Source organism: Oncorhynchus tshawytscha, linkage group LG03 (assembly GCF_018296145.1).
Source record: "Oncorhynchus tshawytscha isolate Ot180627B linkage group LG03, Otsh_v2.0, whole genome shotgun sequence".
Classification (NCBI taxonomy): domain Eukaryota; kingdom Metazoa; phylum Chordata; class Actinopteri; order Salmoniformes; family Salmonidae; genus Oncorhynchus; species Oncorhynchus tshawytscha.
In genome coordinates, this window is record NC_056431.1 from 21,942,673 (window position 1) to 22,063,174 (window position 120,502).

At 43.4% G+C, this 120,502-nt stretch overlaps 6 protein-coding genes across 9 annotated transcripts; all 6 read right to left on the reverse strand.

Moving 5' to 3' along the window:
• Positions 1-2,308: 2,308 nt before the first annotated feature.
• LOC112231199 (pleckstrin homology-like domain family B member 3) lies at positions 2,309-30,645 on the reverse strand. Of its 2 annotated transcripts, XM_042312320.1 has the most exons (16): positions 29,898-30,645; positions 27,275-27,355; positions 20,018-20,166; positions 19,649-19,759; positions 19,203-19,340; positions 18,615-18,743; positions 16,448-16,633; positions 13,507-13,617; positions 11,913-12,014; positions 11,674-11,761; positions 9,966-10,131; positions 9,541-9,628; positions 7,602-7,754; positions 7,121-7,328; positions 3,948-4,033; positions 2,309-3,787 (listed from the first exon to the last, which is right to left on the reverse strand). In XM_042312320.1, the coding sequence occupies exons 2-16, from the start codon at positions 27,333-27,335 to the stop codon at positions 3,653-3,655; spliced, it is 1,911 nt and encodes a 636-aa protein (XP_042168254.1). In that variant the 5' UTR covers positions 27,336-27,355; positions 29,898-30,645; the 3' UTR covers positions 2,309-3,652. The 2 variants fall into 2 exon arrangements, with proteins under 2 accessions (XP_042168254.1, XP_042168255.1); XM_042312321.1 differs by lacking the exon at positions 27,275-27,355 and having other exon boundaries at positions 29,898-30,644.
• Positions 30,646-31,914: 1,269 nt separating this feature from the next.
• On the reverse strand, positions 31,915-36,325 carry LOC112246118 (persulfide dioxygenase ETHE1, mitochondrial-like). 2 transcript variants are annotated; one of them, XM_024414389.2, is made up of 7 exons: positions 35,802-36,325; positions 34,555-34,699; positions 34,218-34,366; positions 33,837-33,966; positions 33,176-33,265; positions 32,698-32,814; positions 31,915-32,360 (listed from the first exon to the last, which is right to left on the reverse strand). In XM_024414389.2, exons 1-7 carry the CDS (start codon positions 35,991-35,993, stop codon positions 32,314-32,316), a joined length of 870 nt encoding a protein of 289 aa, XP_024270157.2. In that variant the 5' UTR covers positions 35,994-36,325; the 3' UTR covers positions 31,915-32,313. The 2 variants fall into 2 exon arrangements, with proteins under 2 accessions (XP_024270157.2, XP_042168262.1); XM_042312328.1 differs by having other exon boundaries at positions 35,806-35,938.
• A 3,496-nt stretch (positions 36,326-39,821) lies between these two features.
• Positions 39,822-42,744, reverse strand: LOC112246083 (proline-rich receptor-like protein kinase PERK9). The gene is made up of 5 exons (XM_024414350.1): positions 41,945-42,744; positions 41,305-41,403; positions 40,610-40,741; positions 40,192-40,363; positions 39,822-40,014 (listed from the first exon to the last, which is right to left on the reverse strand). The coding sequence occupies exons 1-5, from the start codon at positions 42,735-42,737 to the stop codon at positions 39,822-39,824; spliced, it is 1,389 nt and encodes a 462-aa protein (XP_024270118.1). The 5' UTR covers positions 42,738-42,744.
• A 1,242-nt stretch (positions 42,745-43,986) lies between these two features.
• On the reverse strand, positions 43,987-58,745 carry LOC112231225 (D(2) dopamine receptor A). The gene is made up of 8 exons (XM_024397861.2): positions 57,891-58,745; positions 51,184-51,571; positions 50,739-50,848; positions 49,802-49,938; positions 46,455-46,669; positions 46,213-46,296; positions 45,569-45,935; positions 43,987-45,392 (listed from the first exon to the last, which is right to left on the reverse strand). The coding sequence occupies exons 2-8, from the start codon at positions 51,538-51,540 to the stop codon at positions 45,196-45,198; spliced, it is 1,467 nt and encodes a 488-aa protein (XP_024253629.2). The 5' UTR covers positions 51,541-51,571; positions 57,891-58,745; the 3' UTR covers positions 43,987-45,195.
• Positions 58,746-60,413: 1,668 nt separating this feature from the next.
• On the reverse strand, positions 60,414-82,439 carry LOC112246164 (DNA repair protein XRCC1). Its single transcript, XM_024414448.2, has 17 exons — positions 82,051-82,439; positions 81,583-81,675; positions 78,868-78,975; positions 78,581-78,739; positions 75,488-75,565; positions 74,878-75,001; positions 74,580-74,686; positions 73,699-73,867; positions 73,271-73,526; positions 72,615-72,731; positions 66,235-66,310; positions 65,965-66,073; positions 64,460-64,499; positions 62,917-63,047; positions 62,534-62,624; positions 62,225-62,300; positions 60,414-61,496 (listed from the first exon to the last, which is right to left on the reverse strand). Exons 1-17 carry the CDS (start codon positions 82,099-82,101, stop codon positions 61,389-61,391), a joined length of 1,893 nt encoding a protein of 630 aa, XP_024270216.1. The 5' UTR covers positions 82,102-82,439; the 3' UTR covers positions 60,414-61,388.
• A 3,596-nt stretch (positions 82,440-86,035) lies between these two features.
• Positions 86,036-92,738, reverse strand: LOC121846257 (sialic acid-binding Ig-like lectin 5). Of its 2 annotated transcripts, none has more exons than XM_042320130.1 (8): positions 92,660-92,738; positions 89,802-90,200; positions 88,707-89,018; positions 88,234-88,497; positions 87,673-87,945; positions 87,079-87,169; positions 86,617-86,782; positions 86,036-86,477 (listed from the first exon to the last, which is right to left on the reverse strand). In XM_042320130.1, the coding sequence occupies exons 1-8, from the start codon at positions 92,712-92,714 to the stop codon at positions 86,274-86,276; spliced, it is 1,764 nt and encodes a 587-aa protein (XP_042176064.1). In that variant the 5' UTR covers positions 92,715-92,738; the 3' UTR covers positions 86,036-86,273. The 2 variants fall into 2 exon arrangements, with proteins under 2 accessions (XP_042176064.1, XP_042176063.1); XM_042320129.1 differs by having other exon boundaries at positions 87,070-87,169.
• Positions 92,739-120,502: the final 27,764 nt, after the last annotated feature.

The window sequence follows — 120,502 nt, forward strand, 5'->3', positions numbered from 1 at the left end:
TTGAAATCATTAACTCAGCTGGCATAATTTTTTATAGATGTATACAAAGAAATGTAAATTTAAAAAAGGTAAAACGAAACGAAGTGCAGCTAGTTTCCCGTCTTTACAGCTTCAGTTTGAAGTGATTGTGTTAGCTGTGTTGTTGGCTAGCCCCTCTGATCAACAGTGTCCTAACAACAGAACACATGTTCTACTGTATATCAGGCGAAATCGCTCCTCTTTAGCTCATTGTTATCGACGTATCCAAATAAAATGTCACTAGAACACAGCTTAAACAACTGAAAATACAGCTACTGTTGTTATTCTGTCTGCACTGTTTGTCGTGACTGTCAGTTAGCCATAGTTGGCTAGCAAGCAAGAACTTTGCCAGGTAGTATGGCAATGGAACATTTAGAACAAATGACTGGACCGAATCCATAGATACAGAACAAGAAGACTGAACGACTGGGTCGCGTCTCTAGGACCCGGACCGATAGAATGAACGACCAGCCGGCTCGGGTAGCAACCCTAGATTTGTGTCGGGACTATATCTTGAAATAGTATGAATAAAATCATCAAAATAATGTTTTAAATATAAATATGTCACCCTCTTCATCTTACAACAGCTGGGGGCAATACCATCCATTTGAAACGGTCAATACCATGGTTAATAGATCAGATTTAAAAATGTACAGTGGGGCAAAAAAGTATTTAGTCAGCCACCAATTGTGCAAGTTCTCCCACTTAAAAAGATGAGGCCTGTAATGTTCATCATAGGCACACTTCAACTATGACAGACAAAATGAGAAGAAAAAAATCCAGAAAATCACATTGTAGGACTTTTAATGAATTTATTTGCAAATTATGGTGGAAAATAAGTATTTGGTCACCTACAAACAAGCAAGATTTCTGGCTCTCACAGACATGTAACTTCTTTAAGAGGCTCCTCTGTCCTCCACTCGTTACCTGTATTAATGGCACCTGTTTGAACTTGTTATCAGTATAAAAGACACCTGTCCACAACCTCAAACAGTCACACTCCAAACTCCACTATGGCCAAGACCAAAGAGCTGTCAAAGGACACCAGAAACAAAATTGTAGACCTGCACCAGGCTGGCAAGACTGAATCTGCAATAGGTAAGCAGCTTGGTTTGAAGAAATCAACTGTGGGAGCAATTATTAGGAAATGGAAGACATACAAGACCACTGATAATCTCCCACGATCTGGGGCTCCACGCAAGATCTCACCCCGTGGGGTCAAAATTATCACAAGAACGGTGAGCAAAAATCCCAGAACCACGCGGGGGGACCTAGTGAATGACCTGCAGAGAGCTGGGACCAAAGTAAAAAAGCCTACCATCAGTAACACACTACCCCGCCAGGGACTCAAATCCTGCAGTGCCAGATGTGTCCCCCTGCTTAAACCAGTACATGCCCAGGCCCGTCTGAAGTTTGCTAGAGAGCATTTGGATGATCCAGAAGAAGATTGGGAGAATGTCATATGGTCAGATGAAACCAAAATAGAACTTTTTGGTAAAAACTCAACTCGTCGTGTTTGAAGGACAAAGAATGCTGAGTTGCATCCAAAGAACATCATACCTACTGTGAAGCATGGGGGTGGAAACATCATGCTCTGGGGCTGTTTTCTGCAAAGGGACCAGGACGACTGATCCGTGTAAAGGAAAGAATGAATGGGGCCATGTATCGTGAGATTTTGAGTGAAAACCTCCTTCCATCAGCAAGGGCATTGAAGATGAAACGTGGCTGGGTCTTTCAGCATGACAATGATCCGAAACACACCGCCCGGGCAACGAAGGAGTGGCTTCGTAAGAAGCATTTCAAGGTCCTGGAGTGGCCTAGCCAAAATACCAGCAACAGTGTGTGAAAACCTTGTGAAGCCTTACAGAAAACGTTTGACCTCTGTCATTGCCAACAAAGGGTACATAACAAAGTATTGAGATAAACTTTTGTTATTGACCAAATACTTATTTTCCACCATAATTTGCAAATAAATTCATTCAAAATCCTACAATGTGATTTTCTGGATTTTTTTTCTTCTCATTTTGTCTGTCATAGTTGAAGTGTACCTATGATGAAAATTACAGGCCTCTCTCATCTTTTTAAGTGGGAGAACTTGCACAATTGGTGGCTGACTAAATACTTTTTTGCCCCACTGTATATACAATTGTGGGTGCCAGTTTGTATAGCTCTATAGCTGTCTGGCAGGAAAGTAAAGTTAAAATACTAAAAATAAAAAGCATAATTAAAAAGTTGTTTTCAAGTAGACATTGAAGTACGCAAATCAGTAAGGGAAGGTTTTCACCAAAAGTGTATGAAAAACCTTTAATGATCATAATAATAATGACAATATTAATAATACATATTTATAAGCATATAGTATTTCTGTGTTGATATTGTAAAAAACAAACAACAAAAACAATCCATTTTAAGAACTGAACGATCGGTCAGTGTTTTGATTGACTCTGAACAGCCCTTTTGACAGATGATAAATATACCAATGTTCAATACAGACATACATGTACAGGTAACTGCCAAAAGAATGGAAACACTTGAGTTAATGAGGGATACAAAGTATGTTGAAAGCAGGTGCTTCCACACAGGTGTGGTCCCTGAGTTAATGAAACAATTGATATCCCATCATGCTTAGGGTCATGTATAAAAATGCTGAGCTGGCCATCATTTTGTCTATTATTTTGTCTCCCATGGCTATGCCACCATAAGATGAAAATGCCCCCCCATCCACAGGGCATGAGGGTCACTGAATGATTTGATGAGCATTAATACGATGTAAAGCCATATGCCGTGGCCAACTCAATCACCAGATCTCAAGCCAATTGAACACTTATGAGAGATTCTGGAGCGGAGCCTGAGGCAGCGTTTTCCACCATCAAACAAAACACAAAATTATCAAATTTCTTATGGAAGAATGATGTCGCATCCCCCCAATAGAATTCCAGACCATTGCAGAATCCATGCCAAGGTGCATTGAAGCTGTTCTTGCTCGTGGTGGCACAACGACCTATTAAGACACACTATGCTGGTGTTTCCATTATTTTGGCAGTTACCTGCATATTTCAATGGAAGCTGTAGTACTTCAATAATTTAATCTGGCCACAAGAGGGAGCTCAAACACAGCTGCTAGAGAGACACCAACCATAAAATCCTGATTTGAGACTAATAAAAAGACATCAGGTTTGTCTGTCAGTATATCATGGTTGGCACTGACTCTAAGATGTCAAATGGTTGCTCCAGCTTGCACTTCCACATCTTTATATTCCCATGGCCTTGTCCCTCCTCCAAATGTCTCTTGTTCCACACAGAACCTGTAACAGTCTGCCATGTCATCAAAGCTCCTAAGAAACTATCCAGAATCAAATGTCAGTTCCTTCAGGAAGAGCTTTCCTGAACGTTATGTTCTGCTCATCACTCCTCACCTCCACCACTCATGTGATGTAAAGTTCAGGCAGCAAAATTACAGTCTAGCTGGGTCCTACACGCATTGGAGGGTGGAGGTTGAAGATTGCAGTTTTCCCCACATAATGTAAACTGCTGAAACTGTAGCCAGGTTAGCCAGGTCAGCCAGGTGAATGGAGGTTCAATCCAAGGGGTAGGTCAGACAGACACAGGAAAGGGGACAGGTGTAAAGTCAAGGTCAGTAGCGGCTGTGCTCGTCTGTTGCTGTGACAATGACGTCCATCCAGATCCTCATGGCCTCGGCGCTGGGCGCCACCAGGAAGAAGAGGCGCTCGTACGTCTTCACACAGAACGTAAGGCTGGGCCGCGGAGACTGAGAGAGAGAGAGAGAGAGAGAGAGAGAGATGATAATTTTGGGGATTTGGTTTCAAGCATTGAATGCATGAATGAATCATCTCTTTAACAGTTGTGGTGATATCATGGGCACATTGTTCCCTCTCTATGGTGACAAAATACTGTATATGAGGACTCACTGAAGTGGCTGTGCGCAGGTGGTCATAGTAGACTTCCTCTATAGCCTGGAAGTAGATCACCCCCTTCAGCTTCCTCTCATCACAATCTAAAGGTAAACAATAGTCAATTTGAGGGAGAACGAGAGATACAAAGAGAGGGAGAGAGACAGACAGACACAAATCACATAGGCATTTAGTAGGGCTTTGGTCATTACATTTTGTCAGCTGGTTATTGTCATGCAAAAGACTGCCAGTCTCACAGTAATTGACCGGCAATTAACATAAACACGTTTAGCATCGCCAGGCCTCCACGCATACAAGCCGCTGACGTGAGGCCTTTGCAACATCTTCATTGAAAAAGGATTATAATAAATCAATTGAATATACACCATCACAATAAATCCATTTCAGAAGAACAGAATATGAGTTGGCCTACTGTAGGTTATCTGGCTATGCTCAATGTCATAGGCCAGGGATACTCAACTCTTATCCTACGAGGTCCAGAGCCTGCTGGTTTTCTGTTCTACCTGATAATGAATTGCACACACCTGGTGTCCCAGGTCTAAATCAGTCCCAATTAGAGGGGAACAATGAAAAAAGACAGTGGCACTGACTTGAGTTTAAGGGCCATGGGATTTAGGCTTGTTTATTGAGCTGACAGGATATGCTTCTAAGTCTTATGCCATTATTTTATATTATAAGATTTTATAGCAAGAAGAATATAATTGAACTTATCTGAATAAAATATAAATAATATTTTTCCCATTCCGGAGCGAGTGGGCATATGAAGTGGCTATGTTGAGCGTAAAAGTGATCATTGCGAAACAGGTCCAATATAATGCTAGATTCAGAGTTTTGCAACTTTAGTTGGGAAGCACAGCCACAGGCCGCACAATGACACAAGCCTACCAGACGAGCTAAATAACTTCTATGCTTGCTTCGAGGCAAGTAACACTGAATCATGCATGAGAGAATCAGCTGTTCCGGACGACTGTGTGATCACGCTCTACGTATCTGATGTGAGTAAGACAAAACAGGTCAATATTCACAAGGCCGCAGGGCCAGACGGATTACCAGGACGTGTACTCCAAGCATGCACTGGCCAACTGGCAAGTGTCTTCACTGACATTTTCAACCTTTCCCTGTCTGAGTCTGTAACACCAACATTTTTCAAGCAAATCACCATACTGCCTGTGCCCAAGAACACTAAGGTAACCTGCCTAAATGACTACCGACCCATAACACTCACGTCTGTAGCCATGAAGTGCTTTGAAAGGCTGGTCATGGCTCACATCAACATCCTTATCCCAGAAACCCTAGACCCACCCAAATTTGCATACCACCCCAACAGATCCACAGATGATGCAATATCTATTGCACTCCACACTGCCCTTTCACACCTGGACAAAAGGAACACCTATGTGAGAATGCTATTAATTGACTACAGCTCAGCGTTTCATCACCATAGTGCCCTCAAAGCTTATCACTAAGCTAAGGACCCTGGGACTAAACACCTCCCTCTGCAACTGGATCCTGGACTTCCTGACGGGCCACCCTAAGGTAAGGGTAGGTAACACATCTGCCACGCTGATCATCAACATGGGGGCCCCTCAGGGGTGCGTGCTCAGCCCCCCTGACTGCATGGCCAGGCATGACTCCAACACCATCATTACGTTTGCCGATGACACAATAGTGGTAGGCCTGATCACCGACAACGACGATAGGGAGGAGATCAGAGACCTGGCCGTGTGGTGCCAGGGCAACAACCTCTCCCTCAACGTGATCAAGCCAAAGGAGATGATTGTGGACTACATGAAAAGGAGGACAGAGCACACCCTCATTCTCATCAACGGGGCTGTAGTGGAGTGGGTTGAGAGCCTCAAGTTCCTTGGTGTCCACATCACTAACATTGTCAAAGCACGCCAAGACAGTTGTGAAGATGGCACGGCAATATATTTTCCCCCTCAGGAGACTGAAAAAAATTGGCATGGGTCCCCAGATCCTCAAAAAGTTCTACAGCTGCACCATCGAGAGGATCCTGACCAGTTGCATCACTGCCTGGTATGTTAACTGCTCGGCATCTGGCCGTAAGGCGCTACAGAGGGTAGTGCATACTGCCCAGTACATCACTGGGGCCAAGCTTCCTGCCATCTAGGACCTATATACTAGGCGGTGTCAGAGGAAAGACCAAACATTTTTCAAAGACACCAGTCAATCAAGTCATAGACTGTTTTCTCTGCTACCGCACAGCAAGCGGTACCGGAGCACCAAGTCTAGGACCAAAAGGCTCCTTAACAGCTTCTACCCCCAAGCCATAAAACTGCTGAACAATTAACCAAATGGCCACCAGATTATTTACATTGACAGACCCCCCGTCCATTTGTTTTTTACACTGCTGCTACTCGCTGTTTATTCTCTATGCATAGTCACTTCACCTCTACCTACATGTACAAATTACCTCGACTAACCTGTAACCCCGCACATTGACTTGGTACCGTTATACCCTGTAATATTGCCTCCTTATTGTTATTTTATAGTGTTACTTTTTATTATTTTTTACTTTAGTTAATTTGGTAAATATTTTCTTAACTCTTTCTTGAACTGCACTGTTGGTTACGGGCTTGTAAGTAAGCATTTCACGGTAAGGTCTACACAATTTGTATTCGTCGCATGTGAAAAAGAAAGTTTGATTTGATATCGATGCATAAACTATAATATGGATGTTTTGAACTAATCCTCACCTTAGAAAGCTGTCCATTTCCTTGTTAGGTTTGGAAAGAACAACTACAATGATCATGTTTTACACTGTTTCAACCTGCTGTTGAACTTCCTTCTTCAAATTGATCATCACAGTGAGGTTAGTTTTAAAAGCATGATGCTGTTTTGATGATAAGTGTTTGATGTGATTTTCGATGGCATTTGCCATGATGTCAGAGTGGTTAGAGGGACAATAGAGCCCTGAGTATCAGGCTGTTAGGACCTGATGGTCATTAGCAAGTTGGGTACTACCAAAGCATGTGCAGAGTGCATAACAGGAGATTACCGTGACTCAACGGTCAGGTGGAATTTTACTGCGGTCATGACTCATGACTGCCGGTGTGGCGGTAATAGGGTCACCGCAACAGCCCTAGCATTTAGGCTTATACACACCAACAACCAACACACACACAGTCTCTCTCTCTCAGCCCCCTCACCTGTGTAGTAGGCTAGCCGCCTGTGGTCCATATCGAAGAGGAACCACCTCCTCCTCCAGGTCTTGACCCGCCCGCCTCGCTTGGTCAAGAAGCCGGCACAGCGGCGCGGGGACATACGCAGGCCCATGCACCCCGCCACCCCGTGACCCAGCGACTCCACGTGGGCCCGCAGGTCAAAGTTCGCAGAGAGGAAGAGAGGTAGCGAGCGCTGAGAAGAATAATGAGTATAATGTATATCATGTCACAATAGACATGTCAAATGAAACAGGTCAACATCACAAGGTTAGTGAGAAGGAGACAGAAAGAAAGACAGATTGAGAGAGTAATACGCAGGGGAAAAGGAGAGGTTGGAGAAAGGATGTATAACGCTATGGAGCACACAGACAGACAGACAGACAGACAGACAATACAGACAGCCAGTGCAACCAGACAGACAGACAGTACAGCCAGACAGAAAGACAGAGCAGCCAGACAGACATACCTCAGGGGAGCTGGGGACAGGACTGGTGGTTTTGGGCTTCTCCTCTGGGTCAGGGACTAGCCTGCTCTGGGACTTTACTGGTTCTGCTGCTCCTCGGCCCTCCAGCTCTCTCTGCCTCCTCTCCTCCACCACCACCACCTGCCTCCTTTCCTCCTGGATCAACACACAGGCTCCATCTCAATGATCCGTTCTGTGCATCCTATCTCCTCGTGTCCTTATCAATCATATTGGAGGAGAAGGTGACTCCCTTCAAAGACCATCAATTAGTTTTTCTTTTTAGAAAGAGGCATACTTTTATTGACAACAGGGGGATAAGATGAAGTACAATATCTAGGCTGAGGCATACTACGTATTTATTTGGACAGTAAAGCTAAAACTTCATTTGTCTCTATACTCCAGTATTTTGGGATTTGAGATTATATTTTTATATGAGGCGACAGTACAGATTTGAGGGTATTTTCATTCAATTTACCATTTAGAAATGAAAGCACTCTATGTATCTAGCCCCCCCATTTGAAGGTGTCATAAGTATTTGGACAAATTCCCTTAAAAGGTTGGCATGTTTTGGGGGTATGATCCTTGTGCACCTAACTTTCTCATTCATGATTCTCCGTAATCATGGTAGCATCCACATTAATGTAGAAGTGTTCAGAAACATATTCTATTCTTATTTACAGTAAAAGTGAGTCCAAAATGACACCATTCTAATGAGCACAACATAATCTGAAACGTAACCAAAACAAACTGCAAATGCATCCAACATGTTTGTAGAGTCACAATCTTGATGTAGTCATTGTGTGCTAGGAATATTGGACCAAATACTCAACTTTTGACTACATTTAATACACTATAAGTGAATTTGTCAAGACACTTACGACACCTTAAAAATGGGGACACTAGACAAATAAAGTGCAGTCAATTCTAAACGGTAAAACAGATATGTATGAAAATACTCTAAAATAAAAGGTGAAATTCTGTACTGACGCCTCATATAAAACAAGTTTTGAGCTTCTAATAAATACATAGGAGAGTATGTTCGTTTTCTATGAAGTGTTCTTCTATTTCACAGTGTTTTTACTTCTGGTGGTCATGTTAATTATCTACGGTAATCAGTAAGTGGTCACACAACAGGTTTGTGTTCATTATTGAGCAACAAACAGAAGAAAACTGACTGAAACAAGGAGGGACTACCTGAATTAACTGTCCAATAATAAACAACTTGTTTTATTTGATTTTATACCCCCTTTTTCTTGTGGTATCCAATTGTTAGTAGTTACTATCTTGTCTCATCGCTACAACTCCTGTACGGGCTCGGGAGAGACGAAGGTCGAAAGCCATACGTCCTCTGAAACACAACCCAACCAAGCCGCACTGCTTCTTAACACAGCACCATCCAACCCGGAAGCCAGCCGCACTGCTTCTTAACACAGCACCATCCAACCCGGAAGCCAGCCGCACTGCTTCTTAACACAGCGTGCATCCAACCCGGAAACCAGCCGCACTGCTTCTTAACACAGCACCATCCAACCCGGAAACCAGCCGCACTGCTTCTTAACACAGCGTGCATCCAACCCGGAAACCAGCCGCACCAATGCGTTGGAGGAAACACCGTGCACCTGGCGACCTGGTTAGCGCGCACTGTGCCCGGCCTGTCACAGGAGTCGCTAGTGTGCGATGAGACAAGGACATCCCTACCGGCCAAAACCTTCCTAACCCGGACGACGCTAGGCCAATTGTGCGTCGCCCCATGGACCTCTCGGTCATGGCCCGGCTGCGACAGAGCCTGGGCTCGAACCCAGAGTCTCTGGTGGCACAGCGACACCCGGGAGGCCAACAAACTCTTTTTAAACGTTGTGTTACGGTGTGCCCTAATGAATATGACCTGGCACGTCTAAAGCTGTGTCTGAAGTGATTAGGGATATTAATGGTGGTGACTCACCCTCTCTTTGAGAAGCCTCTCTCTCTCCGCTTTGGCCTCCCTCAGTCTCCTCTCAATCTCCACCAGGTTTAAAAGTCCCAGATTTGGGCTGGAGGGAGAAGGAAAAATACATATTTCAGCAGAGTTACTGTCATTATTGTCGTCGGAGACGCAGACGTACAAGCATACGTACACATGCACACACAGACTGAGAGCAGCATTTATATTTCACTCACACACACCTAGAAAACGCACCTGACCAGTCTATCCCACTCCACCTCACATCAACTACATCTCCACTTTGACCCAATCACCCAATCAATCTTCCACAGACAACTCATCTCTTCCCATCTGACAGCCAATCAGATACCTCCTCTTATTCACAATCACACTAACGTGTTCTTTTAAACGTTGTGATTTTAGACGTTTTTTCCCCCTCCACTGACCTGGCAGCACGGGAGCTACTAGCACTGTTACAGGGGGTGAGGAGATCACTGCCATTGCTGGGCCCAGGTCTGTGCCCGTTGATGTGCCCGTTGCTGTGCCGGTGGGAGGGGAGAGGGGAAGTGAAGCGCTCTGGGCTCGGACTGTCGGGTACCATTCTCACCAGCCCTGTGAAAGAGATGGAGACAGAGAGAGAGAGAGAGAGAGAGAGAGAAAGAGGAAGGGACACAAAAACAGTACACATAGCATGTATTATATTATATAAGAGACAGGGTAAGGAGAGCATGAGAAAAGGGGAGAGAATGGAGAGAGCAGAGGAGAGAAAATAGAGGGAGAGAGAGGATGACAGCGCACACACACAAACACACACACAGTGGGTTAGAGAGAGAGATCGTGGAAATGGGGTATAGGCAGCAGCGGAGCAAACAAACAGAACAGAATTTCTAAAGAACAGCCATAGACTAGTAGCCCCACTGGCTCATCCAGTTCATACAGCTATATCCTGCTCACGGCATGGTAATAACACACAGCTACATCTGCTACTGACACGTCTTAAGCAGAGACTGAAAAGGCAGAGTGAGAGAAAGAGAGAGAAGCAGAGAGAGATGGAGAGAGAAAGACAGAGAGAGAGTGAGACAGAGAGTGAGACAGACAGAGAGAGAGAGAAGGAGAGAGGGAGAGAGAGAGAGAGAAAGAGAGAGAGATGGAGAGAGAAAGACAGAGAGAGAGTGAGACAGACAGAGAGAGAGAGAAGGAGAGAGGGAGAGAGAGAGAGAAAGAGAGAAGCAGAGAGAGATAGAGAGAGAGAAAGACAGAGAGAGAGAGAATGAGAGAGGGAGAGAGAGAGAAGGAGAGAGAGAGTGAGACAGAGAGAGAGAGAAGGAGAGAGGGAGAAAGAGAGAGAAGCAGAGAGAGAAAGACAGAGAGTGAGACAGACAGAGAGAGAGAGAATGAGAGAGGGAGACAGAGAAGCAGAGAGAGAGAGAGAGAGAGAGAGAGAGAAGAGAGAAGCAGAAGCAGAGAGAGAGAGAGATGGGGTAGAACTAAACAAATAGACAGACAGAGAGAGAATGAGAGAGAGAGAGAGAGAGAAGGAGAGAGAAGCAGAGAGAGAGAGAGAATGAGAGAGGGAGAGAGAGAGAAGGAGAGAGAAGCAGAGAGAAAGACAGAGAGAGAATGAGAGAGGGAGAGAGAGAGAAGGAGAGAGAAAGACAGAGAGAGAATGAGAGAGGGAGAGAGAAAGAAGGAGAGAGAAGCAGAGAGAGAGAGATGGGGTAGAACTAAACAAATAGACAGACAGAGAGAGAGAGAATGAGAGAGGGAGAGAGAGAGAAGGAGAGAGAAGCAGAGAGAGAGAGAGAATGAGAGAGGGAGAGAGAGAAGGAGACAAAGACAGAGAATGAGAGAGGGAGAGAGAGAAGGAGAGAGAAGCAGAGAGAGAATGAGAGAGGGAGAGAGAGAGAAGCAGAGAGAGAAAGACAGAGAGAGAGAGAGAATGAGAGAGGGAGAGAGAGAAGGAGAGAGAAGCAGAGAGAGAGAGAGAGAAGGAGAGAGAAGCAGAGAGAGAGAGAGATGGGGTAGAACTAAACAAATAGACAGACAAAGACAGAGGATCAAATAGAAAGAGAAAGCAAATATCTAAAAATGCTCTGAGGTAAAGCAAATAAAAAAGACAAAGGAATTCATAATTAAACACCCATCATAGCTCACCTTGCGCCGAGATTGGCCTATCGGCGAGCTTATTGTTGCGGTGCGTGCTCCGTCTCCGGGGTAAACTGGCAGATTCTTTGGCTTTTTCCTGAAGTTAGGGAATAACACTGTGAGTTTGTGTTTCAGTACATTACTGGGAGTAAAAAAACAAGTGAATCAAATCAGTGTTTATGTACAGTATGTGTCACATACAACTGGAAACCATGACCCGTGTCAGTGGTAACGGCCCGGCAACACACCTGAGGTGATTTGTGAATGGTCAGCGGCGAGAGTGACATCATGCAAGGGACCGAGCTGGGGATGTTGGACCAATCAGCGAGTGGCTTCTTCTCTTTCAAGACCTGATAAGAGATGGGAGTATGACCGTTATATAACCGGTTATGGCATAAACTCAGCCGTGAAGAGGAGAGTGAAAAATTAGACAAGTGAATGTTGTTGTTATAACCTAGACATGTTAGTTAGGTAGGACAGGCCGTCAGTCATAAGACCTGGATGACCACACGACACACTAAGACGGTTGTGTCAACATTTAGCCATGACACATCATGAAATGACATAGTAGGAGTGTAACAGGTAGTAAAAGACATTCTACTCACTGAGAATGGAAAACGCAGGCCAGCTCTCAGGCACCACTGTAATGAGTTAAAAAATTATCTCCCTCTCACTATATCTCGGTTGCCCTCCCACCCCTTCTCCCTGACTCACAGACACATAAGCAATTCGGAAGCGGTATGCATTCTCTGTTAACCCGTCTCAGTCTCTCTCGTGTCTGGATGAGCAATGAAATCAATTTCTCTCTGCCAAAAACAGTTCCATGTCTTCTCATTAGTGACTCCTACCCATATGACTACCCTAGCATGTCATACAAAGTCATATTGTATTCAGACACAGTTGTACAGAAACACATTGTCTGTCCTTCCTTTCTCCCCCTATCTGCCACTCCCTTGTACACTCCCTCTCTCGTCCTACTATTAACTGACACACTTAGCCTGTATTAAATCCCATTTCTGATTAACGCAATCTAAAGACACTTGAAGCATGCATATTTGATTTGTCGTGTCTCTCCACTTACCGGTGTTGCAGCGACGCTTTTAAGTTCTCTCAGCTTATCTTCACTCATTCCCTCCTCTCTCTCCCTCACAGTCACCCTCCCCTGTTCTGCTTTTTCTTCCCTGTTTCTTCCTTCCCTCCCTCCCTCTCTTTCTTCAGTCATGCCTCTTTCTCTCTCTCACTCTCTAAGCTCAGTTGTGCTCTTTCCCTGTCTCTAACTAGTCTCCTCCCCCTTTTCAACTCCCCCTGTCATAATTCTAATCAAAGGCATGTCATTGGTTCAACAACAAACCATATCACTGTCCAAGCAGGGAGTTGACAAATCACACGCTTTGGCAATTCAGACAACCATTATGAATATTGAATAAAAACACTGGCAACAACAGACATTCTTATCTAGCTTCCAAGCACTTCATTTACATGTTACATTGTAGTCATTTAGCATACGCAGTTTGTGCATTCATCTTAAGATAGCTAGGTGGTACAACCACATATCACAGGCATAGAAAGTACATTTTTTTCCTCAATAAAGTAGCTATCAGTAGACCAGTAGGGTGACATTAGAGAACTTGGGAAGGTTGAAAACTAGGCGGGCTGCAGTGTTCTGGATAAGTTGCAGGGGTTTGATGGCACAAGCAGGGACAATCATTGAATGTATCATATTTATCATACTTGAACCACCGGGAATATACGACATCATCCTAATTTCCCTGACAAATAATCAATAAATTAAGTTAAAAGTTCTGACATTTGCTGATCATAAGCCTCTGTTCCCTTCATTACCCTTTGAGTGGTGTGGAGCAATTCTCTCCTCTCCTTCTTGAAGGCATTCATCTCTCTGTCCTTCTCTCGCTCCATCTCCTTCAACTGCTTCTCAAGCTGCTGGACTCGCTCCTGAAGAAAGCAATGAATAAAGAAAAGAAATCGAGAAATGAAACCCCAGACACTTCATATTAAACACCGAGTCCTTCTGTCTCCTGTCATTCATGTTCTGTACGTCCAGTGGCATGTTAGCCAGACGGTGTTGTTGTTAGCATTATAGAGTTGTTGTGTTAAATGTGCACAGCATCTTATCTGTTATGTCTCACGACTTGTGTCAATAGTCAGTTACTCTAGGTGTGTTCAACGGCACACCTTCCAACATTGGAGTTATGAGAGGAGATGAGGGACAAATGACAGATGAGAGGAGTGGGAGATGACAGGGAATAAAGAATTAGTGATGTCAGCTCAGCACAGTTAATATGTCAGAGAGGAGGAGATAGAGACAGAGAGAGAGAGAGAGGGGTATAGAGATGAGCTGTCAACCCAAGCAAGGCCACAGTGCAGCTGAATCAACTCTCTCCCACTCTCTCTCTCTCTCTCCTCCTCTCTTTTCATCACTATTACTTGTTTCATATCTCTCTCTCTCTCCCTCTCCACTTTTCCACCTCATCACATGATATCCTAAGTTTATCCTCTTTCTTTCTTCTCGCTCCCTCACAATACAATCCTTCCTTTTATCCTTCAACCCCTCCCCACCACTCTCACCATACCCCTTTTACCATCTCTCTCCTTCTCTACTTTTAGTCCCTCTCCTTTCCTCATACATTTCCTCAATTGACGAGCTCTCCCTTCATCTATACATCTTTCTCCACTTTCCCTCCCTCCCTCCCAAAGTGGCCTCTGATGCAATTGCCTAACTTGTTTGTGCAGTCATGTGACAGTGGAGGGTGATACCGTAGAGTGTGAGGAGAAGGGAGAGTTCACGCTCATGTCTCAGTTTAAGAAGAGGAGGTTGGGGGCGGGGGTTACATGTGAGGAGCAGTTTCCAAACAGAGAGTGACTACTGTTGGGGGCAGGGGGTTACATGTGAGGAGCAGTTTCCAAACAGAGTGACTACTGTTGGGGGCGGGGGTTACATGTGAGGAGCAGTTTCCAAACAGAGAGTGACTACTGTTGGGGGCAGGGGTTATATGTGAGGAGCAGTTTCCAAACAGAGAGTGACTACTGTTGGGGGCGGGGGTTACATGTGAGGAGCAGTTTCCAAACAGAGAGTGACTACTGTTGGGGGGGGGTTACATGTGAGGAGCAGTTTCCAAACAGAGAGTGACTACTGTTGGGGGGGGGGGTTACATGTGAGGAGCAGTTTCCAAACAGAGAGTGACTACTGTTGGGGGCAGTTTCCAAACAGGGGGGGTTACATGTGAGGAGCAGTTTCCAAACAGTGACTACTGTTGGGGGCGGGGGAGTGACTACTGTTGGGGGGGGGGTTACATGTGAGGAGCAGTTTCCAAACAGAGAGTGACTACTGTTGGGGGTTATATGTGGGGGTTTACATGTGAGGAGCAGTTTCCAAACAGAGAGTGACTACTGTTGGGGGGGGGGGGGTTACATGTGAGGAGCAGTTTCCAAACAGAGAGTGACTACTGTTGACTACTGGGGGGGTTACATGTGAGGAGCAGTTTCCAAACAGAGAGTGACTACTGTTGGGGGGGGGGGTTACATGTGAGGAGCAGTTTCCAAACAGAGAGTGACTACTGTTGGGGGCAGAGGGGGTTACATGTGAGGAGCAGTTTCCAAACAGAGAGTGACTACTGTTGGGGGGGGGGTTACATGTGGGGGTTACATGTGAGGAGCAGTTTCCAAACAGAGAGTGACTACTGTTGAGGAGCAGGGGGCAGGGGGTTACATGTGAGGAGCAGTTTCCAAACAGAGAGTGACTACTGTTGGAGGGCAGGGGTTACATGTGAGGAGTGCAGTTTCCAAACAGAGAGTGACTACTGTTGGGGGGGAGCAGGGGGTTACATGTGAGGAGCAGTTTCCAAACAGAGAGTGACTACTGTTGGGGGGGGGGAGGAGCAGTTTCCAAACAGGGGTTACATGTGAGGAGCAGTTTCCAAACAGAGAGTGACTACTGTTGGGGGCATGTGAGGAGCAGGGGGTTACATGTGAGGAGCAGTTTCCAAACAGAGAGTGACTAATGTTGGGGGGCATGTGAGGGGGGTTACATGTGAGGAGCAGTTTCCAAACAGAGAGTGACTTCTGTTGGGGGCGGGGGTTACATGTGAGGAGCAGTTTCCAAACAGAGAGTGACTACTGTTGGGGGGGGGGGTTACATGTGAGGAGCAGTTTCCAAACAGAGAGTGACTACTGTTGGGGGTGGGGGTTACATGTGAGGAGCAGTTTCCAAACAGAGAGTGACTACTGTGAGGAGCAGTTTCCAAACAGAGAGTGACTTCTGTTGGGGGGGGGTTACATGTGAGGAGCAGTTTCCAAACAGAGTGACTTCTGTTCCAAACAGAGAGTGACTACTGTTGGGGGCAGGGGGTTACATGTGAGGAGCAGTTTCCAAACAGAGAGTGACTTCTGTTGAGGAGGGGGACTACTGTTGGGGGGGGGTTACATGTGAGGAGCAGTTTCCAAACAGAGAGTGACTACTGTTGGGGGGGGGGTTACATGTGAGGAGCAGTTTCCAAACATGTGAGGAGCAGTTTCCAAACAGAGAGTGACTACTGTTGGGGGGGGGGTTACATGTGAGGAGCAGTTTCCAAACAGAGTGACTACTGTTGGGGGGGGGGTTACATGTGAGGAAGTTTCCAAACAGGGTGCATTGGGGGAGAGGAAGGGGGCATTTAGAGAGAGTCTGTGGTGGGGGATAAGCTTCTAACCAAACTAGTAGAACCAGCTTGGAGCTGTGAGATTCTCTGAAATGTTGTCGTCTTCTTATTTGTCGACCCTGGCTTACCTGCGCTGAGTTGACAGCATTCTTTTGGCATGAGATCTCCTTCTCTTTATCTTCCTCGTTCCCTCTCTCCTTCCCTTCCATCTTTCCTTCGCTCTCCTCCTCCTCCTCTATTCCGGCCTCACTTTCCAGGACACGGAATTCCCAGTCCTCAAACACTCGGCCGGCTGCATCCACCATCTCTTTCTCCTGGAAGAGAGAGAGAGAGAGAGAGGGATGGAGGGGAAGAGAGAGAGATGGACGGAGGGGAAGAGAGAAAGAGAGGGATGGAGGGGAAGAGAGAGAAAGAGAGGGATGGAGGGGAAGAGAGAGAGAGAGGGACGGAGGGGAAGAGAGAAAGAGAGAGACGGAGGGGAAGAGAGAAAGAGAGAGAGGGACGGAGGGGAAGAGAGAAAGAGAGAGAGGGACGGAGGGGAAGAGAGAGGGACGGAGGGGAAGAGAGAGAGAGAGGGAACGGAGGGGATGAGAGAGGGGGACGGAGGGGAAGAGAGAAAGAGAGAGAGGGACGGAGGGAAAGAGAGAGGGACGGAGGGGAAGAGTGAGAGAGAGGAACGGAGGGGATGAGAGAGGGGGACGGAGGGGAAGAGAGAAAGAGAGAGAGGGACGGAGGGAAAGAGAGAGGGACGGAGGGGAAGAGTGAGAGAGAGGAACGGAGGGGATGAGAGAGGGGGACGGAGGGGAAGAGAGAAAGAGAGAGAGGGACGGAGGGAAAGAGAGAGGGACGGAGGGGAAGAGTGAGAGAGAGGACGGAGGGGATGAGAGAGGGGACGGAGGGGAAGAGAGAAAGAGAGAGAGGGACGGAGGGAAAGAGAGAGGGACGGAGGGGAAGAGGGAGAGAGGGGAAGAGGGGAAGAGAGGGGGACGGAGGGGAAGAGAGAAAGAGAGAGAGGGACGGAGGGGAAGAGAGAAAGAGAGAGAGGGATGGAGGGGAAGAGAGAAAGAGAGAGAGGGACGGAGGGGAAGAGAGAAAAGAGAGAGGGACGGAGGGAAAGAGAGAGGGACGGAGGGGAAGAGAGAGAGGAGGAACGGAGGGGATGAGAGAGGGGGACGGAGGGGAAGAGAGACGGAGAAAGAGAGAGGGACGGAGGGAAAGAGAGAGGGACGGAGGGGAAGAGTGAGAGAGAGGAACGGAGGGGAAGAGAGAGAGGGACGGAGGGGAAGAGAGAAAGAGAGAGAGGGACGGAGGGAAAGAGAGAGAGATGGAGGGAAAGAGAGATGGAACAGAGAGAGATGGAGGGTAAAAGAGAGTGTGATGAGGGATGCAGAGAAAGTGATGAAAGAAAGATGCAGAAGGAGAGGAACAGACAGAAAATGGAAGAAAGCTGTTCATTAGTACAGAAAGAGCCTGTGGCTTAGAACACTAAACCAAAAAACAACTGGTCGGACCACTCCATTCAAGACCATTAAACCAAGTCGTAGCTCTCAAGCTTGTGTCCCAAAGGCCATCCTATTCTATATATAGTACACTACTTTTGACCAGGCCCCATTGGGCTCTTTATAGGGAATAGGGTGCCATGTGGGACACATCCACTGTCATCAGAATGACACGCCATGTCAGTGTCACTGCCAAAACGCACAACGAACCCTTTGTCTGCCTGCCTGCATGTCTGTCTCAGATACCTCTATGACACTTTGACCTATCAGGTAGAAGAGGTACTACAAAGATAACTAGTACCACCGACAAGAAAGAACATGCAATCCTTTATAACAATGACCAGAGAGGCTAGAATTAGAACACATGATGTGAAATGAGTTCTAACCAGAGGCAGTGTGAAACCATGCTGTCACTAGCACCTGAATTCAACTGTATATGAGGCTAGACCAAAAGCTAGCTCTCCACTGCACAAAGTTGACTTCACTTCAGGTTTCAGGGCGGGTGATGTCACTCTGCTAGGCTACCTGTGAACTACCCTAACTACATCTAGACAGACAAACAGGTAGAAGACGCAGTGCATTCTCTTTTACACGCGGTCTAGTGGCAAGGCATGAAATCAGTTAGCTGGGTACTATTGATAAGGTACTGAACGGAAGAAAACGGCCTGAAACAGGTAGGGACAACCTGGACTTAAAGAAGCTCTTTTTCTTTTTCTTTTGCAAAACGTTTTAAAACATTGCGTGCCTTAATGAATACTACCCCAGTCATTGGACTGTTCCTGGATCAGTAAATCACCTGTTGTAGTTGGATCAGTAGCTGCTCTCTCTGGCCCTCTGGCTGACTGGGAAGCAGTGCCTCCTTCTCCTCCAACCTACTCCTCAGCTCCTCAACCCGGGCCCTCTCCACCTCCAGACTGGCTCTCTCCTACACAGAGAGAGAGAGAAAAAAAGAAAGAAAGAAAGAAAGAAAGAGAGAGAGAGAGACAGAGAGAGAGAGAGAGACAGAGAGACAGAGAGAAAGAGAGAAAGAGAGAGAGAGAGAGAGAGAGAGAGAGAATAGGAGGATGAGGGATGAGAGAGGGAACAGTCATCCCTTTATATAAAGATCCATCTGTTTGTCAGCTCATTCCACTATCACATAGCTTAGGCCTATAGTGTCACATGAAGTGACTCAGTGTCTACCTCACTGCTATAGCTACTAATGTACAGGCCATATCACTCTCCGGTCCCAAACCATGAGATTCAAACATACCGCCTGAAGACAGGATGCTTTGGATGGTATTGAATGGAGCTCTGTCTGTGCACCGCTAACCGTCCATCCGTCAGTCTGTCTGCGTCTGTCTGTCTTTCTCCTTATGCTCCTTGTGTGTACAGCACTACTGACCTTCTGTCTGTCCGTCTGTCTGTGTGTCTCCTCCTGCCCGCCTTCCTCCTGCAGTGTCTGTAGATACAGAGTGTGTCTGCGCAGCTCGTTCCTCTCCTCCTGCAGCTCACCCTCCAGCAGGGCTATCTCCAGCTGCAGCTGGAGTGGCAGACAGGAGAGAGAGAGACAGAGACAGAGACAGAGACAGAGAGAGAGAGACAGAGAGACAGAGAGACAGAGAGAGAGAGAGAGAGAGATAGAGATGTTTAGTCCCACAATGAAGAATGCAGAATGTGCCTTTGAAGGAGACATTACAAAAAAGGAGTTGGTTTGTTGTGAACAGTTCCAGACTTCATCAGATACATTTACTAAACAGCCACCACTCTCCATAGAAATGGTTTGATATGAGACACAATCAGGCCCTTGAGGGTTTAACTTGTTCATTCATTAATCCATCAGTGTCTCACCTCTATCTTTAGCTCCTCCCTCTGCTGGTCAATCTCTGTGATTCGCTGTTGCAGCATGGAGGGCAACGGTAGGATCCTCTGTGACCGCGACTCTAAACGTTTGGCTGGAGACTGAGAGGTAGAGAAGAGACACACAGACGATTGAAAAGAGACTATTCAACCTGGATCAAAAAGTCATTCTGATGGCTCAGTTGGTTAGAGTGCGATGACTGTGGCACCAAAGTTACTGGTTCAATTCCAGCGTTGGACACATACACTGATGTGTACGTTGAGTCGCTTTGGCTATAGCAGACTCTGACTCTGACCACATTACCAGTGTAAACAACCAACCGCCTGATGCTAGTTAACGTGAGACCCACTCCTCCTTACCCTCTCGCTCTCTGTGCTGCTGCTCTCTGTGTCTGACTCCACCCCTGAAGAGGCGGGGCTTTGCCCTCCAGCCAATCGTGCGACCCACGGGGGCCGCAAGCCCTGCTCCCATCGGCTCCTCGGGGTGTCCATATTGTGGAGGGGCATTTCTGTAGGATAGAAAGAGATGGAAGGTGGGATGATGAGTGGTACCGTGTAGGATCCGGGATCCTTAGCCTTGAACAACACCCTTACCTTGCCAATTTTAAATGTGAGTTGGAACGTCCCAAGGACCCTGAATGTAGTGGCAATGCAATACACTACATGGTTAAGAGATAAATTAACCAGGTGACAGATCACAGAAGTGATACTACACTATGAGCAGTACACCAGTGTGTCAGCAGCACGAAGCACTTTAAAGCAGAATATCCCCCTGACTTCCAGAAAAGTTGTTACTGGAGAAAACACCCTGGAAGAAGCAATAGTGAAAGAGAGGAGAGAACGCAGGATGTGAGAAGGTGGTTTGGCATTGAGGGTACTGTACAGTAAACAATGGCGATTCACCTCCCAGCTTTGGAAGTGCATTGTGGAGAAGCATGGCACACAAATTTGAGTCAGTGCAATGATGTGGTCTTACAATAACCATACACAGATATACAGTGGGGCAAAAAAGTATTTAGTCAGCCACCAATTGTGCAAGTTCTACCACTTAAAAAGATGAGAGAGGCCTGTAATTTTCATCATAGGTACACTTCAACTATGACAGACAAAATGAGAAAAAAAATCCAGAAAATCACATTGTAGGATTTTTAATGAATTTATTTGCAAATTATGGTGGAAAATAAGTATTTGGTCAATAACAAAAGTTTATCTCAATACTTTGTTATATACCCTTTGTTGGCAATGACAGAGGTCAAATGTTTTCTGTATGTCTTCACAAGGTTTTCACACACTGTTGCTGGTATTTTGGCCCATTCCTCCATTACAGATCTCCTCTAGAGCAGTGATGTTTTGGGGCTGTTGCTGGGCAACACAGACTTTCAACTCCCTCCATAGATTTTCTATGAGGTTGAGATCTGGAGACTGGCTAGGCCACTCCAGGACCTTGAAATGCTTCTTACGAAGCCACTCCTTCGTTGCCCGGGCGGTGTGTTTGGGATCATTGTCATGCTGAAAGACCCAGCCACGTTTCATCTTCAATGCCCTTGCTGATGGAAGGAGGTTTTCACTCAAAATCTCACGATACATGGCCCCATTCATTCTTTCCTTTGCACGGATCAGTCGTCCTGGTCCCTTTGCAGAAAAACAGCCCCAGAGCATGATGTTTCCACCCCCATGCTTCACAGTAAGTATGGTGTTCTTTGGATGCAACTCAGCATTCTTTGTCCTCCAAACACGACGAGTTGAGTTTTTACCAAAAAGTTATATTTTGGTTTCATCTGACCATATGACATTCTCCCAATCTTCTTCTGGATCATCCAAATGCTCTCTAGCAAACTTCAGACGGGCCTGGACATGTACTGGCTTAAGCAGGGGGACACATCTGGCACTGCAGGATTTGAGTCCCTGGCGGCGTAGTGTGTTACTGATGGTAGGCTTTGTTACTTTGGTCCCAGCTCTCTGCAGGTCATTCACTAGGTCTCCCCGTGTGGTTCTGGGATTTTTGCTCACCGTTTGTTCTTGTGATCATTTTGACCCCACGGGGTGAGATCTTGCGTGGAGCCCCAGATCGAAGGAGATTATCAGTGGTCTTGTATGTCTTCCATTTCCTAATAATTGCTCCCACAGTTGATTTCTCCAAACCAAGCTGTTTACCTATTGCAGATTCAGTCTTCCCAGCCTGGTGCGGGTCTACAATTTTGTTTCTGGTGTCCTTTGACAGCTCTTTAGTCTTGGCCATAGTGGAGTTTGGAGTGTGACTGTTTGAGGTTGTGGACAGGTGTCTTTTATACTGATAACAAGTTCAAACAGGTGCCATTAATACAGGTAACGAGTGGAGGACAGAGGAGCCTCTTAAAGAAGAAGTTACAGGTCTGTGAGAGCCAGAAATCTTGCTTGTTTGTAGGTGACCAAATACTTATTTTCCACCATAATTTGCAAATAAATACATTCAAAATCCTACAATGTGATTTTCTGGATTTTATTTTCTCATTTTGTCTGTCATAGTTGAAGTGTACCTATGATGAAAATTACAGGCCTCTCATCTTTTTAAGTGGGGGAACTTGCACAATTGGTGGCTGACTAAATACTTTTTTGCCCCACTGTACATAGAAACAAGGGGATTCACCTTTGGAGTACTATACACTGTACATAGTACTATACACTGCTCCCACACAACATAAAGCCACATTATGAACGATATGCATCACTGCGGAGGTCTTGGATGGGGAATTCTCAGCAATAACTAGGTTATTTAATGTCTATATGTCACTTGCTCATACGAGTGTAAGCAGTAGTAAAATAGCAGCAAATATGAAGTAACGACCGAGCAAACCGAGTGCACACACTCACAGGCAGCAACCGAGTACACACATACACAATCACATGCATGCACACACACACACACACGTGGGAAAATCTGGATTCCCATTGTCCAAACCTTTCCCACCCTATCCTTTTTCCCTCTCTACTCCATCTCCCTGAGCTCTTCTCTTCTCTCTCCTTTCTCGCTCCTCTCCTCCTGCTCTCTCTCTCTCTCTCTCTCTCTCTCTCTCCCTGTACAGGCCTTATTAGGCGATGGGGCCTCGAGGAGTGGAGGCATGGAGATAAATATACAACTCTGATATGAGTGAGGGCTTCCAAACACAGACTGGCACACTGACACAGAGACAGACAGAGGAGGGAGCGAGAGAGGGACAGAGAGTGGAGGAGGAGAGGAGACGAGTGGGGGGAGAGGGGGGAGGAAGTCGGTTCTAAAATGTCAGAGGCCAGTGTCATATTTCCAGTGAGGAGATGGGAAACAGTCCGAGTGTGTGGTATATAACTTCACAGAGCTGTACACAGGACACACAATACTATGTTGTTTATAGAAGTATAGTGCATGGTTGCATGCAGGAATGATGTATATACTGTGTTTTTAATTGTGTATGTGTGTGTGCGTGTGTGTGTGGATGTACGCATGTTGAAGAGGATGGCTACCATTCATCAATACCCATAATTACACATACATTTTTGACAAAGTAATACCGTATGCCAAATTCCATATGGTGAAGTTATTATTACTTCCATTCCAGATGTGACATGTAATGGACACCACATGGAGGTCGTGCTTTGGGAAGAGGGCAAAATTAGAGTGAATGCTGGTGAGGAGAAATCTTTGTTTAAACCAAGACTGACTCACATCCATATGACCCAAACGTACATTTGCATTATCCGGTTGAGATACACTATCAACAGTAAGAGAGACTGTAGTGTTGGAGAGAGAGTCACGCAGGAGTAAAGTCCATTATTTCATGTCAACACAGATGTTATTCAAAAGCAACAAACAAAGGCTAAACAAACACACCAGGGTTGAGGCTGTAATGGCACCATATTGCCTACTTTTGACCAGGGCCCATGGACAACAATACAGAGAAAAGATTGGGAGGGAGGGAGGGAGGGAGGGTACACAAAGAGACTAACTGAAAAGGATGGAAAAGAAAGTGAGTAGAAAGGGACATAATTAAGGGGAAAGATGATAGAGAGGAAGAGGAAGCTGAACATTTGTGTGTTAATGTGCTGAAAATAAGTCTTGATTGCAGAGGAGTGGCAGGAGCGATAAGAGAGTGGAAGAATCAGAGGCGGTCCCAAGGAGTGAGTGAGTGAGTGAGTGAGTGAGTGAGTGAGTATTAAAGCTGGGCGATCCAGTTGCTCTAGATTTCCTGAATTGATGCGATACCGGTAAATAGATTGATACGTTTATAACATTAATGTGCACCAGTTGTTTTTGTATTCCCCTTTAAACTACTACTACTAGTTTGATGGTTGTAGCATCACGTGTCCCATTAACAATCACCCATACTAACAAAACGTATTTCATTTCAAACTTCATATTTCTCTAGTATAGGCTACTTATCGTAATGAACAATATCAGCATGGTCGGTATGGTCGTGTGGATCATTTTCAGTTTATGGCCCCAGCTCTAGTGTGTGTTATACAACTACTGTCCTATCCGGAGGTGACACAATGCATTACCCTCAAGTCCGAGGTCAGAGGACTCAATCTCTCACACTGCAGTGCTAATCTTTCCCCTCGACTCAGCAATACACAGCAACAGTTGAAGCGTCATACAACTAGTACACACACATTACACACCCAAGAACATACACGCTAACAGTGATCGATCATACACGAACAGAAGCAAGGATTCCACAATCTTTAGATTCCACAATCTTTACTACCAATCACACAGAACTAGAGAAAGAGATAAAGAGTACACAATCAGAGTTCATTCACACCTGTCCCTCCTCCCTCTCACTGCAGGTAGTAATCTGCATCCATATCTTAAGAAGTGGAAGTCTGTTCACTCTTGACCCACCTGTGTTGACAGGATTACAGGACTGGGATTTAATTCAATCAACCTTATTCATCACTGAGGGGCAATTACTGCTAGCAGCCATAGGATACTGATTGATTGGTGTGTGTGTGTGTGTGTGTGTGTGTCCTCTATCTCCTTTGACCACTTGAGGTCAGGTTTGGATCCAGTTAAACTTCAGCTGACGGAATCATCATCAACCCCCTTACTGGGTGACAACCCTCATGTGTTGGCCTATCAGCCTTATCTATCCGAAGAGGACAGGCTGCAGCCACAGTCATAGATATACAGTTCAACAAACTCTGTTTGATCATTTGATGGCGACCATTTTGGTACCATAAGATCCAAGACAATTGTCTTGCGTTGGAATGTTCATGGAACGTTTTGTGTGAACATGGAGAATCATTTGACCAACTCAGCGACAGCAGAGTACAGCAGTACTGCTACAATAATATCTCGCAATCGGGCCGTGCACATACCGTTTTTGGGGGGCAAACTAAAAAAAGGGGACCCCCCCAATTCTTTTTCACCACAACCACAGACTCACTGAGCAATTATGACTTTGATTATAAATAAATTAAATTTAAATTAAAGTAGAATAAAAATGACTGATTATTTAGTTACATTAAAGCAATAGACGGCAACATCTTAACAGGTAATTAAATGACACATATTTCACAAATTGAACAACGACTTGCAGGCAGTGGATTCAGAACAACAATGACAAAAAGTGTATTTAAAAAAAAAAAAATTACAAAACACTTCTAAGACTGGAAGGGCAAAGGGGCATGTGCCTGTCTCTCACACTGACTGTGACCATAGTTCCCCAATAGAATTGTATGGAGAACTTACCAAAAAAAAGGTAGGCATTGTGTAGCCCATTCAAAACCATATGTACTGTACATTCACAATCAAAACAAGTGACAAGAGCTAGGCTATTTTGCGCATCAAACATAGGAAACAAAATACTTAACTATAGCGTGCCTGAATGCAGAGGGTTTGTTTTCACTATGGGCTCAATGCAAGGGCACCAGGGAAACATGCTATACACACACAACACTAGAACAACTGCCCTGCTTGGGGTTGACCTGGAGCTGCCATTCAATTAAAAGGGACAGTCCACACTCTCTCTGTCCCTGGTGGCCAGACCAAGTATAAACACAAACAAAAATATTTACACCAATAAGTATAAGTATATTCTTTGTACATGTTTGGTCATATTTGTCTTATTCTTTGTTTTTTAAAGAAGGGTACACTAGCAAGCATGTCCCCCCTTAGTCCTCCAGAGCATTTCAGGGTGAAAATCAAATGTATGGACTGTGCCTTTAACATTTGTCTGTCTGTATTTGGTAGCATTGCCTTTAAATTGTTTAACTTGGGTCAAACATTTCAGGTAGCCTCCCACAAGCTTCCCACAATAAGTTGGGTGCATTTTGGCCCATTCCTCCTGACAGAGATGGTGTAACTGAGTCAGGTTTGTAGGCCTCCTTGCTCACACACACTTTTTCAGTTCTGCCAACAAATTTTATGGGATTGAGGTTAGGGCATTGTGATGGCCACTCCAATACCTTGACTTTGTTGTCCTTAAGCCGTTTTGACACAACTTTGGAAGTATGCTTGGGGTCATTGTCCATTTGGAAGACCCATTTGCAACCAAGATTTAACTTCCTGACTGATGTCTTGAGATGTTGCTTCAATATATCCACATAATTTTCTTTCCTCATGGTGACATCTATTTTGTGAAGTGCACCAGTCCCTACTGCAGCAAAGCAGCACCACAACATGATGCTGCCACCCCCCGTGCTTCATGGTTGGGATGGTGTTCTTCGGCTTGCAAGCCTCCCCCTTTTTCCTCCAAACATAACAATAGTTATGGCCAAACAGTTATATTTTTGTTTCATCAGACCAGAGGACAAAGTACGATCTTTGTCCCCATGTGCAGTTGCAAACCGTAGTCTGGCTTTTTTATGGCAGTTTTGGAGCAGTGGCTTCTTCCTAGTACGTTCATCTCTAGGAGACAGAACGCGTCTTCTTCCTGAGTGGTATGACAGCTGTGTGGTCCCATGGTGTTTATACTTGCGTACTATTGTTTGAACTGATGAACATTGTACCTTCAGGCATTTGGAAATTGCTCCCAAGGATGAACCAGACTTGAGGTCTACAATATCCTTTCGGAGGTCTTGGCTGATTTCTTTTGATTTTCCCATGATGTCAAGTAAACAGGCCCTGAGTTTGAAGGTAGGCCTTGAAATACAGCCACAGGTACACCTCCAATTGACTCAAATGATGAAATGTGACATTTCACATCCCCCAAATGATGACATTTGACATAATTTTCTGGAATTTTCCAGTCTGTTTAAAGGCACAGTCATGTTAGTGTATGTAAACTTCTAACCCACTATAATTGTGATAGAGTGAAATATAAGTGAAATAATCTGTCTGTAAACAATTGTTAGAAAAATGACTTGTGTCATTAACAAAGTAGATGTCCTAACCAACTTGCCAAAACTATAGTTAGTTAACAACATTGTGGAGTGGTTGAAAAACGAGTTTTAATGACTCCAACTTAAGTGTATGTAAACTTCCAACTTCAACTTTATGTAGACAGCTGCGAAAAGTACAGATGAAAGCTCTCTAGGTAGATAGTGTGGTCTAGTTTATCATGAGATACTCTACCACAGGCGAGTAAAACCTCAAGACTTCCTTAGATATCGTGCACCAGCTGTTGTTTACAAATATACATAGACCACCACCCCTTGTCTTACCAGAGGCTGCTGTTCTATCCTGCCGATACAGTGTGTAACCCGCCAGCTGTATGTTATTCATGTCGTCGTTCAGCCACGACTCTGTGAAACACAAGATATTACAGTTTTTAATGTCCCGTTGGTAGGATATACGTGCTTTTAGTTTGTCCCATTACTTCCCAGCGATTGTGCGTTGGCTAATAGTACGGATGGCAAAGGCAGATTAGCCACTCGTCGCCTGATCCTCACAAGGCACCCCGATCTCCTTCTGCAAAATCTCTCTCTTTTTCTCCTGCGAATGACGGGGATGAGGGTCTGTTTGGGTGTCTGGAGTAAATCACTCTCGTCAGACTCATTAAAGAAAAATTATTAGTCCAATTCAAGGTGAGTAATCTCTGTTCTGATGTCCATAAGCTATTTTCAGTCATAAGAGACAGTAGCAGCAACATTATGTACAAAATAATTTATAAACAATGCTGAAAAAAATAAAATAGCACGGTTAGTTAAGAGCCAATAAAATGGCAGCCATCCTCTCCGGCGCCATGATACATTTGTGTATATCAGAAATGACACCCTATTCCCTGGTCAAAAGTATAGGGGATATGGTGCCATTTTGGAACCTACCTACTGGGCACAGACATCAATTCAACATCTATTCCATGTTGGATCAATGTAAATTCATTGAAATTAGGTGGAAACAACGTTGATTTAACCAGTGTATGCCCAGTAGGAAGTGACCATACAAGTCTGTTTGACCTCAGAGCCCACTTAGCAATGTTTCGTTAGTCTATGGAGGGCTATCAGGAAGCTGTCATCACCCCACTGTGTCTTGACACATCAGGTTCCCAGGAATACCTGGTGACCAGTCTGAGCTGTATGACAGAGCCCACTGAGATAGTCCCCCTGTATACCACCAAAGCCTATGGAGGGCTATGGGCTGAGAGAGGAAACTGTCATTATCACAAAGGGGCCTGAGCAGGAAAAGCAGATGAGAGGGTCATATTCATTAGGGCACCCAAACACGTTTTAAACATGAGCGTTTCTTATTGGATAAGTCCAGGAGGTCCCTCCCCATTTCAGTCTGTTTTTTTCCCATTTGGTACCTAATGAATCAACCAAGGCTGGACAGCTCTGTGTGGCGTATGTCTGTCAGATGAGAGGTGAGATATCATGACTAACTGTCATCTAGGTGTGAGGGCAGATAGGCCTATTGTTAGACTCCTAGAATGATACTGTAGCTGGACCAACTGGCTTCTGTTGGGGAAGAAATGTTTTTTTTTTTAGGGGACCAAAAGGGTTGAAGATTAAAATACAAGCTAGGATCATTGATTGTTAGGGAAGATGATTCATTGTATTTCCTGTAAGTTAATTAGCAAGTAAGTTACCCTATAGGCCTAATTGTTTCTCCAATAAAGTAGATTATCACACTATGATACCACTGCATGAATAGAATAATTCATGCAAATGTGACTTGTGCACATTACAACACTGCAAAACTGACTGGAATGGCTTGAAGACACCACTAATTACACAGACTTTGAATATATGCTAGTTCAACAACATTGGCAGAGATTCCAGTGGGCTGAGCAAATCTCTACGTTCTGAGGTCAGCGAAATAACGACCCATTAATGACAGGCTAGGTCCCAGCTATAGAGCTGTCCGTACAAGTGCAGCCAAAAAGAGGGCGTGCGAGAAAAATAAACAAGGAGAGATTGAAGACAGAAGATAGATATGTGCTCTGGACTCCCCTGAAGGCAACCCTCCCAGGCAATCTTTTCTCTCCACCTATTTCAGCTTCATCCTATACTCCCCCCTCTCTCTCCTTTGTTTACACTATGCGCCAATGGAAATGATAAACAATGATAAACAACAGATATCAGAAGAGTCTGGTAAACAAATGTGAGTTTACATAAACTGAGGAAAACAATGCCCTGGGAAAGGAGGTTTGGGACATTAAGAAAAACATGTTTGAATTAGAACCAGATATGGTCCTCTCAACGTTTCAGAATGAAAATGACACATTGAAAAGCTATAGGCCTGAGGACATTTTTTAGCCCATCTAACTACTTATGCTCAAGCACAAAAGTCCCAAATATTGGGTAATCAAATACAATGGTGTCATAGAATCTTGAGTATCTGGATGTTGATCATCATACAACCATGCATTCTGACATTTTAAAAACGAATAAACCGCCCAAAAAGTTTTTATTTAAGTTATGGTATGTACACAATTTGCATAAATAGTTTTTTAAAAAGTAGGCTTTTTGGCTTAGTGTGAATAGACTAATGATAGCTGTATTATTTAATATAGTCCATTTATATAAATGGCATTGACCTATAATTTATTTTTATAAATAGTTTAGAAAGTAGGCTACAGTAGCCTACTGGCTTTCTGTAAACATAAGCGATTATGTGTTCCATTTATTTACATGCTATGTCAAGTTCAAATTGACTTCATTAGTGTCATGAGAAGGGATGATGTCAATTTATAAACAGATGACCACTTTTAGTAGATAAGTAACACTGTGGGTAGCTACTGTGGAAATAATAAGAATCATAGTGTTATCAAATCGCGATCATTCACCAGTTACAATGTATCAAACTACAGTGACCCAGAACAGAAACAAAGAACTCATGCCTTACCTGAGAATACGCCGCTTTCTCTTCAAAAGCGTTCTTGTTGTGGGGAATGTGTATTGTTGTTCTTGAGTTTGAATAAAATAGACGCTCATAAAAACAGAGTGACGGGTTTAGACGGGGAGCGCGCTTTCGCTTTCAGTAACTACATCCAGAGAACTTTCAGAGTTTCTGTTTGCTGTCATATAACCTCTGAAGACCTTTGGTGTCTATGTTCTCCTCTCTCTGGTTTGATTCAATCATTTCAAATCAATCCCAGGATAAATGACAGATCGCAGTCGTCGTCAACAGGTAAAATAGAATGCATGTGAGGCGGGCACACTGACCAACACAAAGTTAGTGTGAAAACGCGACTGAGCGCGTCACTAACTGACTATACAGTTTCTGTGGTCTATTTGTGAGGGGGCTCCGCACCGAAATGAGAACTCTATTCTGGGATTTCCCGCGACGACATGACTTTGTAATGCCCTCGTTATAGGCTCGCTATAGGCTAACGCAAAAGCAGTTTGGCTTGGCACCCGGCCAACACACCTCGCGGGTGGTCTTGTGTCGCTGTCAATGCCAAAGCGCCATTGGAAAGCGTCAATAGCTGCCACGTAAATCTCTCCACTCTCTTTACTACATCCAATGGCCTTTATCGGCCCCTGCCCCCCTAACAGTTCTGTCTCACTGAGCTGATAGGGAATAACCTCAGTCTTCCCCTAAACAAGGGCATGTGGACAGGGTGAGAGAGAATGCCTGCAGTCAGGGTGGGTAGTAGTGCGTGAGTGGGCAAAGAAAGAGTGAAAGGGGTAAAAGCGAGAGCAGATGGAAGGGGCAGGGTACAGACTGGGTGAAAGAACAGCTGCGGACTTGAAAAAAAGCACAACAAAGTCAAAGAATAGGTCATTTTTTTCCACAGGCGAAACATTGTGCCAATTGTTTTTGTCTGTGTATGTTTTTGCTTAAATATATATAAAAAAGTTTAAAATAACACATAGCTTAGGTGTGATGGCAACACTGGTTACACCCTGTGCATTTCAAAACAATGAATGCAGGCGTGTCTGTCAGTAGGTAGACGAGAGAAGAGTTGCCTAATGTGGATGTTCTGTTTGTCTCCTGCGGTGACGGACAGCTGGCAAATGAAGTGTTGTGGACATGTATGTGACAACAACACAATGTAATCTTTTCTTTAGACTTCTAGTTCTTTCTTTTTTCCCACTTTGAATACATCATCTATATGTCCATCTAAAGGTCACAGGTCACCTGTGACATGGGTGTGGGTGTCTTTCAGGTGTCTTTCAATGCAGTCCAAACCAAGCTGTCACTTTTGTCACAGCATCAAAGGCATGAACTGCTCAAGTAACCATCCTCAAATATTTACATACAGAAGGGTATAGAACCGTTGAGCTGTATGAGCTCACAGTACACCATTATTATGAAATGATCAGGCAGGTTCAGAAAAAGAGACCTGGTTGAGTCAGAGCCAGACACTCCCATCTCCCTAAACCTGTCTCCCAGGTAGAGGCTAGTCAATGGGCCGTGGGACAAACATTAATGTAGTATGCTACTATGCTAGATACACAGCTAAGTGGAATCCTAAGGCTAAGCCGATCATGGTGATGTGTTCAGAACATTACAATATGGTACTATATAAAGAGGGTGAGAGAATAACAGGATGATACCGGATAAATACAGTGGTAGATAGAGAAACAAGCACACAAAGGCACGGCAATGACGAGTTTCGGACTCTTGCATTGGAAACTTGGCCCACAGTGATTTCAAATGCAAATATAGGAGTTGGGTTTTCCTGGTATGCAAAAAGTCCATGGCTGGCAACAGTCAGAGTACTGTGTGTGTGTATAGTATGTGTTTGTACAGTGTGTGCGTGCGTGTGTATTGCCTTGGCTAGGGGATGCTGGAAAGGCCATGTGGAAGAGCTCAATTGTGTCAGTCTAGCATTCATGAATACTAAACCATGAATGGAACCTTCGACCACTGACACTGCAATTCTGCAATTTATACAGGTGTAGTCAAAGAAAGAGTTAGGTCAGACATTTACATTTGAACAATTTTGATTTAATATAAAACTAGGTCATTTTACTGTTCACATTTCTCCAGGAGATTGTATTAGAAATGTCACAATGTACATGGGTATGTTTTATGATCATGTATTTGAATGTATCTTCTACTATACAATTTCAGTATCTGTACACCCACCAAATCATGAACACTGCTTTTTTCATAGGCAAACAAGGAGGAATTTATGTTCTTATTGGAAATAAAATATATACATTCTTACATTTTTTGACAAACTTTAGTTTTGGTTACTTCTTAGATACAAAATATTGCATTTAAAACATTAAGTTGTGGCCGGGTGAAAAGAATTTCCCTCTTCCTCCCAATAGTGCTTAAAGTGAAATCCTAAAAATCTATTTGACATTCAAACCTCATGGAGTCCACACACCAGGTTTGCAGGCACCGCAATATCTGGCAGAGAGAGAAATAACAAATCAACATCTTGTTTCTATCAGTGAGTTAAGAGCTTACACTAACAAGTAATCAAATTGTTGCGCAAAGGACAGTTTGAAAGAGTACAGTGTGTGTAACATATTGCCATCTCGTTACGAATAGCTTTGTCATGCTCTTTCCCATGATGAGGTTTAAGTGAGGTGAAAGACCACTGATAATAACTCTATTGTAATAGAATAGTTCCATATAATCTAGATAATAATAGGCTCTATAGTAATAGAATAGTATTATATCATACACAACAACAGTTTCCATTGTAATAGAATTGCTGCAGAGGGGGGACTGTCTGAGATACCTATCTTAGCAGGCTTGGGGAGGTTCAGGTTGGTCATGATATCCACAAACTCCTCCACGCTCTTGGTCAGGCGGGGGTTAAACCTCCTCTCCTCGCCCACTGTGGAGGCCGTCTGACCTGCAGTACAGGGTTAGCAGACCTGTTAGCAATACAACACAATGATGATTCAATGACTACACTCAACTGTAGAACACAGTCTGATCTGGCTTAGGAATGACTCCGAAGAGAACACGGAGTTGAAAATGAAAGCAGACAAATGGTGAAGAGTGGTGGTACAGTACAAGTTAACTTCGTAAAGTCTATGGAAAGGATAGTCATAGCATTGTGAGAGTGTACAAGCCTTCTGGGTATGCTTGTACAAAATAGTTGGTGAGGCTATCCCCAAGAGCATAGATGTAAAAAAGGAAATCTCGCAAGGAAAGGGGGTCAGGGAATACACACGGATATACACATTGCATAAAGAGGATGTCTTGTCAACCTTTGTAGTCATGTGCAGGGAAGACGAGACACTGAGGAGGTAATGTAAAGATCTTCTGGTGGACTGATTCATAGAGCCTCCTAGAGCAGCCTGGGAAGTAGAGAAACAAACAGATCAGGGTTGTTTTCATTGGACCCCAATCAAACGGACAAACAGGGAGTGACTACCTGGACTTGTCCGATGAGAAACAATCATTCACGTTTTGCCCTATTGAACATAACTCAGGAGTAGGCTACAGTACAATGACTATTTGTGATCAGACTACACTGAAAAAAGGTTACAATACTGCCACCTTGTGTCCACTAAGCATAACTACAAAAACAATGTAACAAATGTGGGTGAGGCAAAGATCCAGAAACTTTTCATGCATTGCTTAAAATAAGTCCTGACCAAAGAATTGGGAAACAATAGTGTATAGGGATGAAAGTCTATGATATACCCTGATAATATCTCCATGGCTAGATAAATCATCACAGAGGTCAAAAATCAGAGAGAATATTACTTGAGTCACACTGTAGTACTGTGTTGGCTTAGATACTTTATTTTCACTTTGTCGTGTCCAGCATGGATTCAGCCTGGTGGATGCCCAACCAGGCCAACGCATTACAGTAAAATGTGTCTTGTTCTGCTTGGTTTAGCTATGTAGTGTGGAAAAGGTTACCCTGCTGGAAGTCTGTCCTTCCACAGCCCCTGATTAGCAATGTGTCCCCAGTGAAAGCCATGTTCTGGTCCCCTGTCACCAACGTCACACAGCCGTCTGTGTGTCCTGGAGTCTCCCTCACCGTCAGACACTGAGGGACGAGAGAGGCAGTAAGAGGGTTTACAGAAAGAAAAGCCAGGGGAAGTAAAGAGAAGAAAGGGAGTGTGAAGGAGAGATGAAGGTGAGTAAAGCCGAAGCATTTAGAGCAACAACCCTGATCCTGGAGAGTAACAGTACATGATGTGTAAGCTTTTGTTTCACAAATGGACCACAAATTGGGGTAGGTCCAGACCCATACTGTATTCTCTATAGCTATCTGGCTGTAGGTAGGTCTGTCCTCACATGTTTGCCAAAGCTGATCTTATCTCCCTCTGATAGCAGGATGTCTGCACTGGCCCCGCTGTGCTTGGAGATGGCACTCTTCATCCCAAACAGCCTGTTCTTCAGCTGTCCCGTGCCTGTGATGTGGTCTGCATGGCAGTGAGTGTTCACTAATTCGGGGGGGAATACAAGAATACGATAAACAAGTAGATCAAAATGGATGTAGGATTAGTGTGTGTGTGACGAGTGAGTTAGTGTGTAAGTGAGTGAGTCAGTCTGTGCATCTCTATATGTGTGTGGACGTGTTAGCGAGCGCTTGCTTGTGTGTTTGTCCATGTTTTAGAGACATCTAAGTTACCTGCAACTTTCAGGTTGAAACCCAGTTCCTCTATGAGTTTCAGATCCCTGTCCACTGTCTCCAGTACGGGATCAATGAGGACTGCCTCCATGCTCTCTGTATCAGCCAGCAGATAGGTGTAAGTGCTGCTCACCGACTCAAACAGCTGTAAAGGTTGGAACAAGCAAGGACAAGTGAGTGAGTAACCATGGTTTATAAAAGGTGAGGGGGCAGTACAGTATGCTATTACATAGCACACATCCTGCCTGTATATTAGTCATGGATGATAACATACGGGTGTGGTCTTTTATGGTGATAAGTGGTTTGCTGTTTTCTGTGTCAAGTGTCACTGTCAGGGTGGATTTTCATAGGGTGCAATTGCAGCCAGTAATTGGAGGCAGACCTGCATGTGGGCATTCCTGCATCTACAGGAACCCCCGTTTATCCTTCTATTGGTCAATTTTTAAGCAAGGACTCCCGTACGGAGGCGCTCATGTACAGTAGGTGGCGGTAATGCAGCATAAAGTTGGATGCCAAACACCACCGAAGAAGAGGCTGGAGCAACAACCGTAGTTAGCTAGGACAGCAGTAGACAGTGTCCTTCGCCCCTGCTCTCCCGCATTTCTGCTAACGAGGATAGTTGTCAGTAGACGTTTAGGACACTAACAAGCTAGGACTCCGGCACAAAGCCGGTGGGAGAGGTAGCCCCCGCGTCTCCGGCACTGGTTCCCCGCAGTTCTGCTAATGACGGCAGGTTTTCGCAAGCGAGAGTGAACGACGCTCCGATACACAGCAGACACCGGTAGCTAACTAGGACACCGGTAGACAGTGTCATTTGCTCCCGAAAAACTCAGATAACACTTATTTCCGTTTTGACACAGAGGGTGGGGTGGATTTGAATCACATAGACAAATCAGGGGAAATCCAGAATGCCAGAAAATGTGTAAACATTCCCTTTTGAATACGCCCCCTCTACCGCTACAGTTCCGCTAGCTTTCCACATTGTTGTACAAACAATTGTTTGAAAACAAAACAAAAGATGTCTGGAAAATACGTATCCCCTTAATTTTGTTAACTAAGACTCATTTGAATGAATTCTCATGCTGACCTATTGCGAAATACTTGTTAACATATGCAGTGAAAAAAAGTATTGATATTTTCACTGTGCTTCCAAAAAGTCGGCGCCCAATTGAAACTTCAGCCTATAACTTGCCAAACCTTGTCCCAAAGCAACAAATATATATACATTATTGCAGCGGCTAAATCACCTGCCTGAAGAAAGGCCCTTTTCCCAACTCCATCCTGGCGCAGTAAGGTCGTATGATGACTGATTCCAGAGGCTGCTTGCTGGTGCGTAAGCCCGGGCCCATGTGGGCTGGAACTTTACGCAAGTGCCCGGTTGTTTGGAGGCGCAGCGTGTAGGCCAGAGCAGGTTTCAGCCGGTTTACAATTGAACACATTTTTTTCTCCAAGGAGATTTAACTGACACTGCGACGGGCAGGGTATAAATCCCAGAACTGAGCCAACAAGTTTTTGTCCCAATCCTTTGTAGCGGTCCGTTGCCTTTGCAGTATGTTTGGCTATAGCCTAAAACAAAATTAGCATGGTAGGCACAAATGTTGTAGCTATACTGACTTATTGTGCATGTAGCCAGGAAGTCCAAAAAATCCGATAAGGGGAGCCTACTCCCCGCGAACCTCCAAGCACTAAACAAGAGCAGTGGATGTGCAAGATGTAAACACTTTCAATGCGCGCACACATACACAAACTCAGCATCAAAAAAAAGAGAAAGAAACGTCCCTTTTTCAGGACCCTGTCTTTCAAGGATAAATCGTAAAAATCCAAATAACTTCCCAGATCTTCATTGTAAAAGGTTTAAACACTGTTTCCCATGCTTGTTCAATGAACCATAAACAATTAATGAACATGCACCAGTGGAAAGGTCGTTAAGACACTAACAGCTTACAGACTGTAGGCAATTAAGGTCACAGTTCTGAAAACTTAGGACACTAAAGAGGCCTTTCCACTGACTCTGAAAAACATAAAAAGAAAGATAACCAGGGTCCCTGCTCATCTGCGTGAACTCTCGAGCGATATGGAGGTGGAGGGTCACAGCATCATCGGACTGAGCTTGTTGTCATTGCAGGCAATCTCAATGCTGTGCGTTACAGGGAAGACCTCCTCCTCTATTATGTGGTACCCTTCCTGCAGGCTCATCCTGACATGAACCTCCAGCATGACAATGCCACCAGCCATACTGCTCGTTCTGTGTGTGATTTTCTGCAAGACAGGAATGTCAGTGTTCTGCCATGGCCAGTGAAGAGCCCGGATCTCAATCCCATTGAGCACGTCTGGGACCTGTTGGATCGGAGGGTTAGGGCTAGGGCCATTCCCCCCCAGAAATGTCCGGGAACTTGCAAGTGCCTTGGTAGAAGAGTGGGGTAACATCGCACAGCACGAACTGGCAAATCTGGTGCAGTCCATGAGGAGGAGATGCACTGCAGTACTTAATGCAGCTGGTGGCCACACCAGATACTGACTGTTACTTTTGATTTTGATCCCCCCTTTTTTCAGGGACACATTATTACATTTCTGTTAGTCACATTTCTGTGGAACTTGTTCAGTTTATGTCTCAGTTGTTGAATCTTGTTATGTTCATACAAATATTTACACAAGTTAAGTTTTCTGAAAATAAACACCGTTGACAGAGAGAGGACGTTTCTTTATAGGGTCAGTTTATAGGGTCAGGGTTAGTCAGAGTTCAGTGTGTCACTATGACTGTGCACGTAGGTGTATTTATATAACACGTTTTCTGGCACTGCTTTCTGCCCTATGTGATTATTGTCAGCAACTCCAGAAAGGCAACAAACCCAGTCCCAGTTGAATCCAACAATCCATGCATTATTATGAGTAATTAACCATAATGGTTTGAATGAGAATGTGCTTTCAATAAAATTACAAATATTGAATGTCAAGCAAAAATACATAATTCTTTAATATTTTGCATACATGTAATTGGTCGCATTACTGCTAATAAAATCTAGCTGTCAGAGGTAAAATTCATTGTTGTTGGGGTTCCAGATTCTTCAAATGTGTCCATCTGTAAAAGAGTCAAAATGATGACATGGAGTGGTGCATTTTCACATTCAGAGAAGCACTGACCCAGTTCTGTGTGGCTGGTGCATCTACTGTAACTATGTACCTCTACGTATTTGTACATCCAGGGGAGCAGCTGGGTGACTCTGGTGTAGACTCCTGGTTTGTTGGGCCGACCACAGCCATCTCCCCAGCTCACTATCCCAGCAAGCCTCCAGTCCCCCTTCCCTGTCTCACACACCAGCGGGCCTCCACTGTCTCCCTTACAACCAGAGAAGAGCACGTGAATTAATGCCTGCATGCATAAACCCCCACCCTCCCCATTTTGCTCTCAGAACAGCCTCAATTCATCTGGGCATGGGCTCTACAAGATGTCAAAATCATTCCACAGGGATGCTGGCCCATGTTGACTCCAATGCTTCCCACAGTTGTGTCATGTTGGCTGGATGTCCTTTGGGTGGTGGACCATTCTTACAGCGTTGCTGTTCTTCACACTCAAACCGGTGTGCCTGGCATCTACTACCATACCCTGTTCAAAGGCAATGCAATCGTTTGTCTTGCCCATTCACCCTCAATGTCACACATACACAATCCATGTCTCAATTGTCTCAAGGCTTAAAAATCCTTCTTTAACCTGTCTCTTCGCCTTTCTCTACACTGATTGAAGTGGATTTAACAAGTGACATCAATACGGGATCATAGCTTTCACCTGGATTCACCTGGTCAGTCTACATCATGGAAAGAGCAGGTGTTCCTAATGTTTTGTACACTCAGTGTACATGCATCAATCAATCTGATATTTTTTCTATGCATATTGGTGCACTGCATGCACTGTGATGTTAGTTTTCTTGTTAAGATGTGTGTAATTATTTGTTTCTATTTATATGATAGAACACATCAAAATATGCCATATACGGTACAGTATAGGTCTATTTGGTGCCAGCTAAGTGGATCTGCTTAATAGACAGGGAACCATTTTGATATGTAGAGAGCATAGGCCAGCTGAGTATAGCCATTGATCTGGAGTAACAGAGAGGCCTTTCTTTCTCATGGAATAAACAGATTCCTCAGTATTTTGAGTATTTTGTTTTGCAGTTCTTGGTGTGCGTGTGTGTGTGTACCTGGCATGAGTCCACCCCTCCCTCCATGGTGCCAGCACAAAGCATCCTGGGAGTGAGGTAGGAGCCGTAGACATTCGGGCGGGAACACATGGACTGGGCTATCACTTGCACCTGAGCCTGTCGCAGCTCAGACGATACAGAGCCTGAGAGAGAGAGAGAGAGGGAGAGAGAGAGAGAGACAGACCGAGGTGGAGTAGAGAACGGAGGGTTAAAGACAGATGAGGGAGATGAAGGCGAGATTATACAAATAGGAGTGTATTAATGGGAAGAGAATGAAGAGACAATTGTCAGGTTATTGAATGAGATTATGGGATGGAAGGGAACATTGTCTTCATTCTGCGACAAATGTCAGGAAATTTGATGTGATTATGAAAAAAGTGGTAAAAATGGAAGACAAGTAAGGCAGAATTATTAGAGTGATCATCCAATCAGTTGAATCGAAAATTATAAGGAAGTGGTGTGGGAATATTTGTGAACGTGACTCACCCCCTTCTTTAGTGAAGCCCCAGCCAGTGACCCAACAGGGGGCACCAGGAAGGAAGGACTCTCTAGGACTGGGCATACACACTGGTCGAACCCCACCTAAAGCAACACATAACCCAACACCAGGATCATTTTCATTAGGACACACCGTAGCAAAACTTCTTGCAACGGAAAACTGGTTCCTTATTAAATAAGTTCAAATAGTACCTCCCCATTTCACTCAGTTTCTGACAGTTTTCTCCGTTTTGTGCAGCACATTGACTGTACTGCACTGACGATAAGCTCACATGTACCCAATAAATCAGTGGTTAAATCAAAAGCGATTCTGTGAGGTAGTATTTTCACATTCTACTTCATTCTACTTATTTCACATTTAATATAAAGAATCAAACCCACCACCTTAGTTTTGCAAGCACCATGCTCTACCAACTGATATTCTTTTTGTGTTGACATAGTGTTAAGTTGTCAGTTAGATTTCATCCTTGAGAGAAACCATGAACATGACAAATGCCAAACAGGAACAGGTTAAATCAGAATAGGAGCATCCGTACATATAGCCATATAACCTCCGCTGAACAACTTTCATCATTAATTCCTCTCACCTCCCATGTCTATGTCAGCCACGGTGCGAAGTAGCCCCAGGTCATAGTCGTTGTTGTTTACGGAGAAGCTGGGGTGATAGAGGATCTGCAGTGCTCTGTAGCGTTGGCCCACTGATGTGTCCGTCAAACTGAGCGTGTCCACAACCACCTGCCACTCTGACTCTTGCAACATGTTGTACCTGGGTTATGGAGAATGCAGGGATATAGAAGGCACAAATTATGTAACGTAATAAGTACAGTTGCCATATTAAGACAGCCTCAGAGTCAAAAGGGGTTGCTGAGGATGTCCTAAGATGGACACCGTGATGAAAATAAATCAATAGATAAAGCATTTATTCTCCTTCCCTCCCCCTTACTGGATGAAGCAGTGGGCTGCAGTAATAATCCAACGTGGGGTGACGATGGCTCCCCCGCACACATGTTTCCCTCTCCAGTGTAAACTGCTCTGCCAGCCCCACTTGTCTTCTGCTAACATCCCCCCGACAATCCTCCAAGCTTTCCGACCAGCACCAACTGGACCTAGGCAACCTGAGGCAGAGTGGGATGGGGGGGTGCTTCAACAAATGAACTGTCAACACAGACATAACCTGAACACGTTATTCGGTTATGCAAGACATTGTTCAGTTTGTACAATATTGACTTGTGGGATCAGTTACTGATTGTCATTGTGTGATAGCCAGTCATTTGGCCAGTTGTCTACAGATTGCTTGTGCATTTGAATGTACCAAGAAGACCTATGCAATTCGGATGTATCAGCGGATCGGATGGCATTACCTGCACTGGCGTTACCTGTCTGGTTGATGGGTTGCTTGTGCAGCAGGACTGGCATTGGGACACTGCAGTTCCCTTTAACGCCACATGGCTGCACCATGTCTGTCAGGTTGGGTGGGAAACACAGGAACTTGACTGAGGAGGAGACAAACACGATGCGAAGGAGAGTGAGCGAGGACGAGGTAAAATGGGTGTTTGTTGAATGCTTGCATCCTTTTTTTTTACTGTCAAATGCATCTGGTCTTGGGCTGCAGGTAGCCTAGCGGTTAAGAGCGTCTGTCTGCAAGCTTTCATGGTTGCCCGGGAATAGGTGGAACATTTATACAATCAACAATGTGTATTTTATTATACAACTGAAAGGTTGCTGGTTCAAAATCCCTGACCCGACTAGGTGAAAAACCAATTGATGTGCCCTTATTGCGCCTGTAAAATCTGTCAATGTAACCCTAATTGTGCCTGCAAGTCGGTCTGGATAAGAGTGTCTGCCAAATGACTGTATATATAATAAGATATGACATTGTGTCTGTAAATGTTACTAGCCATAAAATCCTTGCTTTCTCAAAGCTTATTGGAGGAGAGGATGCAAGGGACCTCCTCCCCCAACGAGCTTTGGGAGGAGTCGAGTGAAAAAGGCTTGTGACGTTTTCAGACACGGCCCGAGTCGACAATGCCAAGCACTGTATTGTCAGTGAGGTTACCTAAAATGGCGAAGAAGATGAAAAGAATGATGAAGGCGGCGATGAAGGTCGTCAGCATTGTCAGACGTGAGGGGCAAGTGCACCGCGGGGGCTCAAGATCTACAGGAAGAAGGGAACAAAGCATATGTTATTTTGAATAAACTGCTGCATTCTTTGGATACCTTGGACATTCAAGTGCTTTTAACAAGTACGTGCATAACCTTTGTAGAAAAGTACAATAGGTTTCAGAGACGTATAATATCTGGCCCTGTGTGGTTGACATGTTGGCAAGCTTTCATGGTTGCCCAGGAATATGTTGGAACATTTTATGCAATCAACAACATGTATTATACAACCGTGGAAAGGTTCATGGTACAGCCAGGGGGACTGTGGTGCTTGACATGAACACAAGCTAATCAACCAAAAGCCCAGTATGACTTGGGGCATATTCAATACTCCAATTCTGTTGCAAAACATTGCAAGATTTTCATTCAATGGAAGCAAACGGAACAAAACGGGAAGGGACCTGCCTGAATTTGTCCAATAGAAACTCTTGTTTTGTTCTGTTTGCTTCCATTTGGTTTTTAAATGGTAAACGGTTTCCGTAATGAATACGTCCGTGTATTCAAGTCTCTCTCTCCAATACTGCACAGTAGCCTACCTGGCTCTTCATCTGGGCAGTCTTTGGGGAGTGTTAGCCCAACAGATCCTTCATCCACTTCAGATGGCTTCCTCTGTGGGACCTCCAGAGAGCCACCATCACAGGGAGGGAGGGGCGAGGAGGTCTCTGAATTTGGGTCCTCTGAGCAGGCCATGTCCGGGGGTTGGGGGGATGAGGGGACTACCTTTTGGGGTTGGGCCTCCATGGGTACCTCAGAGGAGGACGTAGGGGGATCAAGTCGTGCTTCTATTCGGGGCTGTTGGGCCTTTAGATTCACCTCAGAGGGGCGAGGTGTTGGGGTTGTGTCTGTCTGATGGGCATTGGGAGGTGGTGGTGGTATGCCCATTCCCATGTGGTAAGTGGGAATTCCCATGAGTGCAAAGAGTGTAGAGAATGGTTCCTGGAATACCCCCACTGGTACACCCCCAGTTGCAACATTGAGGGAAACCGAGGGGAAGGTTCCGAGGGATGGGGTGATGGGTTCATTGCGTGGATGTTGTGCACGTGGAAGGAAAATGGAGGCCTTCATATCTATACTTGTGAGGTCTGGGTATAGGAGTTTCTGGGGGGGTGGTGTGAGTAGTGGTTGGGCGAGGGGGGTGATAGTAGACCGATGCTGTAGGGGTTGGAGGCGTGCGACAGGTGGTGGAGGATGGATCTGACCAGGGGGAGTCTGCCCTGGGTGGGATCCAGCAGAGAGGGTCTGAGGCTGGGCAGGAGAGCAGACCAGAGAGGGGAGCTCTGGGCCAATCCCAGATGAATTGGTACCACAGGCACCCTTTAGCAGAGACATAGACAAGCTTTTAAGAACCTGTACAATGTGTTTTGAGGGTGAATGTTAACTTCTTTATACAATCTCTGTTCTTATAAACAAGTACACACCAGATTTTTTTTATATATCTGTATACACATTAAGTCCTCTACAAGTTGTGTGCGGTCGGTAGAATCAACAGAATTGTGCATGAATGAGAAAATTATTATAAAGAGCATAATTGCTATAATAGAGCTATAAGGAATTTGAATAAAAAATTAGAAGCTTGCTGGGAAATCAAATACCACCCACTGTAGATTATGCAAGGACATTCTGTTTCCAAAAAAAAGTGTAGTTACTAAATTGATTTTACCTGAATGTAAGCCATAGAGAACTGTGTGTCTCTACTTCATCAGGGATTATTCAACTGAATCTATTATTCCTTCACTCAAAGTTGGAGTTCCAAAGTCACAAGAACAACATCCTTGAAATAGTGGCAACAATTCTGTCAAATGCATCGTCTATCCCAGGCTTGGTCTTTTTCAGTTCATTTTCGCCAGACCGCTCCTCTGTTGTCTCTTCTTCTACCTGCAATCATCCTTCCGTACCCAACCCAGTTCCTTTCCTAATCTTTTCATTATCTCACCCCCCCATCATCCCTCTTCTTCTCCTCTCATGAGTTCCACCATTTTACCTCTCCTTAATCTTTCTCTCCTCCTCTGAAGAGGGGTAACTGTAGGTAGGTGCGAGCAGGACAGGACAAGGTAGGGCTGTAACAGATATGTACACTCTTGTCATCGATCATGAAATATGCATGTGAATAATTGTGAGCCAGGGTCAGAGTTTAACAACAGAGGGTAATGTATACTGTACCCCGAGTCATTCACTCGCAGGTACTCAGTTACACAGACACAGTATACTGAATGAAAACAAACATACTTAAGTTAATATACAATGACTCCATTTGTATTTGAAGGGCATCTCATTTTAAATGATCTCCTAGGTTGGTTTGCATACAGTATGACAAAAACACAGAAAAACTGTCCTATACAAACCATGTCTATGTTCATTGATGGGACAGGAGTTGTCAATGGGAGGCACGCAAAAACTTAAAGTCATAGTGACCTATCGTTCTGCCCCTGAACAGGCAGTTAACCCACTGTTCCTAGGCCGTCATTGTAAATAAGAATTTGTTCTTAACTGACTTGCCTAGTTAAATAAAGGTAAAAAAAAACAACAACAAAAAACATGACTTACACTGACCCACTATCTTTGTGTGTGTGTGTGTGTGTGTGTCCTGTTTCACATCAGCAGCATTTGTTTGGCCTCTCATGTTACTGTAGCAGACAGGTGTTGGCAGACAAACACGGGGAGCATCCACACTGCTTCACCACCAGAGGGGTTAAAGAAGCGATGAGAGAAGAGCCAGAGATCAACGTAGAGAGCAAATGTATTTTAAACAAGTTAGTCAATTAATCCATTTCTGTCTATTTTTTGACCAGTACAGTACTGCAGGGCTGGGGTCAATTTGAATTGAAGTCAGTCAATTAAGGAAGTGATTTGAATTTAAAATCCAAAGCATAGATTAAGTTGCCAATGAAAACAACTTTTTTCTGCGTTATTAATCAATTGGAAAATATCTTTACTTCCAGAATTGACTGACTTCAATTCAAATTGACCCCAACCCTGCAGTACAGAAAACTTGAAATAGACTAGCAATATGAGTAGAACATAATTTATTACATTTACCTGTACAATAACAGTAATACAGATATTTAGAGCTCACACTCTAAACAACAATATATACATATACCTCATGAACAAACCTTGATTAGTCGCTCATCATATGGCATCATATCACCATGTTATTATGGCATCATATCACCATGTTATTATGGCATCATATCTTCACCAACATATTCTTAATATAATACATCTCTTACAGGCATGTTTACACTGGGACGACGCAACAAGACTGCTATTGGAGAACAATTGTGCATCTCCTTAAAATAGGACCTCTGTCCTGTTTTAACTCTGTTAATTAAATTACAATGTCTGCAGACAGTACACTTCAGAGGGCTATCAGAGAATAATACACTTACTTAGTCATCCCCATAAGGAGTGGGACAGTCTTCTGCCACTGTTTGTGCCCTACCCCATCTCTTCCCATAGAACCTTCAGAATATTACTCTCTCCCTGCTATGTTTTAGATTTACAGAAGTGTACATAACCTCTTTATAATTCCCAAGTCTGTTTTGATTTGGTATATCGGTCTTGCTTCACTTGCTCTTCTGTTTGACCTGTTCAATTTTTTGGGGACTCTCTCTCTCTGTCCCCCTCTTCCCCTCCATCTCTCCTTCCATTCCCTTCTGGTCTTTGTTTTCACCCCTCTCTTTCCCTTCTTTAGTTTTATTGCAAGTCTCTGACCTTGTTTTTGCCTCTCTCCACTACACTTTTCACACTTTCTCCCACTCTCCCCCCATCCCCTTCCTCCCTGTACTCAGCAGTTTAGGATCTTGATGAAGGCCTTGCGGAACTCGATGTTGAAGGTGGTGTAGATGACGGGGTTAACGGCACTGTTGAGGTAGCCCAGCCAGGTGACAGCACTGTACAGAGAGGGGGAGATACAGCAGCTGCCACAGTGGGCCTTCAGCACGTGGGTCAGGAAGAAGGGCAGCCAGCAGATGATGAACACACCTTATGGAGAAGGAAGGAGAATGAAAGGGTGTGAGCAGGCCTCAATTCACTCTCGGCCACTTCCCTTCAGATCATCAAACATTGAAAGGCCAATGGGAAGGGGGAAGGAGTGAATTGGGACTGGCTGAAACATTCTCTATTCAGCCACCCTCATCGTCTCCTTCTGATTCTCTCACCCAGCACAATAGCCAGCATCTGGGTCGCCTTCCTCTCCTTCTGCTGCGACAGAGTCCCTTTCACCCTCTCCTTCTGCATCGCTCCCTTCTCCCTGTCTGCATTGCGCTCCCTCCATCGCTCGCGGCCACTCATGCCATCCTCGAAGGTGGCACGGCGGGGTACGAGGGCGGAGCGTGGTGCCACCGACGGTGACGGGAAGGGTGCGGGTACCACAGAGATAGAAAGGGAGATCTTGGTGGCTCGTCCGGAGGGGGGAGGGCGGTGAGAAGGGTGAGGCGGGGGGAGGCTCTGGTCTAACTGGGACAGGAAACCACATCCCACCGGCTCCTCCTCCAGGGGGTGCACCACCGCCTCCTTCACTAACGTCTAATAGGGCAGGGGGAGAGAGGCAGGGAGAGGAGGGGGTGAGAGAGAGAGAGAAAAAAGAGAGAGCTCAATAGAGAGAAAAACGAAGTGAGAGCGAGAGATACAGACAGAGAGAGAGAGAGAGACAAGAGGCAGGAAGAAAGGATGGGAAGGGAGGGAAAGACAAATAAGAGAGAGAAACAGCAAGCGATGTAGAGATATGTACTGTAGTTCTAAGGCTCATATTGTAGGAGATTTCGTAATCCAATTTCATGGTCACAGTGTTCCAGCGACTTACCACTTTCTTGCGTTGGGGGGCGGTGGTGGGGGGCCTTGTGATCAGCGTGCACAGCTTCACATCCTCAGGGAGGGTACACTTATTCTGAGAGGATGAAGGGAGAGATAAAAGTTTTTCTTTTAAATCAAGCTTTTTTCACTTCCTCATCCTGCCTCTGATTTATTGGCTGGCTGTTTTATGGGGTTAATTGATTGATGACTGGCTGATTAGTTAACTGATAGATTGGTTGACTAATCATGAACCTTTCTGTGCCTGTGGCCCTCCCCCGTCTTGCCTCCTCCCTGTGGGTGCAGGCCGTGTCTGCGGGGCACGGTGCGTCGGCCCCGCCTCCGCAGCACGACACAGATCTGGGCATACACCAGCAGGGTCACGATGAACGGAACGTAGAAGGAGGCCACGGATGAGTAGACCACGAAGGATGGGTCAGCGAAGGCACACTTGGTCTCCTCCCGACTGGCTGATGGAGTGACGGGGATGAGAAGAGGTGGATAGAAACAGAGATGTTGTTTGGGAGTGGGGACAGGTGGGAGGAGGAAGCAAGAGAGAGGTTTTCCTCTAGAGTTCTGGTCAGATAGCCAAAGATGTCAACCCTAGCTGTTAGAGATGTCAACCCTAGCTGTTAAATATGTCAAAGTCCACTCCGTAATGGTGTGGCAACCAAGTAAATGCCTGGGTTTAGCTCCAGAGAAGACGGGTACATAAGCATCCGGCATTGGCCGCTTCTCTCCATATTCAGGCTGGATGCAACATCTGAAAGGCATATCAAATTTGCTTCTTATAAGGCCAGGCCATGGCCTATCGCACAACACACTACAGTCTAGTTGAACCCTTTCAACAGTATACAGCTGCTAGCAAATGACTATATGCTGTACACTGTAAGTAGGTGCCTTTCTGTTGAATTGGATGTTTAGATGGTAGGTCCAATCCAATAAACGCAAGCTTCCCCATATACAGTATAACCATAGCCATTCTATAGGACACATGGTGACCCTGAACGCCAATCATCTCGTTTTCCCAGCGGTGTGTTGACGGGTCTCTCGAAGGTTACTGAATGTTAACAGGCAGATTAAAGGCGCTGCATGGTCAATCTGATATCTGCAGTGGCCGTAGAGCATTTACTGTAAAACAAACCTTTATATATATATATATATATATATATTTATTTTTATTTATTTATTTATTTATTTATTTTTTTATATTTATTTTTCACCAGGTAGGCCAGTTGAGAACAAGTTCTCATTTACAACTGCGACCTGGCCAAAATAAAGCAAAGCAGTGCGACAAAAACAGAGTTACACACAAACGTACAGTCAATAACACAATAGAAACATCTATGTACAGTGTGCGCAAATGTAGAAGAGTAGGGAGGGTAAGGCAATAAATAGGCCATAGAAGCGAAATAATTACAAATTAGCATTAACACTGTGATAGATGTGCAGATGATGATGTGCAAGTAGAGAAACTGGGGTGCAAAAGAGGAAGAGGATAAGTAACAATATGGGGATGAGGATATTGGGGATGAGGTAGTGTGATATGTGATATGGCGTCTGCAGAGGTCAGGGTATTTATACTTCTTGTGCCTTGCCCGAGCAGCACAGAGCTGTTGTCCAGGAAGTGAGTTTGTGTTTATACAGGACCTCCCGCCCTCACCTACCGTCAACCAATCATGTCAATGCGGAGCGATACGGAGCCCTCTGCATTGTTTCAATATTTGAACGGCACACAGCCATGGGCATTTGGCCTCTGCATGCCTCCATACGAAGCCTCCGACCACATTTTCTGATCAGGCATAAATTGTCTTTTAGTGTTGGCCACTCCAGCTCGAGCGAGTGGTTGTTGCACCAAGCTGTGCAGTATTTGCATACGATAAGCAGTACTCTCTTCAGCCCCGTCCTCAAGGTAGGAGCTTATGTTCCAGACCTTAGTTCGCTTCGTTTTGCACGAGCTACAGCTCCGGCGAGACAGTGCAATAATAGTTTAAAAAAAAATCAGAATACCATCTTGAGCAAAACGTGATGATGTGCACGTTATCCGACTTAAAATGTCAGCCCGCATCACTGATAAACCTTCTGTATTGTGGATGTGGACTGACAGGCCAATCAATGAGCCCCTCTTCCATTGAAACTTGTTGACTGATTAAAAGCACACAGAGCTGAAAGCTGTTAGTAAGCAGTAGTGTGTCTGTGTGTGCATGTGCGTGTGGTGTTAGTGATGGCAGTGACTGCATAGCTGTTCGTCGTGATTAAACAGGATGTAGGCCTATCTAACTGATTGTTCATTCGGTCTCTCACCAACTGGTGATACCCAGATATCCAGTAGGGCTGCAATCTTCTTCCAGGCTGACTACAGATGGACTGGAAGATCGCAATGGTTATGTTACATAGCTAATAACATAAATGAGTGTGGGGTTTCTGCACACGTGGGGGCTTCCCAGGCCATGTTTATGTCTCTCCTAGACTTAAATGAGTGAATGAGACTAGAGCACGTGTGATTGAATAGATTCATCGGAGTGACTGCGGTTCCGGTTTCTCTGGAACCCGACTTGCTGTTGGTAAAAATACATAGATTTCTGTGCATGAGGGATCCACTAGCCTCCTTTCAGCTGATGCTCAGTCAATCCGTGACTCCGCAGCCGCGTGTACACAAAAAACCCCAGTTCAAACAAAGGTAGTTCTTTGTCTGTTGTAACCGTGGGCTATGGCAAACATGAGCATGACACGAGGCGGTTGTCTAGCCATTTCATTTCCTTTTTTCAACATCATTGGAAACGTTGGCTAAACAGAAGGCAGATTGCTGGCTATATGGCAGCATAACTATAAAGATTACACCATCACACAAAACGTTAATTGTTTTGCCCCAATGCAATGTGTAAGACTGCGTCTTGCTTCTACGGAAATATCCATTACAACAAATCAAATGTATTTATTTGACAGACAGAGAAGGTTCCTGCCGCCATATATATATTTTTGGAACATTCGTTCAAATTGCAGCTATTCAGGACGGGGGGGAAAATGCTTTCTTTGTAGCCTCGGCCTAGTCATTGACATGCACACAGAATAACAGAAAGTAGCTCATATCTGGCTTCAGGTCTTATCCGAGATAAGCTGTTGACATGCACCTTTGATATCCCGCTCATGAGGAACCATGAATAATCAGAATTTACCTCATTTAAATATATGGGTTAAATGGAATAGTAACTGAAATATAAACTGACTGTAGGCCTATAACCGCTCATCTGTAGCGTAATACAATATTAACTCCTGCAGAAATCTGCATTTCAAGCAGTGAAATTAAACAACAAATGAAACATTTTGTCTCGGGAACAGGAGTGGAGAAATATTTCTTTCTTTCAGCATCTCTTGAGGAAAATGTGAAAGCGCGTGTAATATGTTATCTTAAGACACTTATGCAAGCATACAGTATGCACCCAAGAAAAACTGAAGTCTTATCAGAATTGTGTTTCGTCTTTCACTTCCTCTTAAACTGATGACATTCGGACATACAGGACCAATCTTTTCACTGTTTTGGAGTTATTCTGTTTTCTCTGGGGGGGGACGGGACAGAGAGACAGATACAGAGACAGACAGACCTGTGTTGTTGAGTCCAAACAGCAGAGGGCTGGAGATGGCGAAGGAGAGGAACCACACAACAGCAATCATCAGAGCCACCCTCCTCCTGGAGCTGTATCTGGTGTTATACAGCATGGGCATCGCCACCGCCATGTACCTGCAAACACACACATGCAGTATTTCGAGCTAACGCCTACACACGCACACGTGTGCATGAAGAATCCCGCACACAAATACCTTGCCCACCACCGCCCACACACAGTTCAGTTGCATTGTCAGTTAGTCTCATTCACCGGTCGAACACAAACAAAAGCTGTCCAAGTCAGTTTCACGGTGCAGTAGCTTGACAAACCACTAAGAGCCCTCCATAGAAAGCCCGGTGTGAGGAGAGGAGACTGTCATCCCTCCAAAGGGCTGGTGGTCAGGGACAGATACGAAAGAAGAACAGTACCCACACTAAGCCCTGAGACATGGCTTCACAGTCAGAGCGAATCAATCTACAATGGGACAAACTAGGCTACAACTATTGAGGCTGCTGAAATTGTCAATTTCTTTCACTGGTTTTGAAAGGGGAAGGATTTGGTTGGACAAAATGAGCTCATGTTAAGAAGATGATACTTCTGAAGTGAGGAGGGTACCCTAAAAGACAGGAAATGTTTTTCTGATGGGAAAACAACAATAACAAACCATAAAAAAATACATGTCCCATCAGGAGACATGACCATCACCTTAAAATATGTTTTCGCTGCAAGGGCACAATGAAATCAATCCAGATTTTGAAGAGTGTGAGAAGAGAGTGATGGGAGGAGAGCAAGCGAGACAGACAGACGTAGATAGAGCGATAGATACTGGGGAGAGAGAGCAAGAGATATACTGTAGAAAGATCGATACTCTAGATAAATACTGTAGTTAGATAGATAGATACTGTAGATAGATATAGAGAAAGAGTGTGAGTACCTGTCGATGCTGATGGCACAGAGGTTGAGGATGCTGGCAGTACACATCATGACGTCCAGGGTCAGGAGGATGTCACAGTGGATGAGACTGAAGCGCCACTCCCCTACCACCTAGGAAAGGGACACATACAGTATGAACAATAACACACGTGAGGAATTATTACATGTGTTCCGGAACAGCAGGGGTTTGTAATTCATGGCCCCAATCAAAATGAGTGCCCTACATAGGGAATAGGGTACCATATGAGACACAGACATGCTGATCCATTATTGACTGCTACCGTGACATTATCTGAGAGGGCTTTTGAAACACCTACGAATGAACGAGTGTAGAGCCTAGGAGAAAAAGACAGGGAATGAGACAGACAAACGAAAGAGAGACAGAAAAACACTGGCTGCCAGATGGATAGAAACACGCACGCACGAACCCACACACACCCACCCACCTCCAGGTAGACGCCCCAGGGCATGACCAGGACGGCCAGCAGCAGGTCAGACACGGCCAGGGAGACAATGAGGTAGTTGGTGGTAGTCTGGAGGGCGCGCTCGCGCGACACCGCCACACAAACTAGCACGTTGCCGAACACCACACAAAAGATGAGCAGCACCAGCAGCACAGCGTAGAAGTTATAGGGAGGGGAGGAGAGCAACGGAGAGCTGGAGCAGTTGGACGGAGAGAAGGAGGAGGTGGAGAGGGAGAAGGAAGAGAAAGGGTTGGAGGTGAGGGACGGTGTGGGAGAGGAGAGGGAGTATGTTGGAGAGAGGGAGGAGAAGCCTGTCTCATTGGGGAAAGTAGTCATCATGCTCCTCTGGACAGAGAGAGTCTGGAACAGTCTGAAAAAGTAACAAGAGAGACTAATAACATCAAGAGTTATGACTCATAATTAGACACACAAAGCTCTTAAACTCTGTACCTTGTATATACAACACATACAGTAGATATATGTACAATTCCACAATCTCAGCTCAATGCAGATTGGAGTTGTACATCCTATGGATGTGATAAGTTGGTGCGGTGCTGATGGCTTTATAGATTGGAGCATGGCGCTTTCAATATCAGTTGTGGTTTTGATTCCCATATGGGCCACACATATCAAATGTCTTTGTTGTTACTTCGCATCAGTCATTTTGGATAAAAGCATCTACTACATGCCCATATTCTTCTACTTTAAGTGAATTACAGTGGGTTTTTTCATTCGATTGGCAGTTTCATTCCACCTTTAGCCTATTTCTCGAACACAGCACCTCTACCCTCCAATGTTTCAGATTGGCTTTGAGATACATAATTAAAGGGAGAGATCTAAAGCTCCCTCCCTGTCCCTCTAAACTACCCTACATACCTACACCAGCCTACATACAGTGCATTCGGAGAGTATTCAGACCCCTTGACCTTTTCAACATTTTTACACATTTATAGCCTCATTCTAAAATGGATCCCACAGACTCGTTTTCTGTGGGAGACAGGATAATAAGATATTATTATTACATGAGAAGAACATAACCTACATCAGAAGCATACAATCTTACTAACCTACATCAGGTGATAACTTAGCCTATACCACGCTGTATGTACAGTGCATTCGGGAATGTAAAGACCTCTTGACCTCTTTTATTTTAGGACATGTATAAATAAAAAAAACAGAAATATCTAATTTACATACAGTACCAGTCAAAAGTTTGGATAAACCTACTCATTCCAGGGTTTTTCTTTATTTTTACTATTTTCTACATTGTAGAATAATAGTGAAGACATCAAAACTATGAAATAACACATATGGAATCATGTAGTAACCAAACGAAGTGTTAAATCAAAATATATTTTATATTTGAGATTCTTCAAAGTAGCCACCCTTTGCCTTGATGACAGCTTTGCACACTCTTGGCATCCTCTCAACCAGCTTCATGAGGAATGCTTTTCCAACAGTCTTGAAGGAGTTTCCACATATGCTGAGGACTTGTTGGCTGCTTTTCCTTCACTTTAAGGTCCAACTCATCTCAAATGGGTTGAGGTCAGGTGATTGTGGAGGCCAGGTCATCTGATGCATTCTTAAGTTTACATACACTTAGGTTGGAGTCATTAAAACTTGTTTTTCAACCACTCCACAAATTTCTTGTTAACAAACTACAGTTTTGGCAAGTCGGTTAGGACATCTACTTTGTGCATGACACAAGTAATTATTCCAACAACTGCTTAAAGACAGATTATTTCACTTATAATTCACTCTATCACAACTCAGTGCCTCTTTGTTTGACATCATGAGAAAATCAAAAGAAATCAGCCGAGACCTCAGAAAAAAAATTGTAGACCTCCACAAGTTTGGCTCATCATTGTGAGCAATTTCCAAACGCCTGAAGGTACCACGTTCATCTGTTCGAATGATAGTACGCAAGTATAAACACCATGGGACCACACAGCCGCCATACCGCTCAGGAAGGAGACGCGTTCTGTCTCCTAGAGATGAACGTACTTTGGTGTGAAAAGTGCAAATCAATCCAGAACAACAGCAAAGGACCTTGTGAAGATGCTGGAGGAAACGGGTACAAAAGTATCTATATCCACAGTAAAACGAGTCCTATATTGACATAACCTGAAAGGCCGCTCAGCAAGGAAGAAGCCACTGCTCCAAAACCGCCTTAAAAAAGCCAGACGACAGTTTGCAACAGCACATGGGGACAAAGATCGTACTTTTTGGAGAAATTTCCTCTGGTCTGATGAAACAAAAATAGAACTGTTTGGCCCTAATGACCATCGTTATGTTTGGAGGAAAAAGGGGGAGGCTTGCAAACTGAAGAACACCATCCCAACCGTGAAGCACGGGGGTGGCAGCATCATGTTGTGGGGGTGCTTTGCTGCAGGAGGGACTGGTGCACTTCACAAAATAGATGTCATCATGAGGAAAGAAAATGATGTGGATATATTGAAGCAACATCTCAAGACATCAGTCAGGAAGTGAAAGCTTGGTCATAAATGGGTCTTCCAAATGGACAATGACCCCAAGCATACTTCCAAAGTTGTGGAAAAATGGCTTAAACAACAAAGTCAAGGTATTGGAATGGCCATCACAAAGACCTGACCTCAATCCTATAGAAAATTTGTTGGCAAAACTGAAAAAGCGTGTGTGAGCAAGGAGGCCTACAAACCTGACTCAGTTACACCAGCTCTGTCAGGAGGAATGGGCCAAAATGCATCCAACTTATTGTGGGAAGCTTGTGGAAGGCTACCCGAACCGTTTGACCCAAGTTAAACAATTTAAAGGCAATGCTACCAAATACTAATTGAGTGCATGTAAACTTCTGACCCACTGGGAATGTGATGAAAGAAATAAAAGCTGAAATAAATCATCCTCTACTATTATTCTGACATTTCACATTCTTAAAATAAAGTGGTGATCCTAACTGATCTAAGACAGGGAAAGTTTTACTAGGATTAAATGTCAAGAATTGTAAAAAACTGAGTTGAAATGTATTTGGCTAAGATGTATGTAACCGGGCCAGCCCATCTTGGTAGGAGGGCCAGCCGTTTCCCACTGATCAGCCAAAGGCTGATCATATATTACTATAACAATTTTTATTTTAGCAAAAATCATTAAATAAAGGCCAATGGGCCACTGTTCATGCCACTTTTCTTATTGTTTTATTTGTATATTAAAACAATATTTCTACCAGCCCACCCAAACAAAACAAATGGTCCAGCCCATCTGACATTTGCCAGAATTGCCAGATGGCCAATTTGCTCCTGGTATAATCGACCTATTTTACAAAAAAAAATATGAATGAATTTAAGCCTTAAAGTGGTCAGCAACTTTTTTTCATGTGGAGTGATAATTTACATGATCATTTCTACCAATCTGCATGCCAGTTTGGACCTATGATTTTCATATGGGCATTTTCGTCAAACAGAAAATACGCTGACGAAAATAAATATCCATTATAAATCACATTGGCAACACCACATGGCAGTTGGTTCAGGTTCTTTCAGTTGCATGAAATATGGCCTCTCTATGCCTGTCTGCCTTTATTCTAGCCTTCTCGGTCTTCAGCTCTTGCTAGCAAACATGAAAAATTGTACGAACTATTCTGGGCCCTCAGAGATTCCCGTGCCAGTGATCTCCAGACATACAGCTTTATTTGTGCAAGGGAGAAGAAGCGTTCGGGTATTGTATGATGTTTCCGCAGGATATATAGTTTCAGAGCATTACATTTTCCAGGCTACGTGGTTATCGAAGGGGAGAGTGCTGGAAATATTTCTCAAATACAAAAACAGACTTTGTTACTTTTTGTTTGAGGTGAAGAAAAAAATGACAGAAAAGGCAAAGCTTATTAGTTGTGGTTAAAAAGTTAAGACAATCAGAAATACTACAGGTACAGTAAGTGCCAATATAAAGGAAACCCTTGCATAAAGTGTCTTAATAGATTGTTGGGCCACCATGAGCCAGAACAGCTTCAGTGAGCCTTGGCATAGATTCTACAAGTGTCTGGAACTATATTGGAGGAATGCGACACCATTCTTCCACGAGAAATTCCATAATTTTGCTATTTTGCTGATGATCATGTACAACTCTGTCTCAGGAGCTGCTCCAGAATCTCTCATAAGTGTTCAATTGGGTTGAGATCTGGGTTGAGTTGGGTTGAGACAGCCATGGAATATGGCTCTACATCATTTTCATCCAACCATTCAGTGACCACTTGTGCCCTGTGGATGGGGCATTGTAATCCTATGGGGGCATAGCCAATGTAGCCGAAATAAATGGCCTGCCCAGTATTTTTATACGTGACCCTAAGCATGATGGGACGGTGATTGCTCAACTAATTCAAATCAAAATTTGTCAGATTTACAGAACACAACAGGTGTCGTAGACCTTAACGTGAAATGCTTACTTACAAGCCCTTAAACAACGCAGTTTTAAAGAAATAGACTTAAGAAAAGATTTACTAAATAAAGTAAAGTTTGAAAAAAAGAATTACATTAAAATAACAATAATGAGGCTACATACAGGGGAGGGGGTACCAGTACCGAGTCAATGTGTGGGGGTACAGGTTAGTCAAAGTCATTTTTACATGCAGGCGTAAAGTGACTATGGATATTTAATAAACAGCGAGTAGCAGCAGTGTAAAAAAAGGGGGGTTCAATGCAAATAGTTTGGGTGGCCATTTGATTAATTGTTCGGGAGTCTTATGGTTTGGGGGTAGAAGCTGTTAAGGAGCTTTTGGGACCTAGACATTGTGCTCCGGTACCGCTTGCCGTGCTGTAGCAGAGAGAACAGTCTATGATTATGGTGACTGGGGTCTGACAATTTTTGTGCTTTCCTCTGACACCGCCTGGTATAGACGTCCCGGATGGCAGGAAGCTTGGCCCCAGTGATGTACTGGGCCGTACGCACTACCCTCTGTAGAGTATTACGGTTAGATGCCGAGCAGTTGCCATACCAGGCGGTGATGCAACCGCATCATGCTCTCGATGGTGCAGTTGTAGAACTTTGAGGATCTGGGGACCCATGCCAAATCTTTTCAGTTTCCTGGGGGGGGAAAGGCGTTGTCGTGCCCTCTTCACGAGTTTCTTGGTGTGTTTGGACCATGATAGTTTGTTGGTGATGTGGGCACCAAGAAACTTTAAACTCTCGACCCACTCCACTACAGCCCTGTTCATGTGAATGGGGGTGTGTTCGGCCCTCCTTTTCCTGTAGTCCACGATCATCTCCAATTCAGAAACCACACCTCTGTGGAAGCATCTGCTTTCAACCCTTACAAAAAAGATTTCAGTCAGAGTGCAGTATAACTTCAGTACACTGCTGCATAACTGCAGTTAGAGTCCAGTATGCTGCAAATACGGCATCCCCAAAAAGTTTTTTTTACATTTTTTTTTCATTTTGCAGATATTTTGCAATTACTGTGACCAAAATAGCACAATCGACTGCAGTTTCAAAACTGGAATCTTTTTTGTAAGAGAGTATACTTTGTATCTCTTATTTACTATATATTTGTATCCTACTTCCTTTAGTCCTTTGACTGACAGGAAATCAATATGTTTAACAACAAAGGTAAACTGTCAGTACTGTTCGGCAAATGGGCTTGTTGTGAAAAAGCTCTACATGGCAGTGCTTATGGGAAATCATGGAAAGTGGGTACAAAGCGTGTTCTAAGACTTGTTTCATGGATTTAAAAAAACAACCTAATTTTAGATAGAGATGAGATATGTCAAAGAGGGGAATTGAGATAACATTGTTGTTCAATACTGTATGTGTCAGCACTTCTTTAAGCCATACTGAAAGTAAATTATGCAGATGAAGACTCAAAAACTATCCTGTGAAGTAGGTAGTCCAGACATTTCATTAAATAAGAACCCCCACTCTTGCTCTCTTCTCAGGGAAAACATCCCATTCATCTCTCTTTCTCTGACAAGCCTTTAATCCCTAAAAATGGTTGTGTTGGAAAAAGATATTTAACAGCCACCTCATTCTTTTAAGAATATGTCCCTAACTTGTAACTATTAAATATCGGGTCTCTAAATGACAACAACCCATGTACTGGATCATCGCTCTGTCTTTCCATGCGCTCTTTCTCCCCGTCTTCTCTCCCTCCTTGTCTGTCACATGGACTCTAGACAGGTCTGGCACAGCTTTGGCCTGGTTAGTCGCAACAACAACAAAAACCTTTTTTTGATCAGTCACACTCAGGTGTGTGTGCATGTGTGTGGTAGCATGGTCACTTATAGCTAAAGATCATTGGAGAGAGGGGACAGGAGATCAAGAGATCTCATGGAAATGACATACTGAGATAAACGGTGGGAGAGAAGGATACTGAGAGACAGAATCATTGTCAGTAAGCTCAAACGGCAAGGAAGAAGAGGGGAACGAGAAGTTGAGATGAAATGGAAAGTTGAGGACTTCCAGATATGTGAAGGCAAACTTCAATAAAACGTAACACCATGGACTGAAGTCACATTGAAGAGAGATCCCACTACTACTCGACATGTGGAAGCACAACATCCTCAGCATGGTTTTATTCATAGAGTGGTTATTTTAGGACCAACTACTCATTTGGGCACAAGTACACACAGACACAGAGAGACATACACCAGATAACAGACAAATACAGAGACAACCCAGATAGTAACAAAATGATGAGTAAAAAAGTAGGTTAAACTGCAACTTACCCTCACTCGGGTGTAGTGGTAGTCAGTCCCATACCCTCCGAACAGAGAACTGCAATAGACAGCAGACAGTATGACAATGTATGCACTCACTGTCACTCTGAATAAGCAGAAAATGGAAAATGACAGCAGAGTGAATGTCACCACTCAGTCTGCTCTGAGCCTGCTAACCCTTCTCCTGTCAGAGCTCACACCTCAACCTCTATAACATGCAACACACTCACTCCCTCTACTCCTCAATGAGTGCTCCAGCAGTAAATCCCTTCTCTCCACCTCGCTCTGGTTTTCACACTCTGTCCGTTCATCCAAGTGATTTAGCGGTACTCTCCCCCTCTTTCCCCCCCTCCTCTCTCGTTAGTGGTTCCTAGGATCAGATCCAGTGAGCAGTGTGTGTGTGTGTGTGTGTGTGTGTGTGTGTGTGTGTGTGTGTGTGTGTGCACTCTCCTTAGGAGACGAGACGCTCACTTGTCTTGAAACCTATTCAGAAAAAAAACAGATGAAAACAAATGAACCAAGTGGGTAAAAAGCTCTCTAATTGTGCGACAAATTAAAATCATCCATATACGTTTGGCAGCGCTCGCAATGAGTAGAAGCAGTAGAGGAGATCAGAGAAATGAGACGGGGAAGACAATTCGAAGGGAAAATGTATATGCTTCATTAAAGCATACATGGGGATAGCAATGGGTGAGGGCAGGCAGTATGAGATAGGTAGTGTCATCTAACTCACTTCAAAACACAGTGAGAGTAAGAATTATATCTCATAATTATAACAGATAGTTCAGTGAAGTACTGAATGAAGCCAGCTATTCACTCAGTTTGTTTCTCATCGTACTAACAGACACCCCCTCGGACGATGAGTAATTTATTTTGGCCTCTCAGTTTTTTGTAAAAAAGGAGTATAATCTGCAGGAATTCCTCTAAAAAATAATGGAAATTTGTTCCCAAGTATTCCCACAAATAAAAAGATAGACATACAGTATGTGATTGTGTCTTTATTTTAAAATATATATTTTGGGCTTACTTGGTCAATTTGCAGTGTATTAATTATTTTGCAGGCCCCAGTCCATCATCTCTGACAAAAATCGGTCTGCGGCTGAATCTAGTTGCCTACCCCTGCCTTAGAAGTTAAGATAAGACAGCACACTATCAGTAAAGGTAAGTAAACCATCTCCAATGAAGCAGACCTTTAAGCCTCTCTGTGTCTATCATGTTTCTCTGCTACTTGAACTTTGAACAAATTAGGTACAAATCAAAACCCTTTCATCCATTTACAGTATCTCAGTATATGACTCACTTAAAATGATCATGACTGCTGATTTGTTCAATGCACAAAGCTCTCACCAGTGCCCCTCACTGGGAGCATAATGTGATCTACACAGTATAGCTGAGACCCAATTCTTTACCGTTCTTCCAAAGTGTGCACACACTTTCTCGCATGGACTTCACAATGGGGTAAACTCCTTCCAGCCAATGCTTACACCATTCCTATGCGTTATAATCTGTGACAGGGAGTGTGCAAGTGTACACTTCTGGAAAAAAGTGGAGAATCGGGACATAGCCAATGAGAAAGCAAGCTTAGAGACTGTGAATAAGGTACCTCAGGTGGTCCAGACAATGGTACAGCCTACACATTGACAACTTGAGGAAGTACAGTAGAGCTTGATAAAAAAAGATTGTGTGTGACACGCACAACTCACTAACAGGAATACTTTTTATTTTTTTTAACCTTTATTTAACTAGGCAAGTCAGTTAAGAACAAATTCTTATTTTCAATGACAGCCTAGGAACAGTGGGTTAACTGCCTGTTCAGGGGCAGAACGACAGATTCGTACCTTGTCAGCTTGGGGGTTACTAGTCCAACGCTCTAACCACTAGGCTACCCTGCCGCCCCACTTGACTGGTATGATACTCAATGTACATCAGAATGTAGCCATATAGCTATAAAATGTCGATATTTGACTAGGAAATAGCCTATCAGACTAAAGAAAAACAGTATAGACAACACTATGAAGTGAAAAGGGCCTTACTTTGCACATGATAAACTCTCAGATCTACCGGTCTCTCGATTTCAAGGACATGCCAAATATGAGGAATATGAGACCATACAATGAAGAAAGGCTTTGAAACGTCTATGAATCTATCTGGTGCTCCAAATGGAATTAAGTATAAACTCCTAAAAGGCTTGTAAAAAAAAAAGGCATTTCAACTTTAACAATGTTGAGTATGTTGTGTCAGGTCAGGTAATGAATGTTTAAAACTGTATGCATTCATCTCACACCACGGACATTTCAACAACAACAAAAAATGAAGTCTGAAAATGATTTCCCTTCAAAATAATCATGGCAGAGAATTCAAACATTTTATCTTCATTTCTCTCCTCTCCTCCCTCGCTCTTCTTCCATTACCCTAATGCCCTTGACTGGAGAGCAGAGGACCCAGACACCCAGGGGAGGGAAACATGGGTAGAACTGAATTAGAGGGGGGGAGGGGTGCGAGATGATAGAGAATGGAGGGATGGAAACAGCATTTAAAAATCCATTATTTTAATTAATCAAATATTTATTTTTGGGGGGGAAGAATCTGAAAGCAAAGCTAAGATGCTGTAATAAACAAGTCGAATCCAGACAGGAAAAATAAGGATGATGAACACATCACACATACTTACAAAAAAAACAAGCAAAAACAGGACTTATTGGATCCTCACACAATAGTTTCTGTTTACAATTCAAAAAGCATACAACATGAATAAAACAAAAGCACACGTAATTCTACAAATTACACTACAATCCCATGCATTTGCCCAAAGCGGACTTGCTGAAAAATAAAATAGTAAGATGAGAGGAATACCAACCAAACCTTGAAGCCTATTTCATATTCCTACATAGCAACAAGGACAAAGGCCTTCTTTTCTATTCATATTTCGTGGTCACTGGCCTCGATTGTCAGTGACCTTAAATAACTAACAAACACCTTTACGCCTGTAAACGGCACCCTATTCCCCATGTAGTGCACTACTTTTGACAAGGGCCCATAGGGCTCTTTATAGAGAATAGGGTGCCATTCCGGCTACACCTAGGTCTCTTTATGCTGCTCCTAACACTCATACACTCCCCTCTATCAAAGCCAGTGGCTTTTCAGGACATGATAACTGGAGTTTCGACATGGACCCTGAGGTAGTGGAGGTGAAGCAGAGATATGTTGTTTTAAAAAGCCCTGAAAGCGAGACAGATAGGAGAGTTATTTTTGTGCACCAGTACTGATAAGTCTTTGGAGATATTCCATCTCTGGTAGGGAAACCATTTCATCCATCTCTCTGGATGGCCTCAAGTAAAGTTAAGGCATTTGTACCAAAATGGCACGTTGCTTGGTTTCATTTACCTAAGGGATCTGAGAAGAGCTAATGTCTATGGCTTCAATGTACACCTCTCCTACCCTTTGGACAGGTACAATACTATTGTGTGTGTGTGTTTGTGTGTGTGAGCACGTTGGCAAATGCAAGTCTCAAGGGACAACAGTGTAGGGCTGATATGGCAGCGTCTTCTGTCGATCGTTGATGGCAAAAATCCATGTGGGTTTGACAAAGCTTAAATTACCATTCTCCATCAGTGCCTGTGGCAGAGAGAAAGCGAGAGTGGGAGAGAGAGAGGGGAAAATATATCAGGAGGTGGGAAACTGTTTAATTATAAAGGGGTAGAGACTGAACCCTTTGAGGGCATGAGGGTTCGCCAGCCAATATTTAAAAGGGGACAGCAAATAGTTCAACAACATATATATTTCAATAGCTAGTGACTTGGCAGAGGCACTTTCCATTGCAAATGAGCTTGCGTGGAATACAGATGTCCGTGTAACAGACCTACATCAAAAGGCAACTAACCACACACGTCCAATATCAGATCAAACATCAGTGATGTACAAAAAATGGCCCCGGTGTAGGTAAACATCGCATCAAAATATTTTCCATATCCTAGAATCTGATCTTTAAAAAAAATGTAAATAAACCTAATCCAGGAAAAATGTACTAATTATTTCACTTAAGATAATCATGTGGTAGCTAGAGTGTCAAAGTTATTTCATTCAAGACTTTCAATGAGGAAAATATCATGATGCATTTGTCTCTTTTTGGGAACAGACTATGTATTGATCACGTTACATAGATGACGAGCATTCTAACTCCCTGGATTCATTACCCTTTATAAGTGTCTGTGTGTTAAACAATCATGTTTGTGGTGTGAGTGTGCGCTTGCCTTCTCGTGTATCACTCTTATATTTGTGTACGTCTGTGTGTATGCGTAACATCAAGAGGTCTTTCGAGGAAACAAAAGGGAGGTCACACTCACGTCTTCAAAGGAGTCGTGCCATCCCTCACTGGTGACAACAAACTGGACCTTCTCACTCATGTAGTCCTCCACCGCCCTGAAGAGGGGGGGGGGACAAAGAAAGAGAGAGATATGGGGAGGGGAAGAGGTTGAAGAGAGTGCCAAAGCTACCTGTCTCGTCTGAGATCCAAACACTGTTTTAGAAAAGGTACAATGACACACAAGCCCTCATCCACTGATCACTTGTATTACCTCTAAAAGTACTAGTAAAGTACTACTGTTACAGGAAAATCTGCCCTATTCTCATTCTGGAGTCTTTCTTCTCCCTACCCGTTGAAGGCGATGATGTAACGCAGGAGTAGGCGTCTGTCATTGTTGGGGAACTTGCCGTAAAGGAAAAATCGCTTTCCAGTTAGGAAATCTAAAAAGGGTAGTAAGAAAATGAAAGATCAGCATGAGAGCAAGTCTCCCTGCATAGCATTACAGTAATCTTCATTGTTCATCACTGATGGGAAAAAAGAGAAGAAACTGTCTGCAATTTGACAACTTGACGTTTGTGAGCGTCGTGAAAAACCAGTGTGGCTGACAGAAAAGTACTTTTTTGATTTAGAATAACATGAACAATGAGCAAGAACAAACTGACACATACAGCCAGCCAGCACAGACTGTACAGAGAGAGGCAAACAAGGTCAGACAGACAAACAGAGACAGACCTGGTAGCTCAGGGATGGGCTCGTCCTCCTCGGCCTCAGCGTCAGTGTTCTCGTCAGTCGACCCTCCAAAAGGGTCCTCCTCCTCCACTCCTTTTCTCTCCTCTTTCTTCTGCCGACTCTCGCTCTCCACCCTGCCGACGAGAGAGAGAAAAGTTGTTTATGAAAGGGGGTTTACGAAACTACTGACTGATGCTCTGCTGGTGTCCTTGAATGAAGAGACACCACACCTGTTCATTGATGCTGCACAACAAATTCAACAGACAGAACCAGACATTTCTGCCCACATACAAAACAAACACCCAGGCTCTCTTCAGATTACTGAAAGAGCTCGAGGGGAATATTTGATGCAAGACCATTTCAATATGGCAGAGTTTTAGACTTGTATTGATGCTCTACAACAAAAATAACTAATGAATCAAATGATGAATCAAAATGAGAACAATCTGGGCCTCCCGGGCTGCATTGCAGTCCTAGCTGTGCCACCAAAGACTCTGGGTTCGAACACAGGCTCTGTCGCGACTGGGAGGCCCATGGGGCAGCGCACAATTGGGCCAGCGTCGTCCGGGTTTCGGGAAGGTTTGGCCGGCAGGGATATCCTTGTCTCATCACGCACTAGAGACTCCTGTGGCGGGCCGGGCACAGTGCACGCTGACCAGGTCGCTAGGTGTACGGTGTTTCCTCCGACACATTGGTGCGGCTGGCTTCTGGGTTGGATGCGTGCTGTGTTAAGAAGCAGTGCGGCTTGGTTGGGTCGTGTTTCAGAGGACGCATGGCTCTCGACCTTCGCCCCTCCCGAGTCCGTACGGGAGTTGCAGCGATGAGACAAGACAGTAACTACTAACAATTGGATACCACGAAATTGGGGAGAAAAAGGGTCTAAAATAAATAAATCTCTCTCCAACCTACCTACTCCTGCCAACATGAGGATCAAGTTATCTTGGTCCCAGACCTTTGTGCTGTCTGGGCAACTCCTAAATGTCACTGGGCAACTCCTAAATGTCACTGGGCAACTCCTAAATGTCACTGGGCAACTCCTAAATGTCACTGGGCAACTCCTAAATGTCACTGGGCAACTCCTAAATGTCACTGGGCAACTCCTAAATGTCACTGGGCAACTCCTAAATGTCACTGGGCAACTCCTAAATGTCACTGGGCAACTCCTAAATGTCACTGGGCAACTCCTAAATGTCACTGGGCAACTCCTAAATGTCACTGGGCAACTCCTAAATGTCACTGGGCAACTCCTACGGTCACTGGGCAACTCCTACGGTCACTGGGCAACTCCTACGGTCACTGGGCAACTCCTACGGTCACTGGGCAACTCTTACGGTCACCGGGCAACTCCTACGGTCACCGGGCAACTCCTACGGTCACTGGGCAACTCCTACGGTCACTGGGCAACTCTGATAGCACAGAGATCTGAGACCAGGCTAGGGCAGAGGCACTGTCAACCCAGAGGAGCCGCAATAGGAATGGCTTCGACACCCGCTACAGTCAAATATGAATAATATCCCACTCATGTTCATTTGATGGTGTTAGTTACCTCTTCAGCTCATCCTCCGTGTCCATGCCAGACTCATCTCCTGTGGGATACAGGAGAATAACATATTATTACGTCAGAAGAACATAACCTACATCAGAAGCATACCATCTTAGCAACCTACATCTTACCTAACTAACCTACATCGGGTCATATTAGTCTATACTATGCTGTAGAAACGTTTGTAAGTGCTTTACCCATACCTCTAAGTTTTGCTCTTCCAAAATATAAAGGCCTTGTATTTAGGCCCTAGTTAAAGGCTAGGTTTCCTTAATATTCTTAATATGTATTTTCCAATCAGTGCAGATGGAGACAAGGAAAATAAGCTACTTCTAGACTATTGAGATGCACCCAGTCGCAATTCATTCTTCATCCCTCTTTCATGTTTTGAGGTACGTGATGGGTTAGTAAAGACGTTCTCGTCTCACTAATGCGCCCAGACCACTTACTCGTGGCCTTGCATTACCATAGCAATTAGAATCATGCACAAGTCTCTCGGCAGCGATTGCTCTCCTTTTTTTACGGCGGTGTTGTCAATCCGTCCGTCCCTCCATGCAATTCTTTAAAGAAGTCAGATCCCAACTTGTCTTCCTCTGTCCATTTCACAGTCTTTCATTCCCATCCTCTTCAGTCTTAGTGGTCTTTCTTTCTTCCTCGGCTAGCCACTTGAGCAACATGTATTAAGGCGATTGAGCGATTCCATTCACTACACGGTCGAAAAAAAACATTTACGGCAATAACGGCTCTAGCAAGAAAAGGTGACGAAACAAGTCTCTGGAAACGAGTACAGCCAGAGAGTATATATGTTCCTTTCTCCTCCCTTTCAAACGCCGTGTCAGGGTCCTTCCATTCTGATACACGTGATTCAGCTGCTATCATTAGCTCATGAGAGCACCATTAGCTCATGAGAAAACTGGCAGCAATGATTTACTCAAGTTTATAAATAAGTGGTGAGAATAATGTCTGCCACTTAAATTAGTATCTGTTCTGTTTGTTTAAAAAGCAGTGCTGCACTGAAAATCTGAAGTGATCCTGATTGGTTTGACTACAGCCTCAATGTTTAGGATAAACCTTTTTTTTTAAAGGCATGGTGAAATCCATAGACTAGGGCCTAATGAATTCATTTAAAATCGACTGATTTCCTCATATGAACTAACTCAGTAAATTCAATGAAATTGTTGCATGTTGTGTTAATATTTTTGTTCAGTATAGAACAGTAGCTCCTTTGTACTGTATTTTTTCTGCATTAGCGTTTTGAGCAATGCTTGTGCTTCTCAGAATGCATCTCTCCCTCCACCATGCGCACAGTGGGAAGAGGGAGTGAGAGCCAGCAGCCGACCGCGAAACAGGGACAGGCAGATAGTTTTATAACGGGAATCAAGATAATGCATAGGCTATTTCTGTTGACCAAATGGCTTTAGAACCATCTGCAGGAACGTTGTGCAGCAAAATCACGGTCATTTGAGGTTTGTCATCCCAGCTCTAATGGCGGTGTGTATAATGGAAACCTGGTTCATCTGCGTCTGTGGAACCACCATACAAATCCTCCTCCTCTTTCTTGATGGGGGTCTTTCTGGGAGTGGGTTGCCGTTCTTCTTCTCTCCTCTTTTGTGGAGTCTGCCAACGAGGGAGAGGGCAGTATGGGGGTGGGAATAGGACAAATACAATCATGTAAATCAGAACCATTACAATTATTTGAAGCAGAATTGTGTTTTTGTTCTTAGGCAATCATGTCACGGCATACTGCTAGGTCATGGAATGGTTTAAGAATCCCATACCCTCCTCTCTTTTTCCTCCTCACTCTCCTCATCGTCGCTCCCCTCCGAGCTGGACTCCGCTCCGCCCATCAGGTACCTGGCAGAAAGAGAGAAATGTGGGAAGAAGAAAAAGATCGTTTAAAATAGAGAAATACAAAAAAAGGGGTGAGGGGAAAAGAAGCAAACCAATAAGTGGTGAAAACATCTGATTGGGTAAACAAGAAGATTCCCATTAGATGGGCAGCAAAGGAACGATCACACTGGCTGGAATTTTACACAAAGGTTCAAATGTTGGAAGAACAACATCCGAAGGGTGCAAAAAAGTACTTCATGTTCCAGACAGACACAAAAAGGTTAGCCAGACACAGGTCACACACACACACAGTACCAGAAAACAGCACCATGGACAGCACAGTCAATGCATCCACATAATTCCCTCTTCCTGTTAAGTGGATTTGTTTGACACTTGGAGGTGGTTCTGTCCCCCACAATTACGTATTTGCAGTATGTAACAAAATAAAAATTAACAAAATAAATTAACTGATGCAATACCGATAAATAGATTGATAAGTTTAACAATGTGCATCGCGTGTCCCATTAACAATCACCCATATTAACAAAACGTATTTAATTTCAAACTTCACATTTCCTTAGCATAGGCTACTTACTGTAATGAACGATATCCCCAAAATGCCTGGGATAAGTGATCGCTGTGGTCGGTTTATCTTTCCAGCTCCAAAGTAAATATATATTTTATACACTATTGTAAATGGAATTGTACATGTTGTTTTGCAAATGTTAAAGTGCTACTACGCAGACAGGGTGGAAACACATTTATGCACTACCTGGAATCTGAAGAGCTAAGTTCCGTGAGGAATTCATAAGGCAGTCAAACTAAACCAAGTATATGGATTTGACATCACGTTATTTACTGGGCCTAGATCTATTCTCAACCTCTACCTCCGTACCACCAATAGAACATGACATACTGTCTACTGCAGTATCAAAGTCATGTGCTGACAAGACAAATGCCCTTTTTGAAGTGGAACCAAGCCATTCACACCAGTAAATAGGTTTTACGACACCTATCAAGGGGTGCCAGTCCCCTCTGAGCCACCCCACAGAAAGGGACTGAGAGGGTCCTATGACGAGCAAGCGTGGCAGTGTGGTGTCAGTGCGGTGGCAGTGCCCTTAAGGGAAAGCCCTTATCCTGGTCCACTCAGGCATGACTAAACCGCTAATGTGCACTATGAAAAATGTAAGTGGCTTAAATCGCATTAGATTAGGCCGCCCTTGAAGCGAATACATTACGGAATAAAACAATAAGTCTGGATGAGGAGAGAGGGAGGGGCGGCGGGGAACAGCGTGTGGCTGTGGCACCTAGATGAAATGGAGCCTCAGCCTCGACAGCGGCGTTGCTAACCCACTCACACACACACACATCATTCTCAATCAAAGATGCATTACCTTTTACACAAACACACACTCTCCGGCCCCTCAAGTCACCAAGACGACCGATAAGACGGCTATCAAGGGTCATCACTACTCACACGGTTACCGCTCTATTCTGTGCTTTGATTCCTCATATCCTACAGCACTGTTTAGATTGGAAAATGAAAGAGTAGAGGGTTTCCTAATGTTGTGTAGCATGTGCACACACACACACGACTGGCTACATGCTTAGCTTACAGAGACGGGGTCTGAGACTCTGAGCTTCTCAATCCTCTTAGGACACTTCACTTCATATGCAGTGTGGCGAATTACCCAAGGAAATGTATTGAATTGAGTTAAGGAATAGAATTCTCAAAGCTTTACCAGAGGGTAGGTCCTAAAGGAAAACTTATCCTCCCTCTATGGAGAGCAGTTGCGCAAGAGTGATTTGTTTACCTCTGCACTCAGAGGTCTCCGGAAGGCTAAGTATTTCATCTGAATTGTGTGGGAAAAGAATTAGTCTCGATGTCAGGGCCAAAAAAAGAATCAAAGCAGATCAAAACATTTACTGTATGACCATGAGCACATTTAATATGTTAATGTGCCTTTTTGATGAATTACTTCTACAATAAAATCAGATTGATCAATATATCCGATTGTTGATTCAGGTAAATGACGAGCCAAGGGCCGACGAAATATCAAATAATAAAAGTAGCAAAAATATAGTGGACTAACATTGTGATGTTGATTAGCTAGCCACTGTATTCAATTGGCTATTGTATTCAAATTCACCTCTACTGGTGATGTAACCGTGACGACAGCACTGGGATCCATTCATGGTCAATACGATCATAATTGCTCCAATCATTTTTTTGTAATGTTTTTTTAATTTAAACTTTATTTAACTTCTCATTTAAAATGATGGCCTACCAAAAGGCCTCCTGTGGGAAATTATGCACAATCTGAGGGGAGGAATAAAGTTGTATATTATCAGTTAAATTTTTCCTTTCATACGAAAATTCCAATTATGAAAAGGTCAAGGGCTTTACCGGAAGAAAATGGTTATATGCACAACACTAGTTATCTAAGGTAATAATGGTAAAGAAAAAAAAATATTTAGGGAATAGAGTGAAATTTGGGACATGGGCTAGGTCTGTGATTGCTAAAAGGGAATCTAAAAAGGTTTCCGAGGCACTTCAGATGTTACCGACGGACGGACCCTTCAATAATCTACACTAACAAAGTTGACTTATTTATTCCCCATTCATTCCATTTTGTTGCCGGTTTATCTTGATGCCACTTGAGGGAAGTGTGCTAGCGTGTGCCCCTCTCCTCTTTTCTGTTCCCTCCTTTCATTTTGAAGTGTTCTCGTAAGGACAAAAGGCACAGAACATTTAGATGCATAACAGTGTTTTTCTGGTTTGAGTTGAGCTGTGTGTTTGTGTATGAGCGTGTAAAGACTGTCTCTGTGTGAGTATGCATGTGTCTACATCTCTGTATGTGTGTCTGTGTGTGTGTGTGTGTGTGTGTGTGTGTGTACGAGCACTAGTCTTCTTCAAAGGAAGTGGACCCTTTAATTATCCATAGCAGATGCAGCTTTTAAATAAGAAATAAATCATTAGAGCTCCGCACTCCAAACAAGAGCTGCACAATGGAGACGGGGTGGCTTGGATGGATGAGGAACGAGGACAGACGAGTGAAAGGCAGTGGGATTCTCTATACAAAAAGGAGTGGTAGAGGGAGATGGCAAGCAGTCTCCAGCAGAGGTGGTCAGTAAACATAGCCAAATAATGGTGGTAGTGTGTGTGCGCGTCCCAATGTAGAATTCTGATGCTAATAACGCAGAGAAAAATACACACAATTAGCATGTTAATAGCTCAACAGTGTTAATTGGACTTATTTCCGCAACACCCTCTTACAACAGTAATTGATCAATTCGGCAAACCTCTTTCGAATTAGATGAGCTGATATTCATTTGTTTACGAGGGTCAATTACAGAGACATGATGTCAATACTGTCATACTAAAGAAAATTTGTGCATTGTACAGGAGTAGGGAACAGTGTAGAAAAATATGGTGGAGGTGACTGAAGCAGGCAGCATTCACTGGGACCTGACCTTGCCTAGAAAGTACCAGACCTGGGTTCAAATACATGCATATTTACACTGAACAAAAATATAAACGCAACATGTGAAGTGTTGGTCCCATGTTTCATGAGCTGAAATAAAAGATCCCCAAAAATGTTCAGACGCACAAAAAGCTTTTCCCTCTCAAATTTTGTGCACAAATTTGTTTACATCCCTGTTAGTGAGCCTTTCTCAGTTGCCAAGGTAATCCATCCAGCTGGCAGGTGTGGTATATTAAGAAGCTGATTAAACAGCATGATCATTGCACAGGTGCACCTTGTGCTGGGGACAATAAAAGGCCACTAAAATGTGCAGTTGTCACAACCACGCTAGCGCAGGGCGTTTGCATCTGGCTTCTTCACCTGCGAGATCGTCTGAGGGGGGTGCCGAGGAGTATTTATATCTGTAATGAACCCTTTTTAGGAAAAACTCATTCTGATTGGCTGGGCCTGGCTCCCAAGTGAGTGGGCCTATGTCCTCCCAGGCACACCCATGGCTGCACCCCTGTCAGTGGTGAAATCCATAGATTAGGGCCTAATTTATTTAAATTGACTGATTTCCATATATGAACTGTAACTCAGTAAAATCTTAGAAATTGTTGCAGTTGCGCTTATATTTTTGTTGTGTAAGTATTGGAAAATACACTTTTCTGTGTATTTGAGTAATTTGAAATACACAGCCCAAAACAACTACTTGAAATATAAGTAGTTATAAATGCATGTCAATACATTTCAAACGTATTTCCAAATACATTCCGAAATTCAACTTGTATTTAAAAAAATGTTTGTCAAAATACTTTGAAATGTATTTGAAATGAGGTCTTACTGAAATACAAAAAGTATTTGAAACCAGGTCTGGTAACTACCCGTGGAAGCAGTGATTTCACCTCAGGCGACAGACAAGAAGTGAAGACCTTATGTGAAAGGCAGTTTCACTTTGAAGAGCGGTGCGGTAAGAAACCCTCAAATACCCTTTTCATATTATCTGAGGCCTTGCTTTGACTAACTCGAGAATCAATACACATAGTTTTGACTGAAGAGAGATCATTGAGCCCGCTTGTAGTGCCAAGAATCATTAGTGGAAGTTAGACTGATTCCATCACAGCAGGCTTCAACTCTTCAAGGTAACACTCTTCAGTGAGCTGCATAGGTACAGGTAAAGCCTTGGCAATAGGTGTTTTTATAAACACCATTAACTGCCAACTTCACTTAATTCGCTGAATTCAAAGAGCGTTATAATGGCTGCTTTCTGATAGAGAATGGGTCAAAGAACTCATTTATTTGAAGCAGACTTTTCAACACCACAGTCTCTTCTCTTTCACTTTTTATAAACACAGCAAAAAAAGAAAACATCCCTTTTTCAGGACCCTGTATTTCAAAGATAATTCATAAAAATCCAAATAACATCACAGATCATTGTAAAGGGTTTAAACACCGTTTCCCATGCTTGTTCAATGAACCATAAACAATTAATGAACATGCACCTGTGGAACGGTCATTAAGACACTAACAGCTTATAGACGGTAGGCAATTAAGGTCAGTTATGAAAACTTAGGACACTAAAGAGGCCTTTCTACGGACTCTGAAAAACACCAAAAGAAAGATGCCCAGGGTCCCTGCTCATCTGAACGTGCCTTAAGCATGCTGCAAGGAGGCATGAGGACTGCAGATGTGGCCAGGGTAATACATTACAATGTCTGTACTGTGAGATGCCAAAGACAGCACTTCAGGGAGACAGGACGGACAGATGATCGTCCTCATAGTGGCAGACCAAGTGTAACAACACCTGCACATGATCGGTACATCCTAACATCACACCTGCGGGACAGGTACAGGATGGCAACAACAACTGCCCGAGTTACACCAGGAACGCACAATCCCTCCATCAGTGCTCAGACTGTCACAATAGGCTGAGAGAGGCTGGACTGAGGGCTTGCAAGCCTGTTGTAAGGCAGGTCCTCACCAGACATCACCGGCAACAACATCGCCTATGGGCACAAACCCACCATCGCTGGACCAGACATAACTGGCAAAGTGCTCTTCACTGACAAGTCACGGTTTTCTCTCTCAAGGGATGATGGTCTGATTTCGCGTTTATCGACGAAGGAATGAGCATTACACCGAGGCCTGTACTCTGGATCGGGATCGATTTGGAAGTAGCAGGTCCGTCATGGTCTGGGGCGGTGTGTCAAAACATCATCGGACTGAGCTTGTTGTCATTGCAGGCAATCTCAACACTGTGCGTTACAGGGAAGACATCCTCCTCCCTCATGTGGTACCCTTCCTGCAGGCTCATCCTGACATGACCCTCCAGCATGACAATGCCACGAGCCATACTGCTTGTTCTGTGCGTGATTTCCTGCAAGACAGGAATGTCAGCCATGGCCAGACAAAGCGCGGATCTCAATCCCATTGAGCACGTCTGCGACCTGTTAGATCGGAGGGTGAGGGCTAGGGCCATTCCCCCCAGAAATGTCTGGGAACTTGCAGGTGCCTTGGTGGAAGAGTGGGGTAACATCTCACAGCAAGAACTGGCAAATCGGGTGCAGTCCATGAGGAGATGCACCTCAGTACTTAATGCAGCTGGTGGCCACACCAGATACTGACTGTTACTTTTGATTTTGACCCCCACTTTGTTCAGAGACACATTATTCAATTTCTGTTAGTCACATGTCTGTGAAACTTGTTCAGTTTATGTCTCAGTTGTTGAATTTTGCTATGTTCATACAAATATTTACACATGTTTTTTTCCAGCGAACTTAACATTTGACAGTGAGGACATTTCTTTTTTTGCTGAGTTGACCATCCTCCCCTCTCTCTGCCTCCCTCCCCCTCCCTCCCCTTACTGTTTGAAGGAGATCTTCTGCTTCCTCTTGTGACAGTCCAGCACCCACTCCTTCCGGACGATGACGCCCCCTGCTGACTTCACCTGGCTGTACTTGGGGGTGTTGGAGAAGGCACAGCTGGATGAAGCAGATGATAAACCCTTGGTTAGCACAGCAGCATCCCAGATGGCACTCTATTCGCTATATCGTACACTACTTTCGACCACAGTCCAAAGGGACCGTGGCTTCATCCAAATATGGCACCCTATTCCCTGTATAGTGCAATAAATACATTGCCCACTGCTACTATGGGAGAGTGTGATTAGGCCAATGTGGGTCACACGGTCTGCTTTGCTTTCCATGCTGTTATTGTAATACTCCTGTAGTTACACTAATCTTGGATGTATATGATATGGAGATTATTTGATAGTATATTTACTACTTGATAATATTACTTCTAAAAATATTACCACCACTATAATACTAGCCCCATTGTTGGTTGTATTCCACAAAATTCTTGTTGACCTATTTCCAATATGTTCTAACTTCACTCTATTACCATTTTCATGCATCTTTAATTGACCAATATGTATTCAGATTACAATGAGAACCCAACTAAGGAGTACTTCCCAAACTACAACCTCCCAGTTCCAGCACCCTCCATCTCTTCCACTCACATGAGGTGTGTGGCGTCAGGGGTCCAGTCAGAGTGGTACTTGGCCCCCATGGCCAGGGCCTTGTCCCTCAGGTCCCCCCGGAAGGGGTTCTGGAAGCCGCTCAGCACAAACACCACCCCCTCCATGATCTTGTTGACGGGAACAGGGGCCTCAGAGGAGCTGGACTGGGCTTTGGAGGGTTTGGGTCTGGACTTGGCTTCTGGTTTGGGCAGGCTCTCCTTCTTCTTGGTGTCTGGGGTATTCTGGGCAGGGGACGCTGGGGTGAAAAGTATGACAGAGGTGAGGAGAGTGGAAAATAGTTATATATTCTATCAGGGTATTTGCATTGATTTATTAAACTTACTTTATTCACACAAGCATAGGTGAAAAAGGTGTAAAGTGAGTCAGTGAGTAGCTGGCTGACTGACTGACTTGCAGGGTGTCTTTACCTTTGTCAGTGCTGGGGCTGGGAGTACTGGCTGTGCTGGGTTTCACCTTGGGTTTCGGGGTGGTAGTGCCCAGTTCAGGGGAGCCCATAGGGCTGGGTTTCTTTGAGGGGGGCGGAGCGAGGGCAGACCGGCGCTCTTTACTGAACTCAAACTTCTTCTTCACTGGTGCCTAGGAAATAGGAGAGGATGGATAAAGCAATTTGTCCTTATGGTAAAACCATGACAGAAATGTGTCCTCAAAAACTGCTGAAACTGCTTATCATTTCTAGAAGTGGGATAATCGACAAAAATGAGCAGAGAAAAAACAAGCGAAAAAATGCAGGTCCTAATTATGTTTACACTTATGCAAATGCATTTATAAGTGAGTAACATCACCTCTTGCTTGAAAGAATGATCTCTCTCTGAGCCTCTGGAAAAAAAATGTGCCACAAGCAAAACATATACCTCCATACTGTGTCATCTCCTTTCATTATTGATGATTTACAATGTTTACATTAAATCTATACTACATTAGCTATGAGGGTGCAGTCTACCGAACAATCACCTTGTACCTCTTTTTAAAGAAATCAATATGGTCTGCCTCTCAAATGGCACCCTATTCCCTATATTGTGCACTACCTTTGACCAAGGCCCATAAGGCGCTTGTCAAAACTAGTGCACTATATAGGAATATAATAAGGTGCCTTTTGGGACATAACTAGTATCATAGCCTGGAGTTTCACGTCAGTTCACACTAGCCTGGAAGGACTTAATGAATGATTCACCATCAGTTCTGGTCTTAGAGAAGCCAATGATGCATCACTATGGGCTCTGATCAAAACTAGTGCACTATATAGGGATTACGGTGCCATTTGGGGGACACACCAAGCCTTGGTCCTTACCTGTGGTGGGGGAGAGCTGGAGGACGGTGGGGCTGAGGAGTGGCCAGACCCAGACCCAGACTGCAGGGCGGCAGCTGCATAGCTGAGCTTCTCAGTCTGTGGCGAAACTGTGGGGGAGAAGAGGTGATGAGATTGTGAGAGAAGTTGGGAAATATGGTTTCACATTTCTCACCCCACCAGCAGACCTTATGGTGCTTTTCGCTCACGCACTCAATCACGCCACATCAATACGCACTAATAAACCTGCAATGTGAAATCAGCTGTAACTAGGCCTTTAGCTTGAGTACAGTAGTAGTACCCTTGAGCGCTGGGCTGCCTTTGGAGGTGCTCTCTCTGTTGAAGAAGAGGCTGCCTGGCTGAAGACTAGGGCAAGCCGAGGGGGCCTCATCCTTCACCCGAAATTGGCCAAGCTTGGTCAACTTCTGTCATGGGGCAAGAGACGTTACTGTTGGGAGAGTCTGATCAAGTCAGTCATGTTAGGAAAGCACAGGACATTGTACATAAACATCATTTTTGATGGTATGAATTCAAGTTTGTTCACTCAAATCAAAGGAAGTTTTGCAAAAAAAGTTGTCTAAGCTCTAGATGAGTCCACAGCCTAGCCCATCTGTTGTGTGGATCCAGCTATATGCCAATCCCAAATGATTGGGGAAGACAAGCACCAACTAATAAAACAAAATAAAACAGTGCCCGTTGGAGCATATTACAGGATATGTGCAACAGATGGTTGCATATGGACTTATATGTAAGATCACTTTAATGGTCAGAAAACGTGTAATTCAACTTGAGTGAAACTCTGCAAGCATTTTGATTTTATGATATAGTTTTAGTGAATGAGTCCAATGAGTCAGTCTCAGTGGAGAGTGGGTTATGTAGAAGGTTAAAGATGACGGCTGAGCTTCTCTTACCGGTGGTGTAGTGGTTGGTAGATCACTTTTTTCTGATGGTGAATGGAACTTCACGAAGGCCACACCGTATGCTATGCTCTGAGGGTGGAAAATGCCATTTGTCATCATGTCATTCCAATCTGAATCATTTTCATAAGGGTAAACAATAGGAACTGTGCTGAGACTAGGGCTGTGACAGTAACTGAATAACCGTGAGGCTGACGGTTATGGATGAAGACTGTCATTAAAACTGATGGTTATTGATGAAGGCTGTCATTAAAATAACCGTCAAAACAATTTAAAAATAGGCCAACATTTATTTTAGGATTTTAAAATGTTTTATTAACTTTATTTTCATGGAGATAAACTTTACCGAATAGCGGGAATTTAATGATTATAAGCAAATGTTTTGCTAACAGTGTCTACAAAATGTTCTCCATCTCCTCTTTGCAACTTTCCTTTGATGTTTGAGCAGCTAATCTCTAGATGCACGGGGGTGGAGAGTGCTATAGGCTATGGCAAAAAAAATCATTGATGTGTGGACTTGTTTCATAAAATGGATGTTTTCATTGCTTGCTAGTAAATAAATACATTGTTATTTAAAAAAAGGTTGGATGTGTCTGACTATTCATTAATTATGCAACAGGAGTCGACAAGGTTGTTCTGGCTCTGAGGCCTATAATACACTAATGTTGTGTCGAATGGACAATGCGCCAATCCTCTCCAATCTGGCATGGTATAATTTGATTCGGAATCTTTTCTTAATTTAAAGACTAATCTACGCTGGTCAGGCCCAGTCCTGGCTGATATGCCGCTCTAGTCGTTGTTGCTCCTAGCCGTTTCCACTTCACAATAACAGCACTTAGTCACCCGGAGCAGCTCTAGCAGGGCAGAAATTTGACAAACACACTTGTTGGGAAGGTGGCATCCTATGACGGTGCCACGTTGAAAGTCACTGAGCTCTTCAGTAAGGCCCTTCTGCCAATGTTTGTCTATGGAGATTGCATGGCTGTGTGCTCAATTTTATACACCCGTCAGCAACAGGTGTGGCTAAAATAGCTGATTCCACTCATTTGAAGGTGTCCACATACTTTTGTATATATAGTGTACTTGTCCTGCTTCTTGTAAATGTCAAATGTAGGAAAGTGCCCAGCTGGGCTTCTCAGTAAACAAAAATGTCCTTCACCTCACACAGTAGGAAGTCAACAAAGTCAGTTTTTTTTTGTATTTTATTTTTTACATCCACTCAAATTATAATAGTTGCTCGCAATATTTGAAAAATATTTTTAACAGTATCCCCCTCGATAATCAGAGTCGCAGATAAATAGGCTGTTGCGTGTATTTGTTTCTATTTTAAGGAGTGTCAGTTTAATCTTCATACTATATCATAGCTGTCCCCTTCATACTTTACTTCATTATAACCTACTATCAGAAAGCTTAAGGTAGGCCTAGTTTTTTTAATACGTTTTAAGGAAAGGAGAAATATTTGCTTGTGTCTGACATACGCTGGTGGTTTTGATTGACGGGTGCAGGTTGTGTTTGTGTGTGTGTGTTTTAGTTGATTCTCTTAATAGAGTACCACAGAATGAGTCAAAATACCCATAAAAGCTATTGTTTTTCCACCATTAATTTTAGAAAAACTTCAAATAAGTGTTTTGTGTAGACTTACCTTGGCTTAATGTTCTGAGAAATGTGTAAAGCTCTTTAGGACAAGGTGACTTTTATCAATATATTTGCCGGTATTTACCCCCCCAAAATGAAACGCTAATTAGCTGCTAATGTGGCTATCATAAAGAACTACAAATGCCATGACCTGGACGAGACTGACGAATTGAGGCAAAGGTAAGAATCTCTGGATTAACTATCTAATGTTAGCTAAATGTAGCAATGAATAAATTGGCTACATTTCTTAAAAAGTTGTCAATTCTTTGAACTGTCTTGTGCAAGTTTTAAATTGACACAACTGTTAGCAAAGGTGTCAGCTAGAGATGACATACAGGAGCTTGCAGGGATTTGTAGTTTTGCATGTCTACTTTTAAATTAGAGAGTAAATAGAGGTGAATATATTGCTAAAAGTCACATTGTCCAAGAGAGATTTACATGGTTATCAAAACGTCACCCCAGGGTAAAGCCTACAAGAAACACAGCCCTTATTTTAAGTGTTTCTAAAAAACCCTATGGGAAAAATGAATGGTGGAAAAACAATTGGAACAATTTCCCTATTTGACCACTAGGTTTTATGGGTATTATGGACACCTCCACTGTGGGGGCTCTATAGGCCTATATGTCCATTCAGAAAGTTTCCTAAAGTAGCCTGTCTGGACTCCACCTCCTTAATAAAAAAATAAAACGCTCCTGTCATGATTTAATCTTGTAAAAGGCCTATTTTCAGAAGTTTAGGCTACATTATTTCTCTCATTAGTGTCCTCTCTTTGAAGGTCATATGCCAATGCCATCGAATGACAGCAGCACGGATTGTGACGTTATGCGACTATTTCGGGGGAAAGTGGTAGAAAACCCATCGGAATTCGTTGCAATGATTTTGTGTGTCGAAATAGGATCTGAATAGAATGTTTTTATATGCAGGAAAAACCAACAGAAAAGGACAAGGCAGACATACAGCTTTATTTTGACTCCACTAATAAGTAATAACCTAATAATAATAATAATAATAATAATAATAATGATATGCCATGATAATAACAAAGTTTAACAGCGTGTTTTAAATAGGTTTTTATTGAGAAGTAGACCACCCCCTTCCTCATTCTGTCCTCAACCATGTACATTGGCCTGGCCAATTACTGTAACCTCAAATTCCAAGACCGTCAAAACCCTAGCTGAGACACTGAATGTAAGAGATGCCATTTTTCAAATAACTTGACTAATACCACATCGCCAGGGTTGTATTGATTAGGGCACAACGTAGCAAAATGTTTCGCAATGGAAAACGAAAATGGACGTTTCTTATTGGACACGTGCAGTTAGTCCCACCCTGTTTCAGTCCTTTTGCTGCCTAATGAATATGACCCTGGTTTACAATGACTTAGGTGGCATCATATACACACCCAAAGCTCTCTGTCCACTAAAGTTCTCTCTTAGTGGTGTGCAGCTCACCTTGTTGTACGGCTGGCTACACACAATCTTCACGCGGTCCCACTTCTCCTGGGCCTGAGCCTTCACCAGCTGGGTAGGGCCAAAGAAGCGCACACGGTTGGTGTTGGTGCCGTTACGGCTCTCCGTGGGGGACATGAAGGACGACGTGACCAGCAGAACCTGGGAGAGACAGTGAGAGGTTCTCTTAGGAATTAAGCAGCACACTATACCTAATGGTAGTGCATTCAGTGTGGTAGATATCAGCGAGGTAAACAGGTACTGCAATATACAGTAAGGGGGTGGCATACCTCATAGTCCTGGTCTTTGACAGAGGTTGAGTGTCCCACCAGCACCTCTATAAAAGCAGACCCTTCATTTCCTATGTCTATGCTGTACACCTGCTCTTCTTTCTCAAACTGAAACGATGGGGTAAAGAGCATGGGTTATTTAGTACAAACTAGGAAAAAACAAACAGGGCAATGCAATGTCACAATACATACAGTGCCTTAAGAAAAGTTCATACCCCTCAACTTATTCCACATTTTATTGTGTTACTGCTTGAATTCAAAATGGATTACATAGATTTTTTCCCCACATCCATCTACACACAATACCCCATAATGACAAAGTGAAAATATGTTTTTAGAAATGTTTGCAAATGTATTGAAAATTAAATACAGAAATATCTCATTTATAAGTATTCACACCCCTGACACAATACTTTGTAGAAGCACCTTTGGCAGCGATTACAGCTGTGAGTCTTTCTGGGTGAGCTTTCCACACCTGAATTGTGCAAAAAAAAATAATGTTTTCTTCAAGCTCTGTCAAATTGGTTGTTGATCATTGCTAGACAACTAGATTTGCAAGTAGCTGTAACTCGGCCACTCAGGAACATTCACAGTCTTCTTGTTAAGCAACTCCAGTGTAGATTTGGCCTTGTGTTTTAGGTTATTAACCTGCTGAAAAGTGAATGAATCTCCCTGTGTCTGGTGGAAAGCAGAATGAACCAGGTTTTCCTCTAGAATGTGTGCTTAGCTCCATTCCGTATCTTTTTTATAAACCCTTTATGACCATACATTATAGATTCCATAAGGCCTTAAGTTATGGCCTAGTTTCCCCCCCAACATTGTGGTCTGAAAAACATGGCTCGTGGGCTATATATGCAGGGGTGTGAAGTAATTTGTCATTCCTGTTGGAATCAAGCTTTAGGGAGTAGGGATGTGACAATTGGAAATGTTTTCTTGTCAGTTAACAGACATTTATCGGTTTCCATTAAAACTATAAGAAAAATGCATCCAATTCCACGTGAATTCACAATGCAGATGGTCTACATGGCGCTTTACACGGAAAGAAAATTGTATCGCTGCTGCTGCTCTTCCTTTTCACGTGGCACGTGTAGCTCGTTTTTGTCGTCCAATCACAAGTCATCAAACCGGCACTAGGCTAAAGTCAGAGCTAGAACCTCCATGTGGCAAGTTATTAGCCACTGGGCTCCCGAGTGGCGCAGCGGTCTAACACAGTGCATCTCAGTGCTTGATGCGTCGCTACAGACACCCTGGTTCGAATCCACGCTGTATCACAGCAGGACGTGATTGGGAGTCCCATAGGGCGGCGCACAATTGGCCCAGCGTCGTCCGGGTTTGGCCAGTGTAGGCAGTCATTGTAAATAAAAATGTGTTCTTAACTGATTTGCCTAGTTAAATAAAGGTTCAATTATTTTTGTATTTTTTTAGTAGATATCGAGCCTAATCAATGGAAGATGGAATTAAAATGACAGAACAAGAAGCTAAATGAGAAGGACAGACTACAACACCAAGAGCCAACAGGTAAACTGCTACTTAATAATCTGAATGGAGTTGTTAAGAAGGGGAGAAACTGTATAATTAAAGTTACGTAGTTTCAATTAGCTTAGCTAACATTAGCTAGCCATCCGGCTATCTAGCGTCTCTTGGTTTGATGCAGTCAATACAGGCACTATGTAATCCAGGGCTCTCCAAACCTGTTCTTGGAGAGCTACTGTCCTGTAGGCTTTCACTCCAACTATAATCTAGAGCACCTGATGATAATAATTATCTGGTTGATAAGCCGAATCAGGTTCGTTAAAACTGGGGTTGGAGCAAAAACCTACAGGAGGGTAGCTCTCCAACTGGGGTTGAAGAGCCCTGATGTAATCAGATGAGATGATAAATAACAAGCAATAAGTAGTCTACCAGCGCACGTTGACTTGGTCGCAATCTCTATCCCCTTCCTGCTCCTCTTGTCACTCACATTTGAGCTGCTGCTCTGCTTTTTTCCCTCCTACTAACGTTACAGCATTGTTGCGTCGGGTATTTATTAAACTGTTATTTTGCCTTTATGATGACGATGATCGGGACCTGTTAGTGGTAGTTATTCAGTTAGGGAGTGTTTCCTTAAGGTTGAAGATGCCAATTTCGTTTAAAAATATGAACTTTTACACCCCTAATAGGGAAGATATTCAACAATTGATTATCTACAATCTGCATTCAGAACGACTGCTATGGTGAAGAACTCGTCAAACAAGACTACCTCAAACATCTAAACTGGAACAACCATCTCAGTACGGGTGTAATAAGTCCAACCACTTACAGATTGGAATAATTTAGGAAAATGTATGTTATTTGTCTTAGATCAATTAATTAATGTGTATGCAGAAACATACAGTATATATTAAAACAAACTATTCCAAAAATCAACATGTAACAAAGCATGCTGGGAATATTAATGGGCCACTCCCAAGTATTTTTCACCGATAGAATTAACGGAAATTAACTCCATCGAGTAATGACAAGCGGTGTTGATTCCACTGTGATTCAAATAACACTTCATTTATTCACTGCAGGTTGTGTCAATTTAAATCCAACTGGTGTTAACCCCACTAGAATCAACACTAAGATATAACACACACACAACACATTTTAACATCCTCAAATTTGCTGTGTGAATTTGAGTCAGTCAATTGTTAGACAATCCCATGAAAACAGAGTGCAGAAGTAGCATATTACCTGTATAATGACTGAGGTTTGTTTCTCCCCTGCCTTTGCTGCTTTCCATTTTCTATATGTGTCCGAGCTCAGCAGGTTGTCAGCCTTGTGAGTCTGCAAGGAAACAACAAGAATAGTTAGGACCCCATGAACTGCAATTGCCATCTGGTGTTGTTACCACTGGAAATAGGAGTTACTGTTTAAATTCAAGAAGATACATTTTTGACAACAACAAAAATGACTGGGAAGTGTAGCTAGCTAGCTACTTCGAATGGTGTATGCAAATACCGTACAGTACTGTTACAATGATTATGTTCTGGTCTGAAAAAAAGCCATGTGCAGACTGTATATATAAAGAGCTAGACAGTCGACATTATGCCTCAATCAGACAGCAAGCAAACCTAGCTAGCTAACACGTTAGGAAGGTAGCAAGCGGGTTAACGAATACTGTACTAGTTAATTAGTCTAGATAGTAGTTGGAAAACTTACATTGTCTTCAGTGCTGCAAGACACGATGTGCATGAGTTTTATCTCCGGCATTTTGCGCTAGTCACTTGACTTGTCAAAAAAGTAATGCCGCTTTATTTGTGTTTTTTTCAGCTAATGAAAAGCTCTACGCTTTCAGCTAGTTAGCAATTGCCTGGTTAGCAAACAATGGAACACGTTCATGGCTAGTTTATAGCAAACAAAACGCCTCTAATGCTCCATAGAAGTACACTGTTTAACATGTCTGTATTTAATATATTGTATTTTACTTCCCTGTGAATTTTATTATCATGTGAAGGCGGACAGAAACAGACGGAATGTATTTGGAGATTGAACCGTGACCACTGAATTTCACCAAATCCCTCTCAATTCACAACCTCCAATGTAACTTCCGGTCGATATTTTATTTAGCCAATCAAATCAGTTGACGCTTTTCGTCTTCTTCTACTTTTTGTTCTTCGTGTGGTTTTCCGGTCGACTAGACGCTTTGTTGCGTGTTGCTGCTGTTCACAGTTCGAAAATAGATATACATATTGTTCACAAAAAAGGGAAATAGGGAAAAAAGGAAAATGAACAACCATCTCAAATCAAAGTGTATTTGTCACATGCGCCGAATACAACAGGTGTAGACCTCATTGAAATGCTTACTTACAAGCCCTTAACCAACAATGCAGTTTTAAGAAAATATAATAAAAAAAGTAAGATATTAGAAAAACAAATGATTAAAGAGTATCAGTAAATAACAATAGCAGGGCTATATACAGGGGGTACCTGTACAGAGTCAATGTGCGGGGGCACTGAGGAAATATGTACATGTACATGTAGGTAGAGTTATCAAAGTGACTATGCATAGATAATAACAGAGTAGCAGCAGCGTAGAAGAGAGAGGGGTGGGGGTGCAATGCAAATGATCTGGGTAGCCATTTGATTAGCAGTTCAGAAGTCGAATGGCTTGGGGGTAAAAGCTATTTAGGGGCCTCTTGGACCTAGATCTGGTGCTCCGGTACCGCTTGCCGAGAGAACAGTCTATGATTAGGGTGGCTGGAGTCTTTTACAATTTTTAGAGCCTTGCTCTGACACTGCCTGGTAAAGAAGTCCTGGATGGCAGCAAGCTTGGCCCTGGTGATGTACTGGGCCAAACGCACTACCCTCTGTAGTGCCTTGAGGCCGAGCAGTTGCCACACCAGGCAGTGATGAAACCTGTCAGGATGCTCTCGATGGTGCAGTTGTAAAACCTTTTGAGGATCTGAGGACCCATGACAAATATTTTCAGTCTCCTGAAGGGGAATAGGTTTTGTTGTGCCCTCTTCACAACTGTCATGGTGTGCTTGGACCATGTTACTTTGTTGGTGATGTGGACACCAAGGAACTTGAAGCTCTCAACCTGCTCCACTGCCGCCCCGTCGATGAGAATGGGGTGCTCCTTTCCTGTAGTCCACAATCATCTCCTTTGTCTTGATCACGTTGAGGGAGAGGTTGTTGTCCTAGCACCACACGGTCAGGTCTCTGACCTCCTCCCTATAGGCTGTCTCATCATTGTCGGTGATCAGGCCTACTACTGTCATGTCATTAGCAAACTTAATGATGGTGTTGGAAACGTGCCTGTTCGTGCAGTCATGAGTGAACAGGGAGTACAGGAGGGGACTGAGCACGCACCCTTGAAGGGCCCCCTTGTTGAGGATCAGCATGGCGAATGTGTTGCTACCTACCTTTACCACCTGGGGGTGGCCCGTCAGGAGGTCCGGGGTCCAGTTGCAGAGGGAGGTGTTCAGTCCCAGGGTCCTTAGCTTAGTGATGAGCTTTGAGGGCACTATGGTGTTGAATGCTGAGCTGTAGTCAATGAATAGCTTTCTCACATAGGTGTTCCTTTTGTCCAGGTGTGAAAGGGCAGTGTGGAGTGCAATAGAGATTGCATCATCTGTGGATCTGTTGGGGCGGTATGCAAATTGGTGTGGGTCTAGGGTTTCTGGGATAATGGTGTTGATGTAAGACATGACCAACCTTTCAAAGCATTTCATGTTTACAGACGTGAGTGCTACGGGTCGGTAGTCATATAGGCAGGTTGCCTTAGTGTTCTTGGGCACAGGGACTATGGTGGTCTGCTTGAAACATGTTGGTATTACAGACTCAGACAGGGAGAGGTTGAATTTGTTAGTGAAGACACTTGCCAGTTGGTCAATGCATGCTCGGAGTACACGTAGGACGATTCGATCTTAGTCCTGTGTTGATGCTTTACCTGTTTGACGGTTTGTCAGAGGGTAAAACAGGATTTCTTATAAGCTTCCGGGTTAGAGTCCCGCTCCTTGAAAGCGGCAGCTCTACCTTTTTAGCTCAGTGAGAATGTTGCCTGTAATCCATGGCTTCTTGTCGGGGTATGTACGTACGGTCACTGTGGGGATGACGTCATCGATTTTTAAAGCCAGTGACTGACGTGGGGTATTCCCCAATGCCATCGGAAGAATCCCGGAACATATTCCAGTCTGTGCTATCAAAACAGTCCTGTAGTTTAGCATCTGCTTCATCTGACCAGTTTTTTATTGACCGAGTCACTGGTGCTTCCTGCTTTCATTTTTACTTGTAAGCAGGAATCAGGAGGATAGCATTATGGTCATATTTGCCAAATGGGGGGTGGGGGAGAGCTTTGTACACATCTCTGTGCGTGGAGTAAAGTTGGTCTAGAATTTTAGTGGTACATATATACAATATACAATATAATATACAAATATACAATATGTACCACTATCCCCAACACACCCCACCACCCCTTCCCACTACTTTGGCCCCAACAGATCCTACAGTAGGATGTCGGCCTGGGAGACTGGAACCTCTTCTATCAAACCGCCCTGTTGTTCTTCTGCGATAAAATCTCTGACTCCCAAAAACTTCTCTGCTGCTGCTACTACCAATTCAATCTTCTGGGATTTCCTTTCCCTCTGTGCGGTAGAATTAATGACCATAGCAATAAAGGCAAAGAAGACAACCTTACTAAAGCACAAACTGTGAGGGTCACTCTGTACTGGCTTACTACTCACAGGGATCCTCTCAGGCTCTCTCAACCTTTGCTCACCATCCTCTACTTTCTTCACTGCCTCAGCATATGACACTTTCTGCACTGCTTGCACCCTGGAAACTTCCACCTGTCTCACCCACACACAACATTTCTGATCCCTTGCAACATGGCCACCCCCACAATTGACACTCCACTTTTCCCACTAAAACGATACACTCCTTTGTCCCATGCCTTTCTGCACACTTTTCATACCTTGGAATCTCCCTCCTACATACTGTTGCAACATGACCATAAACTTGGCACCTGAAACACCATAGTGGGTTCGGAACAAAAGCTCTCAAGGGATGATGTATGATACTGTATATTGCAACCAGTATGGGGGTATACTCTACCACTTACTGGATTGTATTTCATGTTGGTGGTAGAACAACATAATAAAATAGAGAGGGTATAATTTCTTATCAACATTAAAAGCACAGAAAAAAGCTTTATTTTGTCACATGAATATAGAACCAGAACATACATATGGCAGCATATGAAATAGCGTTTTAGTGTAGTGACAAATTGCTTTTTTGCTTTAGTAACCATCAATCCTCTTGAGTACAGGGTCAGGCTGGGAGGTGAAGAGAGGCACATTTATATAAAACATATACAAAAGTGATTGTTTTATAAGAGAGGTGTGTCCAACACCTTTATCATCATTACATCATACAATCCTGTTCATCCTATCTAGAATATCATTATACAGACATTATATGTGTAATGATGCTAAATGTACTGCATGAAATAGGTGAATAATGTGTGTGGACCATTATCTTCAAGTATATGCACTGATGAAGTAGCTAGGGATATTAAGTCTACAATTATGCACACAAAATTATGCACACAAAAGTTATATATATATATATATATATATATATATATATATATATATATATATATATATATATATATATATATATCAATCATTAAAAAGGAGAGAAGGATAATCTAAATGTGCCACATAACTACTTGGTACTGTATGTATAATCATGCAAAATTATATCAAGTGGATACCATATCATTGTGCCATTATCAGTCAAGCAGTATGTTCATGCTTGTCTAGTTATACACTGTAAGAGCTCTCTTCCACTCCATGACATAACGCTGATCCAAGCCATTAGTGCTAATGATCTGGACCAGAGCTATCCATGACATACCACACTGAGAGATGAACTCAGATGATCTCCAAGTAGATAGCTGTTTCAGTGTTATTGTCATTGTAGGCAGTGCTTTGTCTGTCTCTTGTTCCTCTGTCCACCGTGCCCCCTTGACTCTCTCCTCCCCTTCTCTCCCCTCCTCGTCTCTCACCTCCTCTTCTCTCTCCCCCTCTCCTCTCTCCACCTCGTCTCTCCCCACCTCGCCTCCCCATAGGATGTGTCTGAAACACAACATAATGTGGTTAATCAACCATTCAATTGGATATTTATGTTTCAATGGATAATAAAGCTATTGTATTGTAAAATACGGTACCCAATTACAAGCAAAATTATATTTTTGGTACAGAACAGTAGGTGTACCTGTTTGGTCCGGACGAAAAGAGGGGTGCAGTTCTGGTAAACCAGCTGGTAACTGCCATTGGTGTAGATGTTGTTGCCCTCAGTGCAGTTGATGTAGAGGGGCATCTGATCCTGGTAGATACCCATGTCCCCAGGATACACCGGAGGTCTGCAGGTCAGCACACGTCTTTAAGGAATGAAGGCGAAGACAAGAGTTTGGATTAGAGAGGACATCATCATGAAACATCTACTTTTAAGATGTAAGATGTCTCCTCTTGGAACGGTTTTACATGTGAATGAATAGTTCCTCTTTCATTATTCTATTTAATCTTAAATGAAACAACATATGTTTGATGTACTGGTGTGTAATTTGGTTATTCCAAGTTTGCAAAACTTCTGAAGTAATTGAGGCACAATGGTGGCAGACGATAGAGAAGTCAGAGACAAGCAACTCTCAGAAAATATGTTTCTTACTTTCCTGACCTCTTTCGACAGCAGAACAGGAGAAGTAGAGAGAGGAGGAAGGTGGTCAAAGAGATGCATACTGCAGGTATAACTTTCCAAAGCAGAGAACCTGTCAATCAACAACAAAAACATTGCTATGTAAACTAAAGATACCACTTTTTTTTGCTCTTCAACCTTCAGAAAACAGATTATCTTCTTATCTTATATTACACTGTATTATTATACTATATTATCGGAACAGGTCAACCAACCAGTGACATTACAGGAACCATTCATACATTTGTAAAGATAATCTGAAAGAATAGGCCTTAGTGACCTTGAACGATTCATGCTTAGTATTTCACCCTCATGTTTTACTCACAGTACAGATGCTGCCTAAGGTACACCATGTAAAATGTGTGTGCATCTCAATTGTGTGTTCCCTGTTTCCACATGTCCTCGCCTTCTTCTCAAAATATATTGGAGGAGAAGGTCAGAGGTTCCTTTCCTCTGACCTTCTCCTCCAATGAGTTTTGAGAAGAAAGCGAGGAGAGAGGACGTGAGGAGTCAAGGAAATACAATTCAGATGCACCCATGTATTTCTCTTGTGTGGCGTGGTGTCCTGATGCTTACCGTCCTCTGCCTGAAGCAGTGTGTGGGAGTCGTTGCCCAGTGCATTAATGGCGAAGCAGACTATCCTCAGTGGAGTGTCCATGTGGCCCCTCAGCATGGCTGTTAGTGTACCGTTCTCTGAGCCTACTGATGTGTTGTAACTGTATGGTGGAACACTACCGTTGACACTCCAGGTTACGCCTGGCCGGGGGTTGGAGTCCACAGAACAGCGACACAGAACCTCCAACCCCTTCACAACACAGTAGGAGGAGAGTTGGAGGATGACAGGCTTGTCTGGGGGATATAAGAAGGGAGGGTGTGAGAGGGAGAGAGAGAGAGAGAGCGAGAGAGAGCATCATGGAAGGATCAGGGACGTTAGAGTACGTGGGATCTACTGGAAAGGGGTCCGCCCTTAGAAGTTGTGACACCGTATTTCAAGAACAATGTAGCTTCTCAATTCAAAATATTGTTCTTGTATCACAATGTAAAGTGTACAACTGTACAAATAGCAGCCGTTTAAATCCATACACAGAAATTGGAAGCAAAATAATCTATCAAACATTGACTGTACAGAATGCTTACATTGAGTGTTTAAGGAAGTCGATTTGGACTCTGCCCGTCCAATTAGGTTCTGGGCTGTGCAGCGGACCCTCATGTCTCGGGTCACATTGTACACCCGGACCGTGTGTGTGCGCTGGTGAAGGTCTACAGTTAGCCCATGTTGGGTGTATGACCACCTGTACTCTGTCACAGGCGGGTTAGCTTTACAGGAGCAGGCCAGTAACACATTCAACCCCTCCTGGACAGTCAAGGTATGGGCCTGGACTGTGATATCTTTTGGAGGGACTAGAGGAGAGATATAATTGCAGTCAAAGCCAGTATACATAAAACATCTCTGAGTTGGAGTGCTGATCTAGGATCAGCCCCCCCCCCCACCTATATTAATACAATATATAAGTAGAATCTGATCCTAGATCAGCACTCTGAAACACTATGAATATGGTCCCTGGCTTAGCATTACACACAATCATAACTTTATATAGAAAAGTACTTACATGTCACATGGAGCTCCTTTACGGTGTATACTCTTCTTCCTCCTGGATATACTGCCTCACACCTCATTCTGGGTTTGATGCGATACGATGCGATAAAGGTGAGAGAGGTCCGTAGTGTAGGCCCCTGGCCCTGGGGCTGGAGTACCTGCAGCTCCCCGTACTCGCTGCTGTTCTCCTGAGCTCCTCTCTCCCACCGCCACTGGAGGGTGGGGGCCTGGGAGGGACAGGAGTAACTAATGCTGCAGTTTAGGGACACCATCTGTCCTTCTGTCGCTGCCCCCACACCGCTGATCACTGGGAGCTCTGGGGACTCTTGTCAGTGAGGGGGACAAAGAGAGATAAGAACTGACTTGATGAACATAGTCTAAATGGGGATAAAGTAAATGTTTAGTCCATTAGCATTAGGGATAATTCAACTCAGGTTGTGTAAACATTGGTAGATTGGTGTATTAACATGAGCCATATAAAATAACTATCTTATCACTTATATAACATGTTAACAACGAAAAGGATAGCAGTTACTTTAACACTATATAATAAGAAATGAGACACAGATATTCTGTTAAATAACAAGAGATACACTAAAGTGTATAAAATATTAAGAACAACTACTCTTTCCATGGACTGACCAGGTGAATCCATAATTTCACCTGTTAAATCCACTTCAATCAGTGTAGATGAAGGGGACGAAGGGGATTTTTATGCCTTGAGACATAGATTGTGTGTGTGTGCCATTCAGAGGGTGAATGGGCAAGACAAAAGTTTTATGTGCCTTTGAACGGGGTATGTTAGTAGGTGCCATGCGATTTGTCTGAAGAACTGCAACGCTGCTGGGTTTTTCACACTCAACAGTTGCCTGTGTCTATCAAGAATGGTTCACCACCCAAACGACATCCAGCCAACTTGACACAACTGTGGGAAGCATTGAAGTCAACACGGGCCAGCATCCCTATGGAACACTTTAGACACCTTGTAGAGTCCATGCCCAGACAAATTCAGACTGTTCAGAGGACAAAAGGGGGAATGCCACTCAATATTAGTATGGTGTTTGGTATACTCAGTGTATGTAATTATGTGCGATGAAATCCCTCTCACCTGACACAACAATGTTGACCCTCCTCGCATTCCCCCAGTCATTCTGTCCATGTCCCTTCAACGCCAGCTCATAAACATTGGAGTCAGCCAGGTGGACCCTGTCAATCATTACAGAGCAGTCTCCATCGTCCGTGTTTCCCCGTAGGGATGTCCGGCCCAGGAACTTCCTGCTGACTGTGGATTTGTCCTCCGTACTGAAAGCTGTACGCTGCAGGATGGAGATGTGACTAGTCTTGTAGCGCAACCTCACGCCCACCACTCTCCCCTGCCTGCCCAGGGCGGAATGAGAGGCTGAAGGAGTGAAGGAGCAGGGGATGACCATGCAGGAGCCTACCAAGGCAGGGACACGGTTTGGAATGGAGGGCACGGGGGACACAGCATGGGTGTCCCTCCAGAAGCCTGTTGAGATGAAGTAGTAGAGAGACAATAGCTATATCAAAAGTTAAAGCCCTGTGGTGCAACAATGTGACTGTGCAACTGTGTCACTGTCTGGTAGATGTGAAGAAGCTACTGTACAAGTCAAAATAGTGGCACCACACTAAAACAGAACAGAAGTAATACGTAGCATCCAACAGATAACCACACCTGGCTAAAACTACATCCTAAAGTAATACTATGAAAGAAGAACTTTGTGTTCACATTACATTCAATCATCGATTGAATCAATTGTAAAAAAAAAAGATATATATTTAAAAATACAAATAAAAAAGAATGACTCTCTGTCCAGCTGTTTGTTGGCGGGCAGCCTGACACAACGTGATTTAGTGGGACATAGAACAATAGAGTTTAATTAAGAAAAGGGGAAGGGACATGCTTTGCTTTGCATCATCATCCCACTGTACTAACATGGTCTCTGTGCTTTAATGACTTATTTTCTCACCTGTTATATTGTTGAACACACAATTCCATCCATGAATGTATAGAATTGTGCAGCAGTCATTTTCCCTCTTTTTATAGTAGTCCTGTGCCTCAATTAATGGGGGAAACTGCTCTGCAGCTCATTTTCGTCACATCTAAAAACATACACTACCGTTTTTATTTTATTTCATTTATTCATTATTTTACCAGGTAAGTTGACTGAGAACACGTTCTCATTTACAGCAACGACCTGGGGAATAGTTACAGGGGAGAAGAGGGGGATGAATGAGCCAGTTGTTAACTGGGGATTATTAGGTGACCGTGATGGTTTGAGGGCCAGATTGGGAATTTAGCCAGGACACCAGGGTTAACACCCCTACTCTTAAGTGCCATGGGATCTTTAATGACCTCAGAGAGTCAGGACACCAGTTTAACACCCCTACTCTTAAGTGCCATGGGATCTTTAATGACCTCAGAGAGTCAGGACACCCGTTTAACGTCCCATCCGAAAGACGGCACCCTACACAGGGCAGTGTCCCCACTACCCTGGGGAATTGGGATATTCTTATTAGACCAGAGAAAATAGTGCCTCCTACTGGCCCTCCAACACCACTTCCAGCAGCATCTGGTCTCCCATCCAGGAACTGACCAGGACCAACCCTGCTTAGCTTCAGAAGCAAGCCAGCAGTGATTGGGGACACTGCCCTGTGTAGGGTGCCATCTTTTGGATGGGACGTTGTTAAGGGAATTTTTATCAATGATGACTAATTATGTATACATTTCAATCAGGACTGACTAATCCGAATACTATTATGTTACTGTACATGTATGAATTTTCTCTCTTGCTCCCAGTATTGAATATAATGTAGTCAAGAGTTTAGAACAATGACGGTCTGTTCCTTGGTACAAATGAATGAACTATCTCCAGACTGTCTAGAATGCTTATCTACACTGACTGACCTTGGCTCTAGGCGAGGAGGGAAGGCTTGAGAGCTATAGAGCCTTTCTACCAGTGTCAAGAAGAGACGGAACATTTAGAAAACGCTGACGTCATTTTCAGTTTATAACCTGTGGTAAAATGTGTATGTACTCAGTACTCTCTTGAATAAAAGCTGTTACTTGACTTTAAGACCGGAACTCTGTCCATTCCTATAAAATAAGGGTCTTACAAATCCTTATGAATTGACAGAGTGTTTAATTTAAATTGGGAATTAAAACAGAGGAATTAAATTCCTTCAACAGACGTTAAACGGGTGTCCTGCAGGGTGGTATGCTTTTAAAGTTTGGGGTCACTTAGAAAATTTTGTCCATTAGAATAACATCAAATTGATCAGAAATGCAGAGTAAGTTACTATTGTAGCAGGAAACGGATGATTTTTAATGGAATATCTACATAGGTGTACAGAGGCCCATTATCAGCAACCATCACTCCTGTGTTCCAATGGCACATTGTGTTAGCTTATCCAAGTTTACTGTTTTAAAAGGATAATTGATCATTAGAAAACCCTTTTGCAATTATGTTAGCACAGCTGAAAACTGTTGTTCTGTTTAAAGAAGCAACAAAACAATAAATATCTGGAGCATCAGCATTTGTGGGTTCGATTACAGGCTTAAAATGGCCACAAACAAAGAACTTTCTTCTGAAACTTGTCAGTCTATTCTTGTTCTGAGAAATGAAAGCTATTCCATTCGAGAAATTGCCAAGAAACTTAAGATCTCGTACAACGCTGTGTACTACTCCCTTCACAGAACAGTGCAAACGGTCTCTAACCAGAATAGAAAGAGGATTGGGGGGCCCTGGTGCACAACTGAGCAAGGGGACAGTACATTAGAGTGTCTAGTTTGAGAAACAGACGCCTCACAAGTCCTCAATTGGCAGCTTCATTAAGTAGTACCCGCAAAACACCAGTCTCAACGTCAACAGTGAAGAGGCGACTCCGGGATGCTGGCCTTCTAGGCACATTTTAAAACATTTAAATATAACACCATAAGCAACTCACCAAAGATCACAGTACACAGCAGGAGCATTCTGTCCAGACCAATGACTAGAAGCATGCTCAACAGACACAACCGAGGGAAGGAAGGTGTGATGGAAGAAGAGGCGAGGAGGAAGTTGTTTTGGTTTCATAATGTCACGGTGTCATGAATTTATTTTAAGACCACTAAGAATTTCCCCAATAGTTTGCAGTACTATACAGTTAAGCTAACACATTTCAAATACAGTACATCTCATATTATATCATAATTTGTAATGGCATTATTGTAATACATAGGCCTATAATACACCCATTGGCTTACGATACATTGTGTGTCTGCGCAGTGCACTGGCCAAGGTGAAAATGCAGTAAGTGATGATCCTACACTCATGTGAGAAGAATAACTGTTAATTAAAATCAGCTTTTTTAAAACAGGCCCTGAAGTCGGAGGATTCCATTGCCTAAGTGACATATAAAGGAAAGAGAGACATCAGCAGTTATGTGTGTGAGGAGATGCATGAGGACATGTGTGACTCACACTCACGCTGTTAGCCGTTTCCCCACACAAGTAATTCTCTTCTCATTGACTCCCACTCATTATTAGCTGTAAGGCCGTTGCATTTCTCTTCTCATTGACTCCCACTCATTATTAGCTGTAAGGCCGTTGCATCTCTTCTCATTGACTCCCACTCATTATTAGCTGTAAGGCCGTTGCATTTCTCTTCTCATTGACTCCCACTCATTATTAGCTGTAAGGCCGTTGCATTTCTCTTCTCATTGACTCCCACTCATTATTAGCTGTAAGGCCGTTGCATTTCTTTTCTCATTGACTCCCACTCATTATTAGCTGTAAGGCCGTTGCATTTCTTTTCTCATTGACTCCCACTCATTATTAGCTGTAAGGCCGTTGCATTTCTCTTCTCATTGACTCCCACTCATTATTAGCTGTAAGGCCGTTGCATTTCTCTTCTCATTGACTCCCACTCATTATTAGCTGTAAGGCCGTTGCATTTCTTTTCTCATTGACTCCCACTCATTATTAGCTGTAAGGCCGTTGCATTTCTTTTCTCATTGACTCCCACTCATTATTAGCTGTAAGGCCGTTGCATTTCTCTTCTCATTGACTCCCACTCATTATTAGCTGTAAGGCCGTTGCATTTCTCTTCTCATTGACTCCCACTCATTATTAGCTGTAAGGCCGTTGCATTTCTCTTCTCATTGACTCCCACTCATTATTAGCTGTAAGGCCGTTGTATTTCTCTTCTCATTGACTCCCACTCATTATTAGCTGTAAGGCCGTTGCATTTCTCTTCTCATTGACTCCCACTCATTATTAGCTGTAAGGCCGTTGCATTTCTCTTCTCATTGACTCCCACTCATTATTAGCTGTAAGGCCGTTGCATTTCTCTTCTCATTGACTCCCACTCATTATTAGCTGTAAGGCCGTTGCATTTCTCTTCTCATTGACTCCCACTCATTATTAGCTGTAAGGCCGTTGCATTTCTCTTCTCATTGACTCCCACTCATTATTAGCTGTAAGGCCGTTGTATCTCTTCTCATTGACTCCCACTCATTATTAGCTGTAAGGCCGTTGCATTCGTGCAGGGAAAACAATCTTAATTTGGCATAAATGGAGGTTGATAATGTAGATAGTAAAATTCAATAGAACGTTAATAATTAATAAGATAAATAAATAGTGTGACCTGAACTTTATCCACGGACATTTCAGAGGTGGGCTACAGAAATGTATTTTGAACCTTCCAACAAAGTTCCTATTACTCGTTTTAAAGAAATTGACTGAATAATGTCGGTGCACAAGCCAGGAACAACAACATGGAATGTCCTTCACGTAAAAGCTGCAGATACGAAAATAACTATGAAAAGCAACGTGTGGAGAGGTCAAGATCAAGGTGAATAAAATGAATACATGTCAGAAAGACTCCGCATGACTGAAGATCAAGAGGGAGGGGGTTCAACCCGTGTTAAAGATGCAAAATAAGCAGTTACTTGGAGATTTTAAAAAGTAAATATAAAAAAATGAAGCAGTTCAAGCGCATTATACAGGAGCAAAAACTTGTCAATGTTGTGTTGGAAAGGTAAACAGCAGCCAGACTGCAGACAAAACTAAAAGAAAGTAAAAGATCACTATTTTATTTGTTTATCTTTATTGTGCATATGGAGTGAGATTGTAGACTGGAGCACATGATATCACTCTAAGCGCAATACAATCAGTTTTGGGAAAGGGGCCAAAATCAGAGGATGCTTTCACAATCAATGCTGTTGCGCAGGCCCAAGAATGATGTCAGATTGACTTATTGAACTAGAGGACGTTACGGGGAAATTATTAACGTAGTCAATTCGGGCTTGTAGTATTCAACTGAAGTGGAATTCACTGAACTGTGGCAAAGCCTCTAATGTCTTTTCAAGCAAGGTCTTAACTATTGCAGATTGGACTGGCAAGCGGTTTGCGTACATGCTCATCCTTGCACAGCGATAGAAAAGGAATTCATCGTAGCCGGTATATAGTAGTCAATACAATACTCTGTCTATGTGATAAGACATTCTGTTGAGTTTCCATCTGAGATGGCATTTGCACAACAATGGCTAACTGTGAACTTTACCATCTTCTCACAAAGAAACTATGCATTTGTTTTCTATCTGATCTCTACAGAGAAGAAAAAGCCAAAAAGACCCATTTCAAAACTGTTCAAAGGCAAGAGTAAATTCACTGTGACATGGGAAGCTCATGCGTGAGTTCACCTGTGTGTTTGACTTCCGCTTCCACGAGCTGAACCTGATCAAAGTCCCGCTGAGCTTACTGGACCTGCTCGAAGACCGATTCCGCTACTTCAAGACTGTCCTGCCAGACCTTCTTGCTCATTCTGGATGGGCTGGACGAGTTTAAATACCAACTGGACTGGAACGCTCCTGACAGGGACATCGGCGTGGACTCCAAGGTGCCCGTGTCAGAGCTGATAATGGCGTTGATCAAGGGGAGTCTACTCCCAGAATCCTCTGTCATCCTGACATCCAGGCCTTCCACTGACAACCCTAAGTGGTTCTTCCAGCATTGCTGTGTGGTCCTGGGCTTCGAGGAGAACCAGGTGAAGGAGTACACCTCCAAGTTCTACAAGGACCTCAAGGTGTCTGAGAAGGTGTACAACTACATCCTGGACAATGACAACCTCTTTGTGCTCTCCTTCATCCCTCTCTATTGCTATATCATCTATATTGCCTTGGCTGAGTTCTTCTCCAGTCAGGAAGATAGTGACTCACGGTCTCTAGAGTTGAACCCACCTAGGACAGTCAACAAGGTTTACTACTGCTACCTGTTCACAGCAAGCAAAGCACCATGCACTAAAAGGGAAGGTGGAGAGGAACACCCCCAGATCGCAGGTACTTTCTCTAGTTAGGCAACAGCTGACGTACCTGGGGAGATTAGCTTATGAAAACCTTCTAAAGAGTATGATCATGTTCGACATACAGGAGCTGGAATGTTATGGTCTCACGCCAGTAGATATACAGAGCACCTTACTCAGTCAGATCCTGGTGCCTCTGAAAGAGGATACGTGGAGATGTTTTCCTTCTTCCACTTGACCGTCCAGGAGCATCTGGCCGCCCTGTACTGTGCGATCAACCTCTCAAAGTAGGGGCCCATCATCCAGGCTCTGGACTTCTGGTGCTTTGGTGAGACCCCCCCCCCCCACCTTCTACCTCCCCAACTCCCTTACTGAGCCAAGACCTCCACCTGGACCAGACTAGGGTGGAGAACCTGCAGATGTTCACTCGCTTCTTCATGGGGCTTCTCCGGGCCAGGCTGGGGGGGCAGTTGGATGGGCTGGTGCTGGCCCCTATGGAGGTGGGCTTGGAAAAGGAGGATATCCGCACCAGGCTGAGTATCTGGTTCTAGAACCCGGTTAAGGGTAGGCAGCTAGCCAATCAGACAGCGCAGAACCTGCTCCACTGTTTGATGGAGCTGCACATGAAGGAAGTCACCAGCAGGGCGGCACCAGAGATCCGGATTCTGAACCTGTTCAAGATTAAGCTGAGTGGTTGACTGTGCAGCGTAACACTATGTGTTGCAATTCTCCCCACATAGGCTCAAGGAGCTCAACCTGGGATACTCCAACATCGGAAACAGAGGTCTTAGCAGGCTAGCTCTGATATTACACCGCTGTGAATCTCTTTAGTGAGTATTCATTGCATTTTTATTGTGTGACACAGCTCTGCACCACCTGTTGCAAATGTTTGATAATTAACAGGGACTAACTGATGAGAAGTATAGCAATTAACTCATTCATGTAGGTAACTATTATTTGTATTTTTTCTCAGTCTGCGATATAACTGCCTGGAAAGGGAGGCAGCCATCCTGGAATCTGAGGTGTTGAAATCAAATGAGTGTCAGGTGAAAAAGCTGTTGTAAGTGACTCTGAAAAGAACAATTTCTGAAAATAACAATTGCATCTCTAACACTGTTTCATAGTTCCTCTATCTCACACTTGAACTCTTGACTCCTCTATTTTGTACAGTATGTGTGGTAACAACTTGGGTTCGGAAGGGTTTCTGGAGATGTAGAATGCCCTGGAGCAGAACACTACGCTGTAGGAACACTACCTGGACACAACTGGCATCACGGAGAGAGGAACAGAGAACATTGTCAACTGCCTAGCAAGAACACCTCTCTGAAAACGCTGACGTAAGAGAAAGGGGGGAGAGAGAGATGTGTTATCTTTTTTTTAAATATTTATTTTATCTGACTTAGTATTACTGCATTGTTGAGGAAAAGCTTGCAAGTATGCATTCCACTGTACTGTTTATATCTGTTGTATGCTGTGCAAGTGACAAATACACTTTGATTTGAGGTTGACAGTTTTCTCTGAAGTTACAATGGGTGTTGACATACTGCCATCTAGTGTATTTCACAGTTGTTGCTATGATAATATCCTGTCTGACCTGTTATGATCTTCTCCTTCCCAGCATCGTGGGGAATGACATTGGGGAGGTGGGGAAGAGGAGGCTGAGGGAGCTAGAGCATCGACGGTCGGGGCTCCGGATCATTGGGAACTTTGTGGACGACCTAGGACTGGGTAGAGAAGATACGGGATGACGGGACCAGATGGACTCAGTGAAGATCGCAGATGCCCTACAGTCCATCTTGAAGGGGCTGAGGGTGGGAGCAGGTGGGGAGAATGGGGAGAGAGGGGAAGGAGAGAACACAGCCAAAGCCTTGGAGCTGGAGACCAAGATCTTGGAGCTTTTGAACGCCCTCACTCACCTGACTAGAGTGAGATGACTTCACTTAACCTTTTGCTCCGTGAGGAGCATAGGTTATCCACAAAGTGAGATGGCTGATCAAGTCTACAGTAAATGGGCCAAATAAATTCAACCGCACCTTTGCATCATCACAAAACCAGAGAGCAACCTCTGTCTGGTGAAGTCCACAAACCAAGCATATTACATGCAGCAAACCGTTACATTACCTACAGCATGGTCAAGCAAGTGAATGTTTCCAACATTTTCTGACCACTAAACAACTATTGATTTAGAACCACAGAGAGTTACCACAAGTCGCAAAGAAAACAGGAGCTGCCTCCACTATTCCAGCACCACTTCAACTTCAACATTTCAACCTCATCAAATCATCTATTCTTAGTCTAGTACAGTGAGAAGTAAAAGATAACCAAAAAGTATTTAGTCCAATCAACGTAAGCTAAATCTGATGTGGCTGTCCATGGTTCTGATTTGTGTGTGTGTGTGTGTGTGTGTGTGTGTGTGTCGGTGCATGCTATTTCAAGTAGTTAAATATGTTGACTCACCCTACTTGTTGATGAAACAGTCAACACTTTTATTCTTTGTTATCCTAGACTACCTGGCTAAAATGTTTTCTCGCTAGCCTGACTTCCATTCATGGTCAACATTAGCAAGTTAACATTAGCCTTCTATATCAGCTATATATTTAACTTCCATCCTCTCAGGCCAAGGAAACAACAATGTATGAATTAATGGTTGGATCAGAATCACTGTTATAATCATTGGCAAGTATGGAGAATTAAGTAAAAGTCCAAATCTTTATCTCTATCCATGTCTAATTCAGCAAAGGGACAACTTTAGCTATCTAGCCACCGGAGGACAACACAACAAGATGCAACAATTTAAGTTTCTGTGAATGACGTATGCTCTCAATGTGATTTGATAGGAGTGACGCCAAAATCCAAGCTGGCTTCCCTAAACACTTTTTTTTTTTTTTTTTTTGATGCGCCAGGACCATTCACAATTGAACTCGCTGTTTAGCTCAACGCTGATTGGCAAATTTTTGTATACTTTTTTTTAATCAAGGGAGGCCAAATGCTTGCTGGCTTCCCTTGCATTCCATGCAATGCTACAGGCGGCAATAATGTCATACTCGTTTGGACCAGACAGCATCAGACAGATGGAGGGGCGTTGTTTTGCTCGGTAGGATGCTTTGTCTGGTGAGATACATTCAGCCTCTTGCGAATTGTAGGAAAATTATAAAACAGAGGGACGAAAGATAAGTTCTAACAATTTTATTGGTAAAACATTTTGGGAAGCCTGGCTTCCCTTGGCATCCATGAATACACATCACTGCCTATATCCCTAAATCCTAGCCCTTGTATACTTTTCTAATTGGCCCGTAGTGATTCTGTTGCCATTGCTGTAAAAGCAGAACGTGTAAAAAGCTCCTTTGTGGTAGTGTTTGCCGTGGGATTAGAACTCTGCGAGTGACAAACACTGTTTCTGTTAAATTATTTATCAGCTGAACAGCACTGATACTGAGAGCAATGATTAAGAAACTGGATGGAAGTTAGTGTGTCAAAATACATTTGGGTGGAACAGTGTTACATCAGATACATTTACAGTCATTTGTATCATGCTGAATGTAACTTGTGAATTAACACATACAGCTCTGAAAGTTCCTAATTTTCTCAGTCAGACAAATAAAAACAAAAATAAAAAGACAAACCCAGCATGGCCAAAGAGCTCTGTTTTCATGTCGTTCAACAAATGTAAATGCCTGGAGATTGCTCATTGGCATTTGGCTTAGAACCGGTGCTTTGGTTTGATTACATAAACATTGAGCTCTTTGGCTATGCACACCAGTGCTGGGTTTGGCATCGACATGAGAGTGCATAAGCAGAAAATGACCCCATACCTACTGTCATATATGGAGGGTATTTGTTATGGGCTATTTTGCTTCCACTGGTCCTGGGGCCCATGTTAAAGCCAACAACATCATGAACTTTACCCAGGACATTTTAGTCAAAAACCTAGCTGCTTCTGCCAGGACTCAGGAGGCTCAAACTTGGCCGCAAATGGATCTTCCAGCAAGAGAATGATCTCAAGCACACATCAAAATCCACAAAGAAATGGTTCGTTGGCCACAAAATCAACAGTTTGCAATGGCCATCTCAGTCTCTGGACTTGAAACTAGAGGTCGACCGATTAATTGGAATGGCCGATTAATTAGGGCCGATTTCAGGTTTTTATAACAATCGGTAATTGGCATTTTTGGACAACGATCATGGCTGATTACATTGCTTTCCACGAGGAAACTGCGTGGCAGGCTGACTAACTGTTATGCGAGTGCAGCAAGGAGCCAAGGTAAGGTGCTAGCTAGCATTAAACATATCTTATAAAAAACAATCTATCTTAACATAATCACTGGTTACCTACACATGGTTGATGATATTACTAGTTTATCTAGCTTGTCCTGTGTTGCATATAATCGATGCGGTGCCTGTTAATCACCCAAATGGGTGATTTAACAAGCGCATTCACGAGAAAAAAACACTGCCGTTGCACCAATGTGTACCTAACCATAAACATCAACGCCTTTCTTAAAATCAATACACAAGTATATGTTTTTAAACCTGCATATTTAGTTAATATTTCCTGCTAACATGAATTTCTTTTAACTAGGGGAATTGTGTCACTAAATCTATGATTTGATAGAGCAGTCTGACTGAGTGGTGGTAGGCAGCAGCAGGTTCGTAAGCATTCTGACTGAGTGGTGGTAGGCAGCAGCAGGCTCGTAAGCATTCATTCCAACAGCACTTTACTGCGCTTGCCAGCAGCTCTTCGCAATGCTTCAAGCAATTGTGCTGATTATGACTTCAAGCCTATCAACTCCCGAGATTAGGCTGGCAATACTAAAGTACCTATTAGAACATCCAATAGTCAAAGGTATATGAAATACAAATAGTATAGAGAGAAATAGTCCTATAATAACTACAACCTAACTTCTTACCTAGGAATATTGAATACTCACGTTAAAAGGAACCACCAGCTTTCATATGTTCTGAGCAAGGAACTTAAACATTAGCTTTTTTACATGGCACATATTGCACTTTTACTTTCTTCTCCAACACTTTGTTTTTGCATTATTTAAACCAAATTGAACATGTTTCATTATTTGAGACTAAATACATTTTATTGATGTATTATGTTAAGTTAAAATTAAAGTGTTCATTGTTCATTCAGTATTGTTGTAATTTTCATTACAAATATATATATAAATCGGCCAATTAATCGGTATCGGCTTTTTTGTTCCTCCAATAATCGATATCGGTTTTGGCGTTGAAAAATCATAATCGGTCGACCTCTACTTGAAACCTATTGAAAACCGGTCGTTTAAATTGAAGCGGGCCGTCCATAAGTGCGGATATCAAGGATTGGATTCTATATGGATGAATGACCTAAATCCCCTACCAATGTGTTCTCCAACTCAACCATTGTAGAAAAAGGCTCAATGCTGTTATCCTTGCAAAGTGAAGTCTTGATAACAAGGTTGTCAATCATTTTGAGCCCTATTACTTGTTAAACAATCTCCTTCTCTGTGAAATTGTATTAGTATAAAATAAAAACATGTGGCGCATACAATCAAGCTCAGTATTTCAATTTATTTTATAAATTACATTTTTGATGATATTTTTCAAGGGTGTCAATTTCAGACTGTACACTATTGCTATGTGTTACTGTCATGATCGTCGTATGGAGTAGACCAAAGCGCAGCATGGTTAGAATACATTCTTTATTAAATGAACACGAAGAACACTTAAACAAAACGAATAAGACGAACGTGACCGCTATATAAACAATGTGCAACATAACATGGACAATAACCCACGAAGTACCCAAAGAGGATGGCTGCCTAAATATAGTTCCCAATCAGAGACAACGATAAACACCTGCCTCTAATTGAGAACCAATCTAGGCAACCATAGACCAACATAAACACCTAGTTGAAAACAACCCCATAAATCTACAAAAACCCCTAGACAGTACAAACACCCTAGAATAAGACAAAAACACACATATCACCCATGTCACACCCTGACCTAACCAAAATAATAAAGAAAACAAAGAATATTAAGGTCAGGGCGTGACAGTACCCCCCCACAAAAGTGCGGACTCCGGTCGCAAAAACCTAATCTAAAGGGGAGGGTCCGGGTGGGCCTCTTTCAAGGGAGGCGGCTCGGGTGCTGGACGTGGACCCCACTCCACCATAGTCTTAGTCCGCTTTTGTGGCCTCCTAGGAACGGCGACCCTCGCCGCCAACCTAGGACTGGCAACCCTACTAAAGGGCCCCGCTGGACTGAGGGGCAGCTCCGGACTGAGGGGCAGCTCCGGACTGAGGGGCAGCTCCTGGCTGGCTGGCGGCTCAGGACAGACGGGAGACTCTGGCGGCTCAGGACAGACGGGAGACTCTGGCGGCTCAGGACAGACGGGAGACTCTGGCGGCTCAGGACAGACGGGAGACTCTGGCGGCTCAGGACAGACGGGAGACTCTGGCGGCTCAGGACAGACGGGAGACTCTGGCGGCTCAGGACAGACGGGGCGCACTGCAGGCCTGGTGCGTGGTGCCGGCACTGGTGGTACTGGGCCGAGAATGCACACCTCAGGGCGAGTGCGAGGAGGAGGAACAGGGAGAACTGGGCTCTGGCGACGCACAGGATGCCCGGTGCGGGGGGCTGCCACCGGAGGGCTGGTGCGTGGAGATGGCACCGGATAGACCGGACCGAGAAGGCGCACTGGAGATCTGGAGCACTGAGCCTGCCCAACCTCACCTGGTTGAATGCTCCCCGTAGCCAGGCCAGTGTGGCGAGGTGGAATAGCCCGCACTGGGCTGTGCAGGTGAACCGGGGACACCATGCGTAAGGCTGGTGCCATGTATGCCGGCCCGAGGAAAAGCACTGGAGACCAGATGCATAGAGCCGACTTCATGGCACCTGGCTCGATGCCCACTCTAGCCCAGCCGATACGAGGAGCTGGAATGTACACGCACCGGGGACACCGTGCGCTCCACCGCATAACACGGTGCCTGCCCGGTACAACGCCCTCTCTCCCCACGGTAAGCATGGGGAGCTGGCACAGGTCTCCTACCTGACTTGTGCCCTCCCCCAAGAAATTGTTGGGGCTGCCACTTCCAGCCGCGCCGCCATGCTGCCTCCTCATACCGGCGCCTTTCTGCTTTCACTGACTCCAGCTCTGCTTTGGGACGGGGATATTCCCCTGGCTGTGCCCAGGGTCCTTTGCCGTCCAGAATCTCCTCCCAAGTCCAGAAGTCCTTTGATTGCTGCTGCTGTCCGTTACTACGCTGCTTGGTCCATTGTTGATGGGTTATTCTGTCACGATCGTCGTATGGAGTAGACCAAAGCCCAGCGTGGTTAGAATACATTCTTCTTTATTAAATGAAGAACACGAAGAACACTTAAACAAAACAAATAAGACGACTGTGACCGCTATATAAACAATGTGCTAACGTATAACATAAACAATAACCCACGAAATATTCAAAGAAGATGCCTAAATATGGTTCCCAATCAGAGACAACAATAAACACCTGTCTCTAATTGAGAACCAATCTAGGCAACCATAGACCAACATAAACACCTAGATGAAAGCAACCCCATAAATCTACAAAAACCCCTAGACAGTACAATCACCCTAGAATAAGACAAAAACACACATATCACCCATGTCACACCCTGACCTAACCAAAATAATAAAGAAAACAAAAAATACTAAGGTCAGGGCGTGACAGTTACAGAAACATAGCTACAGTATGATTACAGTAACTCAATACTCAATACAAAAAATGTCTCCCTTCCCTCCAAATTATCTTCATAGTGTTGATAATGTGTGAAATAATGTGTCATGTGGAGGATTGTCACGCCCTGGCCTTAGTTATCTTTGTTTTCTTTATTATTTTGGTTAGGTCAGGGTGTGACATGGGGGATTTATGTGTTTTGACTTGTCTCGGGGCGTTTTGTAAGTTTATGGGGCTGTGTCCTGTCTAGGTAAATTGTATGTCTATGGTTGCCTAGATTGGTTCTCAATTAGAGGCAGCTGTCTATCGTTGTCTCTGATTGGGAACCATATTTAAGCAGCCATATTCTTTGGGTATTTTGTGGGTGATTGTTTCCTGTGTCTGTGCCACACGGGACTGTTTTGGTGCCAGTTCACGGTGTTATTTTGTATATATATATGGTTTTTAATGTGAAAAACTGAACACACACATATATGTATGTATATGTATGTGTGTGTTCAGTTTTTCACATTAAAAACCATGGACACTTACCACGCCGCGTATTGGTCCGATCCTTGTTACACCTCTTCAGAGGAAGAGGAGGAAATCTGCCGTGACAAGGATAGAAACAACATTTCAAAATTAAGGTCTGGGTTATTTTGTTTTAGATACTTTGCACAAAAGTAGCGTTCAAATCAAATGTTATTTGTCACACGCGCCGAATACAACAGGTGTAGACCTTACAGTGAAATTCTTACTTACAAGCCCTTAACCAATGACGCATTTTCAAGAAAATACCACCCCAAAAAGTAAGATATGAATAACAAATAATTAAAGAGCAGCAGTAAATAACAATAGTGGGGCTATTAAATATATCCAATAGTAAACATATTTAGGGATGTTCTTTAGGTAATATCAAACCAAATATTGAGTTTCTTTTAAAAACATTGCTCGTTTACCCCTATCACTTCCAATGATTGTTAGCTAGCTCCTAGCGGTTGCTAAAGTTAGCTGAAGTTTGGAGTGTCTGTTTAAATGACCATTCGCTGTTTCTCCTGGGCCATAGACTACTTTTAGGGTGAGAAACCATCAAGTTGTAAAATATTGAACTTCCCATTGAAGCCATGTTGATGAAACCATGAATCACCAATATACAGGAACAGTGCAGGACTTGGCGAGAAAGAAAAACATATTTACAGCAGTGATACTATGAATTAGTTAATAAATATTGAAATGATTCAATATATTGACTTGTGTATTTACAATATTCATAAACTTACTGTCTGAATTTGTACAATCCAACCCCAAAATTATGATGTACAGGCAAACCATTGCCAGAATAATTATTTAATCAGTCAATAGTTTTTCACTTCCTGAAAAAGAACATAACAGTAATTTAGTGCTAAAAGGTCACCATAGAAATATCTCTCGTTTGAAAGCCCATATCAAAGAAACCTCTTGTGATTTTAATCATTCTCAAAAATATTGACTGTTGCACTTTGTGTAAAGAAGCCCATCCATTTAAATACTCAAGTTAAAACTGAAATGACTTCATTTGAGACGGCCCTGCAGCTTTCATATAATATGTTCTGTGTGTTTACATCACAAACATGTTAGTGATATACTAACAGTCTTTACAGATGGTACTTTGAGTTAGCATTAAAGCACACATCAGTCCTTTTATTAATGCAGAAACACATATCCCAGTGATAAAGAGTGGTAAGGACACTTGACCTACATTTGAACAGAAAAGGGATCGGTGTCTAATGTGATTAGCATGAGGTTGTAAGTAACAAGAACATTTCCCAGGACACAGACATTTCTGATATTGGCAGAAAGCTTAAATTCTTGTTAATCTAACTGCACTGTCCATTTTACAGTAGCAATTACAGTGAAATAATACCATGCTATTGTTTGAGAAGTGCACAATTATGAACTTGAAACTGTATTAATAGGCACATTTGGGCATTCTTGAGACAACATTTTGAACAGATAGGCAATGGTTCATTAGATCAGTCTAAAACTTTGCACATAAGCTGCTGCCATCTAGTGGCCAAAATCTAAATTGCGCCAGGGCTGGAATAATACATTATAGCCTCTCTTGCATTTCAAAGATGGTACAAAAAAAAAACACAAAAATGATCTTTTACCAGATCTAATTTGTTATATTCTCCAACACTAATTTCACATTTTCACAAACTTCAAAGTGTTTCCTTTCAAATGGTATCAAGAATATGCATATCCTTGCTTTCAGATCCTGAGCTACAGGCAGTCAGATTTGGGTATGTAATTTTAGGCGAAAATTGAAAGGGTTCGATCCTAAAGATGATTTAAGGAACAACAATAAAATAACAGTAATGAGGCTATATATAGTGGGTACCGGTAGAGTCAATGTGCGGTGGCACCAGTTAGTCAAGGTAATTGAGGTAAAATGTACATGTAGGTAGAGGTAAAGTGACTATGCATGGATAATAAACTGAGAGTAGTAGCAGCAGCGTAAAAATGCAATTAGTCGTGCAGTAGCATTGTTGGTGTTGGTGATGCGGATGCCAAGGAACTTGAAGCTCTCAACCTGCTCCACTACAGCCCCGTCAATGAGAATGGGGGCGTGTTCGGGCTTCCTTTATCCATGCATAGTCACCTCGGATGGGGCCACAGTGTCTCCTGACCCCTCCTGTCTCAGCCTCCAGTATTTATGCTGCAGTAGTTTATGTCGGGGGGCTGGGGTCAGTTTGTTATATCTGGAGTACTTCTCCTGTCCTATTCGGTGTCCTGTGTGAATCTAAGTGTGCGTTCTCTAATTCTCTCCTTCTCTCTTTCTTTCTCTCTCTCGGAGGACCTGAGCCCTAGGACCTGAGCTCCAGGACTACCTGACATGATGACTCCTTGCTGTCCCCAGTCCACCTGGCCATGCTGCTGTTCCAGTTTCAACTGACCTGAGCCCTAGGACCATGCCCCAGGACTACCTGACATGATGACTCCTTGCTGTCCCCAGTCCACCTGGCCATGCTGCTGCTCCAGTTTCAACTTCCACCTGACTGTTCTGCCTTATTATTATTCGACCATGCTGGTCATTTATGAACATTTGAACATCTTGGCCATGTTCTGTTATAATCTCCACCCGGCACAGCCAGAAGAGGACTGGCCACCCCACAGCCTGGTTCCTCTCTAGGTTTCTTCCTAGGTTTTGGCCTTTCTAGGGAGTTTTTCCTAGCCACCGTGCTTCTACACCTGCATTGCTTGCTGTTTGGGGTTTTAGGCTGGGTTTCTGTACAGCACTTTGAGATATCAGCTGATGTACGAAGGGCTATATAAATAAATTTGATTTGATTTGATTTGATTCCTTTCCCTGTAGTTCACAATCATCTCATTTGTCCTGATCATGTTGAGGGAGAGGATGTTAGTCTGGCACCACCCGGCCAGGTCTCTGACCTCCCTATAGGCTGTCTCATCGTTGTCTGTGATCAAGCCCATCACTGTTGTGTTGTCGGCAAACTTAATGATGGTATTGGAGTTGTGCTTGGCCATGCAGTCATAGGTGAACAGGGAGTACAGGAGGGGACTGAGCACGCACCCCTGAGAGGCCCCGTGTTGTGGATCAGCATGGCAGATGTGTGGTTACCTACCCTTACCACCTGAGGGCGGCCCATAAGGAAGTCCAGGATCCAGTTGCAGAGAGAGAGATGTTTAGGCCCAGGGTCCTTAGCTTAGTGATGAGCATTGAGGGCACTATGGTGTTGAACGCTGAGCTGTAGTCAATGAATAGCATTCTCAAGTAGGTGTTCCTTTTGTCCAAGTGGGAGAGGGCATTGTGGAGTGCAATAGAGATTGTATCATCTGCGGATCTGTTGGGGCAGTATGCAAATTGGAGTGGGTCTAGGGTTTCTGGGATAATGGTGTTGAGGTAAGCCATGACCAGCCTTTCAAAGCATTTCATTGCTACAGACGTGAGTGCTACAGGTTAGTAGTCATTTAGGTTCATTTAGTGTTCTGGGGCACAGGGACTATGGTGGTCTGCTTGAAACATGTTAGTGCTGAAATGAAAACGTCTAGGAAAAAGTGGTAGGTCACACAAGCTAACAGAATGGGATCACCAAGTGCTGAAGTGCATAGCACACAAAAACCATCTGTCCTGCGTTGCAACACTCACTACCCGAGTTCCAAACTGCCTCTGGAAGCAACGACAGCACAACTGTTCATTAGGAGCTTCATGAAATGGGTTTCCATGGCCAAGCAGCCGCACACAAGCCTAAGATCACCATGTGCAATGCCAAGCGTGGCTAGAGTGGAGTAAAGCTTTCCGCCATTGGACTCTGGCGCAGTGGAAATGCATTCTCTGGAGTGATGAATTATATTTCACCAGTTCGACGGACAAATCTGGCTTTGCCCGGATGTCAGAAGAACGCTACCTGCCCGAATGCATAGTGGCAAATGTAAAGTTTGGTGGAGGAGGAATAATGTTCTGGGGCTGTTGTTCATTGTTCATGGTTTGGGCTAGGCCCCTTAGTTCCAGTGAAAGGAAATCTTAATGCCTCAGCATTCAATGACATTCTAGACAATTCTGTGCTTCCAACTTTGTGGCAAGAGTTTGGGGAAGGGCCTTTCCTCTTTCAGCATGACAATGCCCCTGTGCGCAAAGCGAGGTCCATACAGAAATGGTTTGTTTATCGAGATCTATGTGGTAGAACTTGACTGGCCTGTACAGAGCCCTGACCTCAACCCCATCGAACACCTTTGGGATTAATTGAAATGCCGACTGCATCAATGCCCAACCTCAGTAATGCTCTTGTGGCCGAATGGAAGCAAGTCCCCACAGCAAGGTTCCAACTTCTAGTGGAAAGTCTTCCCAGAAAAGTGAAGGCTGATGTTGCAGCAAAAGTTGGACCAACTCCATATTAATGCCCATGATTTTGGAATGAGTTGTTCAACGAGCACGTGTCCACAAACATTTGGTCATGTAGTGTATATTATTGCAGGATCCTGCTCCGCCAGAATAAGACATCTACGCCAACAGCAGTGTATCGAGTTAGGACAGGGACACATTGCGGCCCCCAATACGAGCTTCCTCCAAAGCCATCTCTGAGACAGACCGAACCAGCCTGCCCAGTCCCATCGCTGACACTGCTACAGTTCCAGGAGAAGGCATAGCTGTAACGGTTTTCTTTAGGTGAAGTAGAGGCGGACCAAAATGCAGCGTGGTTGTTATTCATTTTACTTTAATAAAGAAACTGTACACGAATAAACTAACAAAACAACAAACGTGCGAAAACCTAAAACAGGTCTATCTGGTGCAAAACACAGAGACAGGAACAATCACCCACCAACACACAGTGAAACCCAGGCCACCTAAGTATGATTCTCAATCAGAGACAACTAATGACACCTGCCTCTGATTGAGAACCATACTAGGCCGAAACATAGAAATCCCAAATCATAGAAAATCAAACATAGACTGCCCACCCCAACTCACGCCCTGACCATACTAAATAATGACAAAACAAAGGAAATAAAGGTCAGAACGTGACAATAGCAGTGATTTGGAAGGAGAAGTGGATGAAGAAGGTGAATGAGGGGTCCGTGGATGGGGGAAGGGATTTGTCTAGCGGTTCCTACCTGCAGGAAGAGAGGTGTGTGCTGGGAAATGTAGGCAGACGCAGCATGAGTAAGGCACTGGAGATGGAGAACCTGTATGATGAGCTGTAGACTATTACAATATTACATTACATAGACATGTTAGATGGTGAGTATGCACAGGTACACTTTAAAAACATGGATACCACACGCAAGTAAGCAGTGCATCCTTTGTAAATAAGCTAAGCAGTGAATGGTCTAGTGAGGGGTCTTAAGTTTATTGTTATATTTGACATTTTTACTCATTCTTCTCACCTTATATGCTTTTACATTTTGTAAATGCTATTTGATTTTGTTGTATTTTGGTATTGATATTTAGCAGTTTTGCAAGTTTCTCAAGCTTTTTATAGTTTTACCATAGATTTTGCAGTTTAGAGTCTCATGCATTTGAAGACTTTTGTGTAGATATTTAGCCATTTCTCAAGTTTCTCATGCATTGTTGTGTTTTGGTAGAGATGTTAAGGAGTTTCTCATGCATTGTTGTGTTTTGGTATAGATGTTAAGCAGTTTCTCATGTATTGTTGTGTTTTGGTATAGATGTTAAGCAGTTTCTCATGTATTGTTGTGTTTTGGTAGAGATGTTAAGCAGTTTCTCATGTATTGTTGTGTTTTGGTATAGATGTTAAGCAGTTTCTCATGCATTGTTGTGTTTTGGTATAGATGTTAAGCAGTTTCTCATGTATTGTTGTGTTTTGGTAGAGATGTTAAGCAGTTTCTCATGTATTGTTGTGTTTTGGTAGAGATGTTAAGCAGTTTCTCATGCATTGTTGTGTTTTGGTATAGATGTTAAGCAGTTTCTCATGCATTGTTGTGTTTTGGTATAGATGTTAAGCAGTTTCTCATGTATTGTTGTGTTTTGGTAGAGATGTTAAGCAGTTTCTCATGTATTGTTGTGTTTTGGTAGAGATGTTAAGCAGTTTCTCATGTATTGTTGTGTTTTGGTAGAGATGTTAAGCAGTTTCTCATGTATTGTTGTGTTTTGGTAGAGATGTTAAGCAGTTTCTCATGTATTGTTGTGTTTTGGTATAGATGTTAAGCAGTTTCTCATGTATTGTTGTGTTTTGGTAGAGATGTTAAGCAGTTTCTCATGTATTGTTGTGTTTTGGTATAGATGTTAAGCAGTTTCTCATGTATTGTTGTGTTTTGGTAGAGATGTTAAGCAGTTTCTCATGTATTGTTGTGTTTTGGTATAGATGTTAAGCAGTTTCTCATGTATTGTTGTGTTTTGGTAGAGATGTTAAGCAGTTTCTCATGTATTGTTGTGTTTTGGTAGAGATGTTAAGCAGTTTCTCATGTATTGTTGTGTTTTGGTATAGATGTTAAGCAGTTTCTCATGTATTGTTGTGTTTTGGTATAGATGTTAAGCAGTTTCTCATGTATTGTTGTGTTTTGGTATAGATGTTAAGCAGTTTCTCATGTATTGTTGTGTTTTGGTATAGATGTTAAGCAGTTTCTCATGTATTATGAGATTTTGATCTAGATTTTTTGCAGTTTCTCGAGTTTCCTTGCATTTTTGTATTTCTATGAATTTACTGCAGGCCTTTACTTTAACAAAGACATATTACTTTTCATGAAAGTATAGATGTTTTCTTTCAACAAATAAAGCCCACCTTATTGTTCTTTATTGTAGCCTTTGTAATTGTTCATACCATAATGATGACCTTTAACATTTTCAAAACATTGAATGCAGCAATACTATTAACATAAAAATGGAAACAAAAATAAACGAAAGTGCGTTTGAAAGCTAACATTAGAAAAGATATTGGCCAAGTAGGCTCAGTCAGACTCAGTGAGTTTCCTGTTTGAAAATAACAAAAGGGAGGATGATGTAGTGGGTTGCGCTTTGTGACAGAAAACAGAGGACCAACACAGACAGACAGAGTGTTGCTGTTCTTTACACTTTACAGTAACGTACTGTTGAACCAAAGTTTATTTTTAATTTATAGTAACACACTGTAGCTTTTTTACAGTAACTTACAGGTGGTTACTGCCAGATACTGAAACAACAGGATTTTCTTTAGTGTACACATGCAGCACTTTCTACTGTAGACCAGGGAGACTGTGATGCATTTCCAGTAAACTCTACCCACAAGTCCTACCACATCATCTGCTATAGACTATCCATCTTGATATAATTTTCAATTTGTTACCTAATTTCATTTCACTGGGGGTAATGTGTAAGAAACTGTCCATCTGCATCCTGTTTTATCAAACCAAAATTAACATTGCAGTTTTACATTACTTTTCACATCAGCATATGTTTGTTTGGTCAAATATAGCCTTTGCTTACTGCAGTATAGCCTACAGAGCTGCAGTTTAGTGAAATGTTTTCAGTAGAAAGTGTAAAAAACAATGCACGTATATATAATATTCTGAATGTATTTATATTGTGATTCAATGTATAGTTGAAACTGAAATGTAATAAAAATGACTTAATTGACATAATTGGTTGATTGTTTTATACACTTCAACAGCCTAACCGTCACTCGCGTCTATACCCTATCAGACACATAGACACATTAGACCCTTCTCATGAACATCAAAAGACTGTTTGGGCATTATCCGCTTCATCACTAGTAAAATAATGTATGCACATCTAATTATATGACATTTGTTGGCGTGGAAAACCTTTATTTTTCCATCAACATGTGCATGATCTGACTAGCGTTCAATCCATTATGTAGATAAATGCAGTAAATGCTACTTATTTTTGCTTTGGACAAGCTTGTGCTACAGAAACTGATGAAGCTTTCATAATGGAACCCAGTTATTGACTCTTGTTATTGTTAGCAATGGTCTTTGCTGAAAGTGCTTCATGTATAAAGAAAGACAACGACAGAACCACATGCAGTATTTTCTACCTGTGGTCACATAATGTGAGTGATGTGCCTACTGGCTACATACATCTAATTTCGTTCAGTGTTAATGTAGTTTCAATGACATATTTGGCCTGTTTGTGTTTTCTGTTTCTGTAAGGGGTGTGTAACTGGTGGCAGGGAAGTCAGACGCAGGAGAGTAGAACTAATAGCCGGAGCAGTTTAATTGCAAAACCAATGGCATCAAGAATAACAAAAACATGGGTACAAAAACCCGTCGCTCACCAGTCAACATGTGCACTTACAACAAACAATTCCACACAAAGACATGGGGGAAACAGAGGGTTAAATACACAACAATAAATGAGGGAAATGAAAACTAGGTGTGTAGGAAAACAAGACAAAGCAAATGGAAAACGAAAGTGGATCGACGATGGCTAGAAGACCGGTGACGCTGACTGCCGAACGTCGCCTGAACAAGGAGAGGAACCGACTTCGGTGGAAGTCGTGACAGTTTCTATTCCCATTTCTGATTTCTCTGTGTGGATGTCAATAAATATGTTTATATTTACTGAAAAGCAATAATTAATATGCAACAAATTAGTTTATTTTGGAGATTTCTTAGAGATTATATGTGGATTTTGTATAATTAAAAAAAATGTTTTTGTAAAAATGGAGCTGGGATTTGTAGGGGTTGTTTATGCAGAAATATTGGCTGCTCATGTTCAGATATTCAACATATCTGTAAAACTGAAATACATACTGTATATTTATGGCAATCAGTGTTAATTCCATCATCTCTGTTGATATAATGTTGCTACCATTTGTTCAATTGCTTTTGTAATAAGAATAAACATTACTTGGTGAAAATACAATCTAGAATACCACCAGTTCAAATATTAATCGTCTAAACAGCACTGACACTCAACAGCAGTGATCAAGAAAACGACATAGAAGTAAGTATATTAAAATATACACATTTGGGTGGAACAGTGTAACAGTATATCTGAGACCCACGGTTGCAAAATTGCATCCTGCACAGGTCCCAAACCAAAAAAAGAGTGTCAGACTACATCTCCTCAGTCCCAGATGTATCTCTTTGTAGTATTTGTTGTGTGTCATCATGATTATTGTGGCATCTGTAGCCTCTGAAACATTATAAATCTGTCCACTCGTCTGAGACCACACTGGTCCCCTGCACAAGCATATGTTGTGTCCATGCCCCGCCCAGTCGCACAGGGCAGGGTTCAGACCCAGGGCCTCCAGCTCAATGATGAGCTTAGAAGGTACTATGGTGTTGAATGCTGAGCTATAGTCAATAAACAGCATTCTTACATAGGTATTCCTCTTGTCCAGATGGGATAGGGCAGTGTGCAGAGTGATGGCGATTGCATCGTCTGTGGATCTATTGGGGCGGTAAGCAAATTGAAGTGGATCTAGGGTGGCAGGTAAGTTAGAGGTGATATGATCCTTGACTCTCAAAGCACTTTATGATGACAGAGGTGAGCGCTACGGGGCGATAGTCATTAAGTTCAGTTACCTTTGCTTTCTTGCGTACATGAACAATGGTGGCCATCTTGAAGCATGTGGGGACAGCAGACTGGGATAGGGAGAGATTGAATATGCCCGTAAACACACCAGCCAGCTTGTCTGCGCATGCTCTGAGGACACGGCTAGGGATGCCGTCTGGACTGGCAGCCGTGCAAGGGTTAATATATTGAAATGTTTTATTCACGTCAGCCACGGAGAAGGAGAGCCCACAGTCCTTGATAGCGGGCTGGGTCAGTGGCACAGTGTTATGTTCAAAGCGTACAAAGAATGGTTTTAGCCTGTCCAGAAGCAAGACGTCGGTCTCAGCGACGTGGCTGGTTTTCCTTTTGTAGTTCGTGGTTGTCTGTAGTCCCTGCCACATACATCTTGTGTCTGAGCCGTCGAATTGCGACTCCATTTTATCTCCATACCGACGTTTAGCTTGTTCGATTGCCTTGCGGAGTGAATAATTACACTGTTTATATTCTGCCATATTACCAGTCGCCTTGCCATTGTTAAATGCTGTGGTTCGCGCTTTCTGTTTCACGCGAATGCTACCATCTATCCACGGTTTATGGTTTGGGTAGGTTTTAATAGTCACAGTGGGTACTACATCTCCTATACACTTCCTTATGAACTCAGTCATCGTATCCGTGTATGCGTCTAGATTATTTTTGCATGCTACGCGGAACATATCCCAGTCCATGTGATAAAAACAATCCTGAAGTGTGGATTCTGATTGGTCAGACCAGCGTTGAATAGTATGAAGCACAGGCACTTCCTGTTTGAGTTCCTGCCTATAGGACGAGAGGCGCAAGATGGATTCGTGGTCAGATTTGCTGAAGTCAGGTGCAGGAGAGCAGATTGTGGTGAACAAGCACACTTTTATTCCAATCAAAATGACAGCACAAAATAACATAAAATGTGCCCAAAACACGGAACATAGACAAAAAGTAATGCACGTAACAATATCCACAATATCAAAATACACAAAACACAAAACACTCCTACACAAAGACATGATGGGGAACAGAGGAATAAATACATATGAATTGATTGGGAGATGAAAACCAGGTGTGCAGGGAACAAGACAAAACAAATGGATGCATGAAAAATGGAGCGGCGATGGCTAGAAAGCCGGTGACGTCGACCGCCGAACTCCGCCGAACAAGGAGAGGAGCCGACTTCGGCGGAGTTGTGACAGGGAGGGCCGTGTAAGCATTCCGGAAGTTTGAATAGCAATGGTTGAGAGCCTTAGTACCGCAAGTATGACATTCAATATGTTGATGGAATTATGGCACCCTAGTCCTCAGATTTGATTTGTTATAATCCCCAGCTACAGTAAATGCAGCCTCAGGATATGTGGTTTCCAGTTTGCATGTGGAGTCCAGTGAAGTTCTTTGAGGTCCATCAAGGTTTCGGTTTGAGGTGGAATGTAAATAGCCATGGTGATGACAGAGGAGAATTATCTTGGGAGAAAATATGGTCGGCATTTAAAAGTGAGGTATTCCAGTTCGGGTTGAACAAACTTACTTGAGTTCGTGTAGGTTCCTAGACTTACACCATGAGTCGTTAATCATGAAACACACCCCTTTGCCCTTCTGCTTTGCAGAGAGATATTTATTCCTGTCTGCGCGATGTACTGAGAATCCTGCTGGCTTTACTGACTCCGATAGAGTATCCCGAGAGAGCCATGTTCCATGAAACAAAGTATGTTACAGGCCCCGATGTCTCTCTGGAAAGAAATCCTTGCTCGTAGCTCATCAACTTTGTTATCCAAAGACTGAACATTAGCGAGTAATATACACGGAAGTGGTGGGTGGTGTGCGCGCCTCCTAAGTCAAACCATCAGGTCGCCTCGAGCACCTCTTCTCCGCCGGCGATGTTTTGGATCGGCCTTTGGAATAGGTTCCATTGCTCTGGGAGAGTGAACAAAGGAAATTATCCAGGGAAGTCGTATTCCTGGTCGTAATACTGATAGTTCTGGTGAGTTACTGCCGCTCTAATATCCAATAGTTCTTCCCGGCTGTATGTAATGACACAAAACATTTCCTGAGCTAATAATATAAAAAATAGTACATAAAAAACAAAATACGGTACAGTTTTCTAAGAGCAAGTCGCGATGCTGCCATCTCCGTTGGCACCATCAAATGTCGCCATTAATGTCTGACTCAATTCCTACACTTAGTACTTCAAAGTAAGTCTCAGTTCTGTTAAAATTACACAGAAGGAAAATTATATTTATCATAGTGATTCAGGAGCAACATTAAAACATAATAATACCAACATTAGACAACAATACAGAAAACCCTCAAATTGCTGAATTAAGTAAATGAAATCAATGATGACAGAATAGTCAGATTAACTATTTTGCTAAATTTATTTATTTAACTAGGTAAACCAGTTAAGAACAAATTCTTATTTACAATGACGGCCTACCCCCGCCAACCACTAACCCGGACGATGGCCTACACCGGCCAATTGCGTGCCGCCCTATGGGACTCCCAATCACTGCCGGTTGTGATACAGCCTGGAATAAAACCAGGGTCTGTGGTGACGCCTCTAGCACTGAGATGCAATGCCTTAGACCACTGTGCCACTCGGGAGTAGAGATGTATTATAGGTAATGAACATGTAGAGGACTTCTGAGCTTACTACAGACTTTGTGGGGCAGCAGAAAGATCAGCAAATGCAAATACAGAGGTTGTGAGTTCAAATCTCAGGGTCCAGTTTCACATTTTTTAATCTGGATCAGAATGATCCGGATTCTGTAATCCGTTTTTTTGCAATCCAGGATCAGATTGATCGGGCTGTTTTTGAGCTGTTTTTTCTGTGAAAAAAAAATGGATAGGATCATTGATCCCATTCTAAATCCAGATGAATCAATTTGAAAAACTGGCCCCTGATGACAGGTAAAACAAATGTCCTAAACAATGGTTCGTACGAGGCTATATGATTTGGGCTATGTGTTGTATGGAGGTTAATACAGTTCCACCGTGATGCTGGTGCGTTTTGTAATTCTAACTAACCCCTGTTAAACATTGCGTGTTTGAGCTACAGAATGCTGGACGTTGATGCTCACAAGCCACACAGGAGTTGTTATAATCAACGAAGTTTCCAGGACATAGTGTCTACAATACTGTAGTAAGCTCGCATAGTTGCTGTCACAAAATCCAAATTCCACACAGTTTTCACTGACTAGTTGGATATTATTTCCAACTGAGCAAACAATTTCTGTACTTACTGCATTCTTATAAATACATTTTTTTATTGACATTTGTCAAATCAAGTTCCATTTCCTGTAGTACACAATCAGCTCCTTTGTTGAGGGAGAGGTTGTTGTCCTGGCACCACACTGCCAGGTCTCTGATCCCCTACCTAATAGGCTTTCTTATTGACGTTGGTGATCAGGCCTACCACCGTTGTGTCGTCAGCAAACTTAATGATGGTGTTGGATTTGTGTGCAGCCACGCAGTTGTGGGGGATTAGGGAGTAGAGGAGGGGGACTACGCATGCACCCCTGAGGGGCCCCAGTGTTGAGGGTCAGCATGGCGGATGTGTTGTTGCCTACCCTCACCACCTGGGGGCGGCCCGTCAGGAAGTCCAGGATCCAGTTACAGAGGGAGGTGTTCAGTTCCAGGGTCCTTAGCTTAGTGATGATCCTGGAGGGTACTATGGTGTTGAACACTGAGCAGTAGTCAATTAACAGAATTCTCATATAGCTGTTCCTCTTGTCCAGGTGGGAGAGGGCAGTGTGGAGTACAATAGAGATTGCGTCATCTGCGGATCTGTTGGGGCGGTATGCGAATTGGAGATGGTCTAGGGTGTCCAGGATGATGTTGTTGATGTGAGCCATGACCAGTCTTTCAAAGCATTTAATGGCTACAGAAATGAATGCAAAGAGGTGATAGACTGGTTACTTGAAGAGAGCAGGCAAGAAGATTGTCAGGTGTTCTTCCCCTTCACACCCTAACAATGTCCTATGTTGATCGTAAATATAAACATTTAAATAAAGTGTCACCCAGCTGGAAAAATGGATTTACAGAGATAACTTGTGCTGAAATACAGTACATCTAAAATGCTGTCTTTGTTTAGTTGAATGAGTCGAACTCTATAAAGACTTGTGCTGCTGTGTTTGTGTGTTTTAGGTGTTCTCTGTGCAGATTGGACAGCCTTGATGCCTCAGAGTATAAAGGCTCTGAAGGGATCATGTGTGCGCGTTCCCTGCTCATTTACACTTGGTTCCTTGAAATCATTGGACTATAATCCCTACCTAAAATCTCACCCATGTAACACAATTTGAATGAGAGGGGGAACAGATAAGACAAACACAGTAGGCTCCAGTCCATCTGGGAACATGAACCAGAAAGACTGTACTATAATCCGGGACAACATGCCTACTGGTGACATGTATTACTTCAGACTAGGATGTGGCAGTTGTGTCAAGCGTAATTTTGGCACACCTGTTCAAATCAATATCGCAGGTAGGACACAATCTGCGTTGTTTGTAACTTAGTTTTTAAAACCTCTTTGGGGCTTGGTGTCCAGCTAACGGGATAATTCCGACAACATCCGGTGAAATAGGAGAGCGCCAAATTCAAATAACAAAATCCTAATATTAAACATTCATGAACATACAAGTGTCTTACATCAAAGCTTAACTTCTTGTTAATCCAACTGCGTTGTCAGATTTCAAAAAGGCTTTACAGCAAAAGAATACCATGCGATTATCTGAGGACGTCGCCCCACATCAAAATACTTTTTCAACCAGCACAGGTTTCACAAAAAATCATAAATAGCAATTAAATAAATCACTTACCTTTGAAGATCTTCCTCTGTTGGCAATCCCAAGGCTCCCAGCTACACAATGAATGTTCGTTTTGTTCAATAAATTCCTTACTTCTATCCAAAAAAGTCAGTTTAGTTGGTCATTGATTTCAGTAATCCATTCCTTCAACATGCATACAAAGGAATCCAAAAAGCTACCGGTAAACTTCGTCCAAACAAGTCAAACAATGTTTCTATTCAAACCTCAGGTACCCTATTATGTAAATAAATGATAATATTTCAGACGGAAAGAACTGTGTTCAATAGGAAAGGAAAATAACAAAGAGCACGCCCTCATTCCAAAAGCCTACTTTTCCTGTTGAGCTCCCTTTGGAAAAACTACTATTACTTGTTCATTTTTCAAGAAACAAGCATGAAACATTGTATAAAGACTGTGACATCTAGTGGTAGCCATAGGTACTGCAATCTGGGAGCTATTTTTATATATAGACCCATAGACTTGCATTGGAAAGGCCTTATGTATAGACCCATAGACTTGCATTGGAAAGGCCCGGACGGATTTTCCTCGGGTTTTCACCTGCCATATAAATTCTGTTATACTCACAGACATTATTTTAACAGTTTTAATAACTTCAAAGTGTTTTCTATCTAATTCCAATTATATGCATATCCTAGCTTCTGGACCTGAGTAACAGGGAGTACACTTTGGGCACGTCAGTCAGGCAGAAATTCAGTATACTGCCCCCTAGCTCTAAAAAGTACATAATGTTGCCGCTACCCTCTCTTTTGACCGAAAATAACTTCTAGACATCAGGACTCTGATTACTCACCACGGACTAACAGAATCCTTTTTCTTCTTTCACGACTCTGACGAGCCCGAGGCGGAGGATATACAGCTCGCTCTGGAACAGGCCCCGACCCCAGTGATCTGTGCGAAGAGGAGGTGGAGAAAGAGAGGCCGGTTGACGGGCTGCCTTCTGAGGAGAAGGAGGCGATCGATTAAACCCCCACTCCCCTCAATTCTGCTCACAAACACACAATCTTTGGATAATAAAATGGACGAGTTGGGAAGATTAAACTACCAACTGGAAATTAAAAACTGTAACATCTTATTCTTCACAGAGTCGTGGCTGAACGACGACAATATCAACATACAGCTGGCTAGTTGTACGATGTACCGGCAGGATAGAACAGAGGCGTCTGGTAAGACAAGGGGTGGCGGTCTATGTATTTTTGTAAACAACAGCTGGTGCGCGAATTCTAAGGAAGTCTCGAGCCATTGCTTTGTGGGCTATACTCGGTCTTGTCTCAGGATGGTAAGTTGGTGGTTGAAGATATCTCTCTAGTGGTGTGGGGGCTGTGCTTTGGCAAAGTGGGTGGGGTTATATCCTGCCTGTTTGGCCCTGTCCGGGGGTATCATCAGATGGGACCACAGTGTCTCCTGACCCCTCCTGTCTCAGCATCCAGTATTTATGCTACAGTAGTTTATGTGTCGGGGGGCTAGGGTTAGTCTGTTATATATGGAGTTTTTCTCCTGTCTTATCCGGTGTCCTGTGTGAATTGAAGTATGCTCTCTCTAATTCTCTCTCTCTTTTCTTTCTCTCTCTCCCGGAGGCCCTGAGCCCTAGGACCATGCCTCAGGACTACCTGGCAGGATGACTCCTTGCTGTCCCCAGTCCACCTGGCTGTGCTGCTGCTCCAGTTTCAACTGTTCTGCCTGCGGCTATCGAACCCTGACCTGTTCACCGGACGTGCTACCTGTCCAAGACCTGCTGTTTTCAACTCTCTAGAGACAACGGGAGCGGTAGAGATACTCTCAACGATCGGCTATGAAAAGCCAACTGACATTTACTCCTGAGGTGCTGACTTGTTGCATCCTCGACAACTACTGAGATTATTATTATTTGACTATGCTGGTCATTTATGAACATTTGAACATCTTGGCCATGTTCTGTTATAATCTCCACCCGGCACAGCCAGAAGAGGACTGGCCACCCCTCATAGCCTGGTTCCCGTCTAGGTTTCTTCCTAGGTTTTGGCCTTTCTAGGGAGTTT

Excerpts from the sequence above, each read along its gene's own strand:
- LOC112231199 (XM_042312320.1), bottom strand. The coding sequence starts at position 27,335 with ATGAATAACATACAGCTGGCGGGTTACACACTGTATCGGCAGGATAGA. Across the intron at positions 20,167-27,274 it reads GGATAGAACAGCAGCCTCTG|AAATGCCCCTCCACAATATG; the intron begins GTAAGACAAGGG and ends TCTATCCTACAG. Across the intron at positions 3,788-3,947 it reads ACCTGCGCACAGCCACTTCA|TCTCCGCGGCCCAGCCTTAC; the intron begins GTGAGTCCTCAT and ends TCTCTCTCTCAG.
- LOC112246118 (XM_024414389.2), bottom strand. The coding sequence starts at position 35,993 with ATGTGTTCAATTGTAAACCGGCTGAAACCTGCTCTGGCCTACACGCTG. Across the intron at positions 33,967-34,217 it reads AGATCAGCTTTGGCAAACAT|TGTCTGACGGTGAGGGAGAC; the intron begins GTGAGGACAGAC and ends CTCGTCCCTCAG. Across the intron at positions 32,361-32,697 it reads CCCCAAGCCTGCTAAGATAG|ATATTGCGGTGCCTGCAAAC; the intron begins GTATCTCAGACA and ends TCTCTCTGCCAG.
- LOC112246083 (XM_024414350.1), bottom strand. The coding sequence starts at position 42,737 with ATGTCTCTGCTAAAGGGTGCCTGTGGTACCAATTCATCTGGGATTGGC. Across the intron at positions 40,364-40,609 it reads GACAGGTAACGCCAGTGCAG|GTTGCCTAGGTCCAGTTGGT; the intron begins GTAATGCCATCC and ends ACTCTGCCTCAG. Across the intron at positions 40,015-40,191 it reads GCAGCCCACTGCTTCATCCA|GTACAACATGTTGCAAGAGT; the intron begins GTAAGGGGGAGG and ends TCCATAACCCAG.
- LOC112231225 (XM_024397861.2), bottom strand. The coding sequence starts at position 51,540 with ATGATGACTACTTTCCCCAATGAGACAGGCTTCTCCTCCCTCTCTCCA. Across the intron at positions 50,849-51,183 it reads CCTGGGGCGTCTACCTGGAG|GTGGTAGGGGAGTGGCGCTT; the intron begins GTGGGTGGGTGT and ends TCCCTTTCCTAG. Across the intron at positions 49,939-50,738 it reads TGTGCCATCAGCATCGACAG|GTACATGGCGGTGGCGATGC; the intron begins GTACTCACACTC and ends GTGTGTTTGCAG.
- LOC112246164 (XM_024414448.2), bottom strand. The coding sequence starts at position 82,101 with ATGCCGGAGATAAAACTCATGCACATCGTGTCTTGCAGCACTGAAGAC. Across the intron at positions 75,566-78,580 it reads GTAGCCAGCCGTACAACAAG|AGCATAGCATACGGTGTGGC; the intron begins GTGAGCTGCACA and ends TTCCACCCTCAG. Across the intron at positions 73,527-73,698 it reads CAGCCCCAGCACTGACAAAG|CGTCCCCTGCCCAGAATACC; the intron begins GTAAAGACACCC and ends TTTTCACCCCAG.
- LOC121846257 (XM_042320129.1), bottom strand. The coding sequence starts at position 92,714 with ATGCTTCTAGTCATTGGTCTGGACAGAATGCTCCTGCTGTGTACTGTG. Across the intron at positions 86,783-87,069 it reads TGTCGAAAGAGGTCAGGAAA|ACGTGTGCTGACCTGCAGAC; the intron begins GTAAGAAACATA and ends CATTCCTTAAAG. Across the intron at positions 86,478-86,616 it reads TTTTCGTCCGGACCAAACAG|ACACATCCTATGGGGAGGCG; the intron begins GTACACCTACTG and ends GTTGTGTTTCAG.